General features: G+C 38.5%; 6 protein-coding genes across 9 annotated transcripts in view; 5 read left to right on the forward strand and 1 right to left on the reverse strand.

The window, feature by feature from the left end:
- Window positions 1-449: 449 nt before the first annotated feature.
- On the forward strand, window positions 450-6,890 carry alpi.1 (alkaline phosphatase, intestinal, tandem duplicate 1). 2 transcript variants are annotated; one of them, XM_066709233.1, is made up of 11 exons: window positions 450-577; window positions 1,760-1,876; window positions 2,435-2,550; window positions 2,722-2,896; window positions 3,427-3,599; window positions 3,966-4,100; window positions 4,672-4,747; window positions 5,067-5,201; window positions 5,377-5,568; window positions 5,727-5,843; window positions 6,057-6,890. In XM_066709233.1, exons 1-11 carry the CDS (start codon window positions 502-504, stop codon window positions 6,317-6,319), a joined length of 1,575 nt encoding a protein of 524 aa, XP_066565330.1. In that variant the 5' UTR covers window positions 450-501; the 3' UTR covers window positions 6,320-6,890. The 2 variants fall into 2 exon arrangements, with proteins under 2 accessions (XP_066565330.1, XP_066565329.1); XM_066709232.1 differs by having other exon boundaries at window positions 456-577; window positions 1,757-1,876.
- Window positions 6,891-8,361: 1,471 nt separating this feature from the next.
- Window positions 8,362-15,717, forward strand: LOC136753268 (intestinal-type alkaline phosphatase). Its single transcript, XM_066709234.1, has 11 exons — window positions 8,362-8,491; window positions 8,949-9,065; window positions 10,091-10,206; window positions 10,837-11,011; window positions 11,106-11,278; window positions 11,616-11,741; window positions 12,396-12,465; window positions 13,244-13,378; window positions 13,844-14,035; window positions 14,331-14,447; window positions 15,188-15,717. Exons 1-11 carry the CDS (start codon window positions 8,413-8,415, stop codon window positions 15,469-15,471), a joined length of 1,584 nt encoding a protein of 527 aa, XP_066565331.1. The 5' UTR covers window positions 8,362-8,412; the 3' UTR covers window positions 15,472-15,717.
- Window positions 15,718-19,436: 3,719 nt separating this feature from the next.
- Window positions 19,437-31,959, forward strand: ppp1r2 (protein phosphatase 1, regulatory (inhibitor) subunit 2). Its single transcript, XM_066709235.1, has 6 exons — window positions 19,437-19,738; window positions 25,954-26,061; window positions 26,481-26,564; window positions 28,124-28,224; window positions 29,649-29,819; window positions 30,146-31,959. Exons 1-6 carry the CDS (start codon window positions 19,605-19,607, stop codon window positions 30,163-30,165), a joined length of 618 nt encoding a protein of 205 aa, XP_066565332.1. The 5' UTR covers window positions 19,437-19,604; the 3' UTR covers window positions 30,166-31,959.
- Window positions 31,960-34,269: 2,310 nt separating this feature from the next.
- Window positions 34,270-94,535, forward strand: LOC136753270 (arf-GAP with coiled-coil, ANK repeat and PH domain-containing protein 2). 2 transcript variants are annotated; one of them, XM_066709236.1, is made up of 23 exons: window positions 34,270-34,640; window positions 55,600-55,657; window positions 57,227-57,346; window positions 57,749-57,802; window positions 59,781-59,839; window positions 60,406-60,589; window positions 65,804-65,848; window positions 66,150-66,245; window positions 68,998-69,072; window positions 76,161-76,273; window positions 80,286-80,337; window positions 80,580-80,680; window positions 81,121-81,226; window positions 81,386-81,594; window positions 81,723-81,792; window positions 82,052-82,146; window positions 82,990-83,183; window positions 84,316-84,429; window positions 84,647-84,855; window positions 84,969-85,078; window positions 85,695-85,805; window positions 87,740-87,801; window positions 91,929-94,535. In XM_066709236.1, exons 1-23 carry the CDS (start codon window positions 34,588-34,590, stop codon window positions 92,030-92,032), a joined length of 2,394 nt encoding a protein of 797 aa, XP_066565333.1. In that variant the 5' UTR covers window positions 34,270-34,587; the 3' UTR covers window positions 92,033-94,535. The 2 variants fall into 2 exon arrangements, with proteins under 2 accessions (XP_066565333.1, XP_066565334.1); XM_066709237.1 differs by lacking the exon at window positions 34,270-34,640 and adding an exon at window positions 52,743-52,765.
- Window positions 94,536-103,219: 8,684 nt separating this feature from the next.
- Window positions 103,220-144,179, reverse strand: part of psmd1 (proteasome 26S subunit, non-ATPase 1) — a 50,182-nt gene continuing 9,222 nt past the window's right edge. The window contains exons 17-25 of the mRNA XM_066709240.1: window positions 119,190-119,304; window positions 115,419-115,535; window positions 112,190-112,292; window positions 109,824-109,993; window positions 108,749-108,841; window positions 108,406-108,492; window positions 106,709-106,903; window positions 104,800-104,960; window positions 103,220-103,409 (exon numbers count right to left, since the gene is read on the reverse strand). Coding sequence (XP_066565337.1) covers window positions 104,814-104,960; window positions 106,709-106,903; window positions 108,406-108,492; window positions 108,749-108,841; window positions 109,824-109,993; window positions 112,190-112,292; window positions 115,419-115,535; window positions 119,190-119,304 — 1,027 coding nt within the window. The 3' untranslated portion in view covers window positions 103,220-103,409; window positions 104,800-104,813. The remainder of the gene's footprint in view (window positions 103,410-104,799; window positions 104,961-106,708; window positions 106,904-108,405; window positions 108,493-108,748; window positions 108,842-109,823; window positions 109,994-112,189; window positions 112,293-115,418; window positions 115,536-119,189; window positions 119,305-144,179) is intronic.
- htr2b (5-hydroxytryptamine (serotonin) receptor 2B, G protein-coupled) lies at window positions 126,732-140,578 on the forward strand. Of its 2 annotated transcripts, none has more exons than XM_066709238.1 (5): window positions 126,732-127,555; window positions 129,490-130,291; window positions 135,786-135,986; window positions 138,760-139,646; window positions 140,095-140,578. In XM_066709238.1, exons 2-5 carry the CDS (start codon window positions 129,883-129,885, stop codon window positions 140,122-140,124), a joined length of 1,527 nt encoding a protein of 508 aa, XP_066565335.1. In that variant the 5' UTR covers window positions 126,732-127,555; window positions 129,490-129,882; the 3' UTR covers window positions 140,125-140,578. The 2 variants fall into 2 exon arrangements, with proteins under 2 accessions (XP_066565335.1, XP_066565336.1); XM_066709239.1 differs by lacking the exon at window positions 126,732-127,555 and adding an exon at window positions 127,598-127,836.

The following is a 144,179-nucleotide window of genomic DNA, read 5'->3' on the forward strand; positions in this document are numbered from 1 at the left end:
AATAATCTTAACTCATTGGCAGTGAACCTGACATCTAGTTCATTCCTGAATCCTAACCAGTTCTTGATCATGAATTTGTGTGCCTTGTCATACAAGCCACTAGTTACGATGACCCTGAAGTCCAAAACGCAGCAAGAAAATAAAAATATGAAATCACTAAGATGATCACGAAAAGTCCAGTTTGAAATGTTTTGACCATGCTCAGGACTGTAACACTGAAATGGAAACACGACCAAACAAAAACTAAATAAGGAAACTGCTGCCGTATTTTATTTTTGTATATATATACAGAAGGGGCAGCGGGGGGAGCTCCAAAGAAATGATCTTTGTTTTGAAGAGGTGTTTCAGACTGGGCTCTTCTCCTCTGTGATGCCAGCTTCCCCTTTCCTCAGTGACCTATGAATGCTGCCAAGAGATCTCCAGCAGCCCGCCCTGGCTTTAAAAGGCCAGTGCTGCTACTCTGTGCACTTTTTGGGTTGGTGCTCTTGGAGGTCCCACACAATGGAGCAAAGCTGGACTCTGAGACTGATTTCAACTCTTCTCCTGTTCATCCCTCACTCCATAGGTGTGCCTTCAGGTGAGAGAATATTTATTATTATTCATAGTAAAAGTAGTATTAGTAGTAGTACTATTATGAACTTATTGTATGTATTTGTTCCTCCACTTATCAATACATTTCAAATGTACTCAGATTTTTATGTTGAGTAGTTCAAGTAATCTAAGCCACTGGTTGAGCCACCTTTTTATTGCTTATAATCAATTGTTGACTGTTTTATTGTATGAAGATTTTGATTAATGTATTATGTGTTGGAAAAAAAAAAAGTTCAAGGTTTGCAAGACCTTTTTGTAATGCTCAAGACTCATTGTTCTTGTTTTTAGAACATAAGTCCATAAGAACAAGTACAGTCAGAGCAAGACATTCTGCTCTTCTTGTGAAATAGTCGTAAATAAATGCCAGAATCCGACCCAAGCGTTTCTTCAAGGATCCCAGTTAATCTGTTTTAACCACATGGCTAGGGCAGTTTTTTACAGGATATCCATTGCTCTGTGTAATCTGAAGTAGCTAATTATTTTAGTCCGAAATGTTTTTGCTCATGCTAACAGTGTGCTTTTCATTAAAAAAAGAAAAGAAAGCAGAATGTGGACTTCCAAGAAATAAAATCATCAAATTGAAACAGTATTGTGGAAAAGGGGTTGGAGTATTTAGTGTTCCTGTATATGATTTTATTTCAATTTTACTCTTTGTTACTTAAGCTTATTGAACACTGGATGTTGTTCATCACTATAATTTTTTTAACTCTCTTTTCTTTTGTTCGTTCCTTGCTTTCGCAATCTATTTAATCCACCTTTCATTTGTTTAATGAATGTATGTTGTCTAAACAACGTTAAAAGTAAAACAAAATATATTTTTTAAACTTTATATATATATATGTGTGTATATATGTGTATATATATTAACTGTAATACACCCATAAGAGAAGAGTTCTGAAACCCAGTGCTTGGATTCATGCTAGATCCCTGCCCCATCCAACTTTATTTAGTCAAACTCACTTAATACCAAACAAATAAGATGGACAAATGTTTCCCTCTCGTTGTAACCTTCCTTATGTTCATATGCTCCTATGTAATTAAAAATTAATTTAGTTGGAATGAAACCCAAAAGAGACAGGAGTTCACCAGCAGCAGTGTAGAAGTCCCCCACATTAGTCAGGGAACAAGAGAATGACAACCCCTCTCCATTTCCTCCTCTGAATAGCAGAGCAGGAGCAGGACCCTGCCTACTGGAACGCCCAGGCCAGGATGTCTCTTCAGGCTGCGCTAAAGCTGCAACCTCGGCACCATCGCGCCAAGAACCTCGTGCTCTTCCTGGGAGATGGTAAGAGCACACAGCCCACACCTAAGGAATCCGTACAATTCCAGTGTTCAAAAGCAGGGTTGGTTTGCTTACTTTTTGGCAGCACCACACATGCTGCACAGCGTTTCCTTTTTCTCTTTCCCCTTTCAGCCGTTACAGATGTAAGTTAAACAAACACCTGGTAGAGAAACAACACATTTTCCAAGAAGTAAGACCTACAGACACTGAATGGGCCCTGCAGGCCACCAGAATAGCCTTGAACAAAGAAAAGTGTCTGTAGTTTGCTTGTGTTGTCTTCTTGTAAGATAACTTCTTTATGAAACATCAAGATCTGCCTTGTTTTCACCTATTGAAGTATTGTTTCACTTTATCTTGACAATGCATTCAACCACTGTGTACAGGCCTGCTGGTATCACCAGAGAGAATCACAGGCCTGATGAGTCCTTCAATCCAGCACTCCCCTCCTACAGTTTGTGTAGATTACATTCTTATGCTATAGATTGATTTGTTGTAGATGTTTCTCTGTTTTGTTTCATTTTATCGGTCACCCTTACATCTGCACTGCTTTGGCTTTCACAGGAATGGGAGTGAGCACGGTGACAGCCACGCGCATCCTGAGGGGCCAGATGGAGGGGAACCCTGGTGAGGAGACAGTGTTGGCCATGGACACCTTCCCACACCTTGCCCTTTCCAAGGTCAGCTCATACAGAGCCACGAAGGATGCTTTTATTTACTACCAGGACATATAGTCAGAATAGTCAGTACAGAGGTCGTTACGGAGATGTAACCCTTCTGTGAAATCAGTAGTGTCTGAACCTCCTGCATCAAGAGACCTGGTCACTCTCTCACTTTCTCACTCTCTCCAGACATACAGTGTGGATAAGCAGGTGGCGGACAGCGCGAGCACGGGCACGGCCTACCACTGCGGTGTGAAGGCCAATTCCAAGACAGTGGGCCTGAGTGCCTCCGCGGTGGCCTCCCAGTGCAACAGCACCACAGGGAACGAGGTGTTCTCTGTGCTGCACCGCGCCAAGGCACAGGGTAGGGCATGTAACCTCCTCACTGCACGCTCCAGCCATCTCACCATCGCCAAACAGCCACCCAGCCACCCAGCAGCTTATTTTGTTGATTAATCTTTTCTTTGTCAAGCAGTCAGGCTTCTGAGGAACTTGCTTTGCTCTGTTGACAAGATGATGGAGACCCATGCTTTGGATGTGGATCAATTTTTTTAGTTATATCTTTTTATATCATCTTAAGGCTGTTAACACATGAATGATATGAATGTTTTTTGTTTTTTTATGATTATTTCCTTATTTTCTATCCAAGCTCTGGTTAGGCTGACAGTTTCCATATGGATGTGATGCATTTTCATGAATGCTGTGATAAGCTGAGGTTATAAACTGTTTCTGAAAATAAGCCTTCATTGTGCAAGAGCTTCAGTTTTGCTGATCACAGTACAGCCCCTGCATGCCACAGGACCTCTCAGCATTTCTTCCTATCAAGGAGGCCTGATAAGAGAGCAACGGCTGTGTGTGTGGGAGTCCTCAGTTGTTTTTCTCTTCGTGTTTCAGGGAAGTCAGTGGGCATTGTGACCACCACCCGGGTCCAGCACGCCTCCCCTGCAGCCTCCTATGCCCACTGTGTGAGCCGCAGCTGGTACAGCGATGCAGACCTACCCCCCAGCGCTAGAAGAGAGGGATGCAAAGACATTGCCACACAGCTCATTTACAACACAGACATTAATGTAAGACCTCTTAATGGCAGACAGAGACAGAGAAGGCACTACGGAAAAGTTCATCCATGAGCTTTGAGAAATTCACAAAGATATAATTTGAAATTGCCTTGTTAAGTTAAACTGATTTAGAAATCTGCTCCTAATTCGAAATTCATTATGGAGAAAAACAACAATCAGTAACACACCTTCAATTTGTTATATTAATTTAATCTGAATAACTGTCTTCTTTGTAATGTGTACTTTACTATTCCCATATTGGATTGCATTTTCTAATTAGTACAGCATTCAGTATGCATTCTATCTCCATTTCCTCTCTGAATCTGATGACGGGCAGCTGGTTGCCAAGACACACAGCCTGTTGTTAATGCCCTGCAGGTCATCCTAGGTGGGGGGCGCATGTACATGACTCCGAAGGGGACACCCGACCCAGAATACCCCACATCAACTTCCCGCCGCGGCCAGCGCAAGGACAGACAGAACCTCATTAAGCTGTGGCTGGAGGCCCGAGAGGTAATCGCCCTCCATGCTGCATGTAAAAAGTCCAAATTTCACTTAAATAACAAATTAAATGTAGGTGAAAGAAAGCATGGGTTAGGGTAAGTGATCACTGAGCGCCAGAGTTAAGAAGCTATATCAGTTGCAATGGTGCCACTTAGAACTCCATTATGGAAATTCTTGGAATGACCTTTGCCTCTACAGAGTAGCCTACACACACAATATGCTGCTGCAAAGCTTGATAACGTCAGAAAACAAGCATTGCACCAAATTGCATGTAGACTCTACAATGCCTGCAGGAAAACAGCAGGGTTAGGAGGTTCAGAAAGAGATAAGGGAACACTGGAAATACATTACAAAACCCGTTTACTGATGTAATCATTTTGTTAGTTATTTTGATCAGGCAATAGTAACCTTCCAATAACTTATATGAAAACAGAATGAAAGAAGTCAGGAGTATGTTCCACCTTTTTAATGTAGTTGGAAACACTTTTTCCTATACCAGCATGGACATATTTTAAATTACTGAAAATGTCTATAGTCTTATGTTGTTTTGTTTTTGTATTTTGTGTTGGTTTTATTTCAGTCCAAGAATGCAAAATATGTATGGCATAAAGAACAGTTTGATGCTGTGGATGTTGAGTCAACCAACTATCTTATGGGTAAAATACTTTTTTCACTATAGAAATAAAGAAAGAAAGAAACATTTTAATACCACCCGAATTTAACAAAGAACATACACTATGAAGATAATTTGTAAAATGAGATTAATATAGACAGTAAGAAATTACTTCATTACCTAATTATTATTTAAAACTAATTATTTCTGTAAAGCCTGTTATTCATGGAAGTGGAAAAAGAAAGAACTAACAAACTAACAATTCTCACTTGATAACATGCTGTTCCCTGTAAATATTTTATCTGTTGAGCTCCTTAAACACAATGCACAAGCAGCTTAAACCACAAGCATTTTGATTGCAGGTCTCTTTGAGGCCAAGGATATGAGGTATGAGCTGGATCGCAACACCACTCGAGATCCCTCCATCGTGGAGATGACTGAGAAGGCCATTCAGATCCTCAGCAAGAACCCCAAAGGATTTTTCCTCTTTGTGGAAGATAAGTGATTGTGATGGGTTTTTGTTTTTGGTGTCGAACAAGCCGCCAGTGCAGATGCAATACAAGTGTCTTCAATTTCACATTTCTGTTTAGCACCCAGATGCATGTCAATCCTCAACAGATAACACATCTGTCAGAGTGTCTTATCGGTTTCTATGATATTGCGCTAATTTAAGGGGGAGAATTGACCATGGGCACCATGACGGTGTTGCTAAACTAGCACTGACAGAGGCGGTGATGTTTGACCGGGCAATCCAGCGCGCCTCCGAACTGACCAGCGACTCCGACACTCTGACTGTGGTCACCGCTGACCACTCCCATGTCTTCACCTTGGGAGGAAATACCCCACGAGGGAACCCAATCTTTGGTACAGTTTCTTTCAACAACAAAACAACCACGTTTGCATTCCACTGTGAATACTGCAAGTTGATTGCTAAGACTTAAACAGTCACTTAATGATTTGTGTATCTTTTGCTTATAGCCTTGGAAATATGAAGTAACCTGACTGTTCTGGAATTTCCTCAGGTCTCGCCCCAAAGATTGCTGATGACGACATGCCATATACCAGTATCCTGTACGCGAATGGACCTGGATATCTGCTCCAGAATGGAACGAGAGCAAATATTACATTTGTTGATTACAGTAAGTTTTAACCCAGGTGCATACCATCTACAGTTCTGCTAATAATGCTAACCACATCTGTACAGTGACAGAAGATTTACAAATAGCAAGCATGGACAGGGGACAAATAATGTGTATGTGTCCTTCTCCTGCATGTCTATGTGTGACATTCTGTTCATCATCTGCCTTCATCTCACGACACTGCCTTTCCTTTTCCTCCGCCTGTGTCCTCAGTGGACGACGAGTATATGCAGCAGGCTGCCGTGCCCTTGAACACAGAGACTCATGGTGGGGAAGATGTGGCTATCTACGCCAGAGGCCCCATGGCCCATCTGTTCCATGGTGTGAAGGAGCAGAATTACATAGCCCACGTCTTGGCCTACGCAGCCTGTCTGGAGCCCTACACAGACTGCCCTCCAGAGGCCGGCGCAGCCCCTCACTGTCACGCCAGCGTCTTCCTCATGCTGCCCACTCTGCTGCTGGCTCTCAGGACATGAGGCTTCTCTTTCTTTGTAGGATCCTCTTCTTTCACCATTGTCCTTCAGCAGAAATCAGGGCAAGCATCCTGTGAGATAGCTGAAGATGTCTTCTTCCTCAGGAAATCTACTGATATATTATAATATAAATATATTTTAATGTGTCTTATAACTGAAGTGTGAAATTATATTTGAACTTTACTGATTTTCTGATGAATACTGTTACCTATGAAAGAGGTTCAAGCCCTTCTCTGTGCTGAGAGCCTGCACTGACTCCTCCACAAGGATTCCAGCTCTTATTATCAGGGATATGTCATTACTTTCTGAAACTGTTCTATTTCTCAGTGTCCGTTATCTCAGTCTGAAATCTGATGAAAGATGTATTTTGCTGAACAGTTTAAAATAGACAAGTTTTGAAATACAGCCCACTTCCTAATTAAACATGTTGGATAGCTGCTTTTGAATCTAATATGTGGACGTTTAAGATTTTTTACAGATTTCTTACTTTATTTAAATCAATTTCCCAGAGCATACAGTTCTGGGTGTTTTTGGTATTTAAGGTTTTATATATATATATATATATATATATATATATATATATATATATATATATATATATATATATATATATATATATATATATATATATTTCTCTCATATCAAATGCTCAGTGTTTCACATAGAAATACTCCGAAAAGAAAAAGAAATATACACTTGCTCTTTAGTGCATAACAAACACTTTGTACACTGTAGGAATATGAAAACATTTCCTATTACACGTGGGCCACTTCCTTTTTACAGTAAATGTTGTTGTTGGTTTTATATCACATTAAGCATGTTTAACTATGTTCTATATTTTTAAATTCTGCAATACAGTAATTACCCTTATATTATATCTCTTCTGAAAGACTGGTGTGGGATTTAATATTTTTTTGCATTTAATTCAAGACACCTTTAATATATAATTAACAACGCCACTCATTTAACTCCACTGATAATAGAAGTGCATTGTTTTATTGTAATTATTTTCACATGGACTCACTCAGGGCATTTCTCATGATGGATTTTATAGGCTTATTTGTTTTTTGTTTTATTTACCCATTCCTTAAAATGATACTGTGATTTATCTGCAGTTTTAATGTATTCAGAGAATAAAACCCTATTCCAAGGGAACTGCTTGTTACTGAAACTTGAATCCTGTCTGACTTTGTGAAGGGAAATATCAGCGATATGCTTATGTGTAGAAACTAGACATCTATAAATCAAGCTTAGGATAAAAGACAACATGTGAACCTGTTAAACCAATCCTTCTTGAATGCAAACTAAACAAATAATTCTTATCAATAAGCTCAGCTATATGATGTATTTTATTAAAATATTCCTGGCTATAGCTACTGATATATGAAACTGTTATACAAGCATATTCTCAGATGATCGATTGTGGCTTTCTCCCAAGTTTGAATCACAGCAGTAAAACAATTTGATATAAAGTGTGATTTTAGCTTTTCGGGGAATGATTGTTGTAGTGTGGCTGAAGAAGAATTAGATAGAGCAAAGAAATCATATATATTACTTATTGAAATGATTCATGGTCCTGCGCTCATAAGACACAGCAGTGCTATTTGAACATAACATGATTTCTAGAGAGAATCTCCTGTTACCTGACCTGACTTCAACTGAAGTGTTATAAGAGCGTCTGAAGGAAATTATGGCTGGGCAGGAAACCTTGTGTTAACTTACTACATATATTTAAGTGCTGTCAAAACATGGTATTTTTTAAGGAACTTTTGTTTCCCCATTAAGTTTTTAGGTATAGAAACATATCAAAGACTTGTCTGTTTTACAGTATAGCAAGTAAAGTTAATAAAAGCTGCTCGAGAATTCCCGACAGCCATAGAGTTAATCAGGAGCTTATCCCACATTTACAGTTTGCACTTATGCATTTGTGATCTATAAAGGTGGAGTCCTCAAGCTTAGTAATAAACCAAGTAATCAAGTAACCCAACACAAAATAAACCTTTGCCCTTTGTTCTGGTACAAAGCCATAAAAAATTAATTAAAACGGAGGACCCGAGCTCTTACTCCAGTGAGATCTCCTGTGTTGTACACACACCATGGCTGTCCTGCATCCCTGGCTGATTAGTGGGTTACTGATTTGTTTCATTATCAAGTTGTCCTGCTCAATAATCCCTGGTAAGTGTGATATGATTTTTAATGTATTATTATTATTATTATTATTATTATTATTATTATTATTATTATTATTATTACTGTAAGTCATGGTAGTAGTAGCATTAGAGTATGTTTAAAATAAAATAAAATAAAATAATGAAAAATAATTCATAATGACCTCATGTTGTATTGCTTACTTACTTTACTCATCCTCTTCCCTCCAAGAGGAGCATAAGGTCGAAACAAGAAACTTCCATGCTTTTCTGTCTTTGGCCTTCTTGTATTATTGCAGCTACAAATAATTTGTCAGCAGAGTTAATTACATGAACACTTGAACAATGGTGTCATTGCACGCATAGACAATTCTTTTACTCCTGGATGAAAGGATTCAGGATGAAAGCTGTTTTTGGAAGTGGTCTCTTGTGTAGAAATTTCTTGGTAAGTGCCCCTCTTTCTTCTGTCCTGCGTGATTCTACAGAGGAGGAGGAAGACCCGAACTTTTGGATCGTGAAAGCAAAGGAGTCTCTGAAGGAAGCTCTGGAGCTGCAGCCCAATGTGCACCGTGCCAAGAATATCATCCTCTTCTTGGGCGATGGTGAGTAAGAGTTGGAATCAGGAGCTCAGGAGGCTGGGATACTGGAAGCAACTCTACAAGTCAGTTCCACACAGCCTAGTTTACCTAGCTACCAGAAAGGCTTGCATCTGTAAATAATGCACTTTGTTTACTGAATAAAGTTAATACAGCAACAATAACCAGAATTAATAACCACTACCAGATTAGAGAACATTCAGTCTGTTTGATGCTTATATATGGGCTCAAAGTAACAAATTCAAAATAAAAAATATTGTAAATGATTTTGAGATCAAAAATAAAACAATTGAAAGCAAAATGTATAGAATTGTAAACAAAAATAATTATATCAAAAGCACACAAAACACCTGAAAGCAAATAATGTTAAAGCGAACGCACTGGGTTGCTGCCATTCTATACATTTTGCTTTTGATTGTTTTATTTTTAATCTCAACATCATTTCTTTCTGAACTTAATTTTTCTCTTCTACAATATTTTTTATTTTGAATTTGTTACTTATGATGCTAATTTGAGCGCATACTTATCAGTCTGTCATCACCAACAGAAAACTCAGATAATGGTTCCTAAGTGAAAGGATTGCTTATGGAAGTTGTAAATGGAGTTCAGATAATGAACTGCTCACAAGAACTATCCCTACTTGTTGGATAGATGATCACTGATCACAGCCTTTTTGGGTAGGCTTTTCTTTACAGCCTTATATTGCAGAATGCAATATCTACCCAGAACTTTTACCTTGTTATTTAAAGAAAGTAAGAACTGAAAAATGTCACATGATGCAGGTTAATAACACTAGTATGTACATGAATTGGTCTTCAATAAAGCAATGTTTGGTACTGGTGATGGGGAACACTTTGCGCATCATGGGTAGTTGAACTTCATGGTTCATGACAACAAAAGATCTTTTGAGTGCCATGAATGTTTAAAGCTGCAAATGATTAAACAACCTTATGCTGATTGAGTGATTGTTGTGACTCTTTCAAAGGCTTTACAGTAATGTACAGTCCAGCGTGTGTTTGGTTTGTGTCCAGGAATGGGTGTTTCCACGGTGACAGCAGCCCGGATCCTAAAAGGACAGGAGAAGGGAAGGACAGGCGAGGAGAGCGTCTTGAACACGGACACCTTCCCTTACTTGGCTCTGTCCAAGGTCAGAGCATAGCCCTGCTGTCACAGCACTGATCCGCACCACGTACAGTATGCTTCCTTCTGCAAATGATGTTCTGTCTAAACTCCATTCTTACACTAAACCTTAACCTTAAAATAGGCTTATATTTTAAATCAAATACTCTGCAAAGATTATGATGTGGACTCTGACAATAACACGTATCTTTTTTTCCCAGCTTCTTTATATCTAAGGACTGTATCTAAAAATAAAACTTTACAGAGTGAAGTGTTGATCTTTGATGAGACACAGCATCAGTTATGGTCCTAGAGTACGCCCCTGTTTGCTGGCTTGGCTTTCATTTCAGTCTTGCTCCTCTTTGGTTGATTTCAGCTCCTACAAATGTCAGTGTTTTCGAGTAACTTACAACATTTGACGCGGTAACTTTATAGGCAAGTTCAATAGAAAATATGTAGAAATATTCATCTATAAAAAAAAAGAAATGTCTTCTGAATTCAGCTGGAATAAATGCTGGCAGACACCTCAGCACGAGGCTGGAAATTTGACCTCATGCAGACACTTCTGTAGACACGTATTTATTTTTCTCCCTGCTGTCAATGTTTTTATATCTGAGGGTGAAGTGTACAGATGTGTCTGTGTTTCTCTCCACGGCAGACTTACAATGTAGACCGCCAGATGCCTGACAGCGCCGGCACAGGCACTGCCTACTTGTGTGGCGTCAAGGCCAATTATGGCACCATCGGCCTGAGTGCGGCAGCCAGGCGCTACCAGTGCAACACCACTGCCGGCAATGAGGTCACCTCCATCCTCCACCGGGCCAAGCAAGTCGGTATGGACATAGCTTTAGTGAAGGAGATCGTACCTCCTCTCTGCAGTGTTTCTCTTGCGCATGGTGTTACTTGATGGTGTGGGCTGTGTTTCAGGTAAATCAGTGGGCATCGTGACCACAACCCGGGTCCAGCATGCCTCTCCAGCTGCTACCTACGCCCATACCGCCAGCAGAGATTGGTACAGTGACGTTAACCTGCCCAGTGACGCAAAGGCCCAAGGCTGTCAGGACATCGCCCTCCAGCTCATCAGCAACACAGACATTGATGTAAGCTGAGAACACAGCTCAGTGAAATGTGTAACGCAGTAAAATCAAACACATAGGCCCCTCTACTGTTTTCATAAAGCAACTTTCCTGTGCACGTGGCGAAACACAGCCTGAGTTATTAAGGGACCATGAACACTACTGGCAACAGGCCCAGTATCAGGACTGTATGGACCATTCTTGGACTACTGTGTCTCTGTACTGATGCCACTTGTTTGCAAATAATGATTACCATTGTCATTGGGAGAAAGCTACATAAAATAAATCATGGAAAATGAGGTGTTCCTCAGAATGTTTGGGGATGTGGGTATAAAAACACTTTTTTTGTTTCCTGTGGCAGGTTATTCTGGGAGGAGGAAGGCAATACATGATGCCCAACACAACCCGTGATCCTGAGTACCAAACCAGATATGGAAACAGACAGGATGGGAGAAACCTCATTGACGAGTGGCTGAAAAAGAGGAAGGTATTCCCTTTCAGGCCTTGGCAGACAGAGACAGTCCTCAGAGGCAGCTGATTCTCTGGCAGCCTAACTAACGCAAGGTTGACCAGGCTTTTTTAGTTTTAATTCAATTAATCAACAGGTACCTCCACAAATCAGAATGACTTGTGATAAGTGCTGTCTGTCGCTGCACTAGGAGCATTCAAAGACACTAGCCTAGAAGTCTGTGCAAACCCACTCAGAAATGAACAACACCTTCAAATCATACAAATCACTTCCCTCCCAGGTCTACTAGTGGGATCTAATTATTATGCAATATAGTCCTTATTGAACAGTGATGGTAATAACTTGACTGGAATATTGAGTTCTCCCTTCCCTTTGCTCAATTTGATTTGAGTAGATGAAGACCAATAATCATATAGCCTAACAAGAATGCACTACTGCACATTTTATGGAAAGAATGACTGAAATAACAACAAAATAGCATAACATAACTGATTGTCATCTACATCCTCATCTCAGCATCATTCTTTTCACAATTTGCACACTATGAAAACATTTGCTTCTAGCACATTTGACATTTCTGCATTGTGCCATCTTACATTGAAAGCAATTGCAATTGTACGTGGGCTGATATTGCATTTGATTTTGTTTTTGTCTCTTCCGCCATTGCTTCAGAATGCACATTATGTCTGGAACAAAGATCAACTTGATAAAGTGAACGTGAAGAAGGCAGACTACCTAATGGGTAAGTACATCGGCTGCATACATGTACCTGCTATATTGTTGATCTGCGAAGCAATACATATGATATTGATTTCCTATTTTATTATTATTATTTAATATTTTGTGTTTTTTTTACTATACTTTTTTTTTCTGAAATTTGGCATTTCTGATAATTATGCATCACAAGCAAGAATGTTACAGCTTTCACTATACCTGGTGTGACCTGCTTCTGAGAGCAGTGCTCATGCTTTTGTACTCTTGAATCTGCGAGGTGCAATTCCACTACTCCCCAGCAGAGGTCAATATTGCCACACTGTCCTTTCATCCAGCCTTTTCACAATACACTGTATGCACTTTACTTTGCCCTGTTGTTTGTTTCCATTTCTATTATAGCTGTGAATACAAAAGCAGAGGAACAGAGAGTTCATGGCACTGTTATTCTAAAAGCGCTCAAATGCATCAAACCTTCAAGAAAAACAAGTTCACACAGGTTACACAGCAGTATCAAATATCAAACATTAAACTACAGGAAAACGGTATTTAATTATCCTAACAGTGGCCAGAGTTGGAGAGGAAATTGGAGGTTATTTTTTTCAGTTGGTGTGATTTGATAGGTTTAAAAAATAAAACTAAAGTCATTTTAAGAGATTGTTCTCCACAAGTCCACAGAAACAACTTGCATTTGGTGTAGTTCATAGCTATTCTATTTCACTTCATTCACAATAGTGAAATGATTGTAGTAGGTTGTAGTCAGTGTCAATGTCTTGGTGTGTTTGATGTTGTCTTTTTCTGCTTATAAGGTCTCTTTGAGCCACAAGACACCAGGTACGAGCTGGACCGTAATCCCAAGACTGACCCCTCCCTCACTGAGATGACAGAAAAGGCCATCAAAATTCTCAGCAAGAACCCCAAAGGATTTTTCCTCTTTGTGGAAGATAAGTTAACACTGGTATTTAAGCGATGCAGACTAGAGGCCACAGCATCACAGAGAGTAAAACATGAAGTAGAAAGCAACACAGATAAAATAATATGTATATTGTGTATTTAATTTGCAAGGAGTGCTGCTTTTCTCTCACTCTCTTTATGAGTAGTTATTCTGGCTTCCGAAATACCCTTTTTTGTCTTGGAGATTATATTCGGTGATCTGTTGGGGCCTGACAGCAAATGTCAGCTTATGTTCACTGAAAAGAGCCCTTGTTCAAAAAACCACCTGGCACCATAATGAAGTGAATATCATCAATATCAGTTTTAGAAAAGCTACATAAAACAAAAGATCTAATTTCTTGCCTCAGAACCATTTCTCACTGCATTTTGGCTGTAGTAACGGACTGGGCACTGTATCTTCTAAACAGCTGATTCTGACAGTAGATTTATATATTTCTGTGACTTTTGAAATTCAAGGGGGAGAATTGACCATGGACACCATGCCAATAAGGCCAAGTATGCCCTGACTGAAACACTGGAATTCGACAAGGCGATTGAGAGGACAGGGGAGCTGACCAGTACGCTGGACACTCTGACAGTGGCCACTGCTGACCACTCTCACGTCTTCACTCTGGGAGGGAAGGCGCATCGGGGAGACTCTGTCTTTGGTACCCAGAATAATCCGCCTGACCTGTTTTCCACTAAATGTTGCAGACAAGGGCTACTGTTAACCTTGGAGTGCTCCCTCTGGTGGTTACAAAGTAGTATACAGAAGGGGTATACAGGTTATATGAGCTATACAGGTTTTGTAGCAAGGTGACTGAAGACATATGACCCTCACTAAACATGTTGTTGTTGGCCTACAGTGTACTTATCAGCTAATATAAAAGCTTGACCATGACTACTATCTCATCCCGAATACCCTGCTTGCTGATTGCATTTGTTATTCTGTATTTCAAACAGAACTTTCACCTGAAATTGCTGATGACAAGAAACGTTTCACAACCATCTTATACGGAAATGGACCAGGTTTTATACTTCAAAATGGAACCCGTCCTGCTCCCAACGCCAGTGTTATATGTAAGAACTTAGTATATTATTTGAATACTTTGGGTTTAAGTAATTATACTTTTAAATTAAGCACAAAAATATGATTTATATTCAGATTAACTATTGATCTAATTTAATTCCACTTAGAATCAAACACTTTTTTGAACTGTTCTTTCAGGTGCTCAGGGCTAAGTCATTTAGTAGTAATTAAAGCACTAGAAAACTTGGTTTCCATTAGCGATTGTAATGTTGTTGCATGTGGGGCTATTCTTAATATATCTACTTTTAATATATCCACATGCATTTGAATGTTTAAATAATCCTGTCCTAACAGCAACTACAACTAACTGTGCATGTCCATTTATGTGTACTACATACTACATTGCTGTACATGGTTTATTAAAATAAAAAAACAGGATGTACTACATTGCAACAATTTTCTAATTTCTGCTGTAGTACATCCTGTTTTTATAGGTGTATTACAGCACCACCTTGTGGCAATTATTACTTTTTACATTTGATCTTCTATGGCACTTCTGCACGGACACATAATTTGCATTGCACCATTAAGAAATGATGACGTGATTTCCTAGTTCGTCCTTTTTAAACAATGACCTTGTTTGCCTGATTAAGAAGATAAAGGAGATTATGAAACAAAGGCAACTCCTGCACACATCTGGTTCTCGGCAGCACATTGATCCCAGAACGTCATTAGCAACCCACTGAATCAGAATCAACATTTGTCTTTCTTTCTTTCCTTCTCTGTTCAGCTACTAAAGAGTACATGCAGCAGTCTGCTGTGTTGCTCGATTCGGAGACTCATGGCTCAGAAGATGTGGCCATTTTTGCCAAGGGCCCGATGGCCCACCTGTTCCACGGAGTGCAGGAGCAAAGTTACATCCCTCACGTCATGGCCTATGCTGCTTGCATCGAGCCCTACACTGACTGTATCCTGGATGCTCCAGACTGGGCCAGCGCTCCTCAGGCCAGCCCCCTGACTCTCACCCTTGCCCTGGGTATCCTTCCCATGGTGTCTGCCCTCTTCACTGCCTGAAACAAGACATGCTACTCCCTGTAGGTTTCCCAAGTTTGTGCTGTGTTATTATTGCATTAAGGAAACAGTAATATCTGCCATTTATATCCTGTAATATTGAAAAGAAAGATGCTTAAAGATAAATATTTGTTCCCAAAACGTATATATATATATATTTAAATTACTCTTATAAACATACCACCTTAAAACTGAAATATGAACAATAATCTTTTGTTTTTCCCCAATAAAAACTGTATATTATTGTGACTGCTTAATTGAAGTTGATGTTATAAATATATACAGACTAAAGGATAAACCAATATAAAGTGTCTCAGTAAGGTGTTGGGGCACCACGAGCCACCAGAACAGCTTCAATGCTCTTGGCACAGATTCTACGAGTCTCTGGACTCTACTGGAGGCATGAACACCATTCTTCCAAAAGATATTCCCTCATTTGGGGTTTTGATGATGGTGGTGCAAAGCGCTGTCTAACACGTCGGTCCAAAATAGCCATAGCCTGTGATTCACATCATTTTCATACTCATCAAACCATTCAGTGAGCCCTCGTGCCCTGTGGATGGGGTGTCATTGTCATCCTGGAAGAGACTGCTCCCATCAGGATAGAAATGTTCCACCATAGGATAAAGGTGATCACTCAGAGTAACTTTGTAATGATTTGCAGTGACCCTTCCCTCTAAAGGGACAAGTGGATCCAAACCATGCCAGGAAAATGTCCCCCACAGCATAACAGAGCTGCCAGGCCGCCACAACCGTACTATAATAACCCTCTCTGTGTAGTTGTCGACGTACTGTTCTTGCTGACAGAGTCTGATTATGTCCTGCACTGACATTCTCAGTCACCTGGGAAAGAGTTGCTCTTCTGTTTGTCCTTACATATCGCAGTAATGCACGAGCACCATGGTCACCGAATGTGCGCTTTCGACCACATTTTCCAACCCTATTTAGTGATGTCTTTCCCATAGATCTAAATGCAGATGTAACCTTAGTCACTGTTCCTATTGAAACACTAGGCAGTTGAGCGTCTTTGTGACTGAAGCTCCTGCCATTCGTGCCCCAATAATGACCCCTCTTTCAAAGTCACTTAGATCCTTTCCTCTTTTATTATTATTGTTATTTTTATTTCTTGGCAGATTCCCTATCCAGGGCAACTTACAACATAAGTGCAATACAAAGTGCAAGAATACAATTAAGTACAAGGCATGAAACATTACAAATTCTCTTGCCATCTTGATCCAAAATTGAGGTCAGCTGGGCCTGCTCAGCATTTATATACATGCCACAGAGCATGACAGGATGTTAATTGCTAAATTGTATCATGCAGTACACCTGTTTGGAGGCTTCTGCATTCGTAATGTTCTTCGACTCATTTATTCAGGTTTTTCTTTTAATTTGTCACCTGTCTGTATGTGTGTTATGCTGGGATTTGTGGCTGTATCCGATAGGGTTATGGCTGTAGTAATACTGGGTTAACTTAACAGGTTAAGTTACAGATGTTGGCGTTGTCTAGGGTAGGTGTGTGAGGCACACTAGCCCCTACCACCTGCCCACCTGCCCACCCATTTATAAACACAACAGTGAGGAATTGGAGCTTGTCCTGATATGCAGATCTGTGTCATTGTGATATTATTTATTTATTTCATTATTTCTCTCACAGGTTTTTCCACAAAAAAAACATGACACACGAAATTAGAAAATGTAACCATTACACAATTTTATTGTTACAAAATGAGCCCTTTTTTCCCCTTTGCCATAGCAACATTGCCATAGCAACTACACCTTTGAAATGATGTACAGGGAAACAAACCAAGACCGAGAAACAGTTAGATCTCTCTTCTCCCACACCATAGACACTGCAGAGGCCCAAAAAACAAAACAGTGTTACACAAGTACATTATAATTTTTTAAAGGAAAAAACTAAATGTAATGAATACATCTTTCCCTGATACTGACAATATTCTACTGACTGAATTTATGAAACGAAATAATCTTCTAGGTTGCTTTATTTTAAAGGTAATATGGAAAAAAAAAAAGCTAAAAGGTGCACCTTCAGTCAGTCGAGAGAGTTGTTTTCACACTCACTGACAGAGACTGACATTCATTGTGACATGCTGTCCTTGGTAAGTTCAATATTTTAGATTTGTCCTGACCCACTCTGCCTAATACATATTAGATTTTCATTTCCAAGATGCCTCCTCCATAATCCCTTAGATTGAATTGGTGTCTAGCAATTACTGTCTGGCTTACACAGGGCTCTCTTCTATTAGCACACAGACAAGGAGATTGAATTCTCATTTCCTTTACATATTCAGTCACCTCCCACAGAACTGCTCCCCTCATAGCACTATGCCTGTCCCCGCACTTCAGAAAACAGAGTCACATCCACACATCCCTGTCCTGGTACACAATTCATTATTTTAAAAAGCAAATCACGATTTCTCAAATGTGCACTCAGTGTGAGATAACTTAATCTTTTGGAAAACACCCTAAGAATATTAATTCTTGTTTTGTTCAAGTTTAACATTTACATTGTGTGTATTTATATACTGTTCTCCTGGTAATTATGAGAATACGCCATAGTTTCAGTTCTTGAATGCCCGGTTTTACACATCTTTGTACAACAGTCATATATCAGCAGCTTATAAACCATACACATAGCTCTGCATGCATGCATGCTTCAGACGGGATGACCTCAATTAGACTGAGATGCATGTTTTTGTCATCTTAAAAGGTCAGGAACTCCAGAACATTTTTGAACTAATACAAAATTATTGTACAGATTCCTTACTGAATTACTTATTACTTATTATTACTTACTTATATATATATAAAATGTGTTTTATGGTCATGGTCTTTGTCTGGAGTTCTGAAAAAAATGTAGTGCCTGGGGATAAAGTAAAGAGGTTATTGGAGGGTTAATGATACTATAGTACTCAGGTTGTGTCTTCTTTATAGTGATCGCCAGCCATTGTCAAATCTAATAACATTGTCACAGTGCTTTGCCTTGGGCATTGCTGTCTACCCTAATTGTGACTTTTTGAAATCCAAAAAGTATAACAGATCACAAGGAATTATATCATATCTTTAAGTTTCAACTTAGTGTTCTCACTATTTTACTTTAATAATTAGAGCTGAATTGCACTGATACATGGAAAAGTGTGATAACCTTAAACCTCAAATCTGATTTCAGATTACAGATAAAATAAAATAAATAAATAAAATAATAATATTATTATTATTATTATTATTAATAATAATAATAATACATTAGGATTACATTTCAGTTCAGGTAACGGGTTAGGGTTAGATTCCCTGTTAAATTTAGAGACTATAGTATTGGGGCTGCGTTTTTACAGATTGGGATTTTTAACTTAGACATGTATAATGGTTTCAGATTGGGTGTAGCTTCAAGTCTTGCAGTTGATCAGAGAAGGGTTTGGGCAAAATTGCTTATTGTTGTGAGTCAGACTTATTTTGGGGGTAGCTATCATATAGATAACAGGTGCCACTTTCCTAGAATTAAAGAAAACTCCAGAACCCAGTCCAATGCTAAAAGTCCATGTTGTGAAGGAAATACTGAAGAACAAAGTACCATAAGTGTGTTGTTCTTTCAATCCTCAAATGACTACTCCCAATTAGATAAGACAGATGTAGTTAAGCCGTCTGGGTGTCTCGGCGATATTTGTGTGTAGTTGAAATAAAACAACATCTACATGTGAAATGAAAATTGGTGACGGTCTTGTAAATTCATACCAGTTGAGCACATCTCCCTCAGAGATTTCACACGCAAAAAAGTTCATGTTTTCCCCAGCTGCCCCACCACACCACGTGGAGCAGCTGTGCCACACCCAAGATGTCTGCCGGGGCCGGCCAGGCGCGGCGCGGTGCTGTTGGCATGGCAACGGTGACTCAACTCTCGCGATGGCGCACGAAGGGGCGGTTCCTGCCGGCGAGAGAGCGGCGAGTCGGGATGTCAGTGCTGTGTGCGGTGCGTGAGTGAGGCGAGCGCAGACGGGAAGGGTAGTTTCTGTCACTACTCGGGAATTGTGAAAGTGGTTTCATCTGGACAGCCCAGGACGAGATCAGGCCCGGCCGAGATCGAGAGCCAGAGATCGGCACAGCGCTAAGCGAGCGGAATGGCAGCTCCCCGGCCCATTAAAGGCATTTTGAAGAACAAAACCAGCGGGGCCAGCGTCAGGACAGGCCCAGAAGTGCCGGCGCTTGAGAGCCCTGAGACAGCGACTCCCGCAGCCCTCGACGATGACCAGCAGTGAGTACAGCCCTGGTCTGTGGCGAACAAACCGAAATGACAAGCTGCGTACCTAGTATGGTGTTAGTTGTGTTTGTACGGCGCTGCGGAGTGTGACAACATGGTCAGCCCGCCCTGTACAAAATACATGCATAAAATAAACTTTTGTATATGTAAAGGAGAGGCTGTGAGTCTTAAACCGGTATCCCGGGTAAGAGAGATACTGATGGGTTGATCACAAGGTAAGACAGACGAGAGGGAAGAAGTAAACGGCCGTGCACTGACAGACACAAATGTCAGCGTTAACTACAGCATACAACTCATTTCCCGGCAGTAGTGGTGCAGCACTAACTAAGAGTTATGATTTGACCACTGCTAAACCTTTAACAGTCATTCGGTATTACTAGGGTATTATTCAGATTGAAATGTATCATTAGCTATACATAACATTGTCACGGTTCAAATAGTAGTTTATATAAATATTTTAAATGACGCTTTCATGCATTTAAATTACATTATTTATTTTCGGGCAGTGCCTCCCTGCGTTAAAGGCATCTTGATTGGAGCAACTGAAGAGTTAAAGTACAAACTTTGAGATTCACGCAAGGCAAAGAAAACATGTACATGTTGATATAACACACTTAGCTGAAATACTGTCACTATTAGTTTATGATCACTGGTTCCTAGTATTATAATGCACGGAAAAATTAGGAAAAAACAAGGGGCAGTAGAGACTTCACGACTGCCATCCTCTAAACGTGTGAAAGTGTAGTAATGCCAGTGAATATATGGGTTTTCAGACCGCCTGTGTGCTTCTCTAGCGATTGCTGAAGTTCAACACAAACATGCACGCCATGCCTTCTAGTGCTGATAGTGTCTACACTCTGCAGCAGTATTTAAAAAATGAATGTGCTTCCTGCTGTTTTTGTTGGTGGCAGCTGGATTTACGATCTGCCTCGAAGTGCTGTCGGTAAAACGTTAACAAGGTCCTGCTCAGTGCTCTTCCCAAGGACATTGCTGTCGGAATACATTTGCCCCGTTTATTTTTGACAAACCTAACCACCACCTACCTAGTCTTGAGGATATTGCCGGGAGGGCAGAGTGCCAAATCTATTGGTAATGGACTCCATTCATAATGGGGTCTAGTTATCCAAGAGCTTTTGAGGTTGGTTTTTTTAGGGCCAACCAGAACAACACCTGAGGAGCATAGATTGAGTTTTCCACACATGCAGGGGCAATTGTTGCAGCTTAATTTTGTTCTTTGCCAGCATTCTAGTCTTTATTCCATTTTAAGCGCTTGCATTCTTAAGTGATCTTATCATTTTCAGTAAGTTATTATTATGATTGTTTCTTATCTGAAGCCTTTTTCCAGGGCAACTTACAGTTTTTACAATACATCACATTTTTGCATACAATTACCTATTTATACAGCCGTGTTTTTACGGGAGCAAACTAACAGCAGTGTCCCCAACCTGGGATTGACCCCACAACCCTTTGCTCAGGAGTCCAGAGCTTTAACTACTACTCCACACTGCTGCTTTATGTTTGTAACCTATAACTTATGTATTTCTAACCAATTTAAATATGGAGTCTACATTATGTTTGTTTATAGAAATGTTTTTGGAAATGCCTTATAACTGGCTCTGTGGAATTGTATCTAATAATGAATCAATCTTTTATGCAGCAAGCCAGATTGCTCCAAGGTTGATTAAAGACAAATTACTATAACCAATTGTAGAGATGGTCTGAACATCCCCCCTGGGATTGTGAAAATTAGAGTTAAGAACCGCATCCTGACCTTCACCTCCATTCCCTGCATTGAATACTGAATATACAGACTGTTAGATGACACTTCGTAAAAACTAGTATTTGAATCTAACCTTTGTACTTAGTCATAAGGATATTATTTTTTATTAAATCTAGAGGAATTAAATATGCAACACAGTCTATCACAACAGCAAAATTAGTTCTGTTTGTGCTGTGTGACGCAAATATATTGTATTTTGAAATGTGTTAATCTGACAGATGTGAAGGTGGAGTATTTGTTTGGGTTTATTTTAAAACTCCTGAATCACTCAGTTCTGACAACGGCTGTTTAAATGAGAAGTTTGGTTGTGCCAGATTCATTAAGTGACAAAATTAAATCGACGAGGCTGAATTATAACCTCGGATTAACGCAGATGAGTCATTACCATTTGAGAGTGAGTAGAGGGAGTAGTACTCCCATAAAGGTCAAGGATAAGACCAGTCAACAATATGAGCATGACCTTTTTTTACCTACCATTATTGAAATAGGACTAGCTAATAATGACCTGGTATCTACCCACCTGAGTCTTCAGACATTTGTGTCACCAACCTGCTAATAATATAAAACTGGTACCACCCTTCAAAATCAGCCTGATGAAAAAGTAAATCAATACTGCACCCCAAGTCCCAAGAGTCTACCTTGGGAACTTGGCTTCTTGGTTGGTATAAAAATAGACACTCTGAAATTGTTTTCCTGAGGGGAGCACAGTAACACCAAGCAGCAGATACTTGGGAATAGGGAGCTGTGTTAAACTTGAAGTAACTCAGCTCCTAATGTAGGCCATTTGGAGGAGAGCCGGAATATCAGTGCATTTCCTATATAACCTATAAAATGATACTGCATGTGGACTTTTCTTTGTTTATGTTCCTTTTGAAAAGCTTAACTTTTTTTTCCCTTTTAATTTTTTTTTCCATTTAGGAACAATAGTGCATGCAGTGACACATTTTGCTTTTCTTTCCTTCAAAGTTAGTTGATCGATCTACATTTTATCTAGTTCAGATTTCCCTATTAAAGACTTTTCCAATAATAGACATTCTATTAAAGGCTATATTCCACTGCACCATCCACATCGTCTGCCTTGACATACTGGATATAAGGCTGATGCTGGTTTCAGATAGTGGCTGCTGTAAATTTGAAAAAAGGCATTTTTCTTTCTCCCTCTCAATGTCTGCAACAAATAAAAACCTGTGCTACAATTTCCCCAGTCTCCCAGTCTAGATGTACCTTTCTTAGGGAGTTCAATTTACAACTGGCAAGGTTCTGGGACAGCTCTAATATTTCTTCCCTGAGTTACTGTCATCCTTTTCACTACTGGCTATTCCTTTCTCTTTTTATCATGCTGATGTGTAGCCATCTCTGAGAATCATGTGCTTTGTATTCAGGTGGCATCATTAGAGAACCCCCCCGCCTTCAGAGCTATGCAGCCTACCTCATCTAACAACCTGCTCCACTGTCCGTTCCAGAATGTGCCAGTTGTGAGTGACTCAATCCTTGTTAATGGTTTGAGAAAGGGGCTGTAGTTCATCTTGAAAATTAACCTTGTTTAGGATAGGCTTGTATTTATGGACATTGAAGTTATGGAATGGAGACTCTTATCCAAAAAACACAGAAAAATGTCAGGCATACATTAGCCTTAACCCATTAATAAAATGCATTAATAAATAATTATAGTCTGGGGAACACAATCCATCTTTTGCTTAGTGCATGTCTAAGCAAAATTATTTAGAAGTCATTCTTATTATTTATTTATTTTAAAATGGGTACATCCAGGCCTTTGTATTTTTACAGAGTGATTTAAGTAACTCTGAAAAACAATATTTGTAACCTGACCTTTTTTTGTGCTTTACTTTTTTTTGTTAAACTGATTTGATTCTGTGAGTTTGTTTAAGTTGCTTTATTGTATGGCATACAATAAGCTTGGAGCACGTGGTTCTCCTGTGTGCTTTGTGGTGATATCCTGACATATATGCGTCATATCCTGATATATATGCTTTATGTGCACCTGAACTTAAACAAGTTAAACAATCAGTGTTTCCTGCAATGGAAAACGCAGCAATTTCCCACGGAGGACCGTAATCCCTTTGCTTCTGGAAGCTCTCCATCTTACTTGCTAACTGTCTGTTAGTGTGATGTGCACAGCCTTCTCCGGAATGGGATTGGGAGATGGAAAAAGCCACGGTGAATTACATCGACTAGCGATATGAAAGCAAAATGAAAACGAAGGTCATTTCTTTCAAGGCAAGGAAGAGAATCACATGTTGGGTTACACTGAAACATGGTCTGGCCGCCTCTGTTCATGCACTTATTTCATTCGTAAGTGATCCTAAAGTCTGCTGGTTCCTTGTGTGAGCTTTTCATCATCCCCAATTCTAAAGCTCTCAGGAACTGTATTAATTATTCATTGATTAGAATTACTTTTAACTGTGGCGTACAGTACTTTGAAACCTAGTATCAAATCCATTGTACCAGCTGACTGGCCCATCTGAACGGAGAGCTGGTTGAGTGGTTTGCATCTAAACAGTTCTGTCAACTGTAGCCCAACCATCACTTTTTAAAACTATCATTATCCTTTTCATATATGTATATTTTAAAATCCTATAAATCCTTTCTTATGCTGTCATTTTTTGTATTGCTCCAGGATAAAGAGAGTATCAAATCTATTTGATTTACTTTGTCTTCGTTCGTTCCCAATAACGGCTTTGTTCTTTCTTTGTGACTTGGAATACATTCAGTTATGCTTGACATCTTTTAGATTTGAGCACACTGGGTGACAGTTTACTGGTGTGAATTAATGAGTTAGCTGGTCTAAGGCATTACCATTTTTTTCCATTTGAATACCACAGTTTCACCCTAAACTAGTAATAAGTGCATCGATATGTCTAGTAGTTGCAGTTTGCAGGTTGTTCTTCGGCCTTTCAAACATGACCATTTTATTTGTATTCTCTGCAGATACTTTTATAAGCTGTAACATAGCACTGTGAAATATATATTGCTTTATTTAATTTTATTTTTGTACTTTGTTCCCTGAATGTACCATTTTGTTAATGGTACTACTTCCCTAAAATAATAGTACGAGTCCAGTGTATGTGCTTCAGGTTAAACTATAGACATTGATTTTCCCATGGTGAGGTCTGTGAGAGCTCATTATTTTCAGTAGTATTAATTTAATCCGATCACTTAGCTGTGTACAGTATCCTGACTGATGACTCCTGACACATTGTTACTTCAGGCTGAAGACTCATTCAGATTTCTCCTGGGTCCTATAATTTAAGAAAAACGGTTTGTCACACAAAATGTCACGACTACATGTAAAGCTTCTTAATTTTAGTTTTCAGGTGCAGTAAGTATCGTTGCATTAATAAATCAATGTATATTTGATTGTGTTTTTGGCAGGTTACTAACAAAGTAATTTCAGTGTGCCATGTTAATACTACGATCCTTCTTGAAAGAAATCTTGTCTCACAGTTTTGATGTACAAGTCTGACAGTTGTAATGAAAACATATTCCTGGCTCATAGCTTATACATTTGTCTGTCATTGTTTTTTTTAAATGTGTTTTACTGTAGTCTCGGTAGGAAAAAGGAGTTAACCAGTTAATGGCAGTTAACCGAGACAGAATATAAAGGACTGGATGCAATAGTGGTCTTGATTCCTAAACTGGCACATTACCTGAGATATGTTGAAAGTACTGTATGTGAAGCTCCACTGGTTCTCACCTCACATTTTGGATGTGATCCGACTGCTTTGGCCATGGATTTTGCTGAGGTCAGGGGAGCAAAAGGGGTTGTGAGTGAGCCCTCTTTCTCCCTCTGTTCTTCCACAGTGAACAGGTCTTATGATTGGGATTGCAGGGGAGGCAGGTTCCCACCCACCAGTTGGATTTTTTATAGCATTGCCAGTGGGACAGGTCAACCGTATCTGTTAGTTGATTTCCCAAGAAAATGATCTCATTTGGGCATATGCATCAATCCTTATTTCAACTTTTTTCATCCCTTGCAACTTCCACTTCTTCAACATTTTTGCAGTAAGATATCTTAACATTTCTTATCGATGGGTGTCACCCAAAGCTGAGGAAGGCACACCCAGGAAGGGACAATGTCTGAAGTCTTGGAGCACTTTTTTTTTTTTTGTGTTTGTTTGTTTGACTATTTATTATCTCTATATAAAAGTTGAGGTAAATGCTGTTACACATGTTCAAACTGACAAGGAAAAAGAAAAACATTGGTTATTACATTTCATTAGTTAGACTGGAACACGAAGAAAGATCAACCGATTAGTAAACTAAAGTTTAAAGTAGAAAGGAATGTTTCTAATGTTTTTCACTGAATGTTCCCTTATTCTGATCACTGAGTCTTTATGGTAGAAATGTCTGTTTCTCCTTCCCGGGACAGGCCTTGATCATCATTCCTTTGTGATCCCTTTTCTTTCAGAAAGAAGTCACAAAAATGGGATGAAATGAACATCTTGGCTACCTACCACCCTGCAGATAAAGACTATGGATTAATAAAAATTGATGAGCCCAGTACGCCGTATAACAGGTAAGGAAAGACCAAAATGTTAACTGCCTGATGTCTCTGCTTTGTAGTTTAAAATATTCCAAATGAGCAGTTTTTTTAATCATCGGATACAAAGGGAGTCCTTTTTTTTCTGTAGTTTACCACAAGACATTTCCAGAGTAAAATTGTAAAGTATACCTGACATAGATGTCTTGACCCTGGCCAATAAATCAAGCAAAGACATTCCTAGAGTTGAGGAACTTTAATTATAAGTTCATTGAAGCATGCACAGAACAGTGGCAGATTGTAAAGCTTTTTTACTTTTTGGGGGGTAGAGAACTGTGTATCTCTTCAAATATATCAATATAGGAAACTGCTTTGTTACCTTGATGACACTGCAAGCTTGCCAGAAGACATCTGTGAATACTTTTTCACTGTGTTTCATTGCTTTGGGCTTCCAGAATGATCGGCGATGAGGATGACGAAGGATCTTTGAGTGATTCGGAATCTAACACAGCTCTCCCTGCAGATGCGCTGGCTATGAAGTAAGTGCTGTTTAACGAGAAGCCATGTTGTCCAGGACTGGTGTGAGGGCCAGTTTATATAAATTCTGGGTCCCCTGCAGCATACCTCTCGTGAGAGAAACCAGATGGTTCTTAATGCATATCCGAGTTACCACCAGAGCTTTCAATTAGGATTTGTTCTCCTTATTGAATCATTATTCATACATTTCTGAATACAACATCCATGCACTTGTGTACATGTACAACTCTGGGAAAAAAGTTAAGCGACCACTGCAAAATGATCAGTTTCTCTGGTTTTACTATTTATAGGTATGTGTTTGGGTAAAATGAACATTTAGTTTATTCTATAAACTACTGACAACATTTCTCCCAAATTCCAAATACAAATATGAATGGAATGGAATGGCTGCCATACATGTACAGATGCTGATTTAAGAACAAAAATTCAGTGGTCTCTTAATTTTTTACAGAGCTGTATATCCTTTTAATCAAATACGTAAGAAATACGTATATACTTATCCATTTTCAAACTTTTGAATCTGGTTAAGAGCCTCCTAATGCATTGGAGCACTGACGTTGATCTCAACCAGAAGTAGCATGTCTTCTAGAGTTCTTCTGTTTCTAAAATATAGTGTTCTTTAAGCTCAATGCTTCAGATGGGCAACAGCCTGCAAAAGGAGTGGATGTCTTTACCCTGCTCAGCCTATTAATACATACAGAGCTTTATAACTCATTTTTAATTGCTTATTTATGTCTTTATTGCTGCAAATAGAAGCTTCATTTCATGTGGAATTACAAGTTCAAGTTAAGTTCAGCAAGCCTTCATGCTACTGATAAACTGATAAACGTAGTAGTTTATGAAGAATTACTTCCTTGATGTAAAACAAATATAATTTGGAAAAGTAATTAAACAAAAACTAAGCACAATACAACAGGGCCACAGTTGAGTAGGCTCTGCAGTTAAAGTGAGACTTAAAAGTCGATGCATGCTGAAGTAGTAGCTGAGTGACTCCACTAGGTCTGTCACCTTCAGGCCTGAAACTCTATCTAAAGACAGTGGCTATTGTTGACTTCCAGGCAAGGCATGCTTTATTATTCCTTGCAGGAGCATTGAGAGCTGAAATAACAGCTGACTATATAGCATCTTAATGCATTTTCTTTTTATTTCACTGTCTGCCTTTTAAGGGGAAATAGTTTCCTTCAGGGCAGAGGGTAGTTGCTTTACAAGATTTTAAAACGTTCCAACCATTCCCATTGTCAGTCTCAGGAGGATGATGCATATGACCGTTAAAAAAACAAAAAGAAAAAGCACGGTACACTTCTGAATTCTCTCTTTCATGATATATAATGCTTTAGGAGTAACAGTATGATGTAGGAAGTGTTTGACTTTTTAAAATGCTCACAGTATATGTATGTATTCAATAAAGGTTTCTGTGGCATTAGTGGAGCATTATGTTGTACACGAAAGAGGAACTAAGAGGCCTGTTCAGAAATATCTGACCTGCTTTTATTTCTCCGCATGTTTTAATCTGTCTGTTCAGCCATTATGACCATAGCATCTGCTGTTGACTTTTTCTTAGGCTGGCCGAAGCAGAAGGAGCTGAACCCAAGATTTTCCACAGGGAGGAAGAAGAGAGCAGTGATGAAGAGGAGGAGGAGGAGTTGACTCCTGAAGAGCAAGGTGGGCAATCTAGTCTTTCGGTCTTTTATACCTTTCCACTTCACGGCTGCTTACTCTTACCTTAAAATGGTTTGTATGGACCTGTATTTGTTTTGTTTTTTTCTTATGGAATTTCACAGCTCAGTGGTCACAGCACTGAATTTTAGGAAATTGAATTTGCTCACACTTGACAGTAAAGCTACACTTGTCTGTTTCTGGTCGGTGGTGTAATAGTCAATTTTATTTTGTTCTATTTTCTATTTCTAAGCCATTGATCAATGTAATTTGAAATCTCTAGAAACTGCATATGTATAATGTGAAATGCATTCGTTAACTTAAAGCCACATTTGAGATCTCTTATAATGAGTTTGGTTTGCTCAAGTATCACACAGTGTTTTTTTTATACCATTCCAGTAACACACTATGGGTTAATTTTCCTCATTCATAAAGCAGGCCTTTTTTTCAATGAGATTTAGTTGTCAGTTTCCTTCTCATCTAAACTGTTTTACACACCCATTGGTACAAACATTGTTGCTTTGGTTAGTTTAAAGTAGCACTCTGAAACATTTTTTTGGAGACTTCCTTATTTTAATATTATTTATTTAGAAAAAAATGGGTATTAAAGTTTTTAATATGGTCCCTAGTTTTAATCGTAAACATTTTTGCCCTAGCTGAATTCATGTTTGCGATGGAGGGAGAGCATTGCAACTAGGATGTTAAACTCAGTTTTTAGTACCTTCTCAAAAATGGCCCGAACCTCATCTAATTTCAGTCTTACAATTATTATGATTAGCAGTATTATTGGTTAATTATACAATACATGTAAGTAAATAGTATAGAGCTATAGTCAATCATTTTAAAGCACTTCCAAGGCAATTTTTGTTGGTGTTTCTGGGAAAGCTTACCTAGTCATGCCTTTGCCTTCATTGTAATTTGGACATGGTATTATTCAGCTTCCACACACCATTTGAAAACTGTTTAAAACAATCTTTATCAGTATTTTACACTTGATATGAATGTAGTTAGACTGTTAAGGAAAATCTGTTGTTTCAGGAATTGGACTATACGTTAATTTAGCTGCAAAATGAAATTGAAGCCTGCAGTCTTCAGTGTTTTAAATGCCATTTCATTACACAAAGGCCTTTTAGGCAATGGAAGCCTAAGAATCAGTGAATTGATCCAACCAGTTCCATTAAATAAGTTTACTGAAACAATCTCGCAGCTTCAAACTGAGGAAACTTCTTTGTCTGATCAGAGGGGAAGTGGAGCTGGGAGGCACCAAACAGCACAACACTGAGTTTAGATTTTTTGGTGTGTTTTTTCCCCTCCTTTGCAACTACAATTTTGGGGAGAAATGTATACCTGTAAAGCACTGTATAGGCTGCAGTCTCAATCAGGATTCACACAATTTAAATTCCTACAAATGCTTTTGTTTTGTTTCTTAGAAAAAAAGAAGCAGTTTAAAATGATGAGGAAAATGCATTATAATGAAGGGTTGAATATTAAGCTTGCCAGACAGCTCATAGCCAGTGAGCTAGAGGAAGAAGAGGATGAAGACGAGGAGATGAAGGATGATACAGAGACGGAAGACATCAGTGTAGACCCCCCTGAAAATGGTAAGCGATGTGAAGGGCTGTTTGTGGGTGTTTGTCAGAGAAAGGGCATGTACACCGTCGTATTACACAGACCCTTCCTTCCGGTACTGTTTGTATAGATTTCTCAGGATTGTACAGGCAGCATCCACATGTATTTCAATATATCCACACATCCGAAGTGGAAGAGGACTATTTTGGTAGCTTCTTTCATTTGCCCTTTTGAAGACCCCTAGTAGGCCCAGTGAAAGCATGTGCAGCAGATAAAATGTACCAGATATTAATCAATAAATAAAAACGTGCATGTTTTCCTTCGCCGTGAAAGTAACACACCCTCCATTGCTTTCCAGCTGGTTCACAGGATTCCTAGAAGAGGAGAACAACGTGTCTGACTTCTCGAGTAAATCTTAAGACACCGGTAGTTGCTTCGGAGCTGCTCAAAGATGACACTGCTTCACGATCCCGCCATTCTCCGCACGTCTCTATTTATGAACACTGTAAACGAAGCATATCGACCAAAGGGTTGTTTCTTCAGTTGCCAAGATTATTGTTGTTGTCGTTATTCACTATTATTAATCGAACAAACTAGTGTTCTTGGAGAAAGGTCCCGGACCTCCTGTTGCTGTACGGTTGATTCTAATGCCTGTGGGCTCTGACTTACGGAAGACCACTTCATCTTCAGTACAGAATGGCATTTCGGTTTTCTGTTCTTTGGTGTGTGCCCCCCCCGCTGCTGCTTCCTCTCAGTTACACACTCAACAACCAGAAGCACAGTGTGTGGCTTTGGAAGAGAGGCATTGCTACGTTTTCCTCTCCTTTTTCTTTTTCAATGAGTCCTGTTGTAAGGAAATCAATGTTATTCAAACCCATTTTAATGTAAGCACATTGTATGGACTGACGTTGAAAGCTATAGCACTGATTTCCCGTTTTTTGTCTGCCTTTTAAAATAATACTAATTGAGCTTAAGATGGAATGTCAAAAAGCTACTACTGTACAGTGTTAGCAGAAGGGTTGATATGGGCCTCGAGTTTGTTTTAATGGCCCTGACGTACGTTTGCCTGATTGGTATTAAATGTAGGCAGCATAAGAGATTTACTCGCTTTAATCTTATGAACTACTGATAAGTGTGACTATCTTGTGGGGCATTGAAATTTCAACTTTTTTTTTTTTAAATGTGGTCTTTTTTTTTTTTTTTTATTGAGGATGTTTATTTTGGGGATATTTTTTTATTTTTGGCCTTGAGGCTGTTGTACTTTGGAAACCGTCAGTTACTCAGTTGTGCTGAGATGCGTTACTGCAGCTATTTTAAAAAACAACATGATCTTCTTGGGGGTGGGGGGGACCAGCATTATCTGAAAATGGAAAAATAATATATATTGAAATTGAACATATTTGGGAGTGAATCAATACCCATTAGTCTTAACAATACATATTGAATTACCTTTAATTTGTCATGACATCCTTACAATGAGTTGGGTAATTGAATGATATTAAGCAAGTTGTAATGTGACTACAATCATTTTTTCTTTTTTTTCTTTTAATACACATTATTTTATTTTTTTGTATGTGATTGCATGTATGAATTTGGCTGGTACATGTGTTTTTGTATTTAATTAAACATTTGTCTTGTATTCCATTTGCATATATTTGTATACTGAGGGCACATATGGGATTCAATCAAGCTATAGGAACAGGAAGATGGGAAACCAGTGTAGCTTTGCGTCTACGTTTTGGTCCCTACAGATTGAGGTATCTTACTTTTTTGCTGGCTGGATTCCTGACTGCAGACTTGTTTAGCTTGATTGCATCACGTATGATTGTATAATTTTCCTTGAAATGTACTGACTTGTGACAGTGAACGGATATCCTGTGGTTCATATTTTGTTGATCATGTGTGTTTTATTATTTTGTCATCTCTGTTGCAGCATGACATTTTATTCCAGAAAGGAAAATTGCCCATGTGTAAAGAATACTCCACCTCTTCAGTGTCCGGTTTTATTGTACTTTTTCCCCAAAAACGTTTGGGGAAACGTTTGCCTCTTAAAATGGGACTGTGCGTTTTATTTTATTTTATTTTGTAACTTCACAAATGGCATGTTCTTAAAAATTAAGGATATGTGTGTTTTTTTCTTGTCTCCATAAATAAATGAAGACATAATAATGATACCAGCCAAGATGCCTTTTCTTGTTCTGCCTTTTCACATTCTCTTTATATAAAGTACACAAAACTATGTAGTCGTTATTTAAATGTAAAGATCCATACATTCCCTATACCTAGTTCACTTTATAATCGGCATAGACATCCAAAATGTGACAAAGTATTTTAACCTATATTTACACATCTTTACTTCAGTGCTAAATATACTGGATTAAAAATATATATTTTTTCAACATGTATTACACTCTGTTCTCCACTAGGTGACAATCATGTCACATAGTTACTTGAAATGACACAGGACGGCGCAATATAATTACTACATGGTTTGCTAAGACCTGTACAGTATTATACTGAAACCTTTTGGCCATCCAGACATATTTAAGTAATTGCAGCTATACATGCTCTATGTCTTCAGTAACACAACTAAAATTGTATCCTGGTCTTGTTTTGTCCATATTTGTTGATTGTGACAGCATTTGATTCAATATATATATAGAACTGATTATCCAGTCAAGGAAGGATGGACATCAGCTCCTGTCTAAAAACAGTCCACATTCCTCAATGTCACAAAAACTATTTATTGGAGAAAAAGTAAACTCAGTCATCAGAACTCTAAGATATAAAATCATTGAGGAAACCTATTAAATAGATGTACAACAATGCAACATCAGCAATTCAACTTCACCAAGACACTTGACAAGATCAAGATTCGTAAATGATGTGTCAAGGAGACAACAACTTATGATTTGCCGATAATAATGTCGTATTTACAAAAACACCCGAAGACCTGCACCTTCAGGACCTGCAGAACTCTCAGATGCTAGGATGAAACTGAAGAGAAAAGTATCTGATCAATGCATACTACCAGTGCTCACTTATGACTGTGATGATACCGAAACTGCAGACAAAACCAAGGAGTATGGAAAGACACATGCTTGGAATAACAAGAAGAGATCAGAAATGTTCTAAGAACAAACCAAAATATGTGACATCATGGGAAGAGCGAAAATGTTAAAATGGCAATGGGCCGGACACATTGCAAGAAGAACAGATCAAAGATGGACAAAGGACTCTATTGATTGGCTACCAAGAGATAAATCAAATGAAAATAGAACACAACCACATAAAAGATGGAAAGATGAAATCATTCACTTTGCGGGTGTGACATGGAAAAGAGAAGCTGTAGATCAAAGCAAGTGGAAACATTTTGCTTAGATCTTCATCCAGGAATGGATAAATATAGGCTGATGGTGATGATATATACATATATATATTATTATTATTATACATACATACATACACACACACACACACACATATATATATATATATATATATATATATATATATATATATATATATATATATATATATCAGCATTGTCTTACTGTTTAAATCATTCCCAAGTGCACAATAACTTCAATTTCTTCATTTTTATCATCTAAACAAATACATATTTTGGCCATATAGCTAGACCCTATATGTCTTTCAGTAACTCGCTGACCTCTTCTTCAAAAGTGTGATTTCAGATTTCAAACCTTGAAACTGATTTGAAGATCATAATTCTACTTTCATGGAAAAAAATATTATTGTGATGAAATCATGAAGGAGTATTACAAAAAATGATATCACAACCAAAACTTCCAGTACACAATAAAATACCAAAGTGGCAATATAAGGGTAATAATTTTACCATATGGTTGGTAAGTTGTTTATTAATTGTATGGGATCACAAAAAGCTAGATAAGGCAGCAGTGTGTAGTAGTGTTTAGAGCTGTGGACTCTTAAGCTGAAGGTTGTGGGCTCAATCCCAGGTGGGGGACACTGCTGTTGTGCCCTTGAGCAAGACACTGTACCTGCATTGTTCCAGTTAAAAACCATGCTGTTTAAATGGGTCGCTCTGCATAAGGGCGTCTGCTAAGAAATATAATAATACATAAGCGTATGCCATATACACATTATATAACAAAACAATGGCAAATTAAAAGAAAACTAGTTCATAAAACTTATGTAACTCCCACCCCACAACATCATTGCCTTGCATTTGCGTCAATACAGCCAACATCCCTAATGGAGCATTGGCGTGCTGGCTGAATACAATGTTCGCGGTCGTGTCGCGCAGATGTCCGCAGTTCTGCGCCGGTCTGCGCTGCTCCTCCAATGGGATCGGCGGGATTATGCAGATCTGTGCAGACCTGCGGACATCTGCGCTACAGAAACGGGACCAATGCCTGCCCCCCCCCCCCCCACACAGGAAACTGGGAGAAGTCCGGCCTCTTGGTGGGAGACGACAGCGCTCTCGTTGGCTGCGGTTGTTGGCATTCAACCCGTGACAATGGATTGGGATCTGGGGAGCTGAGGGGCAGGCGATTCGTGTGTGGAGGCAACGCTAACCCGGACCCAGCGACATCTGCGCGTTTATCCCAATCGTTGCCATGCCTGGATTCAGTTTGCTTCGGATATTTGTTCTTTCGTGACCTTATGTGACGTTTGTGTACGTAGCCGCACACTTTATTGTCTTTAAGGGAGAGCGTTCATTCACTGAACAACAGAGAGATCACCTGCGAGGAGTTCAGCCCATCCAGGACACAAGAACCACCCGTTTCCTTCTCGTTTTTATTCATCTGAAATAGCATGAAGATGACTGTGGATTTCGAGGAATGTCTTAAAGACTCTCCCAGATTCAGGTAGGCCTTCGTCGGCGCTTCATTATCGTTTTCTTTTCATTGCAACCGGGTATGTAGCCTAGATTATTATAATATATATATATATATATATATATATATATATATACGTTTTATTGGGGGGGGGGGGGGGGTCTATTTTCACTTACTGCAAATGATAGTACAGTTAAAGTCTAAATACAGTTAATTTGCCAGCTGTATGGCATTGCAATATGAACACAACATGTGAATAATAATGTATGCTTTTCACCAGGCACTGGCTTCGTACACGATCGTGAGATTTGCTCCTGGTTGTGTAGTTTTTGATACATTATTTCCGTTTGTCTATTACTGGGCTGTATGCCCCCCTAGGTGTTACAAATTGTATCATATTTTTGATAGATTCATAGTTGAACTGATGAACAAATCGTACCATGGATCTAAAAACAATACGACACTCTGGATAGCCAAATGAATGCCACTGTATAGTTTTTGTTCACATTTCTTTAGCTATATGGCCTAATGACTGGTGCAGTTACAGTATGTGAAGCCTAAAGATGATCTTAAATTAGAAGTTTTCAAGTGTGCATTTCTTGGCCCAGCTATCCATATTACTGAGTAAATTTGAAACCAAAAACTGCTTCCTCCATGCTGTTGTTCACATTTCAGGATTCGGTCATCTCCACCCTGCTACCACCAGTTGTTGAAACCCAGTGTCTGCTGTGTTACTAGGTTTCCAAACTTAGCTATGGATTTTGCAATGTCTACTGCCTATGCATTATACTATCCAGCTTTTGAAATCTCAAATGTTTCATGTCCAGACTCCCAGGGTAATGATTCAAGGTTACCTGATCCAATGTTTGTTGTACAGAAGATGCTGCTTGGGAAAGAGATTGGGAGTATTTGAAACCTTTGGTTATGGAAAACTGCTGTCAACTATCTGTTAGTTTGGGTCAGGAGGTCACCAGGACTTTCAGTTTGTCCAAATTATTCCCAGAGTGAAGGAGGAACCTGCCAAAGGGATTTTAAGATCTGAAGTAGTGTTGGGCCAGTTTTCTTTCCGTTTTAGGTAAAAGTATTATTATATTGAACATTTTGTGGTATCTTTTAGGTTCTTGACAATAACTTGTGATTTTCGCTGAGGTTGGTTTTGAAGACTGGCAACATATCCCAGCTGCAGTAACCGACTCAATGGAAGTGTATGAATGAATAGCACTTTAACCACTGGTCTTGTTGATCTAAGATGTAAGCCAAGATGTTTCAGGCAGAATGGGCATCCTCACCAACTTTTTCTTGTGCAAGCCTAGTTAGCACAGATTATAGAGGTTATGCCATGAGCCACACAAACCAAATATATATTTTGTAGCTTTGTAGCCCATCTCAGACTCATTAAAGATGATCACTTTGGGCATATCAATATTATTTCCAGAATCAAGCACAAAGAAGTCACTTAAAGAAGAACCTACTGCTTCCTCTCTAAACCCCTGACTTAGGGGTGCTATAGAGTTTCACATGAAGCCAAAACCCTTTGTCTGCTCTCTAAATGATTTTCAGTGTTAAGTATTTGGTGGCATGGGTGAATAAACAGGCTAAGTGGTTGCATTCTATAAAAGGGCTTTTTGACCCAGGAGAATGTACCAAGTTTTTATGTAAATAAACATTAATTCTGAGGAAACCTTACTGCTTAAAAAAAAAAAACTTTTACAGAATTACCTGTGGAGAGCTGCAGTGAAATGTGTTTTTTCCTTTTTTTTGTTTTTTCCTGTGTTTCGTAGATTAGATTGGACCTATAGACTAGTCTCAAACTCCGGGGCTGTACTAGAAAATATCAGAAATAATTGAAGAGATTGAGAACAGTGTTAAAATGAATCCAAAAAAACAAATTTTAAAGTATTCAGTGTGTGCTTTGCAACTTTAACCAGAGTTACAGGAAGAGCTCTTTTCCCCAAATAAACAATCTCTGTTCTGACATACAGGGAGCCCCCCCTACGCAGAACAACATCCTTTGTAACAAAATCAAGACCAGATGTTAGAAAGTCGAGGACAGGAAAAATTGAAAGAAAGGATTCTGTTAACATGTCCTCAAGGAAACGTCCTTGAAGTAACTGAAAGTGTTCTGCTTGTGATGATCGCATGCTCAAATGAAAGTGAGGATGAGGAAACTATGGATGCCTCTCTCAGCTATTTTATTTAGGTTGCAACAGGACGTTTCATCTGGAAATGCATTTTGGGAGAAGTGAAATGAGAGTGCCTTTGCTTAGGGCTGGTTGTTTCTTTCTAGACAGCGTTGAGCCTGCAGAATTACAGAGGCTTTTGGATTTAATTTCTTTAAAATTTGCCAAATTATTTCCTTTCCTGGACATAAACAAATTTTTTTGTTGCCGCAGCAGTATTGTCTCCCAAGGGGTGGATTTGGCCCCCACAACTATATACCTTATTGTGGACTGTATGTCCTACAACATGGGTAGTTGGCTTTAGTCCTTGAGTCTTCTCATTTTGGTTCCAGTTGAGTTCTTAGTAACTTAATTGAATAAGACTTAATTGGTTAATATGTCCTTGGGTTATCACTGTACTAGCATCCCTGTATTATTCATATTGTTGATTGTGGTTAAAAAGAATGTCACTAGACTTCTTTTGGGCCATCCGCACAATGCATTTATTCTAATTATTAGTACAAAACAATTCATTACATTTTAAGTGCTACTTTTTTAACACCATGATTTAAATTAAATGTGAAGATAGACTTTCTGCCGCTATCCCTGTAGGTCGATCTTAGAAAAGCACTAAGCTTGACTTGAGAGGCTAGATTTATTCTCAATGGAGTTACATGACAGAAAGAAAAGAATTTGGTTTTTGATCCAAATTCTTCTTGTTTATCCACATAATTCTCCACAGCCGTCACAAAAAATAATTCCTTATGCTTCAGCAGTGTGTTTTACATTTGACCTTATTTAGACATAGAGGAATAAACAGAAAAATATGATGGCAAAATCAGACTTTAATGTCTGAGAACATGAACCTACATTAAATCTAATGTATATTATTTATCTTAATTTTTTGTTTGTTTTTAGCACCATCATTACCAAAAAGCTTTTTCTGATTTAGGGTTATCTAGAAGCAGCGAGAATGATGCATTACATTATATTCTTATGTTTGAACTATTCATATAGTTTAATAGGAAAACACAAAATGGAAAAATCCACTGAAAATGCACAGGTACTGTGGTACGTACTTTGTGTTGTTTCTGTAATGGAATTAATTCCGCCATCGATGTCAAGTAATTTTCCACTACAGAAAAAACATTTCTCAGTATTCAGATAAATACTCAAGAGCCATATTTGAAGTTTTTTTGTGTATACAAAGTCTTCTTAATTTTGGCATTTGTTCTCCTTATTTTCCTGGAAGCATTTGGGGGGGGGTATTTGCTTACCAAAAAAAAAAAAAAAAAAAGAAAAGAAGCTGTTAATTATAAAAACATATGTAACCACAAGCCTTGATGGAAATCTTTAAGTGGTATTCCTAAAACATTGTTTTTAAGATGAAATTGTGATATAAATTCTCAATAGCTGGGGGATACAAGAAACTAGCACACATTTACTGATGTATAGTATGTTTGTTTAACCCTATTCCTGTAGGCTGATTATTGAACTATAAAAGTGTTTTCACAATTATAATATGGAACTACCTCCCCATACTATTAATGCTATTTACACCATGAAAGTAATAAATGTTTCTGAAATATAGGCTACTCTTACAAGTACAGGGCTGTTTGTTTGACTGCAGATTGTCTTTACAAGCAAGTCTTTAAAGTAAATGAATACCCTTATGTTATTACAATGATTTTTGCTTCCAGCTGTGCTTGTCATTCTTGCTCCTAAAGACTGGTCTTGATATTTTCAAGAGAAGCTTTGATCTTTCAGAATGGCTCCAGTGATGCTGGAGAAATCACTCCTTCTGAGAGTGAGGGACAGACTGCACCAAGAAAAAGATGCTGAGTCAGCCAATTGATCCATCATGGAGTATATAACCTCCTTATTTCACCAGTGGGCATTAAGAGAGAGGTCCGCTAAGACTGCAGTCAAGAGCTTCTACACTCATAATTGGGGTCATAAACTACCAGCAATTTAAACCTTGTGCTTTAAATAGATCTGTAAAGATGCTGCCGTTTTGACGCAATAACTGCAGTGTAACCTTATAGACAGCAAACTAATGCATTGACATTTTAGAAATTTTGCCAGAATCAATCTTGACTCCTTGTTCACTTGCTGTTAAGTGAATTCAGAATCATCTCATTGTGTCATGTAGGAAGTCTGATCGTTAGGGTATCTGATTGCTGTCTTATAAAACTGGCTATTTGATAGATCTAATTTCCAAACTAGAAATTCATAATTTCATGGTTTGTTCCTTACGCCTGTGTGAGTTATAACTGCAAGTCAGCTTCTGTCAGATGCTAGGTTTCACCTCTGTTGTGCATCAGCCCCTCCTTCTGCACCTCACGCTTTTTTATTTTATTTGGCATCATTAGATTCCTCTGCAAATGTGAAGGATCATCTCGTGTCAGAATTATGAGAATTAGTATTCGGGTTCTTCATTAAACAATATCTGTTATAGGAGCTGAAGATACAGAAGATTATGTGGCCTGCTCCATCCATTCCTGCTTCTCCTTCAGTTTTAATGCTGTTTAATTTGGCAGAGCTGGGTGGAAAAAAAAAATCACTGGAACAGCTGAAAATAAGGATGCCCAACCAACATGGAATAACAGTGTTCTTGACATCTGTTTTCATTTGTGTATTAGACCCGTACATCCTGCCAGTTATTCCACATAAGATGGGGAAAAAAAGTCTGTAGGTTAGGCAGAGGCCTGTGTTTACTGAGATTGAAATGAAAGTGTCTGTGAAATGTTTTTTTTATTTTTTGTATTAATGTTTTGTAGGTTCTGGAATCATTCTTAGACACTATACAGAGCACTTACTAATGATTTGGTATGCTGGGAAGTGTTTATATTTTGTTTTGGCAACTGTTTGAAATGGACATTTGGAAAGTATTTTCAAAGTATGTTTATAAATTGGTCCTATAATAAAAATAGACTACAGTTCTTGTATTATGATCATTATCAAGAGTCCAGTGAAGACTTTTAAAATCAACACTTCCTTGAATCTGGTATGGACACTCCATTTAACCTGACCACCTCAAAACCATTGCAGAGCGCAAGACATGTGTCCTCTGACATGTTTTGTGATGTTGTGTTCCTGCAATATGATCCTAGAAGGGTGAATGCTGAGGTTTAGTCCTAACTGGAAAGACAGATGCCCAGTTGTTACTAGTAAAACTGACCTGGTTACAAAGCTTGCTGGTATCCAGGCAGACAAAGATCTTGCAGTTTGTCTTGCCAGTGCAGACTTGGTTGTGTGTGCTAGCCTCATATGGCCTGCATCTGAAGTAGGCCCACCAAGCTCCTCCTGTATTTGTACTGTAGTTTCTTAATGGAATTGAGACTGTTTTCAATTCTGACAGCTTGCCTTGTCTTTGCTAGTACTCACAGGAGACCTACATCTGAATTTGCTATTCCAATCTTTTTAATATATTTATATTTTTAATATCTTAAGCGGAATGAGAGGAATGCTGTCGTGATGAGTTTTGACAGGCCTTCTGGTGAAGACCTGAAAAAAAAAAAAAAAAAAAAGAAATCGAAGTGACACTTTCTATTTATAAACGGTTATAATGTGCAAATCTGTCTTTTTTTTATACTAAAACAACAGAAAAAGTAATCCAGTTTTATTACTCTGTATTTATTTTAATTTTGAGTTCAACCCTTTTTTGGCCCAAGGAGCTTAATGCAGAGTATTATTCATGTGATTGCGAGCTTGACTGTACCCGTTAAGTACCACAGCAGGTTGATTCTATCCCTTTTTTTGCACATCCTGTTCCATTTATAGTAAATTTGAAAATCTCCATCTGGGGTAAAAGAAGAGATTACATTTAACTGGAAGAGTGCATGCCTGTTTGCTTTTGTAGCTTCTGTACTGTGCTCCCTCAAGGTAAAATAATAAAACACATCCTCTTGGTGTCTACAATTGCAGTAGTTCTGCATATTGCAGTTCCAGAGAAAAGGTTTAGTCTTGGTCTGGGTGTTGAGTTTGCATACTGTAGACTTGTTGACATCTCTTCTGTAAAGCTGCTGTTTGGCTGGGCTTGGACTGAGACAGCAGTGCACTCTTGGACACCATCACTGGCCCTATCAACTTTGTAACCAGGCAATTTGAATGAAGTCTCTAGGCACTCCAAATATTGCTTCATGTGTGTTTTGCCACACAGTTTACATGCGCTGGTCAGAATTTACTGACTTGATGACTTAAGTATTTATTTCCCTGACAAAATATACTCTTGTGCATTCTTTGTTTCTGTTTTGCTTTTAGGCTGTATAATATTTATAGTTTAGATTTAGATAAGGTAATCGTGCATGGTACAGTTGTGGCTTTTTCAAATTTACCATTCAAAGAAGTGTGTGCAGCAGGAAACATGGTTAGCTTAGATTGGATAAGTATTGCGCCTGGGCAATTAACCCCTTACTGGAAAAAATATTATACATTCTGTATGAGCAGAGAGCGCTTTTTGGTATACCAAAACACGAATAATAATAATAAAAATAAACATAGCATACAGTGTAAATTGTTTTCTACACCTTTCAGATTGAGTCATGTTTTTCCTCTCTCCTCCTCCCCTTCCCTTCCCTAAGGTCTGTTCAATGTACTGTCCTTGGGATTTTGTTCAACCTTGATAGGTAATATCTGATAAAGAATGCCGGCAAATGGCAGTGCAGAACTGGTGGGAGATCTCTGGTGTGTACAGAATACCACAGTGTGTCGATCTGCCTGCTGTATCTTGCAGTGGGGAAGCAGCTGGTGTAAATTGACTGTCTCACATTACTGTCTTGATAAGTAAAGATCCAGCATAGAAATAAAGACATGAGAACACTGGAGCCACTGTGTATCCCTTGGAAACAACACTCATTACTAGCCTATTACACAGGTATTGTATAGTCACTGCCTTGTAGGTTTATATGCAATAAACAATACATTTTTTAACCAATGTCTATAGACAATCAAATTAGATTACTGCCAGATACAACACCTGGGTGTGCTTAAGCATTGGTAGATTAGGTACTAGATGAAATGTCTACTGTATAGACTACTATTCTTTGCAAAAAGGTTATAAACTAGAGTGAATTTAGCCATCATTTCAGGCATGTACAGGGGTTAATCTTAGAGTACACTATAATCAAATAGTTATCATACATGATAAGGATGCAAAAAAGTATCATGTTTGTTATGTATAATACCATCTGTGTCACAGCTCCTTGTGATATTTAACAGGAATAATCAGGGTTTTTAACTGTTTTAATTGCTAAATGTTTCTCTGGGGCATCAGGAGTATGGCAGAGTCTCGACTGCTTCTATATCATAGTGCCACCTGATGCTGATATTTGCATCTGTGTATGAATTTATCAAGCTTTGGAAAATCAAAGTACTGTTTGCTTGGCCTCAACAGAAATCGCCAAAGAGACCATTTGCCTTAATACCATTTGCCCCTTAGAGATAGGCAGCCATGATGAAGTGTGCAATGAGCAAGCTGATATCGGTCTATAGCTGCGTAAAACCTGTTTGGCAGCACAATGCTTCCTTTCATATGGGCCAAACCTTGGCCGACAGCCATGCTAAATCGGAGGAACACTGAAATGACAAGCACATTAAACCCTTTTGAAAACAACAAACTAAACAAAACTTCCCATAAGAATTGATCCAGCTGTGTTCAGTTGAAGCATGCAATACATATGGCCAGCTACGTACAGTTCATGGGCCTTTCTACTCTCTGAATTTGGTAGTTTTACACTTCCCACTTCACAAGTGTATTGTTTAATGAGGGCGGGTCTTACTGTACTGATATGACTCACTAGACCACACTGCTTGCTAAACACATACACACCCACCAGTGAGCTGTGTATGAAGGGCACTTTCTAATTATAGCCTGTGGTTGGGGTGGATCAGGATGTTCCTTGGAAGAACTATTCCATCTTCTGGCAAATTTGGATTTTCTTAACAGACCAGAGAACATCCCTCTGTGTTTGCCTGACCATTGTTCTCTGGACATTAGAGGGAAATTCAAATTAATCATTGCTCACAGACACCACGATATCGTAACTGTAATGCAGTTTAAAGGGTGCTATCTCCACAGTTTCTCAGTCCTGCTACTCAACACTGTATCAACGTGGCTGTCCTAATTATACCCTGCAGTGTAATGTTGCTGTTCATCCACACCCTGCTCTACTAAAGGGGGTGGAAATAAAACTCACTCTATGCCCCGGCAGGAAAGAAGACCGTTAACCCAGATGACATAATTTTTTACTTATATCCCATACTGCACTGTTCAGCTGGCTTCAAAAAAGGGTCCGAGGCCTTCCAAAACAGAAACACTTCCCGATAATTGTATTTATTACTGCAATACTTTATGGAAATTATAAAATGTCTTTGTCTTTGTCCCCCCCACACCCCACCACCATGAGCTATTGCATTGCAATGCACTGATACTTAGCAGTTGTTTTATTGTAAAAGGATGGCAGTTTTCCCCAGTAGCCCCTTGATTGTTATCCCTTGCATTGTTTGTGTGTGTGGTTTGACCTGTGATTTTAAAAGCCTGTGGTGTCAAGAAGTCTTAAAGTGGTACACACACCACATCTGACCATATTTGTAAGTAGACATTTTGGGAAAAGGATATGCCTCCAAGTGCCGTTTTAGTTTTGCATATATTCAAATCTGTATGCAAACCATGGATCATTTCATTTCTGACCCGCTTCTGCTTTTCACTGCTTGTAAAGGCTGTAAAAAAACAAGAATCAATTATAATGTCCTTGGAGATCAGGAGAACTCTTTCTATTTGGTGCTGTATTCAATCATGTATTTTTTGGTTGTATTACCTCATCAGGTCGATTTTAAATGCTTTCTAAATTGTGCTTAAAAGGTCAGTGTGAATTGTATTTTAGCTCACAAGTATATTGCATAAATTGAATTACTGAAATTGTGTACAAGATTTGAGAAATTGAAAAGTAATAAAAATAGGCCTAGCTATCGTTCCCCATCTTTTATATTTTACCTAAGCCTTTTTCATTTTGTGATTTCAGAACACCTTTTCAAAAATGCACTTGCATCCGTCCATCTGTGTAAGGATGAAATAATAGTAATCTTTTAACTGAGTATGATAACTAGTCCTTTCATATTCAAAGTGGTGGATCTTATATCTTCGGTTCAGACACAGGCTGAGATCTTGTGATGTGCTTGTTGTTGGTAAGCTCACAATGCTTGCCTTGTGTCCACGGCTGTAACATTTCTTTATCATAAGTGAGAGTGACCTTGTGATTTTCAAGCAAACTAGTCTATACACTGGTAGGTTGCAATATAAATCTTTCACTGAACTTATTACTCCATAGCAGGGATATGACATTGAAATGTAGTCAATTTGTCAATTTAGATGCTTTTTCTGAAAGCATACTAATGCATTTGCAAGATTTATAGTACCCGTCGTCTTCTCTTGTATTGGGAATGCTTACTAATAAGGTGTTTTTTTTCAACAATGTTCACAACAATCAGATTAATTACTGACCAAACTGAATCACTGTGTCCTGAGTTTCAGTAGTTTAAAGATTTGTTCTAGTCTCTCAAGTTACTGTATTTCATATTCAGTTCAAAATTAATTGTAGTGTTTACTATAAGCTAGTGAAGTGCATGCTCCTGGTCAGTGATTACATTATTAAAATCACTGAAGTAGGGGAAGTCACCCAATTAAACCCAGTGAAATCTATGTTTTCTTATAAATATGTGAATTTCTTCCCAATAAAGTTGGTATTAAATCAAAGATTAATCTCTCATCTAAACACTTAGATTTTGGCATAAATTGACTGACTAAATAAAATTTACTTATTTAATTGCAAAAATGTCTGCAGTGGGCTTATAAGGTACATCTGTACCCTTGAATCATCATCCTTGTATTTCAAATAGAAGAGCAAGTGGGCTTATATGGTACGTGGGCTTAATTGGTTCACTCCCCCTACTTGAAATTGAAATACTATAAATTGGTGAAACAGGTTGCTATCTTTAAGGAGCATATATTCAGCATATTGCTATGGTGTTGTAAAATTACTCTTAGGAAACGTGTATGGTATGCTGAAATTGTTTTTCATCTATAGAGGTTAGATCCTGGTGACTTGTTTTTTTGTAATCTTGATTTATTGCTATGCTCTTTGGGCAAAATTGGGTGCCGAAATGATTTCTATAGAAAAGACATCTGGCAGTGACTGTATGATGAGCTCCTTAGGAAAAGGAAAAAGCTAATTCACCATTGACTTCCTGCACTCTTGCAATAGATTTTGAAAGAAAGTGGGTTTGTGTAGATACTGTATTTTCCATTTAATGCTCATTCACTAGGCAATTTTCCCCATTTTGTATTTATGAGAGCAGTAGAAGAAAAGCCTGCAGATCTTGTTTGCCTACCCCTCAGGCCCAAAGCCATCGCCTTCTGTTAGTCATGCAAGTGGCAGCCAAATGCGTAGCTACTGTTCTGTGACAAGAGTGTTTTCTCTGAACGTCTATCTGAATATCTATCTGCATATCAACCAATGAGGGGTGGGGGGATGTATTACTGTGAGTCTTTTATCAGCACTACCTTTAAGACCTCAAACATGTTGTGAACAGCACTGCATTTGTGTTCTGTGGAAGCTGATGACTTGTGATTAGCTCTCCTTACACTGTGGTTTCGGCGATAAGAAGATATCATATATGCTGTTAATTTCCTTGACATTATTAATGTTATGAAGGGAAGTTTGATACTGATGTGCCAACAACACAGGATATCCATTATACATGAATTATCATTCTCCCAGCATGCTGTTGACCTAGGAAAGCAACAGCCTTTCACATTACAACCCCAGGAAGCTCTTGTCTTTGTATCTTAGGCCTGTAGTGTTTTTATTATCTATTGTAAGTCAATTTAATACGTCGTTAAATCAAGAAAAGGATAAATATGTGGAGCTGAATTCTTTGTTTTGCGTCAGTGCCTTTTAATTTGTTTTTAGCAGGGCAATTCCAGAAGTGTGGACCACTAATATGCTTTACATTTAGTGAGAGAGACTCGTTTTATGTTGTAATAAGCTACACTTTGTTTGGAACATATAGAGGTGATTTTTAAGTCACTGGCCCTGAGTTTATGATTGTGGAATGCGGATAACATTACACTTCCGCCAAGGACCTCTTTCATTACAGTTTGTTCTTCACCCAAAAACATTTTTAAATGTTCTTCAGTGATCCCTCCTTGAACCTGGGCTTTCATGTAGAGAATAAAAGCTGGTGTAAACAAGCTTAGATTTTGCTAATAAGCTAATTCTGAGGTGATAGATGAGTGTACAGTTCTGACATCGCTGCACCTTTGTAATTTTATTTGTTTTGTTTAGTTTTTTTTTAAAGGAGGACCTTTTGTTCACACATTTTGTCTTTTCGGATATCATTATCCATTACTAGCTGGAAAATGAGACCTTGACATGAAGTACATTTTAATAGCAGCTTCTCTATAATAAATTATATCGCTGTCCCCTTTCATTTGGCTCTGCAGTCTGTTTTTTGTTTTGTTTTGTGGAGACGGGAATGTCAGGGAATGGATTTATCCTGATCAGCAAGGGACGTTCTGGGAGATTTACACTATGATTCTGTAGAGCTGAGCTTTTTCTTTCCCTCACTTCTCACTGCCCACCCTTCAATTGTGAGCAGATGTTTCCTGCTTGGATATTGGCTTCTGCACACGCCCCACACACAGTTACAACTCTGCACAATCTGAAAAAGAAAGAAAGAATCTCAGCCTGTCATTCAATGCCTTTCGTAACCGTTATGAGGAAATCAACACTCAAACTTCAACCCATCGCAATGTTTAGTATTTGTATTCCTTTTATTCTGAGGCTTATCCACTAGGCAAGTTTTAATTACTTTTCCAGACACTGTTGGAAAAACTGCCTACATATTTTTTTTAATCTTTACGCTTCTTCAGTCACAGAATCTGATTCCAAGAAATAAGCAGTTTTAGGCTATTCTCCTGGATATCCACTAACCAGTGTCTATAAAAGTGGTTTGTTGGGCTTCAGAAGGTAACTTCGTACAGATTCTGTAATGTTTGTACTGGTTTTGGGTTGTTCTTCTGCAGGCATCCATTCTTTCATCATGTTAGATTGGTCCTGCTACTGTTATGAAGTTCCACCAAATGCAACACTTTTAGAAAATGTCTAATAAGATGGTGATAAGCAAAGGGGTTAAGTGAATCCTGTGGTTTTGCTGATGTTCCTCTGCACAAGTTGTTTGAAACATGCTTTAAAAATGTGGTTTTCATTATGGACTGTTTTAAACATTATCCCATAATGCCTATGAGAGGCCATGTCATGCTGTGTGATTACATGGTGCAATGCCTTTGAAGTCTAATGGCTTACTTATCTGATCAAGACTGTTCGCTCTTCATTTTTTCTGCGCCTGGCTTAATGTCATCTTACAGTGTATTTGTGTGTACATGATACAGGCGTCTATCTGTGAATGCTGTAGCAGTTTGAAAGGACCTAATCGTTCTTCAGAGTTATAGATTAATAGCACTCCTGAGATGTAGGCCTAACAAATCTATCATATGGAAGTGGAATCCTATTTATCGAGTGCCATGGAGTTAGATATGTAATTTTCACAGTTTTGTTTATTAAATGTCTTTCCAAAATATATAGGCCTAAGAGATATATTTATTTAAAATCTTTGCATTGTGCCTGTTAGTTTAGTCTAATTATTACTAATAGTAAAACAATCTTCCTTTTTTGTAACACTGGTCATTGTGTCATGTCTTATTTTAGCTACCTTCTGGTAATGAAGGTTACTGAAAAATCACATGGGTTATTGGATTGTGAGGAGGTTTCTGGAAGCAGAGGTCCTACTAATACCTCATGAACACAACCTTGTATCTCTAATGGTCTTACTCATTCCTCATGCTGTGACTTGGCTGCCAAAAAGGCTTGTTTCCCAACAGTGCAGCTTTGGCCCTGAATTGGGGAGTTATGAAAATGCTGATACAGAGAAAGAAAGGGAGGTTCCTGGCCAGTACAAACTAGGATGTTACCTCACTATCGACCTTGGAACGTGTCTAGCTGGGCTCTAAATAATGAGCTCAAAGGGGGAGGAGAGGGGGAGGGTTTTCTTACTGATTGGGCTTCCTTGGAATCAAGGAAGAGTGCTGTCCAGTGGCTCACAGAACTGCTGCAGTTTCAGATGGTGGTACTTCGAAGGTGGGATTGGCTTGTGAAGCTGCTCTAACATGTTTAAAGTACCATAAGATACTACTTTTGTCCCAGCAGGATTTAGTTTGGATACTTTCTTTCATTGCAGTAACAGTAACAGTAAAGAGATGCATTACTTGGATACTGCTTTTTATTGTGGCTCCCTATTAGCTTGGTTGGTTCCGTTTTTCTTCCATGCAGGCCTTAAATGTCACACTTGATTTAGGAAGTATTGTAATTAAGCAGTTTCCCTGGAAATCAGTGTCCTCTTATTTTAATAGCCTTCTCCTAATTTGCTGCTTACAAGGTGTTTGGCATTGGCTGTCCTGGCTGCCTTACAGGCTTGGCAGTGGAGGGACTTTTTTATTTTTTCCCCACCGTAATTTGAAATGATGTGGATTTCAGAACGTATGAATCAGCTTTTAGGATTATATTGAATTTCACTACATTTTGTGAATCTGCGATAAATACACAGCTGATGCTTATTAGCCAATAAGAAAACCTGTTCTGAGGTTCCATGCTTTTTCACTACATACACCTGCTGTGTTACCATCCACATATCTCTGGCAAGAGAGAGTAAGCAGTCTGGCAGCAGAGGGATGTCGTAAGGTGAAAACCTGTGTTCTGTACTGAGGCAGGGGAGACCAGCTTCTTATAGCTGGCAGGACTCTGAATGACCCCTTTATGCTGTGAAGTGTTCAATGCTTCTGAAAGACAAGGAGACTCCCCCTAGCCGTCACCCGTAGAGCTGGGTGGAGTAGTTGGAGATCCCAGGGAGACTTGTGCCCAGCTTTATCTACGCAGACACACATGGTTCTGACAACAGTGTATCGTGCCAGATCCAAAAGGCTTTGACAGTGAGGATTAGCTCTGCAGCCGGTAAACCGCAGCACCTACGCTGTTCACTGTATACCTTAAGCCCCCTGAAGATAACCCCGCTGGCTGGCTGTGCTGCTGCAAGGTGGGTGCACAATGCCATCACAACATCACCCCCCAGGGCACTGCTGTTCACTGCCTGCCACCTTTCGTACATGGTTATTGGAATGTTCACATCATTTACTATTTGATTTAATATTTTCCCCCATATCTGTGTACAATACAGCTGAGAACCTGGACATTTCCAATGACTTTATTGGAGGTGGGTGTTTAAAAATAAATACATATATAAATATTTTGGATTTTCTGTTTTTATTTATACGTTTATAGTTGTAACTCTATATTTTCCTAATTGATGTAGTATTTCCAACTGGCAATGTTTTATTTTTCCTTTTAATCAAATCATTTTTTTAAATTGTATTTTTAATTAAACACTAGCTGAAAGGAAAATCACAACACGTGGGTTAGAAACCCAGTGTAGTATGTTTGTTGTTGTCCCCAGCACCCTGCAGTCAAACTGTACTCTTCACACATAAAAACACTGTAATAGGTTTAGTGCTGTTAATGAGGTTATTAGACAAAATGAAAATAAGATTATTCTGCTTTCTGCCCCCTCTTTCAAAATATTGTAATCCTCCTTTTGTTTCCTTTGTCTCACGGGACCTCTTTCACTTTCATAAGCTTCGTCCACCCCTCACAGCAGTGGCTTTGAATGTCTCCTATTAATGCTTGTGAGATACTGCAATGTTATTTTCGGTCTGTTTTTCTTAGTCTGTGTTTCAGAAGAACAGCGGGCACTCAAACATATATATTTGCAGATTGGTTAATTGGAACTGAGGGGTTCAATTCTGAGTTAGATGTAAAGTATGTGTTCATGTGTATGTTTGTGCAGGTACTGCTAATAGGGGTTCAGGTCTTCATGTTGTACAGAGTTTGGTATCTGGTGAGGCATGATGTCGGATGTATAAAAATAAAATTATGAATGAAAGCTGTTGTTCAGCACAGCAGATCTACACTTTCTGCTCACCTGTCCAGCAGATTGTTTTCATCTCACCTCTAGTAACTTCTTGTTTGGAAGATTTGACAGTTGGAGTGACATCCAGTTCAAATAAACCCATCCCCTTTCCATTAAACGCCTGGATCCATGTGTGTGTTTGAAAAATCTCTGCAAATTTAGTTTGACTATGGACTGAATTGATGTGAAGCCAACCTGATATAGCTCTTGAAGGCTTGTAGGTAAGTTTACGGATTCTAAAAATAGTTTGCTTTTATATTACCTTCAGCTGAGAATTCGGCTCACAGGTTCTAGTGCCATACCTGTAAGCTATGATATGTTTAAGGTTTCTGACAGCAGTTGACGCCCAGTGCAAAAATACAGCAATTATTTCATCCTGTAATATTCTGCAAGGAAATGTTGATTGTTATAAGGAAGTAATTATTCCATAGGAAACCTATCTATTCCTCATCATTACCCACATCCATTGTGCGGCTTTGGATTCTGAAATGGTATTTAAATATGACATACTTAAACGTCTTCAAAGCAAGATCTGTGTCTTGTAAAAATAATGAGCCACTTTTCACTCTACTCCAGCAAAACACAAAACTTGCAAATTTATTTTTTTTATGATTGTTCGTCGGCTCCTCCAAGTTTGTTTTTTGTATAAGTGTGAAATAAAAAGAAAGATAGTGTTTTGTTTCTGTTTTGGTGGTTGTTTCTTTTCATTAAATATAAACCTTCTTGCAGGCTTGCCCTTTATCCAGTGATTTACCATATTTCTAGGATTCTTAAAAACAAATCCAACTTCCTGTAGCACTTTAAAACTCATAGTAAAACAGGGCTGGCTGGCCTCTGTTTGTAAACAGGAAGGTCAGAGCAGTCTATGTCACAGTAATGAGAAGCACTGGGGTCCACAGGCTCTCCTGTTGCAATAATGAAAGCCCATGAGTCATTTTGACAAAGACACTGCACTTTTGTGGATTTGTTTTGTGGGCTCCAGATGTTCATACCGACCGAGGCAGAGCAGCTTTCAGTGACAGCTGGAGGGAGAGCAGGGCCCCAGACACGTAGCATTGTGATCCACATCATCTTATTACGCAACCGAGAAGCATGCAAAACTAGATCTACAGATTAAATGGTATCTTTATTTCATTCCTCCATGAAAGCAATGCTACTGTTTTTGTTAAAGCAACAGCTGTGCTATAGGGAAGGTTAAGCTCCAGAGTCTTCAGTTTTGTCATGGTCACCTATTCCCACAGTCATTACAGCATTTAACTCCCCTCAGGGCTTGTAGTCTCATTTTGAATGGGTTGGGGGGTAACATTAAATACTAAATAATGCAATGTCGTCATTTGTGTTTAATCAGATTTGCATATTCAGACAACTCAGAGTAAATAAAGGTAAGGTGAAGGTAGAAGCGTACTGTTTATAGTTTGTATGGATTATTCTGTAAAACTGTAAATATCAAATTAAGCCATAAATTTATATAATTTAAAATGTTTACAGTTATCACCAGTTTCTATTAATTCTTCAGTTTCAGCAGACTAAATATTTAGACTGCAAGTAATGTGTATCCATCCCTTAGTGGATGAGTACCATCACAAGGATTTATTTCTAAGCCTTAAATTACAATCTTGTACGAAGTATAGTACTATATAAGTAGTATGGTTTCCCTTCCACAGAAAGTATAATGCTAATGTTGAATCTGTGTTCAAAGGATATTATTGTCGATAAGGGCCCATGAGATTATTACAGTTCTACTTAAGCTGGCTATGGAACACTTTCACACGTCCATTTCCTTCACGGCCCTTCCTACAGGAAGAGCCACCCACTACAGTGATACCTCACTTCACCCCAAGGCAGCAGGTGATCCCATCTTCCCAAGTGCACTACTTCTGTATATATATTTTTTTAACCACTCCATCAGCTGTGAAACCGATCACATGGGGGCTGCCCTTTTGTCTGTTGATTATTGCTCTAAGGCAATATGTGACTCTGAAAGGTGAAAGGATCTTGGTGAAGCTTGTAGCACCAGAATAACATAAGTTTATGCAACCCATGTGAAGTCTTTATCTGCTTTTGAGGCTGCTGTTTTTTTTTGCAGCTGTTTTCTCCAGCGACCACTGCCAGCTTTGTAACCGTGAAATTCTAGGTTTTTAAGCCTTCCCAGAAAATGTATTTACACACAGCTCATCAAAGCATGTACTTCCTTTCAAGCCTTTCTTTATCAAGCTTGTGTATGGGGAGTGTCCTTGGAGTAGTGGCATCTCTTCTCTTTTGTTCAGGAAATTGGAGCACTTCGAAGGAAAGTCTGCTGCTCTACAGTGTTGGTAGGTACTGCTGTACAAATAGTGGTTTGGTTATTTGAATTGGCTAAAAAACTGATTGAGTAAAGAGTTTATGCATCGATTTGTGTATTAGTCAGTAGGGGTATTCTAGTGACAGAAAAAAGTGAATGTTACTACTTTAAAGAGGCTTTGGTGATTTGATTAGGAACAACAACAAAAAACTCTAAACAGTATGGTCAAGAATTCCTCTCCTCCCTTGTCAGCCCTGGCAGGCTCTTCCCAGAGAGTGCTGATCAATCAGTGGAAACTCATGCAGCTTTTCAAGTGGTTTGACCATTAATTGGTGGCAAACTAAGCTACCCTGCACATCTTCAATTAGGGAATGAATGTGTCATGCAGCTGTAGTCTGGCTGCTGTATTACTCTACTGTGTGGACACTCTTTTGGAGCTGAAACACACAGGGTTTTTTGTGGGTTTGCTGACAAATGGAAATGGGGCTCATTGGACCATTACACAGTGAACTGATATGGAATCCCAATTTTTCAGATCTCTCTTGACACAGAGACACCTGTATTGGGAATGAAACGAAGGGAAATTAAACCCTTCCACATTCAGCCACAGTCTGTACTATCATACTGGCGATCCAAAGGTCAGTACCTTACTCTCTCTTCACATGAACACACTGGAATTACTCTCCCTCAACATGTCATCGTGTGCATATTTGAAAAGCCTACAGTGTTTTTTAATGTATTATTCTGAAAAATATAATATATTGTAAAGTAAACAAAATACATGTAAATGTCGAACATAAGATTAAACAAAAAGGTATAATCCTATTTTTTTTTGTTTATTTGCATGCCAAGAAGGGTATTAAGCGGTACAGTTCAGTAAGTTCAAACCAGCATCAAAAACGATGGAGGATAATTTTCTAATCCCCTGTTGTCTGAAATCAGTTCAGTCTCATTGCCAGTGCTCGGTTGTAATTAAAATTAAAATTATATAAATATTAATACCATATACTTGTAGTGTCCTTTAAATTGCTCAGGTAGGAAAGGCAGAGGGAGACCTTTAAATTTAGAGGAGACAATCCAAGGAGAGAAGCTATGCTAAAAGTGCCATGCCATCAAGGGAAAAGTGTTAGTGCTAAATTGTCGCAGAAGTAGGCCCAGGCAACCTTATGGCCCTTTTGCATATTACAGATTGCAGAGTGGACTGTGTAACTTATGTCATCCTGAATTACTCTCTTGGGTGCTGCAGGGAATTCTGGGAAACTGGATTTCTATGATTGCAACAGCCTGTGAGAACAAAAATAAATACCTTGGCTTAAACCTATTAGATCACTGCTCTGCATCTGCTTGATTTCATGAGGGCACGTATCCTCCACCAACATCATCTAGCTCTTCTTGGAATGAGTAATAAAACTGAGCCTTGCTTTTGCAGGAGAAATAAATATATTGGAAAATGTATCATGTCTGACGGCTCAGAGGCTTTATCTGATGCCCTGTTGATTAAAGTAGTAATGAGTAATGGTCCAAAACACATCTGAGCTAGCACAGCTACACTACCTGAACTATAATGTACTAATACAGATGCCATGAAATGCACTTTTTTTTTTTTTTTTACAGAATGTAGATTTATTTTAGGCATTTCATAGATGTTGATAGGTGATTGTATTTAGTTTAATTGATCAGAGGTCAGTTTAAGCCTCCTTTTACAAGCCTTATGAACCTCTCATTTTTTCCATAGGAGAGAGCAATTAAGTTTTATAATCTATTATCAAACATGAGATGTGCTGATACCCTCTTTCTGTGTGACACATAGGTCACTGGTGATATGTAGAGCACACTAAGCTGTTAATTGGAAATGAAGCTTAAGTGGAAAATTTCAGAACAAAATCTGTTCTTGCATCCGTGGCTGGGAGGACGTGGGTATGCTTAACCTTTTTCCTGTAGCAGTTTTTTTTAATTTCCAAATCTGAAGCAAAACAAATGCCTTGTGTGGAGCTGTGTCATTGAACCATGCAACCAAAGACAATTTAAATATTGTCATCACACTCGCAGTTTGGTATAAATAGTCTTTTTCATGCACTGTAGGCTAAGTTTATTTGCAGTGATTAATTTGAGACCCATCCCATTCTTCATTTATGTAAGCTTTTCCCCCCTTGTCCATATGCTTGCAAGTGCCTCTTTCAGATATGTACTTCACATTGAATTTCATTCTCTTTAGTGAAGTTGAATTTGTGCATTTTGCTGTTACCAATGATTAACTGTGCTTTGCTGTTTTTGATTCTCCTTCACTGCTTTGGCCTTTTATGGGAGGAGTGGATATCATATATCATTCATCTAATAAATAGCTTGCTGCTTGCTTTCATTTACCATGCATCATATTAAGCAATCTTGTTGTCTGAGTGGCCTCTGTTAATAAGAGATGTACTGGGGCATGCTCCCCCAACCACAACCCAGTGATGATGTAATTCCAGCACTATGCGTTCTCTGTAGATTCTCTGTGTGATCTAGAATGTTGGTTGTGTTTACTAGTCTAGCATGATGTTGCATGGAACAATGGACAAGCTTTGTATAAGGTACCTTAATGAAAGCTGCCCAAATATAGGCCTGTGACATTTTCTTCTCTGTTTGGCAGCTTGACCTTTGTGTGCTCTTTTTCTTCCACCTGATCTTTTTTCCTGGGATGCTTGTTGCAGTCCACATTGTGTTCCTCAATGTGCAGCAAAGACCCAGTTGCAAAGAGGCAGAATGGAAACGGCATTTGTAATTTGAAGAAGCAACAGTTCAAAGATCCAGTCACATTCTCTTTTAATATAAATAAATGCAAGAAGTGAGACTAATGAACTGGATAAAGCTTCTGTCTACTATGGACAAATATGGTGGGGTTCAGCACAGTTCATTCACATTGTATGTGATCAGAGATGCGTGTAGCAGCTTAGGGAACACTAGCCCAGGTCCAAGCTGTGTTGGAAGTCTCCAGGCTTCACCTGGATGCCACACAGAATACCAAAACAATAGCCTTGGTGCCCGCAGAGCTTAAGAGAGAAGGTCAGATGGTTAATTTGCCTGTCAGCTGATCTCTACTGCACAGGTGTGCACTGGAACCAAATTGAGAAGATTTAACTGTCCTTGTGGTTTATTAGCGTCTGTATATTTCCTGGTAGGTAGCACACAAACAAATGGAATGAACCTTAACTTTAGAGAGTACTGTGATCTGGTTTCTTGCAAAATGGGTTTATGAAACTTCAAAAATGACCTTGTTTCTTCTTTCTGTGTCATCAAACACGGCACCAAAACTGTTTTCTTACTGAAATTGTTACTAAACCGTCCTGATTTTCTGCACATCAGTTCTTTCATTTCCTTACTGGTCATCCTTGAGGAGGGAAGAGGATGGGGAGGAGTTTGAGAAAACAAATGTCTGTGTACTAGCAAAAATGCTGTCTGTCTTGTCCTTCATTTGTTTTTGTTTTTTTCACAGGGCAGCGATAGAAGAGGTAGAAGGAGATGTGTGTGAACTGGAGTCCAAGCTGGATAAGGTGAGTCCCCCTGGAAAGAAAACTTGGAGCATTAGACACTAAAATGCACAAGACACATTTCATCAGTCTGAACAGGAACCCTTCAGGATTTAACTCTGTACATTGGTGCTAGGGTTTGAAACTATCATTGCCTGATTAAGTCAGTTTAACATTATTTCCATCTGTGTTACACCTTTCATAGTCTCTTTGAGTATACCCACATGTACACAGATGCACTGGTCTACACGTGACTTCATGGCCTTTGCAATCAGATACTATCACTTCCCTTTTAATGTGTAAGGAGTATATTCCAAGACTTTCAGGATGCAATGTAGCTGTTGGGGTGCCAGTCAATACTGATGCATGGATATTAAAAAATAAAAAAATGCTGTAAAATGTAAAACTATTAACCTCTTTAATGAACCAGGGTTTCCCGCAGCTATATTCAGTCCAGCAGGCTTGTCTGGCCAAAAATCAGTGCCGTTTGGCCAAACAAATGCGTGAACAGCAAAACAAAAAACTATTGAAATTCAAGGACTCATGATATGTCCACCAATCTTGTTTGCTACAGCTCCTCCACCCCCTCCCTTTAACAATCCGCTAGCACCCCATGCCCCCCCCATCCCCCGGTCTACAATTATTCAGCACTCACTCCCTGGTCAGGTGCCACACCACACGGTACAATGTTTTCATTCACTGCATGAGTTAATACCTACCACGAACAGAGCAAATAGTCAAATGGTAATCTGTGTACTGGCATAGCATTCTTCAATTACTGCTTTTATTAAGTACTTCTAAATATTTATTTTCCCAGGGACACACCTTTTCATTTCTGAGTAGATGTATTGAAACGAGCAGCTGCACTATATTGTACTGTTGCTTCACTGAAGGTTGAAATGCCTTGCAGGCTTCCCTTACTTTATTAAATTGTATTAACTATAGGATAATTTTATAATCAAACTATAATTACTTTAGGATATGATTATTAGTGTGTAAATGTTTATATTCAGGTGCTTGAAAGATATATGGTACGAAAAATACACAAACAAAAGAAGGCAGTCCTCAAACAGGCCTTATAATTATCCCCCATAATCCATTGTTGTGCATGCAGCAGTTCTACATCAATTACTCAATGCTGTGCACACACTTCCTCTTAACACACAAGTTCCCTTTCTTCTATATATAAGATTTGGAGAGTCAGGCTTTTGTCCCATTTTATCTTGCATATTTCACTTCCTGGCCTCCTTTACCTCAGATGCAGTAAACCTATTTCACACTGCTTTAAATTGATTTAAAGTGAACCAGAAAGTGCTCCTGTCACAGGCTGCATAATAATGTGGTTCATACGGAAAGGGTCTTTAGATGGTCTGAGCAGTGGTGAAATCTGAAGAGACCAAAGTAAGCTGCTTATACTTGGGCGTGAAAGACACTTAAAGTCCCCCCATGCTTAAGTTACGTCAGTAGACTCAGTAGACCCCCCTTTACTTCCTGTCATGTTGATAAATGTTATAGGACATTTATTGTTCATTTAAAATTAGCTTTTTACTTTTTATCCACTCTTGAATGTTTTGTTTTGTATTATTTTGGAAGCTGGTGAAGCTGTGCATTGGAATGATAGATGCTGGAAAAGTGTACAACACTGCCAACAAGCATTTTGTCAATGGGATCCGAGAACTAGCCCAGCAGTCTACCAAAGATGAGGTCGTTGAGGTAAGCAGGTGGGCGGGAAAACAAGGGCAAGCACAATAAGTTGGACATCTCCTTTTTCACGTACATGCAGTGGTTTTATTAATATCTAAAGCTATTCAACACCAGTTGACCATCATTATTATATTATGTTGTTCTGTCCTATGGGTTAAATTGACATTGATCTATGTTCCATTGGTACTCAAAGCAGAAAAAGCCATATTGATATCAACTGTTTGACAGAATGCGGTTCCAGGCTTTATCATATTAAACAAATCCTCATTCAATCAATAGTGAGTACATGCAAAAGCAGTTTGGAGATACTGTTGAGGATGTTTCTTGGTAACCAAATGAATATAACTGAATTTGATTTTGCCGGTAACCATGCTTTTATTATCTGACAAAATTTACTTCATTTCTACACAGTCCAGCCTGACGAAATTTGCTGAAAGCCTGCAGGAGATGATCAATTATCATACGGTAAGTTCGTGTGGTACTCCTAGGCCAAACGGAGCTCATCTCATGGGCCTTTATAACTGCACAGTATTTCTGTTCTGAGTTCAGCATTGATTTTGAATGTATGTAGACTGCAGAGAAGGGGAAGTAGAACGACCGATTTGAACATGTCTCGTTCTCGCTCGTTGCTGGGTCTGTGTTCTTAAAGCCGTGAGGTTCCTGGAAGGTAGCAGCTGATTGACAGTTGTGGTAGTGATGTCCTGGGCTGATTTCTGTGTACTTGGCTTGCTTTCTGTCAGATCCCAACACACGCCAGAGAATAAATCCTCTTACTAGAAATGCCATCAGTAGGCTCGTCATCATTAAGCTGATCTTGACTTGTTAGATGAGAAGCTGAGGGAAGCCATCTTTCACCAGATACACTAGGCCCTGTGAATCAGTCCAGAAAGGGCAACAAAAATGTTATCACACATACAAAAATAAACCAGGATTTAAATTAGTTTAATTATTGTGAGGGATTAGAGCGAATACTCGAGCATTCGACTATTTGTTAATGATGGCAACTATGGACATATATATATATATATATATATATATATATATATATATATATATATATATATATATATATATTAAAACCTGTACTGTTAATGGTCTCTCTATGTAGTGGTAATGTAGATTGACTGGAAGGTGGGATTTGTTCAAATGGACCTTGGCTAATGTTTGGCTTAACATAATTGATTTAACATAGACTGGTCTATATGTTGAGTGTGGTTTGAAAACGTGGGGAAAAGTAAATCACTTAGTTATGTGGATGTTTAAATTAGCTAGGTAGTTGAAAACATTTTGTATTTCGCTGTTATGACCGGAAAACCTGTTATGCCACAAGTACACTAATGTTAAGACATTTGTATCGCAGCTCATATTGCTAAACTATTAGGCTATTGAATGAAAATTAAATTCATAATTGAAAAAAGATTGAACAAAATCATTTTGGTCAGTCAGGTTGCTGCTATAATTTGCAAAATGTTCAGTTCTTATGCACATGTCATCTCTGCTGTAATTTTCCGGAGACGCTCATATAGTATAAGCAAGCTACTTAAATAATAAATCGCAACCTTTACAGTTAATTTGCAATTTTAATTAACAATATAACAAAATATAACACACGAGAGACTCACATGAGATGCACGAGTTGACAGGTATGCTTATGTTATGCCATTTCCATACGTGTCCTAATAGGAAGTTATTTTTTTCCATACTAATGTTTATTATTCTTTAACCAAGTTTGTTGTTGTGTTTGATCGATGTATTTGTATTGTGATGTGCATGACAAATACTAGTCATTGTTCCTTACATTCTAGGAACAGTTTTTGTTTTCGTTTTTTCGGGGTATTTTTGCATCATCAATCAAACGTGTTGAATGAAATCCTGGCATCAGTTGTCCTGTTGTAGACCAATAACGAATACATTGAATCTGTAAAATGAATTCCATTTCTTCCATCTTTTTTACTTATTTGTTTTTGCACTGATTCATATGCTTTGAATGACAAGTTTCCTCAAGGCCTGGATGCATAATGCTGATAAAAGGCCTGATTAAAAATCTTGCTAATTAAACTCCCTAACTTACTAGAACATGTGGTTTGGGATTAATTGTACATACAGCAGTTGAGAAGTTTCGCTATTTAAAGCTGTTCTGAAGTTGGGGAAGTAGAAAATAGAGATAGTGACTCACTGTTAACCACTTACATTGAATGTGGTTCCATCATGAGTCGTGCTAAAAGCCTTCATTGATTTTAGTGAGCACATGGTCTTTAGTCACAGGATACAATGCTGTGCTTTTAAGAGCAGATGGGTCTGTCTTCAGGCCTGGCTTCTTCTTTTTTTAATTAGGCTGGTTAAAGCTGAGTATTTGGAAATTATTAAATCTTCCACACTGAACCCAAGATCCCATCCTTTAGATCACACTGTTCCACTGTTTTCTAACTGTTTTGTTTTTCAGATCTTATTTGACCAAGCCCAAAGGTCTATTAAGTCACAGCTTCTAACTTTCGTCAAAGAGTAAGTTTATGTAAAGAAAGCTCTTTTAAACTTTGTTCTTAATAATTTTATTGATGTGTATATTTTTGTTTTGTGGTAAAATATATATTTTTTATGGCCAAACATTAAACATGGGCATAACAATAGTGATGAGTCTAGACCCATTTCATGATACTCCCACACAAATGCTAAAAACAACTCTTCGTATACTGGTGCAAAATGTAAGTGTGATTTTTTAAAAAGGCGTCTTAAACACCCCTGAATGAATCCATGCCCTACTGTATTAACACTGCCCACGACACTTTTTGCATAACTAAAATAAAAAACAATGATAAAGCAGACTTTATTGAAAAGCTACAATAAACTTAAAGTGGATCCATTACAGCTTCCCAACACTATTATAAGTTGTTTATTTTTTTGCACCTTTTCTGATAAATATTGCCTGTCACATAATGAAAAGGTATAATCACACTCAAAAAAGACAATAATTAGTAATCATAACTGATTCATATGTGTAATTGCGATATATTACCAAATGACATGACTATGGCCGGATGCCTCATCTTCACCTCTGTGCTGTTTCACAGAGACCTCCGTAAATTCAAAGATGCCAAGAAACAGTTTGACAAAGTGAGTGAAGAGAAGGAGGCGGCGCTGGTCAAGAACGCCCAGGCTGCACGCAACAAACAGCATGAAGTGGAGGAGGCTACCAACATCCTCACCGCAACCCGAAAGTGCTTCAGACACATTGCTCTCGACTATGTACTACAGGTGAGCCACAGTGTCTGCGCAGCTGTACTGCAGCAGGGATAGAGAACGTCTTCCCCATGAAAACCAAACCAAATCTGTCAGTTTCATTGGGAATATTTTCTTCTGAAAGCTGACCCTAATGTCTGTTTAAGTCTTTGAAAATTCTCTTTTTCTGGGCTCTGGTGCAAGTTTGCTTTAACTACAAACTCCTGTTATACTGTGGGCTTAATTGTCCTCAGACAAAATAGTGAATTTTGTCTGTGTTCTGGTCTTGTCTGTGTAATATCTGTGTTTGCCTTTAACAAGTAACGTATTTAGTTTGACACAGCATGCATTGACACTCGTTCACTGAACCCTTGCCATGGAGTAATGATACACAGCTGCACAAATGCCTGCTCATCTCAGCTCAAACAAAAGTCAGTTCTGGTAGTTTCATAAATCCAATTAGGTTTTTTTTTTTTTTAAAACCTCTTGTCATATCTTTTGACCTGGTTAAACATGTCTTGTTTCCTTATTTGCAAATTAGTGTATTTTCTTTGGGGGGGAGAGAGGGAATTGAAACATTGTTCTCTGGGAGGCAGTTTTTTAAAAGGGTAACCCCTACTATAAGAGGTTATTCATAAACCAGAGATACTTATATAATAAAACAAAACCGTAGGCATGTATTATGAGTAACCTTTTGTTATTCTCCTTTGGGTATTGATTCTATGTCTAAAAGCCTGTCTTTGTAGGTTTTATGGAATTACAATAAAAAGACAGGGGTGATTGAGAGAGTCAGGTTTGACAAGGACACAGTTTTTGTATCACTGCTAACTCAGCTGACCTTTGAGAGAGGCAGAAGGCATTAGTTTAATGGGAAATGGCTTTGTCTACTCTTCCAGTATCCCATATTAACCTTTGACTCCATTTTACAGAAAGTAATATTGGTGGATGCAATAGAAATAAATGAGAAATATTATTTTCACTCATTAAAGCTGTGAACGGCAGCAGTCATTTAAAAAATAAACAAAACTAAATAATCATACACATTTTTCAGCTTTTGTATTATGTTTTTTTTTCTCTGTGAGATATAACTAATTACCCTTTTGTAAGTACAATTAAAATTAATTGTTGCTGACAGGACATAATTTGTGTGAAGTGGAAGTATTAGTGATATAGGCCTAAACTGCTTTGTCATTGTATGCATCACATCCAGCTACCAGGATTTACCCTCATTTTATGTATTTAATTTGAGAGAGAGAGAGAACCTAAAGTAGAGTAATTGATTAGTTAACACAAATTAGGTAAAATGTTACTTAAGACATCAGTGGTGAACAATTAGTTTAATGTATATATCATTAATTTAATCAGTGTTTAAATGGAGGCAATGGAACGTTTTATTTTTATTTATTTATTTTCCTCCTCAGTTCCTGAATGATGCATTAATACATTATCACTCTGATTCAGAAAGGCAATACATAGTTTAGTTGCTTCTTAAGTAACAAATCACAAGCCCATTTGTGTCTAGCACCATTTAATTGAATCTTTCCAATGCTCTAGCCTCATTACACCGCCGGCTCTTAACTTCATGACTAATTATCTGCATTAAAATCCTGTGAGAATATGGAGAGCTATTTGTAGAGTAGAGCACTCTCATAGCCAACCCCGTGCCATGTCAGTTGTCATTTCAAATGCATTTTGGGGGAGAGGCTTCAAATACTAGCTTGGGTATGTTTTGGGAATAATCCAAACTAATACAATTTGAATTTTGAAAACTGGCAGAATTAATCAAATGAAATATAGCACCAGGACAGAGAAGTTATTTTGTTTTAATGGTGTTATAGATTGCAGTTAAGGAAGGTGAGAGCACATATAACAACAAATACCCATTTTATAAAGAAATATTTCCCCAAAATATTAAAAGTCATGCATGACATTTTGATAGGCACAGGGGGAATTCAACAACAGTGTCTCTGTGGTGATAGTCTGGCTTGGGGAATGACAGTGTCTGTCACTAGCTAGCCATTAGTGGGATGGGCAGAGCTGAGTCAGTAGTGCCATTTGCTCATTAGCCTTGCTATATCGGATGCTGAATCACAATATGAAATTAAGTGATATTCCTCTCAGGTCTGAGAAAGCATGTGGATTTCCTAGCACCTGGTAGGGGTGGTGAATGGCTCTAAACTGCAGTTACCCTGCTAAAAATATTTGTGGATCCATAATTAATTGTGTGTGTACTTTTATTAATGCATACACTTTATTAAAACTGATCCATACTGTAGTGTTTCTGAATGAATCCACAGAGTAGAAGGTGACCCTCTGGCCTGCTCTCTGCTTTCCCAGTAGAGAGGATATCTTGCATCGTGTTGAGGGCTGGGGAGGAATGTGCTTGTGACCTTCCCCACAGGTGGGATAGGATTTCACACATGCTGGTTGTTTTATGGGCTGTCAGTACTTGGATCCGTTTATTTATTACTATAGGATATCACGCACGCAAACATGCATTTCCACAAGGACAAGGACAAGATGATAAATCCTGTTCTTTCCTAGCCATTGTTTTATGTATCTAAAGAAAATATACACAATATTACACACAGTGGTATCACAAGGATAGGTATACATTGCAGAGATTCTATCAGAATAGAAGATTTGCTTATAAAATCAGGTTTATGGAAATGGAAAGTAAACAAAAATGTGGTCTGAACTCTTGTTTTTGTAACCTACTTACATATTCTCCTTTGGTATATGATGTTTGTACTCCTCCACCTTTGGGATGAACAATATAAATGCAAAATGTTGTATTTATTTATTTTTCTTCTGTGTTCTGGAACCTATGACAAGAAGGGATTGTGCACTGTTGATAAGTAAAGAACGTTAAGCTAGATGGAGAAGAATATTTTTTTTCCCTTCGATCATAGCAGACAGTGGGCAAGGACATCTATACACGCATGACCTGGCTGGCTGTCAGTGACTGTGTATGAGGCATAGGGAAAGCTGATAAGTACAGTAGGTATCCAGGCTGAAGACATGCACTGCTGTTGGTTATTTCCACTGCAGTCTTGAATACATTACTGTATGTGTGTGCTGCGGTTCTTTATCCTACTTATCTCGGTCACAGCTGTTGAAAATGAAGAATTTGTTATTTTCGCCATCTAGAGGTGGCAAAGAGTATGGCTGAAGTTGCTGTTCTGTGGTCTGAGCATGCTTGTGAATTCAGAAATTGCTTATTTATATTGTATTAACTGATAATAGGACAAATATATTAAAACAAAAAACAATGCTTTTTCTTTTTCTGTCATGATATTAAATTTTGTATTTTTAGTTGTTTAAAAATGTTTTAAGGTAAAATATATATATTTTTATATTTACAATTTTAAAGTAGCTCACTTTAACCAGAAGTCATAAAAATGAAGGAATATGAAAAGTTGTTCTCATTTTGACCATTTGGCTACTAATATCTCCTAGTTCCTTTCTCACTTACACTACATATGACATTCATATCATTTTTTTGTAGTTTGTGCTCAGTGTTCCAGCAAGCATTCTGAAAAAAAAAAAAATTGATCGTATTTAATGAGTAGAAAACCGAAAAGTTGCATGTGACCGGGGTGCACTGGAGTGAATTAAAATTCTTCACCCACTGCCTGCTAGTGTTGTCACGATACCAGAATTTTGAGTTTAATACCGGGTTTAGTATCACAATACTCGATACCGAAACGATACCACAACAAAGTAAATACACCTATTAGCCAAAGTCATAGAATAACCACTGGGCTTTATTTTTCAAACACTGAACAATATACTGACAAATGGGTAGAAAACACAAAATAAATAACTACAACACTGAATTAAATAACAGAATATGATAGTTCTCTCACAACGTAATTTTTTACAGAACAGCAGCATGATTTTTTCAAGGAATTACAGATTATAATAATTGAATTTGAAATGCACCCTTTAACATGTTTGCATATGAGAGAAATGTTTTGAGCGAGACAAAAAAAAAAAAAGATTCCAATTCCAGGAATTCCACACTGAAGCATTACTGAAAACTGTCACTCCCTAACCCAATCCAAATGACATTTAATAAATACTTTTTAGTGGACAGATTATTTAGTTTTAGTTTAATTTTGTTGGGGTAAACGAAGACCTAATTTCAGAAGCTCAGCCTTTTTTTGTTTGTGTGTTTGGTTAGTTTTTGTTTTGCTTTGCAGTTTGTGCAAGTGCTGAATTACAAACCGCCCCTATGAAGGAATCAGTCTATCTTTCCCTCTTTTCTACCAGTATGTTTATTGCTATTTCTGGAAAAGCTTATTCTGTAGAGCTGTCTTTCAAGTAAATGAATTGTAACCAATACATGTTTATTTTGTCTATATTGTTTACAGTAATCATATATATATATATATATATATATATATATATATATATATATATATATATATATATATATACAGATAGGCACGGTTATTATATTAGTTGTACTTTGTTCTGCGGGTGTGTTTATTGCTATGTAGGTCTGAAAAAAAAAAAAGCTTATTCTAGTGATACATCTTTCTAGTAATATTATTGTCATCAATATTTTGTGTGTGTTTTTTTGCAGTGATTATTTAAATACATATAAGGAAAGTTATTATATTTTAATCTACACTTATGATTGTAGAAATGTAATACACTAAATGTCTGCAATACTACAAAACGTGCCTGAAAAAAATCACACTTGATTGAGGGGAAATGTACTTGACTGACTCGATTCTCTCAAACATGATGACGTGAGATACATTTGAAAGAACTACCGAACCTAACAAATATTCTTGTATCAAACTGTCTTTTGTATCGAATTTTCACTATACCGTTCAACAACACTACTGCTCACAACAAGTCAGTGTGTTGCTTTGCAGTAGTCTGGTTTAAGTGTTTTCCTGCTGACAGGCCCTCTCTGACTCAGCTGATTATATTTTTCTGCAGAATATGGAGTAAAGTTGAATATCCTAATAAATTCAGATATGGACCTCATCTTGAATTGTAACGAAAAACAGAACAAACATCATAAAGGTGAAGAAAAATATTAGCTGTCAAAAGAAAGTGATTAAATAGACTTCCATTAGGAATTGTATTTTTTGCTGTAATTGTAATATCATTTGTGAAATATGTATATTTTCTGACAACTGTAAGTCACCCTGGGAAAGGGCAACTCTTAATAAATTAACCCTACTGGAAGGTTCCCACTGAGAAAATAACTTTTTGCATTGCTTTCCCTAGATTAATGTCCTGCAATCCAAGAGAAGATCGGAAATCCTCAGATCGGTGAGATTTTTATTTTATTATTATTTTTTTAATTCCAAACCTTAATACAAGGAATGTCTCCAAAACTAAAAGAAAACAGAACTGAATATAAGAGGACAAATGCAACAACAACTGGTGCAAAAGAGTACTTTTGGGCTGAAGACAAATTTGACTTCTAGTGTGAAGTTTTGATAGTGACCTGTGTTGATCTCTGAGATTACCGAGTTGCATTCAAAGCAGCAGGTGTGTTGTATAGATCTTTCCTATTGGTTATAAAATTGTAGCTAATCCTTTTTTCTTTTTGTCTTTTTGAATCTTGCAGATGCTATCATTCATGTACGCACACCTGACCTTCTTCCATCAAGGCTATGACCTGTTCAGTGAGCTGCAGCCACTAATGAAACAGCTGGGGGGACAGGTGAGCTATGGGACCTGGGGCTTAGTTAAGGGTTTTGTGTCATATAAGAAGATTCTTGCATAGAAACAGGGCACACACAGGGCTGTGATGCCGTGCAGCTTTTTCGTATTCTAAAGTGGATACAAAGTCAGCTATCTACAATACAATAAGCTCAGTTACTTATCTCATCTTTTTATACGCATTTATTCAAAGCAAATGAAAAAACAATGAACCTTCCACTCCCACTCTGCATTCTTACATTATTTCTTATTATGGAAAAACACACTGAACCAAAAGGATCTTTCCATCTGTCCACAATTAGCAGATGGCTGAAGACATTTATGGCCCTAGGAATTAATGTTGTGCGTGTAGTTGGTTAACAAAATAACAAAAAGCCTTTGTGTGATAATGCTGATTTTTATTTGGTATTTTGTAAATATGGTGTCATGTTATGAAACTGGAATAGTGATGTCATAAGTCTGTATTATTACTTCATGTAGTTTTCCTGTGGGCTTTGTTTTGTTCAGCTTTTCCCTGAGAACCCATTTTAGTCCCCTAAAATTTAATTTAATTTCAGTGCACTGAAGCAGGTTACACTGTTCTTATTATATCCCATTTCACTCATTACTAGTCTCCCTCCATCATGCCATCTGTTTAACCAACAAGTTAACCAACAAGTCTAAAATTAAGGGGTTTTAGGCATTTACTCTGCTTTACTTATTTGATTAGATGAAAGTGGATTTCTTGCCGGGCAATTTTCAGTAAACCCTGGATAACTATTTCAGTAAAGCCTTGAGGCAAGCAGTGAGATAATTATCGTATGTGAGAGACTGTTTAAATATAGTGGCAATCTGACCAGTTGTTTCACCAGATCCAGATTTTTTATTTATTTATTTATTTTTCTTGGTAATAATACGTTACCCAGTGTCTGTGCTGGTTTGCTTTTCCTTGTTTAGTGTAAGCATGTGCTCGTGCTGTTTTTGTCTCAAGATAGAAAAAGGAAGTCTTCTGCGTCAGGCAGAAGTGTGTTTTCATAGGAAGCAGAGACTGGAAGGGAATTCCGATTCTGGGATTTTCATGAAGTCAGTGACGGTTCATGCTGAGAGCATGACAGTTGGTAAAAAGCAGCTGACTGGAAAGGATGCAGGACGGACTCTGATATTTAATATTCAGTTAATGGCACCTTGAGGGACGAAAATACTGCACAATGAGGTTGAAGAAACTTCAGAGCTTGTGTCGGGAAGTGTGGAAAAGCTGCCAGCAGGTTCGCACTTCTTTTGTCTCACCTTGGAGTTAGAGATCTAGGAAGGGGGAATTAAAATGCTTGGGTAGCTCTAAACTTCCAAGTAAACAGTAGTTGAGACTATTATCATTTTTTATTACGCAGTCGCTAGCTACATATTTGTATAGATGGTAAACAAATCTATATTTGAGCTTATCTAACTTTGTTTTTAAAATAGACTGAAATGAATGAGGATCACTTTTGACCCATTACAGTGTTAGGAACATCATAATGCAGGAAGTATGTAAGATTATATGTAAGATAAGTTCAAATTTCCTATAGAAAAAAGGACAAATGTACTTGGGAATATACATTGTTTTTTGCCTAAAAGTGAGGCTGAAATCTTTGTATAGTTACGTCATCCTGTTGAAGAGAATGAAAATACATGGTTGATAAAAAGAGTAGGGTTTGTGTTTTGCCATGAGAGGAAAAATTACAAAAAATATGACATTGTAAACATAAATTGATTTGATTCAAAATAAAAGGAAAGAGGTTTAATGTGTTTTAGTTTATAGTTGTAACCATTCCTGAAATAAAATCTGTGTTACAACTCCCACAATTGCTTTCTGTTGGAGAACTTTGTTTCACTTTTGAAATTTAAATGGTAAGCCCCTCTTCAGGGGAAATCCAGCAGAGCTTTATTTTTGTGGTTAATCCACAGCAGGTGACTCCTTTTTTCTCAAAACTGGAAACTTTGTTGGAGATGAATTCCAGGTGCTTAAGATACATACAGAAAAATTATGTGCCACTGGGCAGAACCGGGTAAACATTTCCTACACATGATGGTATCACAAACCTGGCAGGCTTTCAGTTTTCTGAGCTGGAATCCAATTATATTTTTTCTAAATATTTATTCTAATTTGACCTGAGTGAGGCTGAAAATACATAAAAAGCCTTCATGTTTTCATTTTCTGTGTGTTTGAGTGTATGTAGATGATTTCATATAAAAAGAAGTGAAAAATGCAAAACATTGGAATGAATTGATATATTGGCTGTACAGGCTTTTCTGGTGTCAAATGACCCATGTATCATCATTGCATTAAGTATAGTATAGGTGAGTTTAAAGTTTTAGGTTGACCTTTAAAAATCACACGTGTCCAGACTGGGCTATGCATCAAAATTTTATATGAGTTAAAAAACCATTGCGGTCTGTTTTTGTTTAAAACAAATCACAAAATATAGTGACAGACAAAGCTACCAGAAACCAAATGAGTGCCATAAGGAAGATGCTTGTTGTTGTTGTTATTCATATCTGTATTATTTATATATAAATGTGTGACATACGTATGTGAATGTGTATACACACACACAAAATATATATATATATATATATATATATATATATATATATATATATATATATATATATAAGTGCTTGTATGATGTCTATCTGTCTAGCTCTTTACCTGTCAACTGCTTTTAGTGTTTTCTTCAGTTCTGCTGACTCTATGTAGATGGATGTATAAAAAGGTGGCTGTTGTTTTCTTGCAGCTGGACCAACTGGTGATCGATGCTGCTAAGGAGAAGCGGGACATGGAGCAGAAACACTCCACCATCCAACAGAAGGTAAGTGCTTTTCATATCTGCCCATTTCACACCTCAATATATGGAACTGTGATTTGTGCATGTTCACAGCCTTGACCTGAGACAATGGTTAGATTGTGCAAGGAGGGGCATCCTTAATATGTACCCAATAGGCTAAGAATCCAGCAGTGTGTTCTCCATTTCCCTTGTCACTGAGGCTTTGTTCGGCTTAATTTAGTCATCTAGTCACATGTAAAATATACCTTAATGACTCAAGAACTACTGCTAGACGAATTTCATGCACTCAGCCATGTGATTTGGCACATAGTCAGCAGTGGTGTGATTGTTCGCATATTGTAGTGGAACAGCTCTCCAATGGTAACATTTCTTTAAGTGAGTTTTACCGGATGTCTGTCAAAACAGCAAAGCTTCTCATCAGGGTTCGGTGCGGTCCCGTGGGTGTCGGATAAAAGTGCCCTGGAGTACAAAGCGAAAGTATTAAGTTGCCCACTTCTCTTTTAAACTCTTCATGGCAATCTGCGCATTTCCTTTCCTTGCCTATACACACGCGCAGCTTCTCGCTCTCTATCCTTCAGAGCATCTTTTATTGGGATTCAGAACCAAAAAGGATTCATCCTGATGCAATACACGGGTCACTGTGCATTGTGCCTTGAGCATAAAAGAACAAGGGTTTATTATCATTTGAAATAGTCATATTTGTAGAGCAGGGTTGCCTTCAATATATTTATAGATGTGGATCAACCTGTGTGTAAAATGCAGATTCATAACGTGTTTATTCATTTCTGTTATATTCTAAATGTAGTATAAAAACTTGTATATACATATATACACTCACCTAAAGGATTATTAGGAACACCTGTTCAATTTCTCATTAATGCAATTATCTAACCAACCAATCACATGGCAGTTGCTTCAATGCATTTAGGGGTGTGGTCCTGGTCAAGACAATCTCCTGAACTCCAAACTGAATGTCTGAATGGGAAAGAAAGGTGATTTAAGCAATTTTGAGCATGGCGTGGTTGTTGGTGCCAGACGGGCCGGTCTGAGTTTTTCACAATCTGCTCAGTTACTGGGATTTTCACGCACAACCATTTCTAGGGTTTACAAAGAATGGTGTGAAAAGGGAAAAACATCCAGTATGCGGCAGTCCTGTGGGCGAAAATGCCTTGTTGATGCTAGAGGTCAGAGGAGAATGGGCCGACTGATTCAAGCTGATAGAAGAGCAACTTTGACTGAAATAACCACTCGTTACAACCGAGGTATGCAGCAAAGCATTTGTGAAGCCACAACACGTACAACCTTGAGGCAGATGGGCTACAACAGCAGAAGAGCCCACCGGGTACCACTCATCTCCACTACAAATAGGAAAAAGAGGCTACAATTTGCACAAGCTCACCAAAATTGGACAGTTGAAGACTGGAAAAATGTTGCCTGGTCTGATGAGTCTCGATTTCTGTTCAGACATTCAGATGGTAGAGTCAGAATTCGGTGTAAACAGAATGAGAACATGGATCCATCATGCCTTGTTACCACTGTGCAGGCTGGTGGTGGTGGTGTAATGGTGTGGGGGATGTTTTCTTGGCACACTTTAGGCCCCTTAGTGCCAATTGGCCATCGTTTAAATGCCACGGCCTACCTGAGCATTGTTTCTGACCATGTCCATCCCTTTATGACCACCATGTACCCATCCTCTGATGGCTACTTCCAGCAGGATAATGCACCATGTCACAAAGGTGGAATCATTTCAAATTGGTTTCTTGAACATGACAATGAGTTCACTGTATTAAACTGGCCCCCACAGTCACCAGATCTCAACCCAATAGAGCATCTTTGGGATGTGGTGGAACGGGAGCTTCGTGCCCTGGATGTGCATCCCACAAATCTCCATCAACTGCAAGATGCTATCCTATCAATATGGGCCAACATTTCTAAAGAATGCTTTCAGCACCTTGTTGAATCAATGCCACGTAGAATGAAGGCAGTTCTGAAGGTGAAAGGGGGTCAAACACAGTATTAGTATGGTGTTCCTAATAATCCTTTAGGTGAGTGTAGTATATAGATGAGTTTCACAAATGGGAGGAAGTTTTTAGAACTTCTACTATAGAATTGTGAAGCTTTTAAATATGCTAATATAAGGCATTAGCTGTCAGTTAGTTAAGGACAGTAGAAGTGGGAGCATCAGTGTTGTCTTTGCACAGCTCTCTCATGTAATATATGTACTGCTTATGTATTTTTAGCACTTTTATGATTTTACTGGAACTTCTCCTATGCCTATCTTAGCACATACCAGGGACAGAAATTAATTGTTTAACTGTTAATTGTAATTGTTATCTAATTTGTACTAAGAAGCATATTTTGTACAAATTGTATTGACTGCCCTTTGGAATGTTTTCAGAATGCTTCCTGTGAAAACTGTAAGGTGCCCTGGATAAGGGTGTCTGCTAAGAAATAAATATTAACAATCAGTAAGCCTCTGTATAAGCAGCATCAGAATAATGAACATGTTGTCATCTTATCCATTGTCAAGTCAGTCATATGATCTCAGAGAGTGATATACAGTAGGCTCTTAGTCATTGTCATGTATTATTAATGTGCGAGGGGCAGTATGAGGAAGGCTTGCTTACAGGACAGGTGAGATCCATTACCACCCTGCTCCAGTGTTGCTTTTCAGCCAGGACTGGGTCAGATGTCCTCTGGTTCTGACCCCTGGGGAAATGGGAACACCCACAAAAAGAGGTGCATGTCTGTAATGTATTGTTCAATTAATTAATGTCGCTAGATACGAGTGAGAACTAGTTTCTGTATGAATAATTAAAAATGTATATATAAAATGGGTTTCACAGAAGCACTTTTGGCAAGCCTCTTATTGCAGGCTTTTAGAAGGGGTGAAAGTAAGGCTATGTGTTTCTACCACTCGTCTGTAAACGTGAGCAGAGAGAGGCCAGGGCTGATGTTCACAGTGCAGTACTCCCTTAAGCTCCAGTAATGTCTGTACTAACATCTCCTTGCCCTTGAGTGCTCATGTTCAGGGCTCCGTCTGTCTGCCTGACCCTCCCCTCTCTGTGCAGGATGCTATTTTTATGCAGTCTTTCTCTCTCTCTCTCTCTCTCTCTCTCTCGCACTCTCTGCCCTGGTATCTGCAATTTATATTCTGATCTTTCTCCTCTCCTTGCTACTCTCAGGCTGCTCTGCAGGTAAGCTTTTTGATCTCTTATTATTGTCTTTTGTTTAATAAGGCAAGGTGAAATGTCAACGATAGGTTCTGTGAATGTTTAGACTTTCCAGCTATCCATTCTCGGTTTTCTGGGTATATTGTAGATTTAGTACATTTTAAATGAAAATGTATACTTTTGGTGTTAAGACCAAAAAATAAGGATATCTTATCTTTATTGGCATTGTTATTTTAGTGATCTTGTTTAAATTTACAATATTTTAACAGTTGTGGAGAATGAGATTTTAAGCTTTAGTCTGATTTTATTATATATGTTATGCTATGTAAAATGGTGAAGGGTTTGGACGAGTAGGCAAGAATTGTCAACACAATTGAACTTGTCTAAACATGTTCTCTCCTAAATCACAGAACTGAGTAATGCTAGGTTAATGCATATTGTATGAACCTTTCCATTCATTTTCATATTATCAATCACTGGATTAACATTCTGTGTGAATCAAAATCGTTTCTCAGCATTTTTTTTTTTTTGCTATTGTTTTAAAAACACTAACAAAAACAAAGCAACCTTTTGTCCACAACATGTATAATTCCTATTATAGCTTGACATCTATAGGAATCCTACCACAACAAGAGCTCAGCCTGATCCTTTAAAATGGATGCATGTAAAAGTGTTTAAACGGCACATTGCAGTATAAATCTTTAATGCTACACTGCTGAAGCCTTCCATTCCATGAAGCACTGCGTTATTCTAACCTGCACTATTGAGTACAACTTGAGCTTCCCAGTATTGACTGAATGTCTGCTCGGAGCCGGAGAGTAGGGCTGCTCATTACACACAGCGCTGACCTTCGCGCTGCTCCGTTTAAAGCAAGGAGCAGTGCAGGGAGAGGAGGAGCTACATTCAAGCAGCATTTGCCCCCGGCAGTGCTACAGTAACATGGCCTTGTCAGGGAAGCCCTGTGACACACCGCGACTAGCAGCGGTCAGAGCTCGTCTATAGACATGCAGCCAGCTTGTGTACAGACTATACACTGGGAGAGGATCTAAGGAGCTTTGCCTTGCGGCTGTAGCTGAGATGCCCTGAACAGAAGAGACCTATTAGGCTAGCACTCTTAATTTGTTTATTCAGTTTGCTGCTTAAATTGGAATAACCTAACCCACATAAAAAAAAGAAAGAAAAAAAAGAGGACGACGACAGCATGAAAATCTTCAGCAGGTTTCATTATGTGTGGTACCTGGTAAGTGTTTGCCCTGAAGAGGAGGTGATGACATGTGTGTTGAAGCAAAACTGGAAGTGCACTCTGTAGAGTATTAGAGCTGAGGGCCATGTGTGTGTGAGTGTGTGCATTTATGGAGTAGATTCACCTAACGTTTACTCTTGGTCAGTTATACGTGGGTGTTCCCATCAGTGGTACGTTTTTTTTTTTTCTTTTTTCTCCCAGTAAGCCTCGGCCAAACAAGTTTTCCTTGTTCTAATATAAACTTTTAGGTGACAGAGTCTGAGTCAGTTCCAGATGTCCGGTGCTTTTGTGCTTGGAGCTCAACAGCTGTAGGTAGCTTTTTATGTATCTTAACTTTTACTTTGTATTATTGTTTTTATATCCCCTTATCTTTAATTATGAAAAGTTTGATTTTCAGATTGGCAATAGCTTTTATACGTGTAAACAGAAAATTATTGGTGGACATACATCATTTGTCTTTGAAGTTTGACATTTCATATTCATTTTGAAGCATTTTGTGATTTGTTGCAAACATCTGTTATATTTAGAATATATAGAATTATATTGTCACTTTGAATACCACATTGACAAAACTGTAGTAGCCAAGCAGGAAGGATGTTGTGACTGTCTGAGTTCAAAGATTATCTAGAAAAGAATTTGGAAGAATGTGAATAACACCACTATATAAGACTTATCTTAAGACTTAAGACTTAATAAGCTACACTAAGTGTAAGATTGCAACCGTTCCTCAAAATGAATATGAAAATCAGCTCCTTTACTTAAGTAAAATTAAAAACACAAAACAGGCCTGGAATTTGTGAGAGTAATGGTTTGTTCTAACCCAGTGGTTCCCACTTGCATTTTTTTCTTGGCTAGGAGTGCATAGATGTATTTAAATGCAGTGTTGGCTATACAGTCAATGTTGTGGTGGTCCGTGATACTTTAATACCACAAATAGCCTGTCCGCAGTGTGAAGTTGCTTGGGACCCGCTGTTGTTACCCACAATGCGTTTCGCCTCTCGTGGGTATGCCAGTCATGCTTAACCTGCAGGTCCAGACCTGTCTATCTTATTTGTACACTTTCAGCCGCCAAAATAAACCGTTCCCACAAACTGGTTCAGCATGGAAGATAATACGGCCAGTATATTAACACTACTAGACACAAATGTGCTTAAAACGCAAGAGAAACAAGCAATCTGGGACCCTTATTCAAAGAGAGAATAGGACACAGTAACGTGCTTGGTAAGAGTCTGTATTGTTCAGAAACGCTTATGGCACTGTAAGGAGCAGTTATTAAAGGCTTTCAGTGATCGAATCTTATCCTGGTAAAATGCATCTGAGCACATTCCCCAGTTAAATCCTCATGCTGGTATTATTGTGCAGGCAGGGCTGTTTTTCTTATAATTCCTCCTCCCACTCATTTGATTTTTAATCCTACCAACAAAGTGGCAGGACCCAGAATCTGCTTCAAAAACAGGGAGAAGGACAAAGCAATAGAGCTAACAAACTTTGTTGTACTATTTGGGGGTATCTAGAATATTTTAATAATAGAACAAATATTCTAAATTTGTTATTGACATTTTAATTATACAAAGAAACCCCACCGTTCACTTGCACATTTTACTGAAGTAATCCTGAGGTTTTTCAGTAACCAAAGAGACATTCCCCATTTGGGTTATGTTTATTACTTATTTATGTAATATTTAGTGTACATTCTGTGAAGGCAAAGCACTTCCTAAAGAAAGCCCGCTGCAGCCTAATACTGGTGAGGGGTCTCAAATAGAAGCTTCCAGAGGAGGTAACCGTACTCTACTTCCTGTGTGTAGGAAGCTGAAACTCTCTCCTTTCTCACTTCACTGTGAAGACGCACCGAGGTACTTGGACAGGATTGTGGTGAGAGAGCTAGTGGGAGGAAATAATTTGTTTGAGGCAGTCATGGAACTTGAATGCTAGAAAACGTTGGGTTACAGAACTACAGCAATAGAGATACAAAGACATGCCCATGAAATTAGCATTTCCCCTTGGAGTGAAATCTGTGGTTTCATGTGTCATTAGAAGTGTGTTACCAAAGCATTGTCCGTTGCACACAGTGGATCCCATGACAGTATTATATTACTGTGCTAGTTCCAGTATAGTTCAGGTTCACATTAAAAGGAGTAGTCATTGACAAAGTAAACACACTTAGTCCCCAAGTGGATTGCATTAAACTTAACAGTGGGCAAAGATGATGAATGAAGGGAAATGGACAATTGACATCACACACTCCTGTTTAGCTGATCCTGGCACTGCACTCCTAGTCCTCCCTGTATACAAACCTACAGGGACTGAAAGGAGATGTTTGAAGTAGTTAAAATAACCTGAATAAAAATGGTCAGCGGCTTTTGTTTTCTTAATTTGATTTCCAAGCATTATATGCGTGTTCTGTAAAGTCACCCAAAGGATAACTTCTCTGGCCGTGTCATTGTTCCTTGCCGATGTTAACATCAGTGTTTCTTGTACTTCTGCTGTCTGTGATGTCCTCCAAAGTGTGGCAAACAAGGGGGTTGACTTTAAAACAACACTCACTCGATAAATCATGGCCATCCTTGAGGGTATCAGGATAGGTTCACATTGTAGTGGAAGAAATCTTGCAGATCAGGTCTTGTGTGTGCAATCACCTGTGCTCATGTGCTTTGCTGAACTCATGTGGTCTCACTGCAGCACCTTTCCTCTCTCAGGACTTCTCGAATGACGACACCAAACTGGAGTACAATGTGGATGCAGACAATGGAATTGCCATGGAGGGGTATCTCTTCAAAAGGGCAAGCAACGCCTTCAAAACATGGAACCGGTAGGTGTTTCTGGACACGAAGCCCTTTACTGAGATACATCCACAGCGTATGTGGGCTTGAGTGGGGGAGAGGGCTGAGGATGGAAGTTTTACCTCTCGGCCCAGGGGAACGTGTCCTGGCAGATCAGTTGACGTATAGGAAATGTTTGCTGACAGTGGAGAAGCGTCAGATTTCACCTGGCTGCGTTTTGCTCTTCTTTTTTTTGTCAAAAATTGTCAATTGTCAAAGAAATACTGGAACAAAATTCGTTTCTGTTGGGGTAAATCTTGCAAGAGTTCTGGTCCATGGGACATGATCACATTGTGAGCACATGACTTTGTGTTTTTTTTTTTTTTTATTTATTATTGAATTCTGTTTTCCCAAGATTGAGATCATACAAGCCCACTGCAAAAAGACAACCTCATGATCACAACTGCTTTGTCAGTTTACATGGCAGCTTTAATTGCAAAGTGAGCTGCTTTGCACATGCTGTAATTTCACCGAACTGGCATTTGTAGAATAATCATCAAGTCTCAATGTGCTTAAGTAAGAAGACACCAGGGAATTCCATTCTAGCATGACAATTGAACAGGTTTGGGACTTGAGACAGATGTAGCAACAGAAGCTGAATCTGAAGCTATGAAACTGGAGATGAGCATTATAGAAATAACTCCCAAAACGCTTTTTATTTTCTTCCCTCCATTAGAGCTACAGAGCTCTAATGTATACCTTGACATCATTTGACATTGAAATCATTTTGACTTCCATGGAAAAAAGGCAACATACAATCTAAATGTTTAATTGCTCCATGTCTAGATACAAGTGCCATTTATTTTTGTTAAGCACATTTATTTATTTTTTACTTAACACATCTGTGTTTTTGTCTTTGCTTCCACTTCATATCATCATTGCATTGTATTCACTCTTCATTTTCCTCTCCTGATTTTTATTTATCTATTTATTTTCTATGTTTCTTTGTTTTAAACTTCCCCAATGTTTTGGTCATCTCCTGCCATTTTGTCACATGACAGGAAAAAGCCATCCCATCAAAGGTACTTGCAAAAAAAATGCTTGTTTTGAGCCCAGTCCCTAACCCTCCCTGTTTTGTGACTGCTGCCTGCCTAGGTTTAGGTTACCTGTGTATGTGTATCTGGTTACTAGTCCAGGATTCACTGTCCTGGTGACAAACAAAACAAAGCGGACATGGAAATTGCAATGAGGATGAAACCTAGGATGTCTACAAGTTATCTAACACCACAGGCTCCAAGGGGCCTGAATTCATAGCTGTTGTATTTGTCCTATACAAGCTTCTAACCACCAATATGTTTTAATGTGAGGCATGCTATTCACCATACTTCAATGTGAGGAGGATAACTGCAATATTAAAATTACATGGCTGTTTCTCATCTACTCTTTTCTGCAGCTGCACAATAATCAATACGTTTTAACATCTATTGCTGTTGATTGCCTTACGATGTTATTCTGCTCATTTCTCACTCACTTATCACAGTAGTAGATGTTCTGTGTTGCTGTTGAAAACAGTGACTGATTTCTCAGTATTTTGGCGCGGTTTTTTGCATGACTATATGTGTTTTGTAATTGCATTTATTATTATTATTATTAAAAAAAAAAAAAAATGTCCAATACACTCTTGAACTGCGGGAAGCTTATAGATTTGATTTGAACCCCTCTAGCACAAAGATAGGATGCAAAGCATGCAGAATCAATACAGTATTGGAAAAAAGTATTTGATCCCCTGCTGATTTTGTACGTTTGCCCACTGACAAAGTAATGTTCAGTCTATAATTTTAATGGTAGGTGTATTTTAACAGTGAGAGACAGAATAACCACAAACAAATCAAGAAAAACGCATTTCAAAAAAGTTATACATTGATTTGCATGTTAATGAGGGAAAAAAGTATTTGACCGCTTCGACTTAGTACTTGGTTGCAAAACCCTTGCTGGCAATCACAGAGGTCAGACGTTTCTTGTAGTTGGCCACCAGGTTTGCACACATTTCAGGAGGGATTTTGTCCCACTCCTCTTTGCAGATCCTCTCCAAGTCATTAAGGTTTCGAGGCTGACGTTTGGCAACTCGAACCTTCAGCTCCCTCCACAGATTTTCTATGGGATTAAGGTCTGGAGACTGGCTAGGCCACTCCAGGATCTTAATGTGCTTCTTCTTGAGCCACTCCTTTGTTACCTTGGCTGTGTGTTTTGGGTCATTGTCATGCTGGAATACCCATCCACGACCCATTTTCAATGCCCTGGCTGAGGGAAGGAGGATCTCACCCAAGATTTGACGGTACATGGCCACGTCCATCGTCCCTTTGATGCGGTGCAGTTGTCCTGTCCCCTTAGTAGAAAAACACCCCCAAAGCATAATGTTTCCACCTCCATGTTTGATGGTGGGGATGGTGTTCTTGGGGTCATAGGCAGCATTCCTCCTCCTCCAAACAAGGCGAGTTGAGTTGATGCCAAAGAGCTCGATTTTGGTCTGATCTGACCACAACACTTTCACCCAGTTCTCCTCTGAATCATTCAGATGTTCATTGGCAAACTTCAGACGGGCCTGTACATGTGCTTTCTTGAGCAGGGGGACCTTGCGGGCGCTGCAGGATTTCAGTCCTTCACGGCATAGTGTGTTACCAATTGTTTTCTTGGTGACTATGGTCCCAGCTGCCTTGAGATAATTAACAAGATCCTCCCGTGTAGTTCTGGGCTGATTCCTCACCGTTCTCATGATCATTGAAACTCCATGAGGTGAGATCTTGCATGGAGCCCCAGACAGAGGGAGACTGACAGTTATTTTGTGTTTCTTCCATTTGCGAATAATCGCACCAACTGTTGTCACCTTCTCACCAAGCTGCTTGGCGATGGTCTTGTAGCCCATTCCAGCCTTGTGTAGGTCTACAATCTTGTCCCTGACATCCTTGGACAGCTCTTTGGTCTTGGCCATGGTGGAGAGTTTGGAATCTGATTGATTGATTGCTTCTGTGGACAGGTGTCTTTTATACATGTAACGAGCTGAGATTAGGAGCAATCCCTTTAAGAGACTGCCCCTAATCTCAGCTCGTTACCTGTATAAAAGACACCTGGGAGCCAGAAATCTTGCTGATTGATAGGGGATCAAATACTTATTTCCCTCATTAACATGCAAATCAATGTATAACTTTTTTGAAATGCGTTTTTCTGGATTTTTTTGTTGTTATTCTGTCTCTCACTGTTAAAATACACCTCCCATTAAAATTATAGACTGATCATTTCTTTGTCAGTGGGCAAACGTACAAAATCAGCAGGGGATCAAATACTTTTTTCCCTCACTGTATATGTAATCTTGATGATGATGATAGTTGAATACAACAAGATATGCTAATGGCCCCAGTGGTTGTGCTTGGATGCCTGAGCATTTGATTTATCCATATTATACATCTTTTATACATTATTTATTACAAAGAAAAAACAAACCCTGAATTACTTTCATCACAATGTCCCAACACCCTACACAAAAAAAGAAATTGCTTTAATTTCAAACCTTCAGTAAAATATCATCTCAGTATTTGTGCAAGAGTTAGGGGGCCAGATTTATTCAAAACATGGAACAATTCATCCATCCGAAATGTCATACCTAGTGCTTGATTGGTTTCTAATGTGAAGTATAATATCAATAGTAGGGATGGGCAATTGAAGTGTTTTCACTATTCAAATAATATTCTCACCATCGCATGCATGTGCACTCAGTGCCTTTTGTTTATGTTGTTGTCCAGAAAACTAATATTACCGTATTACATGTATTTACTGGTAATTGGCGGTTTACCAATATAGTTAAAATGTTTGCTTCTTCATGCATTTTAATATTTAACTGAGACAAAGGCTTTTCATTTTTAAAATACATATACTTTTTTATCTCGCAGAATTCGACTACTCTCAGTATTCGAATACTAACGTACCTTTGAATATTCGAATACTTGTGCCCATCCATAATTGATTAGTGGATATAAAATCTTAAGCATTATTTATTCAACTTTCCAGGCGCTGGTTCTCCATTCAAAACAATCAGCTAGTTTACCAGAAGAAATTTAAGGTAAGGTCACTATTTATGTATATTCTTTCTGTACAAAATGTCAAATCCTCATTTAATGGATTTTGGTTTAGTCTGCCAGCTAAAACATTCCCATTTCTTTGTAATAAGCTCTATTGAATTCTCCTGATGAATGCATTGTCAAATATAGAAAAGGGTAAGCTTAAAAGAATTGCATTCATGAGCACAGCCCTTGGTTGTGTGAGCGTTGCTGACCCCAGCCTCTCCCTGCCCGCCCTCCCCAGGATAACCCCACAGTGGTGGTGGAGGATCTGAGGCTCTGCACGGTGAAGCACTGCGAGGACATTGAGCGCCGCTTCTGCTTCGAGGTGGTCTCCCCCACCAAGTGAGTACTGTCACACAACTTGCTCTGACTGCAGAACCCAACGTTGGGCCACCACACGGCTGTGAAGAGCAAAGTGGATTTCTTTAAGATCTCCCATTGTGATTATTGTTTTCCAATCACCAGCAGGCTGCCAACATCTATATCTATATGCTATATCGACAAATAAGAGAGCAGCTGCGATTCAGGATTGAGGAGCCAAACCTGAAACTCATCATGACATGCTAGCCTTAGGCAGCCTTCACTGGGAAGGGGTCAAGATTAGAACTCAGTGATTTTAAACAACATTATTACATTTATATCTGAGACTGGAAATGGTTGAGTTTTCGCTTTCATTAAATATTCAGTAATTCAGTTGAATGCTATTGCCAATAATGCTGAATCTATAGGAACAGAAGCCTAAAGTAAGGTGAAGCAGGCTGATGGGGTTGTTTTTCTCCCAGGAGCTGCATGATGCAGGCAGACTCTGAGAAGCTGAGGCAGGCCTGGATCAAAGCTGTCCAGAACAGCATTGCCACTGCTTTCCGGGAGAAAGGAGAAGACTCTGAGGTGAGGTGCCTTAAAACTGCTGTTAAAATACATTTTTTTCTTCTTTACATTAATTACCTCTTTTAGCAAGATCCACTGAATGTAAGAGTTCTGGATCTTTTGGATCTATAAAATGTTAAGCCACATGTCTTGCGCTCCTGACACTCGTGTGGTTTTCAGAAGCTGGACCGGAAGTCTTCGACATCGACGGGCAGTCTAGACTCGGGCAGCGAGCCGAAGGAGAAGTCTCTGAAGGGGGAGAGTGCTCTGCAGCGGGTGCAGTCCATCCCGGGCAATGCCAGCTGCTGTGACTGCGGGCTAGCAGACCCCCGCTGGGCCAGCATCAACCTGGGCATTACGCTGTGCATCGAGTGCTCCGGCATACACAGGTAGCAGGCAGGCCCTCTGCTCTGTGAACCAGTTACTGCTCAACTATTTCAGCTGGATTCATCCTTATCAAAGAAAGTGGTTTCTTTTGAAAGCTGAAACCGCTGTTTTTTTCTTGTGTTCCTTCTAGGAGTCTAGGTGTTCACTTTTCCAAAGTCCGGTCTCTTACGCTGGATACTTGGGAGCCTGAACTACTCAAGGTGAGTACTGACAAGCATGAGTGTCAAATGCAAGTCTTAATTAAGGCGACAGACAGCATTACTCAGAGAAATAGACAGAGAGTGCAGTCATGATAGATGGAGTCCCTGACAGAAGTGTCATTGGGCATTCTATGTGATGGAGGTTTTCAGTTTACAGAAAGAATTAATCAAAACTTAAAGCATAAACATAATTTAGTATTACTGTATTAGGTGCCATAATGTGTATATAATATTAGCTTTGTTTTATTGTTGTTAACAGCTGATGTGTGAGCTGGGGAATGGAGTCATAAATCAAATATATGAAGCTCGGAGGGAGGAGCTGGGAGCTAAAAAGCCACAGGCCGGAGATCCAAGGTACAGCACCCTTAGATACGGGGGCTAGAGGGCTGTCTGTGTTTATGGTATCCCACCACACTCGATACAGGTCCACTCCAACACATTTTGTCTTCTGAATAGAGTTAGTTTTCTTAGAGTTTATTAAAGATTATTTTATTCATATATATATATTTTTTTAGCACATTCTATATGTTCCCGTTTGGTTTCTAGTAAAGCCTTTAGTTTGGAGATGCAACGATTGTATTTAACCTCTCCATTCACTAAAGTATTGATAGAACAGCATCACTTTATATTGCTGCTATTGTCTGTGATTAAGAGATTTTGCGAATTGGAGGATTAACGAGTCATATTATAATTGGAATTAATTCGTTATTGGCGATTTTTGGCAGATTTGTGAATTTGATGGATTAACAAGTGGAGTATAACAGGAGTGGAAAGAGGCCCGTTCCTAACTTTCAGGATAACTTGACAGAAGTCTGGCCTTTTCCATTCCTCAAAGCAAGCGTAACATTATTATGCAGAGATCCCCAATGTCATTGGTGCTGTGGACTGCAGTTAGATCCCATCAAGGCACCCTCAGGACCAAATGAGGCAGATTTTGTGAACAGGAAATCTTTTCACAGCATTACTGTACAGGTGTTTATGACGTTATCACTTAAATTTAAGATGAGCTACAATTCAGCAACTCTTGCAAATAATATATAATTGTAATGACAATTATACAATGCCAGTGCTAGATAGTAGTATAATACTGTACATCATCCATGACTTGACCTCAGTTATTCCCATATGATCTGTGAATCCACCTGCCTCATTTCACTTTGTACTTTGATTCCAACTGGCCTTTAAATTTGGTTTTAGGCATGAGATTGAGGCCTACATCAGAGCCAAGTACGTCGACAAGAAGTTTGTGCGAAAGGCCACTGCAGCAGAGCAGAGGTCAAAGGTTATAGCCTTGAGCAAGCAGGAGAAACGTCTAAGCGGCAGTTCGGAGCACCTCCCACCCCGGCCGCCCCCTCCCACGCCTAAGCAACGCCCCCCCTCTAGCATTTCAGGTGAGACCAAAGTCCTCAGTAACTCTGCTATATTCCCCTCCACAGGCCAAGTACCAGTTGACGGCAGACCGTAGGAGATACTTGATGAGTCAATTGAACCTTATATACACTCAATTGCTAAAGTAAAGAAACTGAAAGGGAGAAATATGTGGCAGATATTTGGGGGGGTCGGCATAAACAACAACCAAACCAGCAAGCCTGCCTAGGTGAGAAGCCATGATTGGTCACAGGCTCGTACCACAGACACCTTTTCGGGCAAGGAAAGCCTTCTCTAGTTTTTAGACTAACACCCTGGCTTTTATCCTGTCCTCTTTTCTCTCTGATACAATCCCTCCCTCCTTCCTTCCTTCCCTTCCTCCCTCTCTCTGGCCTGCTTCTTGCTTCTTAACTAACCCCCACGCCCCCAGCAGCTGCAGCCGTCAGTGAGGAGGCCCGTCGGGAGTCTCTCTTCTGTCCTGACGAGCTAGACTCCCTCTTCTCCTACTTTGACACCTCTTCCAAGCTGCGTAGTAGTAAGTACAGCTCTTGCGGAACATTCTCAATCTGTGCGCTCCCTCCCTTCCTCCCTCCCTCCCACACCTTTAAGTCCATCTGTGCTCTCGTCTTTTCATTGTCTTGGTGTTAGCTTTTCATACATATATTTTTTTACTTTTTCTTGTGTATATCAAATGCTTGTGGAAGTAGTCTTTCAGAAGACTGTTAAACAGTTATTGGAATCAAACATTTTCACCGTGTGTTATTTTTGGTGTTATCTGCTGAACTCCCTTTTGGTGTTTTTTTTTTTTTTGGGGCACATCAGATGATTCATGTTTCTGTCACTGTCAAGCATTTTCTTCCCTTGGTACCTTTGCAGTGACATCTGGACGTTTTGCAGTCTCCCTTCTCACCGTGCTATGCTTGTGTCCCAGTTTTGTTCACTAGAAGGCTGCATTTTCCCATTGAACACCCTGTGTACTGTTGCGAGATTGCTGAGAGTTTACTGCTGGGAGGGACGGCAGCGGTGGGAGAGAAATGTGACTGCCCAGCCGTGCTTGGCTGTGTTGGAGACATGTGGGGGCGACCATCAGTTGTAAGATTGGTGGAGCTGTTGGGAAATGATTGATTAAGGAACCTCCTCTGTTCTGTCTTGCAGTAAAGAGTGCTGACAGCGGGATCCAGAACAGTGCTGATGGGAGCCGGGAAATGCTGGCCTCTACACCCTCCACAAACAGCCTGAGTGAAGGCGGTGAGGAGGGAAATAATCAAAGTAAGCAGTCGTTGCCTTAAGGTTGAGGGGTATTTGAGGTGTTTTGCACATGGGTTTATGACCACAGATGCCAAGCAATGTAATTACCACTTATTTTCAGTACATTGTACAAAACAGTGGAACAAACATTGAGCACAGAGCTGGCCTTAGCACCTCCATTGGCAGATCCAGGGAAAAATTACACAAGTTCCAATGTATTTCTGTGTGTGTCATTCAGAAGCTCCCGAGACTCCTGTTCCCTTGGCTGCAATGAACTCATCAGTGTTCCTGGAGCCCAGGGAGTACTCCCCCGGCCTGCAGCTGTACTGGGCCTCCTCCGCCTGCAGTCTGCCTGATATGGCAGAGGCCCTGGCCCATGGGGCTGAAGTCAACTGGGTCAACTGTGAGGACAACAACAGGACTCCCCTCATACAGGCTGTGCAGGGGGTGCGTTACGTTACGGTCAAACTCTGGGCCTCCAGGGCCTTCCAGCTTATAGTCAGTTCCTTGATTATTTTTTCATGTGGTAAATCGCTCACACGCCTGCTGGCCTGTTTCAGGGCTCTCTGGTGACCTGCGAGTTTCTGCTCCAGAACGGTGCCAACGTCAATCACCAAGATGTCCGGGGCAGAGGCCCTCTGCATCACGCCACCATCCTGGGGCACACTGGGTAATTCTGTTCATTCTTGTATTTCTAGAGATAAGGGCAAGGTTAAACCTTCTTTTGGGAAGCCCTAAGATTCGCTTAATAACCGAGTTGAATATGGCCATTTTTGCACTTTGTGAAAAAAGGCAAACTAGCACATCGTATCAGCTCCTTCACTGACCTTTTATTGTCTACAGGACTAAAGGTGGAGCTTCAGGGACTCCTTTCCTCATCTTTGTTTGGCAGGAAGACTTTGAAGCCAAAAAGGAAGATGATTCTAAAATAAGCAGTGATTTATTTCTTCAGATAAAGTTTATAAGTACTGTTGTTCCCCTTCATTAATTATGTAATCCAAAATGGTATTGTGAAGAATGTCAAACAGAGGACCAGTGGGTTTGCCTGCTGTGATTTATCCTCGTCCGATAATCATTTGTCGAATGATTAAATACCTTCCCCAAGCTGTTGCTTTGCCCTGCTGGAGGGATATAAACATTTGGTGTTAATATTAGGCAGTACAAGATTAATTAAATCGCATTAAACTTCCTTGTTTTGAGTCAGTATCCAGTAAAAATATGACTCAACAGGGTGAAACAAATGTAATTTCTGACTCTGTTTCAATCTTTGTTTTTTCTTGTAACAGGCAAGTGTGTTTATTCCTGAAAAGAGGGGCCAGTCAGAATGCTGTGGACAATGACAATAACAGCCCCCTAACGATAGCTGTAGATGCTGCCAATGCTGATATAGTGACATTGTAAGTACATGTTTGGTCGTTGAATTATCCTTGACAATGGCTATCACTGTGTGTTGAGTGTATGTAACACTAGAACCACCGAGATTTCAGACTACATACAACTGCAAAATGTGCGGCTCCTTCATAAAACAGCTGTGTGATGAAAATGAAAAACAAGGAGTTGGATAAAACTTAATATTTTTAAATATGAACATCATACATTACATTTTCAGGGCAGAAACACTGCATTTACATTGAAAATGTCATTGTTTTTTTTGTTTTGTTTTTTTAAACAAGCGTATATACATAAATGTGAAAAACTAATAATAAAATAAACTTTACGCAATAAACTGTGTAAACCGGTGTAGAAATCGGTATGCACATATCTTGGCAGACTTACACAATTATAAATCATGAAACTAAAATAGAATATATAATGTGAAAGTGCTTTGAAATGGCTGTCTGTCTATTACAGCTGTGTACATCAATAACTAAGAGTGAGGTACATCTTTCTCAGTCCTGTATAGATACTGAATTGTAGTGCCAATAGCAGTCTAATAAATGTTAACTCTAGCCAGACAGTCACCAGACATACACCTAATACAAAATAATTTGCAAACATGATCAAACAGGTGACTGATCAAGGCATTGATCCAGAGACCTGGGTTTGTAACATGATCAAGATTGAATTTCAAAGGCAAGTTCCTGAGCTGATCAGAGGACAGGCAGATGAGACCTATATTACCTGAGATTCTTGAACTGTGTATATTATCTGCTAATAAAATAAATAATGATAATAGTATATGAATATTTGATGTGTAGAAAATCATGTTTCAGCACTCAACAATTCTAATTCTTTTACAATGACTTACAGAGCCCAGATTGTCTGCTTTATTGTATTCAATATAGCCTACGGGTCCGACAGATGAAGACAAAAGTATTTATAACTTTATAATTTTGATCAGTTTAAAGCTGAAACACTGTATAGGTATTGAATTCAAATATTTAGTAACATATAAGAACTGATATGCAGGAGAAATTCTCATTCGCAGAGATATCTACATTTGAATTACAGGGGGAAGAAAATGACACTGTTTCTGACTAGTATTAATGCGTAGAACTTGAAAGATTTCATTTTACATTTAGTGATACAGGCTTTATAAATGGGGACTGACTGGTATAAATAACACTTTACATGATTTTAGCATATTCACATCCAGTCGAAATCTATGTAAGTTACTATTGTGTCTCTCTTGATGTGGAAAATAAATACTAGTGAACAGCAGATGTCACTGTTATATCGGGTTATATTAAATTAACATTTCTGATGCGCTCCTCTGGTAGGGAGAATCTGTAAGTATAGGATATATGTACCTTCTTTTACTGCATAAGGAATAACAATATATGTGTGTGTGTATTGTAACTATTTTCAATGTAACTCTAAAACAATATTCCCCAGAGTAAGAGAGCCATATGTTGACTAGATCTATGGTGGTCCTTTATTGTGATGTTATTGTAGGAAATGGAGACCTCTGGTAGTTGAAGTCACAGCTTAGACATAGCCTACCCCCTTTTAACAGATTGCTTAGTGAAACTTTCAAGCATATTGTGGCTTATTAGATTCATGTCTTTACCACTTCCCTTTATCACTGTCCACTGTGGGAGAGGGAGAAATCTATTGTTATACCCCCACCAGGTCATGACAGTGATATTTGAAATATAATTGTTAATATCAGACACTTCATTTTTATTAATCTATAGAATTCAAGGGCAAGGCAGACTTTCAGATTGCTCTATGTAAATCCAGAGAATTTTAGCTGTGAACATGCCTGTACTGCAGAAAGTAGGAGACTGAGGGGCTTCCAGCCTTGCTGGTGCCATGGCCACCAGACCGCATCAAACCTCAGGGCCGCTCTCGACAGATCATAATCCGCTCCCTTCCTCTCCCCTGACAGATTGCGTCTGGCCAAGATGAACGATGAGATGAGAGAAGCCGAGGGGCCCTACGGACAGACAGGTCAATATTCCAACAACAGTCATACCGAGATGCAGTATAGGAAGTGCATACAGGAGTTTATCTGCTTGCAGCTGGAAGAGTCTTAACAATAGTGTGTAAGAATCAATTACCTAGTTAAAGCCTAAAGCATAGATTACTAATGTGATATATCTGCAATAGCCTCTTTTTTTTTAAATAAGATGTCTGCCACGCTGTATATGAAGTTGTACCTTGTATACAGTATGTGACACATTGTTGAAGCCATATATTACTACCAGACAGCTGTGAGTAGTGGATGGCAGTAATTATGATGAACTCTAAATCCAACTGCTACAACTGCTGCACTGGCCCTGAATTCTGGCAATCAGAAGCCCAGATATTTTAGTCTATATGCACACACACAGTATTATGCTTTTGTATGGTTCCATACTTGCATATTATTTGTATAGTTTAGTTTGCCAGAAAACGTTAAAGCATTTACATTTTTTGTTGCTGATGTTTTTTTAATTAAGTTTCTTTTTTAAGAAAAAAATAAGATTTAAAACTAATGGAAGTGGAAAAATATATTTTAAAACCCATCTGTATATTTTATGCACAAATGGAACCATTTGAACATAATGCAGATTATGTATGTGTGTATATATGTATACTGCATAAAAAAAAAAGGATTAATATCCTTATGTCTTTTATAGTGCAATCAGCAGACTAGTGTAGACGAAAAGGCTTTGATACAGTATTGTAAATCACTGTACTGTCTAAACACACTTTGCACAAGGGTGGGTGCTACAAAAATATTTAAATAATTTTAATCTTCCAGTTGCATTCTTATTCTTCTGTATACTTAAACATTTTTTTTTAATGATCTTAACTGTTTTGTGTAAGTCTGCCTGGCAGTGCTCATAGACTGAGTGCCTCTTTCTTTTGTTCCCATTTGGTTTGGCCTGTTAAACTTTCTCTGAGCTCTAAGTTTGAGATAATCACTGACCTTGCTTACCAATATTAAATCCTAAAACACACTGAGTGTTTGTGTGGAGTCTAGCCAGGAGAGAAATGCTTCAGCAGCTTATTTCAGTAAAGTGCTGGAAGAGACATTAAAATATTAGTCACATGTATAGTAGTGCACTTTTTTTTTGTATGTGTTTAATACATTTTGTGTACCAGCTTTGAAAGGCCGGTCTTTAAGGTCTAAATGACAAACTATGAAAAAAAGCTGCTATGCCACACTAACAAGAGATGAAAAGACAAATGAAGTCTTGAAGACATTTGAAAAAATGTTTTTTTAAACTCCCCTTTGAATGGCCAGTTAAGTGATGAGAGTTAGGAGGTTGTTTCAGTGGGTCTGTAGAGGTTTAGGACAAGCAACCAAATGTGAAAAGGTAGGTGTGACGCTGTATATTCAGTAAGCAAATCGCTAGGGTGAACAATCCAGATAGCCATTGCAGGGCAGATCTTAGAGAATTGACACCAAAGTCCTCCAGCACTCGGAGTGAGATCAGAATGGTTGCATCCACGCTGCACGTTCTTGTGTAATATAGAGTGTCTTAAAAGGTATAGCACAAGCAGAAATGTAGTATTACCTTGTGGTATGCACCTCACATTTTGTCTACAAAGTAATGTATAGGTACATGCTAGTGTTTATTTATGTATTTATGTATTTATTTATAACTAAACCTACTCACTTAAAAAATGAATATGGTATATTGTGATGCTTTCTTGACGCATCATCGATGAGATAACGAATGAAGTCCTTGGTGTACAAACAATGTACCGTTCCTCTTCATTTGTAGAGCACCCCCTTCCCTTGCAGTTTAGAATGAAGTGTAGCTCTTCAGAGCAGGGACTGAAAGTGCAGAATGCCCAGTCACTCGAAGTGCTGATACGAGTTATGACGAATGGTGGATAGCACAGGCATTTAAAGTACATTTCCCAGAATTATGAGATTACAGTTTAAACTAATAGCTGGCACACTGGAATGTCCAGTGAGAAAAGTACATAAACGCTGTACTGTCTTTGGGGTTGCCTCAGTTCAGTATGATGGTATTTTGAGTTGTGACCGTTTGTTTGTACAAGCCTGTGACTATGTGAATTGAGCAAGTTTTCTCAACAGTTAGGCATAATGATAACTACTTGCACTTGGAACGTTAACAAGGTAGTGGAAAAGGGAGGCTGAACTTGCCCTGGTCACTGTATGGATATTTTGCATTCCTCTTAATGACAATTATTCTGTCCAGGTCCTGGAGAATGGTATCTGTATGCAGCTGAGGTCTATCACGCAATCATCAAAGACAAATTGTGATGACAGAATATAGATAATTTCTCTGCTGTTCTCAGATATGAAATGCACCAGGGCGTAGCAAACATGGGTGGTGTTTTTCAGGGGGAGAGTGAGTGACAAGGGCAGGTTGGTGTCTCTGCAAAGGGTATTGCACTTTTGGTCTTAACAAGGGGTGTGTTACTAGGGCAAGATGGCATCAGTTTCAGGTCATGCTAGTGAGTCATTACCTCATGGCCAGCAATGTTCTGTTCTGTTGAGTGGTCCTGATAACATGGTGGTTTTGTTTTTATGTAACTGTGATGTCTTATTTTAATGTACTAATTATTAATTTATAAATTTTAAAGTTGTATGTTTGTTTTCCATAAACTACAGAATTTTAAGAATCCCTTGTGATCTGATATAGAAATTGGTACTAGATACATGTTCACACTGGCAGCAATTCTGGAATTGTTTTTGTAGAAATACCGATTTACTCATCTGAAAAGTGGAAATTCCAAGGATTGTGAAAGCCCATATAATATTGACGTTATAAACAGAGACTGCAAGCAGAAGCTGAGGCTCAAAGACACTTGCAAGAAGTAGTTTGAACATAATGGCTGTGACTTTTGATTCTCCAAGTTTCAGTACCCTTACCAAATCAATGTTTTCTGTAAAATGTGAATGAAATACATACAAATTAGGGGGAAACCAGCAGCCAGAAAAAATAAATGTCAATAAAGACAGAAGAGCACCCTTCTGTGCAGTTCAGATTAGGTTGCGGTGCTTTCTGTGACACATTTTTACGTTTGTATTTTTTTTTCCTCATTTACTGTCCTTTACACCATGTTTTCTGATCCGTTCCTCTGATCTCTGAAGTTTGTGCCTTTTCTGTTCTCTGGTTTCTTTGGGATTCTGAGGCCAATGCAACTGAACTGTATTTTTGTATATAAATCCTGCACTTTAAATACAACATGGTTGTTAACAAATATTGGACTTCTGTATCTTTTATTTTATCTTGTGTATATTCTCTCCACATTGTGCATTATTTAGAAAGGAGGGCAGTAATTGCATTGTAAGATTTTCATTAACCAGATGCATTCAAAATTCAGCACCTGGAGATTAAATGATTCACATTATAAGCATTTTCTGAATAGTCACACACACAAAGGTTGTGCTTTCCAAAGTGAATTTCCTTCAGTGAGTGTTTTATGGTATGAAATTGTTGCATTGGTTCATAAGCATAGCCACTACAACACTGGATAGGCTAATATCCAATCAACAGAATTCACATGTCCTGTTAAAGTCCTGTTATGATTTAAGATACAGGCATATCAATATAATAAATACAGATGCATTACTAGGTAGCATAGCTTTTAAAAATAATTAAAATTAAATCCCCACCTTTATTAGTTCAACGGTTCCTAGCAATATTGTGGCAGGAGTTGCACTGTGCCATCTGGGGCTTGCTCCTAACCTCTGCTTCCTCCTACTCTTCCTCATCTAAACCTTTACTTTCTGAATCTGCTTAACTCTGCTTTTCTTTGTTGAGCTGCTCTTGGTGCTTCACAGGTATGGATGATTTTACTCCTATAGTACTTAAATCTCAAATTACATGTATGTGAATGTGTATGTTTAAACTTGTGGCTTTAGTGTTCTGTATTTGGAAATTACATGTTAGGTTTCTTGTTTTACCCGGACAACACGCACACACAAAACCAAAAGAAGTAAAGATGGCAGCGGTCAAAAGCAAACTGGTTACCAGCAATCACAATCACTTGTAATAATCTCTGTACCTGTAAAGAGTTACAATACACACATGCATGTGATAAGTGTGTTATGTGTATATTATCAATTTTGTTTTTATTCATGGATGTATTCATCTTGTCATTGACAGGTGATGAAACCTACCAAGACATTTTCCGAGATTTTTCTCAAATGGCATCCAATGATCCTGACAAGCTCAACCGGTTCCAGCAGTATGACTCCCAGAGGCTGTGAGAGCAGGGTGTGGGAGTGCCTGTCACTGTGCCAGGTGGCTGGGAATATACCCTGCAAGCAAAGGGCAAGGTCCAGCATGCAGCGAGTAATGTTGTGACCTGTACCTATATAGGTCTTACAGTAGAGCCTGTGCAAAGATCCTCTATCTAAACAAGATAATCAACTCTCCCTTTTTTACATCTTCAAAGCGTGATGCATTCTGGGATAGCAAGGAGTTCCGGAACTAACAATGTACAGTTTCGGCTAAGACTGAAATCCCCTAGGATCTTTGGCCTGTGAGTTTACAGCTTAGAATAAACAATTCTGAGACTGTAGAATTATTCACCAGTACCTCAGTTTATTGCTATTTATAAATGTTAATAATTCATTGAGGATTATGGACTTATTTTGTAATGTCCACTACATTCAAATCAGTGCTATTTTTTTTAATCCCAATAATCAAAATGAATTTGGTCAAATATATCTAGGCACGTATACACTGGGGGGATTGAAAGGGGTGACGACCCCTGCCCTATTGCCCTTACACACGGAAAGTGCCCTGCTGCAGTGCCTCCCCGGCCGACCATTCCCCCAGTCGACTGGTCACCAGCTGTGCCCCGTTTTTGGAGTGTTGTCCCTGCCCTCCAGAAACTGTGCACGTGCCTGGATCTATACAAAACTGACCATATATGACCAGCTTTATTTATGCATCACCTAGAAAGTATATTTGCTAGCAATATTATCTCAATATCCAAAATAAGTTAGTTTTTGTTATGCAATGGTGTAGAAGTAAAATTATTTTATAAATATTTCAAGTCACTGTATATAAATACATGTAGTTGTGCATGTATACGATCAAGTTGTGTATCATCTTTTTATAGCATGTTAATGAGTTTTCCACAGGCCTTTTCCAGATTCTAAAACAAAGGGTACTAATAACATAACAGAATTCAGAGGCAACACCCCCTGGCCCAAGAGTCCAGTGACAACGACAACGAACATTTTGTGTAAATTGATTGAGTGGCGGGCAAAGGCAGTGAGTGAGTATTACAGATCAGTCACTTCAGCGGGAAACACTTCTGATATTAAAATACATTCCAAAGGGCTTAAATCCTTATTAGTAAAAGCATTTTTAATAGTACCGAGCCCTGGTGTACTTGAAAAATATGTTCCCTGTAAACAAAACCAAAAAGAATAAGACTAAGATGTCTGGGTCTGTGCAGAGTTACCTTATCTGAGAATGCAGACATCCCAAAAGCTGATGATTTCCTGTAATGTTAATATTTATATACACCAACACACCTGGGGTTTGTCATAATCTTGCGGTTTAACATATACTGAAGTAAGCAAAGTACATTGTTTACTTAGCTTTACATGTGACAAAACAGAAAAATTGGAAGACATACGATTTTGAGTTTCAGTTGTTTTCTTTCTTTGTTTTTTTAATTTTTGAGAATATAAATCTTTTTATGCTTTGTAAATGGTTTGTTAAAAAAAAAAAAAAAAAAAAATTACCAAGGTATTTGATGTTACTGTTGAGATGTACAATTTATTATCATCCATGTATATTCAGTGCAAGGTCTAGGTGATTAAATAGCCCATGTGCTTCGTACTGCTGTGGGCCAACAACACTTCGCTGTATCCCTTCGAAGCACCCATTTATATAACATTGGGGGCATCTTTGTATGATGTGTACATACTAGCAAATCAGGTATGCAGAGCTACCTTCTTCAGTGAAGGAAGAGCTCTTTATAGGTGTACCAGTTAGTGTACAGCAGAGCATCATTCTAATGTTCATGTTATTATTCTGACATTTTGTTTGAGGGAACTAGGGGGGGAAACTAAAATGACCGTTTCTACTGCCTCGTAATTATCCAGTATTGCAGTATTTGTTATGTAGGTGGAGAGCTGGAGACTGCTCACTCCAAACGAGTGTGAAAGCATACAAATGAATGTTTTTAAAGACATGTTGTGAGACAAGCAATGGAAGGAAACTGGTTTATACCTTTTGTGGTGCTTTACATAATGTAGCCCCAGGATTTATATAGTTAAACTGAGAAATTCAGATTAAATCCTGCAGGTGAACCGCTATGGCGTAGGCAGGCTTTGAGAGTTAAGTAGTACAAAGACAATTATCAAACTGTTGCTTCTAAGTGGGCCAGATCCTACAGTATCAGATCAGTTCAACATCTACTTGGGCAGTGTAGTGTGGATGACATATATCTGCTAATGGTTGTGCAAGGAGTAATAGGGCTTTTTCAGTTAAAAGCCCAATATTTGAATGGCCATTTTACAAACATATTTATAATTCAAATATAATGAATGCAGAATTCATTTTTTTATAGGTGTTATAGGATAATAGATGCAGACTTCCAAATGTATGTGTGGAAAATGGCAGTGTCTTTCCCCACGCAGCTGTGGGATGTAAATCCTGTAAATACTGTACATAATTAGGAATATACACCTAAGAAAACAATGATCAATAAAGTGGTACTGGAGTCAATAAAACCATCTTTCAAAGTCATGGGTGTGAGATTTTTTTTTTTTTTCTTCCAAGTTCTTCAGCCACATGTAGTATAATAGTGATGCCATTAATACTGACCTGTACGTATTTGAAACCAAAGACCAGATTGCGGGATGCTGCTAGACAAAACTCACAAGTGACCCCTGGTGGCAGTTGGTACACATGCAGGACTGTTGCTGTGCCTGTGCTCTGCCTCACGAATCTCTACTGAATAAGGGAGAGAACAGACATGTTGACATCTCTGTAGGCTTGTTGGGTTGATGTTGCTGTGCTAAACATTATGTATGCATGACCCGTGAGTCACTGAAACTGGTCTGTTTCATACACTGTACAAGTAAGGTATACAAGTATTGAATCACTCTGTAGTCTGAACATCTGCCCTTAAAACATGGTTGTTTAAAAAGAGAAGAGCATGAGTAACGTTAAGCACATTTTGTGTCGGCCGTACATTGTAAATTAGCTGGAAAGCAAAGCAATTCTGGCAGTTACACAATCATGGGATTCGGTTTCAAAGGAATATGTCAAGGTAACTGTTTTTGCTCAAAATGAAGACGTTACTTGCATTACTACAAAACAGCAAAGCAATGGTACTGTTTGTTTGACACAGTTTTGTTCTAAATTCAGCTTTAAGAAACCAACCAAAACACGCCACCATCTCCAGACAAACCACCCAATCTATATGCTGTTATCATTGTGGCAATACCTTTGAAAAAAACACCAGGCTGGTAAAACCTCCCATCTTTTTTCCTTGATTCTTATAAGACCAATATTCACAGTTATATGCCTTATACTCTACTCTGGTGTTGGGATGTAGAATTATGGTTCCACTGGGGGAGAGACCTTTTGTTTTGGTTATTTCTTTAAGAGAACAATTGTCTAAAATCACACTGGCAAGCAGTACAGCTGAAGCCAAGGAGCAGCCAGTGCATGATGTGGCAGAGCGGCAGGCTGGCCTGCGAGATGGGCGGCTGTGGTGTAAAGGGCTGGAGTGGAAGTCTGTGGTCAGCACCCTGCCGAGAGGCAAAGAGCCACCATTGCAAAAGCGTTCCTGTCCATAAAAGATGTGTGCAAAATGCCAGAAATTGGCCAAGGCTCATTAATACCATTGTCAAGCACAATGTTCAAGGGGTGTATGTGTGTTTTTGCACACGTGTTTGAAAGAGAGAGAGAATGCGCACAAGCCTGTTCATAGCCTGAACCCTTGCTGTAGATACAGACTGATAATTATTGATGCAGCGGCAGGTTACACCCTGCCTGAACCCTAGGGCAGATATTAATGGCAGTGAAGACCCAGAGCAAAATGCATTTCAGCTAGCATGTGGGAGAGATTTGTGAATCACAAGGAAATAGAAAGTAACCCTGTGTATGATGCAGACCATATAAGAAAGTGTAAAACAATCATCACATGGCATGTCTTCTGAGAATGGCTGTAAAATGTATTCTGGAAAGGAGGCATCGGGCACTTTGAAGGAGTATAGATTGATGGCAATATTAATCCCTGGTGCATAGCCTCCTCACTTCGATTAGCAGCCAGTGTGAGGTGTTTCCAGAGACATACTGTGTGGTAAATGAGGCATTGAGGACACATGGCTGGCCACCAGCTGCTCTGTACAGAGACCTCCTCCAGGAACGGCTGGAAGGAAAAGACTGGATTGCCTGAGAGCGTGCCTCGCATGCAGGTGTGTGAGAGGACAATGTGAAATTGTGTACAGCAGGCCTGTGTCACAGTTGTGGAACTGGCAATACTGAAAACATGGGAAACCTCTGAGAAAGAGTGATGCACTGTACTGCAGGTGGAGTGTTCAGTACAGAGGGGGAGAGGAAGCCTTGCAATGAATAGATATGTATGCATGTATTGTTGAGATGAATATATTATGATCAAATACAGACTGAAAAGTAAGGAGAGAGTTAGGACAAACTGTGGATTTGGCCCTAGTTAAAGGGCTACCCAACTCTTCCATAATTTTACATTTCACGTGTTTTCTAAAGGCTGCACCACTTTCCCCACTTGGATCACTTCTCCCCATTACCTACATCCCTGCACAACCCCTCATACACTACTGTCCGTCAGTAGATCTCTAGAGGTTGAGTTTGGGCCAATGAAAAGCCATTTAAGACATTTACAGGGCAGACACAATGCTTCGCACAGGTTTATGTTTCTTTCCAGCAGAGACTCCATTACGCCCTCGAGGGAAGTTATGTGGTAAACACAGCTTCACCTCCCGCACATTCCGCAATGCTATAGGAATTATACACCTTCAACATGGGCCAAAATCCACATTCTTCCATACGGTGCCTCGTGCCCAAAAACATTATTTCAACAATCCACCCCTCCTCAGTCCAACCAGCTGCCTACTAAACCCTTACTAGCAGTCCTTAATGCCCTATAAGACTAAGTCAAACAAACAGTGGCCCTGGCCCTCAACCCCCACCCTCCGCCTGCCTCCTGCTGTGCATGACTTTCAGAGAAGAGCCTCTCACACCAATAATTATTTCACTATTCCGCAGTTGCTCTGTTATTTAACATAACAGGGAGACCGCCATTTACCGGCAGTGCTTTCACCAGGCATTACTCATGATAGACTGTATGCTGCTCTAGCTTTCTGCACCAGACTGTGACTATACGGGAGAAAACGTGCTTGGAATTTAGTCCTTCTCCCTGGCTGACAGACAGAGAAGAGACATTTTCCTGGTTCTCAGTCTGCTTCAATAGCTCTCTTGGGTCACTGTAGCATGACTTTTTTCTGGCTCAAACACCACTGCCTCCACTAAGCCAACCTTCTAATGCTTTATGATCATTACTCCTTGCACCCCTTGCCCATATATCTGGAACATCATATATATCAGATTTGTTTCGCCACTACACATACACAACAATATTTCCTGCCCTTGATTCTTTTTTTTTTTTTTTTTATCCTCTCCCATTATCATCCCAGTTCAAACACAGCTGGGCTGAATTCTCCAGGAAAGGACTGGCCTGTATAATGACATCATACACAGGCCTCAATCACTGAATCACAATTGCATCTGGGCTGGCGCCGCACAAGGGAGCGGCAGAGGTCAGCAGACATCACAAACTCACACAAGAAATATTAGGCTGTGTTTCTTCCTGCAACTTCTACCCCGACTGTCCATTTCACTCTTGGCGGCAGCAGTGCTACTGCCTGAACGACCCCACTGCTCGCACACCCACGAGTCGTTGCTGGTTATTTGAGGGGCACAATGAAGGCAAAGGTTGTCACTGCACCAACTGTCAGTATGTCTGTATGAACAGCTATCTCCTTTGGTGTATCTAGCATCCGTGAAGATGGGACAGAGAGCCATTTCTGGTTACTACAGTTCAGGTACAAGTACATTGGTACACTGAATGTTCAGAAACACCTCGCCTGTCTTTCCAGTGTACAGATAACGGGAAGGGACACACTTCTGTAAGGTATAATACAGGGAAGACAGTAGATGTGTTCTACATCACAGAGCAGCAGACCAAACTAAACACCATTAATTAAAAGACTTTCCCCTTCAGAATATGGATTTTACACACCTGACATTCTAATTGCTCCCACAGCGTTTCATTAAACTACATTAGCAACCTTTCAGTCTGTTCTCTAGAATTAGAGGATTATTACAATAACAGCCACCAGTAATAATTTTACTACCATTACTATCATGTGTCCATTTCTTGAATCTCCGTGATGGGTTTAGGTGGATTTGCTTTTTTATCACTTCCTATCTTATTCCCCATATTTACTATTGTAGCAACAATTGTTTGAATAAAACATCTCCTAAAGGCTAAATGTTGGAAACAGCAGAACCATGCAGAACTTCCAAAACAGCAAAACCTTTTTATTTTCTTTCCTGCCAGAAAAATGCCAGGCAGAAACCCCAAAACAAAGAGAATAACAAAAATAAAAACATACCACACATTTATTCCCTCAGCTTCACTCTCCCGACTCATAGACTCCTGTCCCAGGCACAAACATTCCTAAGAGAAAGCAACCACAACATACATCAGCATTGCGTCATGGTTCTTGTACCACTTATGCAGTGACGCAAGGAGAGAGGAATCTGGTTTTATGGATGACAACATAAAAACACAAGTCGTCAGAGTTGTATGCTCTAAGAGATTTCGGTCACTGATAATAAAGCGCATTTTTTTCATTATTAAAAATGACAAGCAGCTATTTCTCACATTTAGCAAGTTCAGGGAAATCGGTACCTTATTAAATTGATCGTTGGTAAAAACACAATAACCAATCCATTTGACAACAATATTAGATTAAGATTATTTTCCAGTGACTTCAAAAGACTTCCTGAAATTACATAGGAAGATGTCTACCATTACTTTGTTGAGACGGAGTGCTGCTACACCTGTGAAGTAGTAAAAGTTTACAGAAGCTTAGATGCATATAATAAACTAATTGTTGTCACAAGTCATTTACTGATATTATCTTCCATGCTATAAAACTATAAATCACCACACATGTAATGTATATTTCCAACCATACAATTGGAATACCTATAACTTATCAGCTATAATTTCAAACCTGGTCTAATATTTATTGTTTAATAAAGTTAAATTTTAAGAAAGTATAATAAAGTATACCTAAAACATACCTGTGATGAAGTGCAAGCTACATATTCTTGAATCATGCTTCCCCTTTAACTGTGGCAATCCACGATTCTCCTAATGAGACATTATATGGCATTACCATGCCTTTTTCAATGGTATTGCAGTTATAATTGGCACAGGTCAATCCCAGAGAACATTGTTAGAAAGGGTAGGCTATGGGAAAGGTAAAGCCTTTGCTTAGGAAATAAAATTGCCCTTCGGCCCCAGGGCTTCAAAATCGTACTGTTTTTCACTTTTGAACACCTAATCCTTAATACTTGTCAATGTTAGTTTCTGTACAGTTGTGATAATGCTCCGATTGCTTTGATATGTGCTTGTTCTCCAAGTACATTCTTTATTAAACATAAAAATAAAATAAAAACTGACCTTATTTTGACCAATATTTTGAACAGATTAGCACAATGTTACATTATATGACACACTTTCAAAGTAAAAATTTAAATCTGGCTTTGAGTCTCTCCCTGCCAGAACATTTTGATCCCTTTGTATTCAACATGATTGCAAAGACACAACATGTTTTACACGACGTACCAGCCATCATAACCATATCAGTCAGTCAGAAAGGAAAACTGAACATAAGTAAATACGTAATGGGTGACTTGAATTAGGAATAAAAGAAAATGTAAGTAACAGTATTAGCCATCAGTAGTAAATATAAGTTATTAGCAGCAATATAATGGTGCAATAAATTACATTTCCATCTCTCAAAAAGGGCATATGTACTCTATCAGTTGGATTTTCACATGTACATTAATATTGCAGTGATTAGTAATGGGTGAACAGAGACTGGGGGTGATCTGTATTGGTGTGAGAGGGGAATGGGTTAAGAAAGTGAGAGATGCAAAGGCCTGGCCTGTGAGGAGCTACAAAATCCCTATTTAAGGCTTTCGCTTAAACTGGGCTTGACTGATTGTTCCTGCTGACTGGTGGGTTTGGGGATTAATAAGATTAACAGATGCACAGTGCAAACAAGAGCTGTCCCTTATCATGAACTTCAGCCCTAAACCTACAAAAAGTTAATTTGTGTACAGGTTCTCTCTCCCTCGCTACTTTTTCTGCTGGACATGGCTGATTGATCCAAACGATTGAGAAATCTGATCAATTTAGAGAATCATCTCATTTCCAAATGTCAATATAAGAAAAAATACTTGTCCACTTCACTTTTATATTTGTGCCTATTTGCTTAAGCTAAGGTTGACCTAATGGTTTTCTGATGACCCGGCTTTTGCCTTGAATCTCTAGGTTTTGTATTGCTTGGCTTGTGTTGAAATGTGCAGCTTTTTTACCTTGTTTTTGGCTTAGATGCTGCTCTACGTGCAGCTTGATTGCAGGAGTGACTGGTGATAACTCAGGGAACGGGTTGAACTTACAGCCTTTCCAATCTTTTTGTGGGATGCCCTTGGAATCCTGTAGGTCCCTGGAACCACTGTCTGAAGCAAAGAAACATGATAAGAAAAATACATTACAACACAAAACACTGCAGATGAACTAAAGATGATTGTACTCTGGACAATGAGATTATGTTGCCTGGTGTTATTTTTGGTCCCTACCCTGCTGGAGGGGAAAGAGGACATTTTGAACTCCACGAACAACCTTGATCATTAACACACATTGACTCACATTGTTTGGCTGCGTTTGATGTGCCAGTTATAGGACACAGCTGATTAAAGCAATTTCCTTACTCTTAATTAGCAAGAAAAAAAATACTAAAAAACACTGGAGCACTAAATATTTTAATTAGAAAAACAGGTTGAAAGGTGCTGAATATAATTAAAAAGGTGCCATATGATATCCCCATTTTATTGTCCCTGATGTATTTTAGGGGTGGATGGGGAGGGGAGGGAGTCTTTTACCCATATCATATCAAAGCATGGTTAAGAATGCTTCTGATTTGTTAACCAAACCTTCTCAATGTAAGCTCTAACATCTATAAAGCTTTAACTTCATGTAACAAACAGTATCGTAACAATTGCATAAATACATACATACATACACACACACACACACACAATTAAAAATGGATAGATAGATTACAAATCCCATCATCCCAGAGGTTAAATTCAGGAAGATATGCATTTGAAAACACTTTATTCATTTGTTTCATTTTAAACATTCAGGACACACTTGGTATACTTGACCCCTTTTTCAATGTCTTTGCTCAGTGATGCAATTAGGATTCCTTGATTTGCACTCCACAACTGAGCTTGGATATAAAACAAAATACAATGGTAAACTAGGGGATTTAATTGGTAGCATAAAGACAAATACTAATGTTCTTGGATAGAGAAACCATTCACATCATATAGTACACACAAGGTCCAGCTGTGTGTTTATTCCATACAAAAGGCGGCTCTACACACCCTCAGTCCCTAAATCACGAGATAATTCATACTGAAACAAGTAGGCTGCTGCAGACATTTCCAGTGATGAACCCACAGTAGACTTCAAATATGTTATCGATGACAACAGAGAGGGCTGCTCTGCAAGCATCATTAGAGCAGTTTAAAAACTGAGGAAACCAAAAGGATATTAATATGAAGTTATGGACTATGAGCCCTCAGACAGGTTTTTAGTGCAAACTATTTTTCTTTTTTAATTAACAACTTGTTTGCTGAGAGCAGAGGAATAAACCAAATATCATGTGTACAGTGAAATTTTAGACGTGTTTCTTCATTTCCCAGGCATACTGCTTGTACTAGTCTTTCAAATAAAAATTCCACTGTTGCCTCGCTCCTATTACTAAAAACAATACTGGCAGGCTTTAAAGAGACTGCTTATCCACTTTTGCATTACACTTGAATAGAAGGATAAAGGTGGTCAATTTTCCAGTAGTCATGTAGACTTTTCGATAAAACCTTGTAACCAGTCTTACTGCTTAATTCCTGGGCAAACAGTTTTAAACTGACTACTTTTTTCAGATGGCATGACATATGAAGGAAATAAAAGAAATACATTTTCAATCATTTTTTAGTTCATAGGTTAAAACTCTTCAACGATTCCAAGAATGGCTGTTCTTTTCAATGTCTCTTTCACTGGACCAGCATCCTGAACGCATGCTACAAGTCATTACCCATTTACTGACCAGTGACTGAGACCATGTATCATATTAGAATTAGCTCATATTATTACATTGAAATCTTTAAGACAGTTGTTACATAATTAGGGTGAAAGCTGCAATAGTGTTATGTCTTGAAAATACAAAGACATTTATGAAAGCTTAGTGCAATGCCTTTATTTTTATTCCAAACAGGGTATTTGTCAAGTATTATTTCCTGAACAAGTCTACTGATTGGCAGATGAGATCTTATCCCACATAAACATTTTTGTTTTTAATCACAAAACTACTACTAATAATTAAAATAAAAGGAATTTAAATGCACAAGGCACATGTTAAAGTCCTAGGAACAGGAGCACCAAACCACCACACTGCATCTCAATTCGGTGCTGCAGCTCACAAAACCTACTAATCACCTGGAGTTACAGAGTACGAGTCTGGTCATTCTGGGAGCTTTTAGTCCAGGGGTGCAAATCTGTGGAACTAAGCTGATGGTAGCCTGAAGAAATGTTACAGGACACAGAAGCTATCGGGCTGTCATGGGAAATGATTTTGCACAAAGTCACGTGTGTATGACTTATTACAGTCTGTAGATACAGCTGTGATAAAACACAGAAGCCATTTATTTTCTTGAAGGATTAGCAGTATAAAGTAGAACATTATGATTAATAGGAGTTAACAGAGTAAATCTATAGTATACCATTATTGCATTAAGAGCCTAAAGCAGAAGAGGAAAACTAAACAAAGAGCTGCTGCAGTCATTCATAAAAATGACCCAGCAAGCACTAAGTATTAATTATTGCTGTACTGGCCATTACATTTATTTTCAAATGTTTTCACGTGTAAGAAAATTAAATAATTTAAAACTTAAATCTGCACCTGAAAACTCCCTCCATAAAAAAATGTATTAAAATTAATATATTTTACTCACATTTCAGAATACAAAAATGACAGTAGAAGTAAAATAAAGTGAAAAAAAATACCACAAATCCTTAGATCTCCAATAATCTTTGTTTTTTTAATTGTGTTTAATTGAGAAAATGATAACATTGAACAATAAAGTGTAAAACATTCCCTGTACAGTGATGCTGGGGAAGGACAGTGTAAAAGAGCTGAGTGCTGGAATTGCATGCTGTGTATCTCTGGTGTCTTCTGCAGTGCTCTGTAGCAGAAGATGACTGTCTGTGACCTGCAGGGGGAGAGAGAAAAGTGTTTTTAGCTTTACAAACTTTATTATATTTTAATTACCAAATTATTCTAGATAAAAAAAGTATGATGGAATCCTTGTTAAAACCTGTGTACAGTGAGAATATTACTACAGTATTATCCTGGCAGTAATAAAAAGTCCTCTGTAAAACTTGTGTAAAAGTCTGCTGTGTGTTTACATACAGTGCTCCTCCTTTTGTTATTTATGACAAATTTACATTTACAAAACAACACTGGAGCCCCAAGGTCCTGACGAAATTTCTAAACACCTTTCCCCTTAAGCAGCACTGTCTAACGAATTTCAAAACTCCCCCTGACGCGATTTATTAAGCACTTAAACCTTTGAAGTCAGGGGCGAGAGGCAGACAGACGAGATCCAAGAAAAACACACAAAACACTATGACAATTTGAAATCTAAAACTTGGAAGCGTCATCGGAACTCTCTCTCCTCCGTCATGAATAATCAAATCGGTAATTGAGCATTTCTAATTTTCAGCTGGAAACCTGAAATAAACAATCTTTTCATGGCAAAATGTTTAGAAGCAGCTGCATTGTTTATAATCCACAACCATTAATCTCGGGTGCGGCGAGAGCCAGGGGATTCTACTATTAAGACCTTAATTTCCAGATCTATGTATCTCAATACCATCTACGGGCAAAATGAGATAATATAGACAAAGCAGTGATTGACTTATAGGCACATATCAGCCAGAAGAAATAAGACGACATCCTCCGAAATTCAATTTAAATGCTGTTTCTCATAAAATGTTTAATGGAATTGTACTGTGTTTCTTGGCAGCCTGATAATAACTTTTATAAGCTCTAGCTAACCATGAAAACAAATGGTTATCATTAGAAAATCAAGCCTCAAGATTATTTAAACAGGGAAAGTGCTTGTGGTGTAGTATGCTAGAAAGTGGAGCCAAAGTGGAGGCTGCAGCTTTAGAGCTGGATGTATTAAAAAGCAGTGTAATGTGTGGATTTAAGGGGGCTCATTTATTACAGTACTAATGGAAAAAAATGTGTTGAGCTGTCATTTTTGCAAAAATTATTATTATTAAATCCAGGATTATACGTCTTTTAGTCATGCATCAAATATAACATTTAAACATCAGACAGTAAAATGGTCTTTTTAGGTTCCATTTTGTTTCTTGAGTAATGAAAACCAGCAGCTTGAGTGACTCCATACCGCAGGCGGAATAGTTTGAAGTTTACTGTAAAAGGTAGATCTTAAAAAATGTCACACATCTGCCATGTTTTAGCATTGTAAACCACAGCGGTCACTAGTACGAGGTGGTTTGCTCAGCTCCATGGAAGTGTGCAGAGAACATGAAGGTTTTAGAGTAGTCCATCAGCAGCCTGGAGAGGTGTACCTGAGGGGCCGCTTTCACTCATCGATGTACTCAAAGGGCTCTGGGGCCTCGGGCTCTTGCTCCTCCTCCTCGATCTTGGGGCCATGGGCAGCGACTGGCTCCACCAGCTCCTCCTCCTCCTCACTGGTGTCCTTCATGATGATGATCCCGCCGATGTGCAGCTAGCAGGGGCAGAGGAAGCACACACACCAGAGGTTAGCAACACAAAGTCTGGAGGCTCAAATGCCTGCCTGGTACATTTTATTTAAAGCCATACCAACAACTTTTTTTTTTTATATATATGTATGTATGTATACAATATCAGTAAGTCTCCTTTGACGGCATCTACCCAGGTTTTCCCCAACACAAATAAGCCTCCTCCCCCTCCCAGACACCTCTACAACAACACAAGTTCCCCAACTCCAGTCAAGCACACACAACCGCCACACCGCCCATTGTTCAGAATTCACTTTGTCTCACCTTTAGTAACAAAGAAAAACATGCTTGCAAAAGCTGCTCAAAGATTCACTACAGCAAAGAAACGTAAACTCTTCTTCTGGTTATCGCAGCTTAATCTGCCAAAGTGAAATCGACTGTATTGCCGACAAAGGAATCCTAAGCAGTTTAAGCAGGTGACATGAAAAAGGGAACTGGGATCTCTTTGCAGCATTTGCAGGACACCAGCATCCAGAGGAAGGCATTTCACTCCTCACTGCTGTTGGAGTTGATTCTACAATTAATTCAATGCACATCTAATTTGAAGCCTTTATAATTTCTCACAGTGTCTCGAACCATTTTGTTCCCCGACTCCCTGGAAACTATTTTTGTTCTTGTACAGTTATTAAGCCTTCAAAACAAAACTCTTGCCAGTTTGATATATAATCAAATTGTCTAACATTTACCTTTTAAATGACAGCAGACATTATATTATATAACATAATTACTTAGGGTCTATATAAGTCACAATTTAACTATCAAAACCTTTTTCTCCCCTCTGGAAAGGGGTTTAAAATGCAAATACATTTAAAAATGCCAAATAATGCATTTGAAATATGAACCCACAACCACACCTCCTAAAGGCAGGTGACAAAATCAAATCCCAGACATGAAGTCTCAAATTCGGGCACAGGAACAGCTGCAATTTATGCCTAAGAGAAACATTAGTAGAGGGGTCCTGACCCTCAATTCCCTGCCAAGAGTAAAGAATTCAGATCTCATTATCGTAATTAGCAATGAGATTCTTTCCTCTCCATCCCTTGATACAATTAATTTTTTTTTTTTTTTTATCATTTACCATCCCAGTTACACCCAGATAATTTCATAGGGAATACGGTGAATGAACCTTTGCTAACTTTTAATTCAGTCAGTTATTTCACAAATTTAAAATGGTCATGTTTTTTTCTTAACAGATACCAGCCAACAGAGAGAGGTAAACTATCAAGTGGGATCAAGAGTAAAATGAAGTGGTTTGGGAGGAGACGGCCAAGAGATACAATATAGAAACTAAAAACAAACTAAACAAAACAATAACAGCACCGAGCAACTATGTATTTTAGGAAAGAGCAGACTGCCTATGAATACATTTTGTTAACTACAGTCCCAAGATAAAGTAGTGGCGAAGTGTGCAAAACTCAAATTGCACAGAATATAAAATGGACTATTCCCATGTCGGTGATTACCGTATAAACATCCTACCGTCACCGCAATCACTGAAGTTTACAGACAATTCCAAACACTGCACAACATCTACAAATGATGACATTTGAAGAATACTAATTGAATAAAGCATAATACCCATCAATCAATGTAACTGCTGCTACGTTGCACATATTTAACCCATCTGCTCACAGGTGTGCAACCTGATGTTTCTGTACAATGGCAAATTATCTTGGGAGAGCAGTGCAGGGTCCCTGATGCTGTCTGAACATACCGGTTTGAAGGGCTGGTAGCGGCAGGTCTCGGGCATGTTGAGCACTTTGAGCTGCGCGGGCATGACACGGGCAGGGTTCTCCAGAAGCTGGAAGTTGGGCTCTGGCTCCTTCTTCTTTTCCTTCTCCTTGTCTTTTTCCTTCTCTTTCTCCTTCTCCTCATCTTTCTTCTCTTTCTCCTTTTCTACTTCGGTATCCTGCAATCCCACCACATTGAGGATTAAAATATCAGTGACCTTTATTAGGGGGTTTAACATAATTCTTACATTCCACTGTTCTACAGCCTAGTAGTAATATTAGGTAATGAAACAATACAATATACATATATAAGCAGGGATTTTATGTTTTCCTTCATTTAACACGCCATGTGAGAAAAACACTGAACTGACTGTTTTTTTTTGTTTTTTTTCACAGGATCAGAGAGAGGAGGATATTAAAATTATAATGTGGCAGTTAGATTACCTTAGTGGCAAAGGTCAAAGCAGTTGTCAAATTTCACAAGACATTTAAATAGTTTTGGAAAATAATGTGAACTGTTTAAATGTCAGAGATGTTAAAAGTATAAGAGTTAAACATAAAAATAAAATTAAAACTATAGACAAATATACATGTCGGAGTCTACAACTGAAGCCTACCTTTTGGTTACCATATTAAAATATTCAGTCTGTAAAACTTTTTTTTTTTTTTTACAATTGAAAACACACATTTGGGAAGGTGAGCTTTCAATGCTTTATGCTTACCGCGGTAAAAAAGGGTCATACTGAAGAAAGAATTTGATCTAAAAATAAGAATCTCGGACAATCTCGGATAAACGAGGACAAGGTTAAAGACGGCCGGGCTCACTGCATGTTTTCATTAGGAGCTTATGCATTAGAGACATATGGTTTAGCTTCTGCGGCCTGATCAAAGGTAAGAGTAGTAAACTAGTCTTTGGGGTTTGTTTGTCTTTCCACATATGTTGGTATGCCAAACAGCATCACAGTGTGGGAAGGGAGAAGAGGGTGTCAGGCACCGGGTTGCAGGAGTGCAATGTGGAGTGTGCCGTGTCAGAGACGGGGAACATAATGGGGTTTCAGAGATCTTCTGCACAGCCTACGAGAGATCCCAGGCCTGGAGAGGGACAGCAGCTCTCGGTGATGAAAGCCCCATTGAGAACAGCAGGGCCTCTGTTGGATGCACTTGGTTAAAATTGCATTGTTTGACTCATTATGATAGGGAATATGACCATTAGTTTCCAATAAGAGTAGATTTTCATAATTTAGAAAAAAGTTAAATTAAATGCTTAGTAACTCAAAATGTTTAGAGGCCGTGTAAGCAGCAATATTGTATTTTTAATCTGAATGTTATATCACAAAGCATGAGAGAAAGACCGAAGGACAAAACGAAGCTCTTGATTGTGTCACGTATTATGCAGTGTAAGGGCTGAGTGTTTGAAGTCACGGATGAATTAGCTACATCAGAGGAGGACTTCAAACTGCCAGAACTCAGCCGCCACAAATGTGGGGCGCTGCTCCAAAACGCAGCAGATGAACGCATGAGAGTCATGAACACATGCACATACTAACACACGCATGGTAGCATTTACCATAACAGACCAGCATTGTGTTAAAGGTGTCCTTCACACAACTTGGGGGTGGAAACAAAACAATTGTGTTGAACTGCCAAATTTGGAAATGGTGAGAGGTCACTCCTGACTCACCACATCCATCTTCTCCTCCTCTTTCTCCTTCTTCTCCTTCTCCTTCTTCTTCGCCTTGGCTGTGATGGAGAGTACAGCAGTGGAGACCTAGCAGAGAACGACAGGGTTGAAAGACGAGTGGCTCCAGAGCTCTGCTCACTCCTCTCTGGTATCCCCAGTACAGGGAGAACCAGCCAGGTAGGGGAACCATGCAAAAACCACACCTTTCAGAACCGTGTCTGGTTTAAAATAGGTGTCAGAACATAAAGGGAGTATCCGCAGCTTTTTTTTTTTTTTTTTTTTTTATAAAAAGGTTACAGCTAAAATGTGTGTCCCAATCCGGTAAACTTTCAATCCTTCTCACCTTCTCCTTCTCCTTCTCCTTTGGCACTTCCAGAGCAGGTGGATAAGCAAAAGTAGATGGCTTGCAGTTGGACCTGTACTGCACTTTGGGCATCTATGAGGTTGGGTGAAAGAGAGAGAAAAAAATACTTATACTTCTAGGTGCACTAGAATACAACTCTATATTCATAAAGCCCTGGCTGAAACCTCTGGCATGATCCAGAGTTTGTGCTTTGTAGACTCTTTTGAAGCTCTGCACAGCACTACCTTAGTTGCTATATAAAATAAATAATGAATACAATTGCCAAACTTCAAGCTTTATATTAGCAGACACAGCATATCAGTAATAGCACCAATAAAGAGTCCATGATTTTGCTGCTAAAAGAATGGAATTGTTTCCTCTCTCAGTACTGTACAATATTTGGGTCTGCATGGAGCTTGTAAAACAGTTAAGGAACATGTCATTTCAGAGACCATCTGGAGTAAATGATCTGGCACAAAGAGGAGGTACTATCTTGCCTAATAGAACACAATATTTGGGCATCACCTACTGGAAGGAAGCTTAGATTAATCTTTTAACTAGTTCCAGCACTGAAATGGATGGAATGCCAGTCACAGTATGGTATGGCTCTGCAATGGATATAACCAGGACAAAAAAAAAAAAAAAAATGAACCTTTTGTGAAAATCGAAGAGCCACTTTCCTTTCTATTTTGCCCTAATTTACCCTCCATCATAAAGGACAGTAATAATTCACTGAAAACATCAAATGCCTTTGAAGACATTTTTATATGTTTATTTATTGTTGCGCAAGCAATTCCCTCACAATGTCACCTTTCAGCAGGAGAAAACCTAATTGTTGCCTATCAAAGCATATAAACAAGATTACACAAATTATTATAGCATTTTATCACACTGATGGTAGCAGGCATTTGAAAACATTAAAACACATAAATGTAGATAAAACATTTTTAGAAAATCTTATAGAGATGTACTATTTTTTCCTAATGAAATATATTTATACATTCCTAGGTCAACACCAGCCAGGAAGTCCTAGGACATCCTAGGAGTTTCACTGTCTGGGCAATTCCATCGCTACCTTCAGGTCCTTATTGAGGCCGATGATGGCCGTGGGTGTGAAGGCCAGAGACAGGAAGTGTGAGAGTGGGAACCAGAACCAGAACTGGGTGAAGACCAGGATGCCCACCACAGAGGGCATGTGAGTGTGGCCTGTCCGGGACTGTAGGGAGATTGTCACATTGCGCCCACCTGCAAGGGGAAAAACTCTTGAGTTCTCAGGATCGAAAAGAAGGGGTGACACTCCAGGGTGGTGCTGGGAATATTAACATTTCACTTGCTAATCCCCCCTCCAGTTGACCACAAGCACTCAAAAAAGGTGCGATTCAGCAGCTAACCAAAGCTTACATTCTAGCAAATATCTTTCCCACTCCTTTAAATCCAAATGAGCATTCCAGTTTCATTACTTAACTGAATTATTATAATCTAAATGAATGGTGTGACAGAGTCTTTACCCATTGAGGATTTAAAGTTACCCATAAAAGCTTGCAGTGCTGTGGAGAGCCCAGGCATAGGAGTAGCAGTGATCCAGCTAAATGTATTGTTCATTCGGGTTCAAACAAATTTCCTTTCCTGTGCAGATTCTAGACCAGCTTTTTAATTTTATTTTATTGAGAGTCAAGAGTGAAGGTTAAAAAGAAGAACTAAATTAACTGTAGTGCATCCTCCTCAGATCAGGGAGGGAAGAGGTGTGGGACAGCTGGTAGGATAGATAGGGGTGGGTGAGGAGCCAGGAAAGGGAAAAGGCCATTGACCTGAGGAAGATTAGACTGAGCAAAGCCAGTCATCAATTCCAGAAAATTAAATCATTTTTATTTTTCTAGTGCCTTGATTATTAGGCCCAGAAAACGAAAGTCATGTTTTTTTGCGCTTATTGTTCAAAGCCACTTGAAGATAGATTAAGATAATTCAAGCATGATTCACTTTTTGACCTTGCAGATAAATCATTTTCATATAAAATTCCTTGTAAATACTTTGGCTATAATCTAGTTTCAACAGAAATTGGGCAGATGACTAATCTGCCATTTGATCCCTTAGTTTATGCTGCAGAGATAATTTCCACTTGCCCTGAAAAGCTAAACTGACAGTCTCTAGTACTATTCTGCAGTGATACATTCATTTTCCAATGCAAATGTCAGAACAAAATGCAACAGAAAAGTTTATTGTATGATTTCACAACCTGCACAAAGGATTATAAACCTAATCAGTGGCTCTAGAAATGAATCAGCATTTTTTTTTTTTACATTTAATTCTGAATAAGCTATTGTATCCCTTTTAGAATGCCTGGTTTTCAGATCTTTAAATACATAATTGTAGCACATTTATTTACCCAAGTCCATACATTCCTATTATTTTAAAAAGCAAATACGTTTTTGGACTTCTAATTTAAATGTAAGTAATATGAATGGCAACAGAAGATAAAACTATCCACAAGCAGCTGGTCACAGACCTGGGTGCTATGAAGTAACCATGTAAGGTTCTCATTGCGTGCACAACGCCCACTCGTTTTCAGTCAGGTTTCTGGAGATATGAAGACCTCAGTTTTTGTGCTCATGCTTAAAAGCTTGTTTTGATAAGAAAATGACATAGGCTACTACCAAGTCAATATCTTATTTTAACATCTCATCTTGCTTCTCAAATGGCCTAGAAATGTAGGTCTGAGAAAATAACTGAATCTCTGCTTGCACACAAGGTATGTGTTTTGCTCGTTATCATTGCATTGATCAGCAGAAGGTAGCGACATACAGAACACCTTTAGAGCCACTGTACTGTTTCTTAAAACATTCTAGTGCTTAACAGGTATTCTGGTTATTGTACTTCCCCAAAATAAGTAGAACTAAATTCCCCATCCTCCACCTCAGATTTTGGTACTGAGGGGGACCATGTGACTTTATTCCTGAATTGATAAGATTTACTGCATGTGTCAGTATCATAACAATGAGGTTGTGTGTGCCTGTGCATACTTATGTGCAGGTATGTGCTCTGTGTATACACATCTGTGCTTATGCCAGCCCCAGTGTGTGTGTGAGTTAAGGTGTGATTATATGGCCCTCCCCAAAACAGCTCTCACTTAAGACCTCACACAAACACACAGGGCCCAGTCTGCCTCCACAAGAACAAATACCTCATGACTTTCCTCAACCGAAGAACACAGCGGGCACGTAAACTACTTGGAAAGCTCAGTATCCCTGCATGTGATGTCCTAACACTATGTGCCCAGTAGAGTTCATTGAGTCATAAGACCTTTAAGCAATTCTAAAGCCATGTCAAACATGCTACCCAAGCAATGCAATTGTGGTGAGCAGATAACTGGTATCTGTAGCAAGTACTGATGACACACACAGATATGCATTTTAATTTACAAAACTGAAAGCTAAAAATGCTTACCAGCATCCAAGATACCCTGTGCCAGGATTGCCCCAAATTTGGCCATGACGTCATCATGCTTGTCATTGATGACCTTGGCGTAGAGTTGTCTGAACTGGTTTACCTGCAGGAAGAGGGGATGGAGAGTGAGCGTCAAGTGATGCCTATGGGTTCAGCTGGAACTGTTCAGCTAGGGCCAGATAGAAAACATGTAGATTGCAGGGCGTTCAACTGGGCCTTTCATCTAAAAATCAGTAACTTTCAGTAGTATTTTCATTTTGACTATGGTTGTCAATTCACTCAGTATTGTAGAAATTATATTGTAGATAGTAATACTATATTATCTACAGTATAGTAGATAGGACACTTAATTGATAATCACTTCAATTCAACCCTCCCCCCACCCCCCAACAAAGAAAAGGAAGAAGGTCATGTTTTCCTTTCCTATGCATTTATACCCACTCAAAGGCAATCAAATAAATATTCACCCATTCAAAACCAGTGCTCTAAATAAACAAGTATTGGCAGTTGGGGTCCCCAACCTTTTTTTTTTTTTATTATTATTATTAAGAGAGCTACTCTGTGTAAGGGTGGGAGTGCTGACAGTACTTTTGTCCTCGGTCTGGGGTGGGGTGGGGTGCGCTATTTTGCCTGTATTTTCAAAATCGTTCGTCAAGCCCCTCAGGGATGTCCCACGATAGACTGGTAGCTCGTGATCGACCTGTTGGAGACCACTGCACTGTCTTCATATCTGTTACCACACCTACGCTACACAGGGTTCGTCAACTTGATTGTTTCATTAAAATACTTTATTAAAAGACTTCTTTACACATTAGTACAAATAAGTACAAATAAGTAATTAATTGGAAAAACTTAAGTGCACTTAAAGGCTCCACTTAGATGCTGTGTTTAGTGGTTCCACCACAACTATTTGTACGTTGTCCTGAACCCATTCTGTTGGCAGTGCTAATTAATGTCACAATTGGTAAGTGAATCTGGTTAGTTTCACTATCTTGGACTTTAAGTACCTTTAGGTAATTTAGAACTCATACTTTGCATCCTTATTTCAAGCCTTCTTCGGAAAAGTTCAAAACTTGGGAGGATTCCAAAACACTCATGCCAATACGGTCTTCAGATTCTATTGCAAAGGCTATTACGGAGAAGAATTTCACACAGGAGATTTACATTTTGAAGGACCTCAGTAGTGTATGATATTTATATTTTTATGTTTTAAGGATGAGAATCAGCACCTCCAAGTCTGTGGCCACGTTCTCTCTTGGAAAAGAGTGGATTGCTCACTCCAGGTTAGAGGGGAGCAGCTGCCCTTAGTGGAGGAGTTTAAGTACCTCTGGGTTTTGTTCACAAGTGATGGAAGGGGGAGCGTGAGATTGATAGGCGGATCAATGCAGCGTCTGCTGTATTGTAGGCGCTGTATCGGTCCGTAGTGGTGAAGCAGGAGCAGAGTCCTCGGACAAGGAATGCGGTTTACACGTCAATCTACCTCTCCATCCTTACCTATGGTCATGTACATTGGGTATTGACCGAAAGGACAAGATCGCGGGTACAAGCGGCAGAAATTAGGTTTCTCCGCAGGGTTGCTGGACTCACCCTTTGGGATAGGGTGAGGAGCTCAGTAATCCGGGAGAGCCTCAGAGTAGAATCGCTACTTCTCCGTATCGAGAAGAGCCAGTTGAGGTGGTTTGTGCATCTGTTAAAGATGCCCCCCGGGAGGCTGCCCGTTTAGCTTTACCGGGCACGCCCCACTGGGCAAAGACCCTGAGGCCGACCCAGGGCACGCTGGAGGGATTATATCTACCGGCTGGCCTGGGAACGCCTGGGAATCCCACAGGAGGAGCTGAAATCTGGCGCTGGGGAAAGGGAGGTCTGGTCTGCCCTGCTTAGTATGCTGCCACTGCGACCCTCACTAGGACAAGCGGTGTAGAAATTGGATGGATGGATGGATGGATGGATGGATGGATGGTTTTAAGGGCTCTAGAGGAATGAAGCTTTAAGTATCAACTTCAACATTTGAATTTTGAGAAGTGAAGTGGTGAGAGATCACCTTGAACTGCCCTGCACCTCCACGGACCCAGAAGGAGGAAAATTACAGGAAGAACACCTGACCCACTGTTCCCAGTGTGATTGGCTCCCCCTCTTGATAAAACAGGAAGCATCAGGCAGGAGGAGAGCCTGGGAGTTTGTGTAAGTAGGTAGGCTCAACAAGAAGCAAGGTTTTTTTTTTTTTAATGTATGTATTTATTTATTTGTAGTTTTGTATGTCTGTGTGGTTTCCACTGTACGGAACAAACCCAAAAAGCTGTCTTTGACATCCGGTAGAAACAAATAGTACACTCTCATATTGAAGCAGGGGAGCATAGCCATCTTTGATCTGTGGCTAACAGCAGCAGTTCATTTGAGATGAACCAGTCCCTTGGGTCTTTACTAAAGATACACAGATTATTTGTAGTATGTGGTGTAGTTAAAATCTACACACAAATGCGTAGTTGTAGCATATGTACTTTACAATTATAAGGTTGATATTCAAGAGCTGGTATTCATTTTTGGCTGCAGAGCAAGATCTGCCCCTCATTTATATGAAAGCATGTCAAAAGATTTAAAGATGAACAAGTTATTTAAATCTGAGAAGAGAAAAGTGAAGACTGCTGAATTACTTACATCTTACCTTTCATGTCATGTAATGTAATTGAAGAGAGAACCAAAAATCACGAGTACATCACAACTAATACATACAATCAATAACATTGATCATTTAAAACTGTTTTACAATCATTGACTTCCAACCATTGTGCTAAGCTAATGAAATGAAACATTCAAATTTCTTCAAACTGGGCACACAGAATTAAAAAAAGGTTTCCATTAATTTGTATGACTCTGGGTGAGTAAGACATCTGGCTAAAATGCCAAAATACAGAAGTATCCCTTTTATGTTACCAGATGGGTTAAATAAATATAAAACTGAACTGATAACTGAGTTTATAAATGTAAAACAAACCGAACTTTCAAAAATTGCACACCCCTAATTAGCACCACCAAATCAGTGGGCTACTTGTGCACGTGGAGTTTGTGTTCTTGATTTATCCATTATTTAATCAAAACAGTTTAGCACCTTTCAAACTGAAGATTAACACAAACAGCTTTGTGTTTTGAAGACAATGTTAAAACACACACATATTGCACCTTGGTCCTCCGACTATAATAAGAACATATCCCACGGGCGGCAGACACTCACCTTGGGGCAGGTGACCTCAGTCTGCTGGATCATGATCAGGGCAGAGGAGATGAGAGCTCCTTGACGAACATAGTTGACAGGGTCGTTGGTCATAGGCTCAAGGAGATTAATTGCTTCCTGAAAAGAGCCAACAAAACAAATTAAGAGGAGTTACTCCATAACTAGCAGCTATATTGCAGTTCTTTATTTTGCCAAAATGTCACATGCCTGTCAATCTATTCATAGACCTTTTCATTTGTTTCTCTCTTCTGTAGGGTAGATGTGTGAGAACACCAAATAATACAGAGCTTATCAAAGTCAAATTTGATGTCACACAGCTATGTGTATACAAGTTTCGTTATTCAAGCTCCTGATAATTTCTTCAACAATTTTGTGCTCAGTGAATTGAAACCAAGGTACAGAAGAAATCTGCTTTGGTTTAAATCTGAAAACAAAAACAAAAACAAAACATCTCCTTGGCAACCACACAAGTTTAACATTCTTCACAGTTCACATGCAACCATGCTAAAAAAAACAGCATAGCCAAAGGAGATTACTACGCAGTATTTGTCATATTACATTCAACCCATCCACTATTATGAGAATTTGGGCCATATGTATAGCTTATTAAATATAATTTCTTAGAATGTGTAACTAATATCTCCATTTACTAGAAGGAACACAATTTGTCAACAAAAAACAACAACAGCAACAGCACTGATTCCTGGAACAATTTATATCAGATATTGAAGTGATAGCATTATATCTTAGATATTATCATATCTCTTATATTTCACTTGATCCAGAGCGATCAATTGTTAGAATACATCACAATATTTTTACATAGAATTAACTATTTTTGTTTTTTAACTAGAGCACTGTAGGTACAGTACCTTGCTCAAGGGTACAGCAGCACTGTTCCCTACCTGGGATTGAAACCATGATCGAACTCCACACAGCTGTATTATGCATGACTCAGGTGGTAACTGTATGGGTAACATACAACTTTCTTGTTGGATTGCTTCTGTCGGGTGGCCTTTATTTTATTTTTTTGTCTGCTTTTGGAAAATTATTTGCCTGGATATTGCTGGCCAGCGCTATTATGTGGGCATTACATGTGAAATGTACTGAATTTGGCAGTATCTTCTAATATAATTTTTAGTAAAGAGGTATTTCGACAGTCCTTGTAGAACCAGCTAAATGTACAAAACATGCTAATAATTTGCATCTGTAGACTTGTCAGTAACTACAAATACACAGTAAATTTTGGGTAGATATTCCCTTCACAGTTGAATAAACCCTGTAGAAATTACTTTTATGCTGGGGAGGAAAATGTATTAAATAAACTGAAAAGGTGCACATAAATGTTCCACACACCAGTTCCAATAAAGAAAAGGAAACGTTTAAACCTGATTAATGAGGTTTCCACCTCTCTCTCTAAAATGTAAAGCTCGATTCACATGCATAACAAAAGCCAGCCTTGTTACATTACTAGATAGATTACATTTAATTTGTGCAGGGAAAAAATATAGGCTAAGTATTAATCTCGGTAAAGGTTCTCTCTGAATTTCCAAAACTCTTAGTATAGCAGCAGGTGCAACTGAATGCTAGACACCAACGTCTACACACAAAAACCTGTGTGATACAGTGTGAGATATCAAGAACGGCAAAAGGATTTCTAGCACCCTTCTCGGTGAAGAGAAGAGGTATCCCAGAACACACGAGAGACCCAACATAAACAAACACACTGAACATTCTCCTTCCCGAGGGTGAACTGAAAGCACATCAAAGGTCAAAACCCTTCTTGCGTTTCCTCCAATATAAACGGAGAACAAGCAGATTTTACTGTACAGCAGTGGATATGCTAATAACATGTAATTGAAACCAGCAGAGCAGTGCTGAAGAGGAATGGCCCAACACTGAAAGCAAACTTCAAAACTGCAGGGAAAATAAACAAGACAGCAGAGGCTCTTGGCAGTCCCCTCCTCAATGCCATGCCTAGAAAACAGGCCTTGCAATCAACTGGAGTGCAAATATGAACATAGAATAGTTAAGATAATAGCAGAAGGAAAGGCACAAGTTATAGACCAGATGTAAATAAGCCACAACAACAGTATATATTAAATAAAAGAACAAAATCAGACAACATCATGTACTAAAAATGATAACTCTGAAATTCCTGAAGTAGATTAACCTTGCACACACATACCATTCCAGCATTCATCTCATCTGCCTTGAAAACAACAGCTGGTGGAGCTGAATTATTGGTCATATGATGTGTGTGAATAAACCTTCCTATGTAGATTATACTGGAAAGCAGCAAGGGCACACAAAAAAAAATCCATGGGTAAAAAATTACAGCTTTGGCACTTATTAACACTGCTACACACATTTTGTAATGTGACCCATGAACTTGCCTGAAAATCTGAAAATGATCAGATTGGTTAATACAGTGATCAGACCTGGCAAAAGCAGCTTCCTCTCAGCGTTACCAAGAGCTCATTTCACTCCGTCTGTGAAGTCCTCATCCCACAGTCCTGAGGTATGCAACTCAACACCACTACCATAAGTTTGATCTAACAAACTGTGATGGTGGCTCTCCAAAAAGGCATCCATATAATTTAAACATGGCTAATCCCTAACCATCAACCTCTCAAAACATTAAAACGATTGAGATGGCAGTGACAGGCCTGTGCCATCCCTACAGACACTGGCAAAGATGTTGAAGCAACACATCTTGACATTTTCTTCAGTGATTGCCAGATGTGAGGAGGATTTACGCATTTGAGCAATTTCCAGATCCTCGTCCATGCTTTAAGAAATAATCTCTGCTGAACTGATGCATCAGAATCTGCACTTCAGTAAAAGCACAATCTTATCCTGTTCTTCTGGTCAAATAAATGCTACGTCACAGACCTGAACATCTCGAGGTTAGCACTCAAATTCACGTAAACATGAGTTGCCAGCAAAGGTCAAATTCGTTATCTGCCGCAGAGAGTAAGGTACTAAAATTGATTGGTTTTAAAATGTCTGGCCCTTAAGCACCTACAGCTTTAAGGACATGACATAGCTTGTGATCTACCATTCACATGCTTAGAAATAAGCTTAATCTGTCATGGCAACTTCCCCATGGCGGAGAAGAACAGTCAATCTTCTCCATCAGCTTCACCCTGGCAGCTATAAAGAAACAGCTGGCAAATTCTCATTCAATCTTACGAGTGCAGCTGGAGAGCAAAAATGCCCGAGCCAGACCCAGATGTCTAGTGCTTCTTGGAAGGACACTTGTTTCTATCTCCAAGGGCTGGTACAATGGCATTGATCCAGGACTGGGGGATTGGAAGCTTGTGTAAAGTAAAATAATCCTTCTTCATTGTCTTCCTCCCTCCTTCTTTGCAAAGGGGTGTTATCGCAGTCCCATGGATGAAAATGTAGAGCCGAGACACCTTATCCTGAGAAAAACTAAATTCTTTGGATCTCGAAGAGAAGTTACACAGTTGCATTGTGATGTAGGCAGTCTTCCAAAGGCAGTGATTTCTGGTTTTCATTCCAACACCAAGAGACTCCCTTAGGAAATCCTTCATTTTTTCACTGTTAATGGTCTCAGTAGTAACTGTACTGTAAAATATTATAATTTAAACTGCATTCAATGCCTGCATCCTCAGTCTAAGCTGTAAATAGGATTTTTACAGAACACTTGACTTTATAAAAATCTGCAAGCAGGGAGTCTATTTTTTTTTTTTATAACATAGTGAAGAGAAAGTGATTCAAGGAGATACTGCAGAAAGCACTCACCTTGTTTCCTGTTCCAGCACAGCAGATGCCCAGTGCCATGGCAGCCCCGCAGCGCACATGGGGGTTGTAGCTCTCAGACAGGAGGGAGACCACGCTGGGGCACTGCTCTGGAGTCCTGCACACAGACACAGAGCACAGATCACTCCCAGGCACAGCTACTTACAGTACAACAAAACAGTCACATCATGGTCTATAGCAATTTATAGCAACTGAGCTCAAAATACAAGCAGGCAATACTCCCCATACAGACCAATTGAGGGCACTGATGTCCAAGGGATATTGTCAATGTGTGACCTGACAAAACCTTGTATAAAACAGTCAAATCGCTATTTTAAAATACCAGCTTGAGCCACAATTCTATACAAAACCTCAAATAAACATCATGGAAATGGCTATATACTTAAGAGGTCTCAACACTACTTAAAAAATAAAATATAAAAACTTAAGCAAAACAAACAAAAACAAAAAACAGTGCTGCCTATGAAGCAGTTCTGAGGTTTGCTGCAACTCAACACCACTACAATAAGTGTGATTGAGTGCTATGTTTAACAAAATCAATCAAACTGATGGTGGCTCTCAAAGAAGGTATCCATATAATTTAAAAAAAAATTGACAGTGAATGTCAGTGAAGAATTAAAGGGATTGTTACTCATGGACACTGCATGAAGGAGTTTCATGATGAATTGTTTTATTATCATTCTACAAATCCACAGTCTAAAAGCAAACCTTCATGCATTTAAAAGCTGAATAGGTCTAGTTCTGTCACAACCAACTCCATCAGGCCCTCTGCTGAGGTATAAAACCTCAACCATGTGGAGAATGCACAAATCAAAACAATTAGCCTTTGCTGCAAAACCACTGGTCTGAAGCAGTTTCCACACAGTGAGGTTAGAAAGGTAAATGGTGAGGTGATTATTTTAAAACACCGTGCCAGGGTTCAAGTCTTAGGGGGGCACCAAAAAGGTGTCCAGGAGGGGGGGGTGGATTGCGGACTGTGATTTGTCCATAGTGTAAGGGGGGGGGGGGTTAACGGTGTTTCGTCCATGCACAGTACCCGGAGCCGGAGCGGAGCTGAACAGTTTTTGTTAGCTGGCAGTGCTGGAGCCGGAGTCCAATGGCGGCGAGCTTTACACCACTCTAGCCGATGCTTGGCATTGTGCATAGTGATCTTAGGATTGTGAGGCTGCTCGGCCATGGAAACCCACTTCATGACACTTCCGCCAGACAGTTCTTGCTTGACATTGCTTCCAGAGGCAGTTTGGCCAAAGGAGGTGATAACTTATGCATTCAATTGTTTTTGTATTTGCAATTAATTTATACAATTTGCAGATTATATATTTCACTTTGACATTATGGACATTTTTGGTGTTGATCAGTGGCAAAAACTCCTGATTAAATCCATTCTGATTTCATGTTGTAACACAATGAAATGTGGAAAAGTCCAAGGTGGGTGAATACTTTTGAGAGCCACTGTATACAACTGTCAGCAATGGCTGAAATAGCCAAATCCACTAATTAGAAGGGGTGTCCACATACTGTTGGCCTTGTAGTGTAAAAAGTCCACAAAAATACTGGCCAGCTGGCAACCCTATTTGCCACAGACATCTTTACAATTTTCTACATTTTCATGTTTGAAAGGTTAAACAAATGTTTGTTATTAATATTTTGGTTTTGTTAAACAGTTATTTTCATAAAATAAGTAAAAAAGGAAATGTTATAAATAATGATTGCTTTCTTGTGGCTCCGGAGTTGGAGCTGGTTAAAAGCAGCCGGAGCTGGAGCTGCAGTGTGGAGCTGCAGTGTGGAGCTGCAGTGTGGAGCTGCACTGCAGCTGCACTGGAGCTGGAGCTGGGGCTGCTGGAGCTGGCCTGGAGCTGGAGCTGGAGCTGAACCTCTGGAGCCGGAGCCAGCAAACCCGGAGCACTGCCAACCCTACTACAGGCAGTTAGTACCAATTTATTTGCCTCTATGAGTAAAAGGAGATGTGAACAGACTTGTATACTTGACACACAGTGTAAATGTATACATACGCACACAAACACTTATATATTAGGTTGTGTGTGTGTGTATGTATATTTATACAGTGTCAAGTGTATAAGGTTGTTACATGTCCTGTAAATATATAAACTTAAACAAACACTAACTAAGAAGTGAGTGGGACACCGACAGACTTATGAAAATGTCGAGGAGCACAGATTTAGGAACATTATTTAAATAACTAAGACATTCATCTTACATCTTACATCTTACTCAGGATGCTCAGTACATTCAACAGCCGATACAAAGGCAAACATATGTGACACAAGCAATGGTTAATTTTGTGTGCGAAGGGGGGTGGGGGGGGAACGATGGATATTGTCAATATATAACTTAAGACGGGAATTAAGTTACACACTCCAACACCATACTTACTAATTATTTAGAAGCCATTATGGAGACAGAATTAGAAAATAGTGTGTTTATGTCATCTAGGATAAGAATGGTTCAAAAGATTAACTTTAAGAATGACTGTAAACAGACCTTTGTTTTTTGGTAATTTATAAGCATAGATTATCTATGTTATTATCTGTTTTTAAATAAATACAGCAGGAAGAAAGCAAGTGATGAATGAAGTTGTTAGATTTACACAAAAATCCATGTTTGTACCAAGAGGAAGGGTTGAAAAATAAGGAAGATAAAGACTTGTAACTGACACTACTGCAAGATTGTAGCCACAAAATTATGATTACAAGACTGCTTTTGAAATTGTACACATCTGCTATGAACTGTTAACATTGTTATAATGCATCTAATTGTTTGAGCAGATTCAAAATTCAGTCTAAATTTGATTAAAAAAGTTTAACCATTTTATTAATCTAAATATTTAAATTTCCTTTGTTCATGATTCAATGACTGTACTGTATGTTATAATTATACAATGGATACCGAAAGAAGATGGAAAATAAAATAAGCTAGTGGCAATGCCAGGTGCACAGCATGACGAGTTCTAACTCACAGCACGGCATGTCAAGACATGGAGGAGGAATCTAGAAAACTCACGGACTCCAGCGTCCAAAGAACCGTATACCGTTGCACACACCAAACCATCCGAAGCTATATGATCAGCTGAAATGCAATTTTAGGAGCAGGTACTAAATCATGAAAGTGTTACAGAATATGGTTCTCCTGACTAGAAATGAGAGAACACCTGCCACAATACAATAAGTAAATAAGCTGCTATCCTTATGGATTGCAAATGCAGCCGCCAGACTTTCTTTCACATCACATTTTCCTGGCTTCCATTGACCAGATCTTTCTAAAATAAGGCTCCTCAGTTATCCACTCCCAATATTTCGAAATACAGCTCAGATAGCTTTTCCAAGCCATCCATGGTGCTGTGTCAGGGATGCTGCCATCAAGAACTCAACCATTTACAGTAGGTCATTATTAGACCTTGCCCGTTTCCGGTAGGTCTGACACCGTCGACCAAAATCAATTGTCAGTCTGGAAGTTTATTTTTTGCAATGTGCTTTTTAATTTTGTTTTTTAATGAAACAGATATTGGCTTTCAGAAAACTACCAGTCTACCAAATTACCAAAACCTTGTCTCAATTGACAGCCTCCTGCCTCCTCTCTTGCCAAATCAAGAGCAAGGATCCTACATTTTCTGTTACCGGATATCTGGTTTCCAGGGACAAGAGTTGCCCGTCTGTACAGGAAAACATTAAAAGGAAATGAAGATGGAACATGAAAGGGGATGAATGGCAAGCTGAGACGCAGGAAATCACAATGATGGCTTGAAAAACCAAACATTGCTCATTCAATCAGAAAGTGGAAAATAAATAGGTTTAATTCCAGCTAACAAATTTCTGCTAACTGCTAGATAATATTACATTTATTAATTTCCTTTAATAAAGGCACAGCTGTATTCTAAACAAATATTGCATTACACAGCTTCTTAAGCACACAGCTGTATGGAACGCATGACACTTAATATTTTGCAAAGTGATTGCTTTGGAACGGCAACTTAAAAGTTTACAATCTTGTCCGTATGGGAACAATGCAAAAACACAAAATAAGTAAGTTTCTTATGCTCTTGACCGAATTCTTGGACTAGTTAAAAAGTAAGACTAGTCTTACAATTCAAATTTAAAAACAAATTGTTACAAAATACAATAATTGTTTTTGGCTATTATGAAACGAAGAATCCATGAAAAATGTAAATTAAAGATACAACCTATTAAGGAGCATGAAAATCATAAGCCACCTTCATCATACAAGTACGACCGGTTACGCGTTTCATTCATGGTAACTCATTGAAACAAATAATGTGATATTTGGGATTAATCTATAAAGAACATAACTCATACAAAATGTTGTCCAGTTGGAGCTTGTCAGCAAGACTGATAATTTGTTCTTTTGAAATAACCTAGAAGTGCCTGGTTCTACAGAAGCTTAAAGATTCTTAAATCTGATCACATTTAGGGGGAAAGAAAAGGACATGCAAAAGCAGGTAACGTTTCACCAGTCTGCTAAGCAACCACATTCATTTTTGGTGTCAGTAAGACTTTAAACCTATAATTCTGTTTTATGAAAATTAAAAGAAATCCAAACGTGTTATTAACTTTTGGCATTATATTTAGTACTAAGGTTCAATATTTTAATATGTTGAACAAAACCAGCAGTTGAATCATATTTTAATTATACAAGTGTGACAGGATAAACGGCAGCCTGTATGCAACTTTAATCCCATCTGAAAACATTTAACCCTCATGCTGGAAGGCAAATGGGATTTTCTAAAAAGAGCTGCCTGATGGCTTTGCTGAAAAATACACTACCAGGATTCTTTTAATAGGAAATGTATAGTAGGGTGCTCTTTACCAAGTAGAAACGATCCTCAAATAGCAGGCATTTTAAAGGAAACTGAGAAAGACCACAGATGTAGCAATGCAGGTCATGTAACATTAATTCATGCTGAAGGATCTACTGTTCTAATAATTTATATGCAAGCTTGGGAAGCACGTTTGATACTCGGTCTTTAGTATGATCAAATCACAGCATGGGTAGTTTATCGGGTAATTTTACACAACTGCCTATGGTCAGAATGTATTAATTCATTGCGCTAAATAGTCACGTACGCATAGTTGCGTAAACTCAAAGTTTTGACTGGCATATTTAATCACGGCGGTTTAATCACAGCCACATTCTGATCTTCACAGTGTTGAAGACAACCTAAAATAGTTTAAATCGCCAATATAGTAGAGAATGTTCTGGCAAAATAAACCTAAGCCTCTGAGAGTCGTTGTATCCCTCCCTTTTATCTGAATACTTAAAAATGAAGAATAATCTCCCTCCAACACTGCACTGGACACCAGCTACTTAGGCTTAATTTTTCATCCAAGCAGGCTTCCCAGGATTTAATTTGGTCACAAAGAGCAATCAAAGGCAGATCTGGATCACTTTTCAATATCTGTGTCAGGATTTTAAGTGCTTTTCTGGTACTTGAGTGACAGCTACAATCCTACACTCTGATGGAAGCTACATTTAGAAATACAAAATAAAAAATAAAAAAAGCTTATGAGCTCTGATACGTTTCTATTTACTAAGTTGTCGTGACAGTGGTCGAAGACAATAAAGTAGCAATTGTTAAGGATAGGATCTTGAACCATATGATCAAACTAGATTTTTTAAGAGACTTCAAAGCTTTAAAATACTGTCTATCCAAACAAGGTCACATAGCAAGTGAAATCCACATCAACAAAAAAAACACACACAAGTCAGGATAAAGGATTGTGAAGCGTGAAAAAGAAAAACCTACTAACATCTGTAAACACTTGAAACTCTACTCACAATTAAGACTAGTGAAAGAGTCTTCCAAATCTCAATTGCTGGCTAAAGATTTGCATTTTGTTAAATACAATAATGCTTTATATGCTGAAAATATATATTTTTCTGTACATCCGTTTCCTTTTTTAACTGGATTTATATATGTACATTAAATTTTAAGACTAAATCAGGCTCCTGCTAGTCTACATATAAACAATACTCCAACATGGGCAGCAGTGGAGGTAAAACAGTGCTTTTGTCATACGCTGTCTGTCTAAACATTAACAGGCCAAGGCAGTAACACACAGAGCAACCCAGTTACCTCAGGAGTAAAGGATGTGCTCTATTGAAAATGGAACACTGTTTCTAAAAAGTTCAACTGCTATTGCTAAATAATTCTATTTTAACTATATAAAGTATATAAAATATTAAAATATTGATATAGAAAAAGGGAAAAAAAACATCTCAAAATCTGTTATAATTTTATAGTCGACCAGTGTTGTTCGAGTTCATTAAAAGGTGGAAAAATGTGGAAAAAGACAAAACCAGAATATTGGCTAATACCAGATAGGTTATAAGGACCCAGCCAGCACATTTCACTTAATAATGTGTACAGAAGGAAGACATACACATGTCATTTTGCACTTTCTGAGTGGGGTGAAGCATAGGATGTTTTCTTAAGGCAGAGTCAAATAAAAGTCGTTACGAGGCTCATTAGGAGCCTGGGAATCCTGTTATGAATCTGTTGCAAGGGTTTTGCACTTCAAAAAGAAGGACACAGGGCAGAGCTGTCGAACGCTGGGTCACTGGAACCATTCCCTGCCAGAGGCAGACACGGGAACATGCAGCTCATATCTTCCTTGCACACAAAGTCCTTGTAATCTGTCTTATTATTTCAAATGAACTACCCACACATCATGTTAAGACAACAGGACTGGTTGCTTCTTCTACAAGTAGAAACAGCAATCTGCACACTAGATTATCTCATTAGTTCTTCCGTATTTTTACAGGATTCTACATAATTCCACTGTTCAGAGCCTTCACATGCAATCAAATGACTAAAACTTTTAAGGGACCCTAGCTGAGTCAAAGACAGATCTCATCCTCTGGCTCTGTCAGTTAGTTGATTATTGTATAAACAGATGCAACCAAAACACCTTATGTAATGCCAGGGATGCTGATAAATATTAATAACATAATCCACTATCCTAACTCGTCCTTATTCATCTGACAGCAAGGAGTGAAGGGAGGAAATGCACTTCACCTTTAGTGATGTTGCTGCAGAAAGAAAAGCAGAATTAAAAAGTAGGTGTCTGCGTTTGCAAAGAAAGTAACTGAGACAGCACCTCTACAGGGATCATCACTGATGAAATACCAGTACAGGACTTTTACTTCTCAGGAAATACTACAGGATAAGAAGCTGCAACCAAAGGCCAATGAACTGAACTGGTGAGCTTGACAGGCTTCTGTACAGTATTTAAATCAAATCAATCCCAAGGAAATGCCACGTGAAGAAAGAACGAGTCAAGTGCAGGACACAGAATTCTTCACATGATCACCGCCTCACCTTCAAATTGGGAAGGAAGGAAATAAACCATGCAGCTGGATAAATTAGTTGGACAACTATTAAATCCATGGGTGTTAATATGCCGCTTATAATAATAATAATAATAATAATAATAATAATAAACAACACTTTCAAACACCAGGACTGTAGGTCACACAGTAGGGTGAGGTGGTGTTCAGAGTTGCTGTGTTTGCAGTCTCTGGGGATGGAGTTAATTTTTGCAAGACAACTTGGATTTTGCTATCAAAAGGACAACCACATCCTGAACAAACAGGAAGGAAGTTTGTTCCGCAGGAAGTAAGGGGTGATCTCCCATTAACAGCCATAGTATGGAATTTGATACATCTGCAGAGAAATCTGTGTAAACCACAAACTTACATATAAAGACTCCTTGTTTGCAGTGGTCTTATTTAATCACCTCTGAAGACATGAATTATACAACAGCACATTAATAACTGTTCTCTGAGCTCCATTCACTCAAAGAAACCAAAATTGCCTCAAAATTGATAAAGCTTCTTTGGTGGAAATTCGTGTTGTTTTGACTCCAATCTCCAATAGAAGACTTATTGCTCAGCAATAAGTTACTGGGAGGCTAGCGCTCACCCCAGTGCCCAGCCTCACTGGTCCTATGAGAGGATTGAGCAGAGCAACAAGTATAAACAGCAGGTCTGCTGTGCTAAAGGAAATTACCTCCCAGAACCAATGGCACGCATCCAGCTCAAAGACATTCATCTGTTTTCATCTGAGTCAAAGGCAAGCTGCAGAATGTGAGGCAGGGAGAGAGAAGCATGAGTGAACCAGAGAGAGAGCAAGGGAATGAGGGGAGGAGGGGGAGTAGAGTGAGCGAGCGAGCGAGCGAGCAAGACCGGATCACAAATTCACTGCTGCAAGTTTTAAACCGGAGACCGTAATAGCTGCTACAAAGCTAAACATGGGATCATTCAAATAAGCCTGGACAAAGGAGATCCTTAATAATGGAACATACAGAATGGAGGTAACTTTTTGAATTAACAATTGAAGTAATAATGAAATATATATATATATATATATATATATATATTCTTATAAAGAAAAAAAGATTCAACAATAAACAAACATTTCTGTTGTTGGATGGAGAAAGAAACTGGAAGAGCTTATTTTGAAAAAGAAAATAAAGCTTCTTGAGCCGTCAGAAGCGGCAGTGATATGTTGTCTGAGGAAATTCTCCTGTACAGCATTTCAAAGGAACGATCATGAAATATAGATGGACTTAATGCACTGATGTTTTAGGTAAAGGTAAGGAATCATCTTTAACCACAGAAAGCACCCATTCTTCCTAGTGATTTTAAAAGGAGGTTTAAGAACCTTTTACACATAAACATAAAAAAATGGTCAAGTTATTCCTAACTCTACAAATTAAAACTTAGTTTAAGCTAAAGTAAAAAACAGCTTATCTACATTTTGTTCTGGGAAAATAGCGAGAAATTAGGATCTCTGGATAAGTGATCATTAAGTACCAATATTACACCACAATCTATAAACGCCATATTAAAAAGAAATGGGCAGGAGTAGAAATTATTTCCACATAATTTATCCATGTTAACTGTTACAAATGTGCTGAAATCCCATGTGATTATTTTGGGAGTGGCATTACATAGTTTCTGTTTCTGATTTAAACAAAATGTATATACTCCCTAAAAACAGAACAATGAGATTTAATGACATACCTCAGTATGCTAGTTCTCAGTGACGTTTCTTGTATTCAGGGTTAAAAGTCAGGAACTTGTAATCTTTGTAAACAAATACTTTATCAGGACAGGCAATTCAAAATGTAAAAATCTGGGAGTACAGTTGAATGAATCTGACATTGCTCTGGTATCTCAGAGAGCAAACTGTAAAATATTAACAAACATTCTGAATTAAGAATTTAACCAGTAGACTACTATCTGAAGGAGATCAAATTAGTTCTCAGCTCTGAAAGACTTCATATAAACAGAATAGTCAGTCAATGGACGATACTGTAAGGACATCATTTTCTACCTTTTCCTGCTAAAAGTTACAAAATCCAAGAAAAACAAGGAAAACACAGGTATCGTCAGATAAACTACTATCTTTTCTTATATGAAACGAGCAAAGAATGTGATTTGAATAAGGAAGAAAAAGAGGGACTGTTTACAGATGGAATAATTAAGGAAAATAAAGATCATAGTTTAATTTAAAACACTGAATTTCATTGCCACAAAAAAAAAATGAACTACTACTTGAAAAATCTATAATTCTGAAACAAATGGATTATAGAAATTTCTTAAAGAGGAAATGTAGTTAAGTGTTAATGGATAAAACTAAGTATCACCTTCTATAGACCAAAAAATAAGAAATATGAAATAAATACAATTGCGTGGTGAAGAGAAGAAAAAAAAAAAAACTTTCAGGTGACGGACTATACACAAAACAAATGCATAAAAGGCATCAGGACAATGAGGCTGATAACCAGTGCTAATTTGAATACTGTAAGTAAAACTGTAGGTGTTATACCTTAAAACACCATATGGCTGTCAATGTAATGAGCTTAAATTATTAGAATAGCCCAAAGTATAATTTGTTATTTTGCGATAAGTAGATCTGCTTACTTACAAAGTTAGTAAATTAATGAAACGCTGTTCCCATAACAGAAAGTAATATTAAGCCTTCTAAACTAATATTAAGTAATCAAACCTGTCTAGGTCAAAAACTAAAATTAAGAAAGTCCAAATTTGATTAGGTATTTCACACCAGCCTAAGTAAATGAAAAACTTCAGCAAATACAGATAAAGTTTATAACACAATGAAGAGCAGACATTAGGAAACCATTTTCGTCATTTACATCTTTCAGAATGTATCAGTTTTATTAAAATGCTGACTCATGGTGACTCCATGGTAATTGTTGTATTTCTGTAATTTTTCATTTAGGAAGATAGCCTGAGGACATTTCCCAGAAGCTGCTCAGTACACCCTAGCACTTGGAATTAAAGATCATGATTTCAAGATGACCTTACGCAGCCCATAACAAAAGTGGCTGTGGCGTTTTTAATATTTACTTTTAAAAATAATCCCTAAATGAGAGGAGTGTTCCTTTTTTTTTTTTCTTTTTACTGTGGAAATATAGTACAGTGATGGATTACCATTAGGCAAGCGTACCGATTAAGAAACAAACAAAAAAAAAAAAACACAGAAACGGACGAAAAGAGAGCCTTTTCTCAATACTCCCCATCCTGTTCCTTTTCTATGCGATATAACATGGGCTCCTTGTAGCTGGATTTGTGGAACCCTGCATTCTCCAGCAGTCCGTGGGACCCTGTGACCATGCTGGCCAAGCCCCAGGATACTGCCAAACCAGCCAAGACCAGGAACCACACACGCCACACAGACATGTCTGAGCAAGGCTGGATCACTCCTCTTTTGGACAGGCAGACACACGACCCACAAGTGCAGACTCTCAATGTCTCGGGGCCAGATAACATCTCCGCATCCTTCCACAGCTCGATGGTGCAGGGCACCAGCCAATGGTGGGGGGATGGGTTGCGCTGGGCATCACTGTTGATCATTATGGTCATTATTCCCACCATCGGGGGCAACATTCTGGTCATCCTGGCTGTGTCCCTGGAGAGGAAGCTGCAGAATGCCACCAACTACTTTCTAATGTCTCTGGCGGTGGCAGATCTGCTGGTGGGGCTCTTTGTCATGCCCATCGCCCTGGTCACCGTGCTCTTCAGTAAGTAAGCTATGTATACAAGGTAGCCACCTCCTGCACCCCTGCACATTCCCAATGTCAGTAATATTTCCTTCCCTGACGACCCAACCAAACATCTATGCTGGGCTTCCCTTTAATCAAATCTTATCTTACTGGAATGCAAGGTCATAGCATAGCTGCAGATCTAAACAGAACTACAAGCCCAATAAACCCTGCCCAATAACAATGTCTACACAATCAGAGATGTCCTATCAAACCATGATGCTCTCATTACTCTAAACAAACACAAATAACAAAAATGTACACTAGCACCAACATTAACTAATAATAGCCAGAACTCAGGTACCATGTTTGTCATTTTCTTAAAGCTCTTCTACATGGAAAGGGATTGGGAACTTGGCTCCACAAAGAGAAACAGTAGAAAACATGATGCAAGGCAGTCAGAGGGAGTCTTCACAGACTGAAAATAGTTTTTGCGAGATATATAAAAAAGGAAAAGGAATTTGATAAAAGTCAGCTAAAATATTCTACCTAAGTGAAGTGGGCAATGCAAATAGAAAAACAAAGAGAGGGTGTCCTCTACAAATAAACAAATTACATAATTTCCATACAGCAGCAGCAACAGGGAATGCAGCAGCAGAGCACAGACACATCCCCTACTTGACATTTTAATTAAATGTTTAATTTCCTGCGCACTGTTCCAATAACATTCACCAATGTAAATGACATCAACTTTTCCCCAACTTGCTTACTGAACAGAAGTATTTTTAACCACAACTTTCTTGATTTGTTTATGGTAATTTTCCCCCCTTTTAAGCATCTTAGATTTTTTTCTTTAATCTATTAAAAAGGGGCATATGGAAAGCTGCTCAAGCAGCCGAGAACCACACCATAGTGAAATACCTTTATTACACATTCTGCTTTCTGACCACCTTCCCATGGTCCAGGCCCTTTTCATTACTCTTCATTAGTCAGAATACTATAATTTTCCAGAAGAGGTATCGGGGAAAAAAAAACAAAAAACATTGACTATACCTAGTTCAATCACTATGAGATTAGATCTGATGATAATCTGAATTATTTTTTATATAAAACAGAAACCATATGTTTTTAAAAATATACAGTACCCCTCAGATCTTAAAAGTTAGTTCGATAAAAGGGAAAATACATTTTCTTCCACAGATCAGACAAGGAAAACAGTGTTACACACATATGGCCTTATGCGGTCAGAAGCCCATTTCATCATCTTAAAATTCTTATTCCAATGCAGTCACATAATCATATAAAACATTAAACACGATAAATTGTGTCAGCAAATCTTATTTTTTTTTAAGCAGGTTTGTTGCAATTCCATGGACTGAAGGCCTAGTTTCCACAGTTACAAAAAAAAAAAAAAATTCATTCTGAAAGGATAAATAATTCCTGAGAAATTCTCAAAGGAAACATAATTCCCAGTCTTGATTCTCAGAAACTGAGGAATCCCTCAAGAACATATTACTATTCCAGAGTCTCATAAGTTATGGTAACAAAAGCTGAATTAAAGCTTCTAGGAGTGGGAAAAACAGAATACCTAACATGAAACCGTTAACATTTCACACATGGGGGGAATAACTTGCTTGTTTATTTTAAGGATAATATTAGATCAGTCATCACATCCTATTAAGTGCCATTTCTAAATTATTTTCATACTTTAAAAATACTTTACTAATTTTACTGAGCCATCAAAATAATTTGCCGTGTACAGACTGGTTTAAACAGCTTCTGGCGTTTATATGCATTCCTCAAATACAGGTTAATTTATTCAAAGGATTAATATTGTACAATTTCTGGACAAAACATATTAAAAACAGCAGTGTCACAAATAGCTACAAGTTACAAGAAGTTTCATGTCATACATAATGTGGGGCCTCTCCTTACTATATACTTTTAATCTTTTCTCGTTTACACTTTCTTTTCCTGGGAGAATGTTATGTAAATCCCCATGTACATATTTACTTAAAGTAAGCCATGCAGCATGCAGGCTGGATACCGAATAAGACCTTTTCTACGTTGCAACGTCTGTGAAGAGTGATTTCAGGGTAGATGTTCTTTTGTCACCAACTATAGACACGAAACACTGTTACCATATTGATCGATTCTGAATAAACTTGAACATATGCAAAGCAGATGGCTTAAATCTGGAGAAAAATATTAATAATAATAAATTATTATTATTATAATAAAGATGATTTTAGGGTCCTGTGTGTATATCTGGCAAAGATAGAGCTATACCACTTAAAAAGTGTCAGCAACACCCAAATGACAAATCCTTGAAAGTAAACTGTGGAACCAGGTTACCTAAATGATCACATGCCACTACATTTATCCAAAGAACAGCGAGACATTCAGGTCTGTAAATATTTCACTGCTGGCTGCATGTGGCAGCAACCTGGCCATCTGGGTTTTATGTTGTTGTTGTTTTTTGGCTTTCACAAGTATATTAAAAAGACTTTTGAAAGCAGTCTCTCAAAATACTGCTGCCAAACTAAACTGTCATCATAGCCAACAGCTCCTCAGTTCTTCGGCTACTTTGGGATGAGAGAATACCCTCGCTGTTATAATTATGTGAACACACTGTACTAAAAAAGGGGTTATGCTCTTAGAGGTATCGTCAGTCATCCGAACTATATCCCAGCAAGTGATTTTTTTGCTCTAAGTTTTCTAGATCACCATGTACTCTCAAGACCAGTGTGTGCAGGTGAATGTCACAGATGGAATCATTTCAGAAAGAAATGTAAGAAATTAATTTAAGTATCAGCCATTTTAAGGTTAAATTAATATAGGTTTTATGCATTTGGTCAATAGTGACCAATTTAGTCAATAATTATATGAACAAATTTTAAAGAATTAAAGTAGGTAGACTGTTGAAGCAGAAAAGTATTCAGAATGTTTTAAAGACTTGGTTTTGAAATTTAGATTTTTTTTTTATATATATATATATATATATATATATAATGAAGTTAACAAAACATAAACCAACGAAGGACTGCTGCTGTCCGTAAAGAAACTTCTTAAGCAAAGCTGTTTTTATCTATATTAAAAAATATACTTATAAATGTAATTGTGTCATTAGTAGAAATCTTTACCTCAAGCCACAGCAGGATAATTTACCTTGATCACCACGCAGCTTACAGTACATTAACAATGTCTAGTTGTTGATTTCCAATTATCGTAGACATAGAGCAATGGGATTTTATGGTTCAATATTGACATTTATTAGTAGGTAATCCAGACTAACACACTGTGTAATGAGTAAACATCTAGTGGCCACTCTTATTAAAACTGCAAAGGATTATCAGTTAGCAACACTGCATTTTAAACTGACTATCGTATATAGCCTACACAGAGAGGTTAAGCTATTGTATACAAAAATATACATATTTGGACCATACCTCACATTACACATGCTGCTGTATCAAAGTACACAAAGGAAAAATATCACTCAGTCTCTGCCAAATAAAACATTGGAGCCTAAACACAGATCTATGCACTGCAAGTTTCTCCAATACTCTTTCTCTATTAAAATAATGTCACAAAAGCTTACCAATGTCCCAAAAAGGTCTGTACAGTTTGTTAAATGTTTTTGCACACTTTAAAAATATTAAAAATCAGGGGATACATATGTTAGTTGACACAGAAAGAGCACCACAGAGTATTTATATCCTAGCCTTATAAAGCCAGCTATATGTCACCAGATTGAGAGATGAGAGAAATGGCCAGCACAGGTCACTGCAGATGCAGTGTGTTCAACACTGCCAATATAGCTTAGGAGCCAAGGCAGGCCTGTCCTTCATCAGCCTTCGATTAAAATGCAATCACATTTAATTTAGAAAATCACTTACGCCCCCATTGGGGGAATGAAAGGTGTTTTAGTTGGGTTTGGTTCCCTAGAAAACAAAAGCTTGCCATTTATTCAATGTTACATTAGCCTACTTCTCAGGTAATAACTCCCGTGGATTTGAATATCAGTGCCCATATGGAAACAATTTCCATAGAAGAAAAAACTGCCAATAACCCTGCCTCGCCAAGCTAAGGCTAATCATAACAAGTTAACAATAGCTGATTAGCTTATGTGTTTAGTCCTAAGACAAATTTGTATTTTTCCACATCAACTTTATTTTTAATAATTTTTAAGACCCACAATTATTGTACTAGTGTATTTTAATCTTGTGCTCTTCTCAGAAGGCATGTATTGTTGCTCTGTTTGGGATTGGGATGCTTCCTGAAATGTATAAAACAGGCTACTGTACTGTAGAGAACTTCTGAAGTATTGGGAAGAAATCAGCCTTAATTGCCATGTGAAATTGAGCTAATTATTCTGAATTTGTTTTGTAAACAGCAGATTTAAATTATAAGTTTTTTCCCAAAAACCTTTTTAGCCTGCAATTAATATATTATTATTAATACAAAACTAAATTCACATTTATTTATAGAACTTTACTTCATGGCTCTTGCAGTGTAAACTTTACATTTTAAAAAATAATCTAAAATATGAAAATAAACATTTAAGGCTTTTTAGATTTCCAACTGACTACTTTATCCTTTTCCCCAAATGTTTGATCCTACAATTTTCCATCTCAATTACCCCCTTCTGGGACCCTAAATAAACCAAACTCTCAATAAACACGGTTAGCCCCTAGAAATCAGGTTTACCATCTACTGAGCTTTCAGCTCCTTAAAAAGTAATAACATAGGCCAATTTCCAGTAAATTAATTATTTGCACACAAGACTTCTAAAATAAACAGTATCTTAACAATGCAGCCGTCTTAAGCCCTTGGTATTGAAGTTAATCTGTTTCTGCTCACATAGCTGCTATTCACAATAACACTCCACAGCTTTTGAAACCAAGAATCTAAAGAACACAGGTAAAAAACTATATTTTCATTTTGTTTAGCTTTTAGTCAAAGTTTATGGTTGCCTCCTGCTTTCCCCACAAATAAAATGAACTTTTCAACATTATTAAAATATATATATAAAAGTTTGTGAGACATAAGCATATATCAAATTAAGGGCATTTTTATAGATAGAGATTTTTTCTCTCTCGTGTAAACCATTAGTGAACAAGTTAGTGGTAATGCTGATACAGAAATATTTTAGGTCTTTAAGTAATTCCTTCCAATAAATAAAAACTGCTTTTCAGTCATACAGATTGTTTGAGGTTAAAGCCCAGACCACATAAATAAGGAGTCCTGTTATATTTTAAGTGTTGGCCTATTAATAATAAAATGCAAATCGATGTATACAAAAATCCAACATTTAACATTGGAACATTATAATCCTTTAACAAGCAATTCACTGAGCCAAAAAGACATACATTTACTAAGTTCCAGCGTTGTTACGTTTATTCTTCCTTACTCGGCCTTAGTGAATTGTGAACATTTGGAGAGCAAGGCCTTTTTGTAATTCACCAGCCGAAGAGTGAACCACATGTAAATTGGCCCGGGTGTAGTAACTTGCCTCTTAAATCTCTTTCAGATTCGGAGTGGCCCTTGCCCATGTTCCTCTGCCCAATCTGGATATTCCTGGACGTGCTTTTCTCCACCGCTTCCATAATGCACCTCTGTGCGATTTCTCTGGATCGCTACATCGCCATCAAGAAACCCATCCAGCACAGCCAGTTCAAATCCAGAGCCAAAGCCTTGGGCAAAATAGTTGTGGTGTGGCTTATATCCATCGGTAAGCAGAATCACATACTGAACGCCCACTTTATTCACGTCAAACAAGTCATTCAACAATACAGAAATATACTCTGGGCCAAATCATTCTATAAGGATAATGTCCAAGCCATGTATAAAAGATAATTTTGAAAATTAATTCTTGTATGGATTTTTCTAGACAAGGTCATCTCCACTCATAAAAGGTCAGTAGAGCAGCTTTTGAAATTGACATTTGCCTGAATGGAAAGCAGCATGAAGTTCCTAGTAGTGCTGTAACCATGTCTTGTGTAAAAATAGAATATTTGCATAATGAACATCAAAATAAAGACAGTAGACAAAGCAGAAAGTCCAAATAGCCATACAGTATCAAACCAGTCACACCATACTTATTCTAAACAATTATACTTGGCAGTCAACTTCATGAGCACACTTTTGAACACTTCACAGGGGCACAAGACTTTGTATTATATATGATGATGAAGATTATTACAGTGGTATATATGTTACCATTATTAATGTCTTGGTCTTTGTAGAAGATAATGACAGTCCTACTGTTAAATTACTATGCAATTAATAGACATTGGATGATAATCAGGCAAATGGGTATACTGTGGAAAGTGTACAAATATCACATTAGCTGGATCATGTATGAAATCCTAGCTGAAACTACTTGGGTCTATTTTAAATAAACATCACAAAATAGCATTTAAAAGAAGAGCCGTTTATGCTTTTACAATGCAACTGCATTTTTGTAGCACTTATAAGGTTCCAAATGTTGTATACTAGGGAAGAAAAAAAAAATACCCAACAGCTATATTTTCTTTTCAGTTAAATTGCACTTCAGGAACACTGATGTAGCTGTGAGAAAAGCTTTTAACAGGATGAATGACCCAGCTGAGGAAAGAGCTCTATAATAGTGTTTACAACCAGGCATGCAGTAGTGCTCTATGTAAGGAGCACTGTTTATCAAGAGTACAGAGTGCTGTCTGCTGAAGAGTAGAGTGGGATGATTGCCGAGAGGACAGGTTTACAACCAGTTAACATGAAGAGTCAAAGGGATCCCATTTGTCCCCAAGTTCCTGATAGGGATGTACTCTAAAAGCAAGGTCTGCAGACAGTCAGTGTGCAGAACTCAGAAGGAAATCCACTGAAACATACAATGGCCTCCAGTAAATGCAGTGATTTTATTGAAGGCTTGGGCTCCTTAAGCTTTCAACAACAACAAAAAAGGTAACCTGTAAAAAGTAAAGCAGCCTCATTTCAACCCCTGTAGTTAGAGATTGACATCCTTGTGGAACCACACAACACAATGTTTAAGACACTAAATATTGGGCAGGAACAAATAAGACTATATATTTTCAATGTTTATCTTGGCCAACAATTAATTGGATGAAAATGAGGATAATGAGCTAAAGTAACAGTTAATAGATGCATATAATGGGAAGTCTGTTAGGAGGACATGTCCCAGCTTCAAGCAACCTCTACCTTCCAAATAAAGGAGCCAAACCAAACTCCAGGAAACACAGACAGACCTGCCAAACTGAATATCAGGTTGTCAAAATCCATCTGAAAATGCTAGTCAAGAGTTATGGTAAATAATACAAACGTCATGGTATTGCCGTTACGGATTTCATAAAGCAACGAATGTACAAACTTTACAGCTCATAGTGAGAAATGACCAAAACAAATTAATAATAATAACAATTGTTAAGGTTAATAGCAGGAACACAACAGTGGCAGAAGCAGATGACCTTGCACAGTGTTCAGCACAATTGCAATCATGCAGCTGGCAAAATCGGAATTGCCTGATTAATATTGGTAAAGCTCAAAATATATAAACTTGAGCGGACAAGTCATTTACGGTGCTGACTTGCCAGTTTAAAATTAAAAAAAAATATATATATATATATTTTAATGCATCTTACCACCTACACTGCACCTTGCTAGATGTGCAGCTTCACTCTAATCTATATATAATTTTCTACAGCACAGTGGGGTGAGGAATGCATTCAACAATTACCAGTTATTTCTTGGTTGTCCAGTGTATGTAAACATGTTTAGCATATACTATATACCGTTTTTTTCTATTCAATTGTACTCCTGCTCAGATTTACCCCAGAACTTTTGCTATGTAAGTGCATTTAATTGGCTGTTCAAATTGACCAAATTAGCTTTTATGGAAATTAAATAATAGACTATAGACTTTGGTACAGGGGCAGCTGACAAGTTGTCCTGACCTTGGTTTTAGAGGACAGCAAGCGAGATTTCAGCACTCTCTCAGCAAAGGGCATTGTATTCCAGCATGTGTCAGCCTACGACGACCCCCTGTATTTCATGTCTAACGTGCATTTAACTAAGTGGAAACCCACAAGACTATGCAGCAATTAGTTCCTGGACAGGCCCATTACAAAGTCATGCTAGTAGGAGACTTGAATAGTTCAAAACCATGAATTGCACTAAAATAGTCTCAAGAATGAAAAGTCATTTTACTTTTTGCATCTGAAGTTGTTAGTTAGTTTATGAGTAACATCCTTGATAACATTTATAACAAAAATCATTTTTGCCCAAATCCATGTCTATTTTCCATACATTTTACAAAAACATACTATTAAACAGAAGCATCTGGGAAAATAAGATTTCTTGCCCAGATGTTTGTATATAGTTAACGGATCTTATAATGTCATTGTTTTCATACCACAGTAATATGCTAAACAAACCATTCCTTTATATACCTTTTTGGCAAACTAGCCAGAAGGCTCATAACATTCTAATGTACTGTGATTTTCTTCTAGGTATTGCTGTACCAATTCCAATCAAAGGCCTTACAGATCACAACAATACTTTCAATAACAACACTTGTCTGCTGAAGACAGACAGTTTCCGGGAGTTCATCCTCTTTGGCTCCTTGGCAGCTTTCTTTGTTCCGCTAACCATCATGATGGTCATCTATCTGATGACCATTCATGTTCTGCGGAAGAAAGCCTACCTGCTCAGGTTCAAGGCATCTCAGCGCTTTTCCAGGTCCACAGTATCTACCGTCTACCAAAGGGAGCTCCCAGAAACCTCTTCACCAGAAAAGGTAGCCATGCTTGATGGATCAAAGAAAGACAAGATCCCGACCAACCTAAGTCCTATCACTGGGGAGGACTTCCCCATAAGGAGAATGTCTGCTATGGGCAAGAAGTCAATGCAGAACATTAGTAATGAACAGCGGGCATCTAAGGTCCTGGGCATTGTCTTCTTCCTCTTTGTGGTCATGTGGTGCCCCTTCTTCATCACCAACGTCACATCTGTGCTCTGTGAAAGGTGCAGTGATATTGCAGGCAAGCTGATGGAGATCTTTGTCTGGGTTGGGTACATCTCCTCTGGCATAAATCCTCTGGTCTACACGCTCTTCAACAAAACTTTCCGGGAGGCTTTCAGCCGTTATATCACTTGCAACTATGGCGGGACCAGGCCCCCCAGGGTGCATCGCAAGTCCTTGAGCAGGATCTCCTTTCGCTCGTCCATGACTGAGAACTCAAAGTTTTTTATGAAGCATGGAATGAGGAACGGGATCAGTCCAGTGACATACCAGAGCCCACTGCGAATCCGAACTACACCTATGCAATCCTCTGCCACTGTGCTGTTGGACACGTTGCTCCTTACCGAAAACGAAGGCGGCAAACAAGAGGAGCAGGTCAGCTATGTGTAGCTCAAGACTTATGGAGCTTATGGCACATAAGCAGAGTAGTAATTCAGTAAAAAGGCCTTGAATGTGCCAGCATGTCAGTGTGTTGTATAAACGACCCACGTAAAACTTGGAGGATTATCATTTATCGATATTCTCTGGATGAGTGACACTGAAGCAAAGTTAGGTGGAACGCTAACATAATGGCAAGTCTAAAGTATTTCTGTAGATATAAAGCAGATATATTCTGAGAACAGCCTTAAGAAAATTCCACCACTAATCTATAAAGACAAAAGTACCATTTAGCAGCATTGAGTGAACATGTGATGAGTAAATCGAAACTTCAAGGAATAAATTACTGTAGAAATTCCATAGGATTTTTCGGCTTCTCTTGAAAACTAAGCAAGACTAAAAACCTTTTCAATATAAACACTTATCTGTCTTGATTCATTTTCAGATATCATCGCCAGATAGACCCAGGTTTTAGGCTAATCATCCAAAAGAACCCTGGACTGGAATACAGGACATACAATCACAGGAGCCCAGGACACTGATGCTGCCATCATATAGATAATCTTCTATAAAACACAGACAAACAGGGAAAAAAAAAAAAGAAAAAAAAGAAAGAAAAAAACTATGCTCCCTTAAGGACAACTTTTCTAAATAGCGGAATACTATGGATGGTAGCTGCGAGCAAAACGTTTTTTCTTGCTTATCACTCATGCTTTCTACATACGGTTTAAAAACATGATCAAATGGAGCCATTTCCTATTTACATTCAGTTTTGAACTATTGTGATTGTTTTCTTATCCAATTCCAGCTAAAACAAAGACAACAACAATAAAAGTCTGCAAAATGGCAGTTTGGTGAATTTATAAATATATACTCTATGTAGATAACGATTCCAAATTCCACATAAAGCTGTGCTTCTTTAAATACTGTGTGAGAGTATTTGTTGATTTATTTTACAATGATATGTTCTGATGTTCATTCTGTTCTCGTACACAATACAAACTGACAACATTATAAATTAAAACAGCCTCGAGTGGTTCAGTCGGTAAAAGAGCAGACCGAGCCCAATTAATCCAGTTCATGTTCAATCCAGACAGGCGCACAATTAGCTCAACACTGCACTGGTTGGGGTGGGTAAATTGGCAGGGTTTCTCTTGGTTTATGACTGACCATCTCTTGCTGGGTTCCTGGGTGCCTGCAAGCTTGCAGTATTGATGGGGGCGGGGGGCTGTGAAGCTTGCATGGTGAAGAGATTGACGGCTCAAGGGTCGCTAGGCTTGGAGGAGCCTGGTCACACTCCCTCAACTATCCTAGTGACGAGCCAAGATGCTTTTTTTAACAAAATGAACAGCTAAAGTATAAAAACATCCTAATAACTCAAAGTTAATATAGAACTAAAACTTTTCAAATTTGAATCTATGGAGATATACGTGTTATTTTATTATTTTAGGAGGGCAATTACAGCTTATCCCACCATTATATAAGCATAAAACATCCTCTGCCATTTGCCATCCTAAAAGGCTGTCTCTAATCAGGGTAGTTAATTTTTAATTTAAATGTTGTAAGCAACAGATTAATTCATGTAAGAAACAGTATAAATATTGTAAGGATTTCTCAAATCACCCTAAATTTGCATCAACCAGCATGACGCCTGGAGGCCGTCATGGTTCGGGGACCACAGTGTGAGGAGGAAAGATCTATATACAGTATCAGAAGATGTTTATACCTCATTAACCTTCCATCATACTTTTACTGTGTGTCTGGAATATGACAGGGAACAGCTCCAATGTACGACAAAACACCTACCTAACCTACAAGCATATAACCTTATGCACATAATAGTCCACTGGGGCCTCCAGTCCTTATAAACACTAGAAGACACCATAACGAAATGGAGCCTAGCAATAATTGTTTGCGTGCGTATGTGTGTTTGCAGCATGCTTCAGATCAGGAACATGAATTGGCACACATCCAAACAGAACAATTTAATTTGGAACAGTTATAATAAACAGTGGTTCTATTAAACTGGATTCTATGCTTTTTCATAAATTTTAATTAGTTTAAAAGTTTTAATTAGAGCAAAATCTAAAACACATGTAGGATCAAACTAGTAAATGTGATGTACTGGCAGATTTGGGATTATTTATTTTAATCCAGACTTTGCAAGCTCAGGGGGGCTTTTTTTCCCCCCAAAGTGTAGTAGTAATGAAAAGTCAAAGAATTTGAAAAGGAGATCGATTATCACATCTAGTCTCACTATTATTACTTTGAATCTTCATTAAAGCTCCTGTGGGGCAAACTAACAGTGAAGGATGCAGACTTTGTCAGCACATCCAGATGTGAAACACAATACTGAACAGGATTTCCGATTCAATAACAGCCTTGACAAACAGTATAATCATTCAAAAGGTGCATGAATGTTGAAAGATAATGCTGAGTGTGCAGTAGTGTGTTCAGCTCCCGTCTCTTATTATTATTATTATTATTATGATAGATGTAATCTGCTCATTCTCCAGTCAATGAAAGGTTCATTATAACCAAGAGAAATACGTGCCATTGCGATATCTTATTAAGAATCTTAAGGGTTCATTCATCAAACCATATGTGGGTGACACCAGACCCATAAAAGCAGCAATAATTTCATCCCGTGTTGTCTTTTATTAGAGTATTTCTATATAAAATTCTAGTACTTTTAAAATGTGAATAATGTCTGCACAAAGTCATAGATAATTACCTCAAAAGAGCCAATCACAAACAAAAATCAATGAAGAAAACCTGGGTAATTTGTCAATGTCTATTACTCCCCAGGAACAGAATAAGGGCTACAAGGAGAGGGGACCAGTCAACCCATCTTATTAGGGGAGGGTGGGTTGGGGTTAAAGGGGTTATTGGGGGGTAGGGAGGGGTAAAGAAACGTATTTTCATTTATTTATTTACTTATTGATTTTTTTTTTACCAACTGTTAAAGTGATGTAATAAACAAAGATCTTTAACTCCATGCCCAAAATTTTCTATTTATTGCTTTATTGAAATCTGGTAGGCAAATTAAACCTGTCCAAAGGCCCCTAATGAGAAGGAATATCTAGTATCACTGTTAGGGTGAGGGGGAATGACAGAAGCTGTCCGCACTCCGCCCTTCAATTTTCTTCCCCTCCAGAAACAAACCCCACCTTGGCAGTTCTCACAAGCAGGGCTCGGATACCATATGTTAGTTGAGGGGGAGGTTTCTGAACTCTTGCAGTTCAGGAGGCTCTCTAAACACAGGCATGATTTAGAGCAGGTTTATCTCACAGTCCATTGATCATATGAATATCGCATAGCCTTTTTTGGGCTTAAAAAGTCCCCCAGTTCTTCCACTTGGCCCGGCACATTGTTTAATATTACTGTACTGCTGATGGGTACATGTACATAGAAAGATGAAGGATGGGCTTTTATAAACAGATAAAAGAGGAGTGCGTGACTCAGAGGTTAACCAGAAGCACAATGCATTTTGCTACTCCAACACTACTTTTTAGCACTTCCTTCAAGGCATGATAAGGGCTTGTAAGTGAATCCCATGTCTCCAGTTTAATCTGACTCCAGGATTACACACATGATAGGATTTATTTTCATGTGTGGTCTATTGCCACAAGACTAGCCTACAAAGTGCTCTTGATACAGTAAACTGTTACTGTGCAGCTGTTCTAAGTCTCCACCTCACCGTGATTAAATCTAAACAGTATATAAGAAATTTTATTATCCTTTTAGCGGCTCCTCAGTGCATTAAACCATCTTACTTCTATCCCATAATTTGTTTTAATCAATTACCCTGCACCATACTTGGAAAATGTTTAAATACACTATGTAAGGCAAGAAATAAAAGAAAAATGCTGCCGAGATCAAAAGTATGCAAATTTGTCCTGCATTTTTCACCCTGTATGGTTTCAACTAGTAAATGTAGTCACTCAAAGCTGGGATTAAACAGACAATTCTGTTTAGTCAATCACCATTGATAGACATAGTCAAATCGAGTCCCGTTTAAAAAGTGCTTCTTCTGAAGAGATAGGAGTTTTGGAAGAGTCATTAAGAATGAGATTGAGATTAAAAAGCTTATATTAACAGTCAGAATATGGTTCATGTTTTCTGTACTGTGGCTGTATACAAAATTATTATTCAGACTACCAGTGTTGTATAAGCTTCAAATAATGCAGTTAGTGGGTGTTTAAACAGTAGAAGAGTTTTCCAGTGATGGCCTTTGTTGTGATGCTCATGCACGATCTGTGCAGGTAACATTGGTTTGTTGATTATTAAAATTTCCTTCAAAATAAAAACTGTCAGTGGCATCTATTAACCTGCCCCATTTGATATCACCACTGTAAAAATATAATTACTTTATTAAAACAGTGCTGATTTTTTGGTTTCTACGTCAGTTAACCCAGAAACTATACAAATAATGAAAATCATATGAAAATACAGAGAATCTGTAGTCTTAAATGAGGAGTAAGTTTCCACGACTATTCAATTAAAACTAAGCTAATGGAGCTTGAAATT

This window comes from Amia ocellicauda, chromosome 7, assembly GCF_036373705.1.
Source record: "Amia ocellicauda isolate fAmiCal2 chromosome 7, fAmiCal2.hap1, whole genome shotgun sequence".
NCBI classification, from domain to species: domain Eukaryota; kingdom Metazoa; phylum Chordata; class Actinopteri; order Amiiformes; family Amiidae; genus Amia; species Amia ocellicauda.

Excerpts from the sequence above, each read along its gene's own strand:
- alpi.1 (XM_066709232.1), top strand. The coding sequence starts at position 502 with ATGGAGCAAAGCTGGACTCTGAGACTGATTTCAACTCTTCTCCTGTTC. Across the intron at positions 578-1,756 it reads CTCCATAGGTGTGCCTTCAG|CAGAGCAGGAGCAGGACCCT; the intron begins GTGAGAGAATAT and ends TCCTCTGAATAG. Across the intron at positions 2,897-3,426 it reads GCACCGCGCCAAGGCACAGG|GGAAGTCAGTGGGCATTGTG; the intron begins GTAGGGCATGTA and ends TTCGTGTTTCAG.
- LOC136753268 (XM_066709234.1), top strand. The coding sequence starts at position 8,413 with ATGGCTGTCCTGCATCCCTGGCTGATTAGTGGGTTACTGATTTGTTTC. Across the intron at positions 9,066-10,090 it reads CATCCTCTTCTTGGGCGATG|GAATGGGTGTTTCCACGGTG; the intron begins GTGAGTAAGAGT and ends GTTTGTGTCCAG. Across the intron at positions 11,012-11,105 it reads CCACCGGGCCAAGCAAGTCG|GTAAATCAGTGGGCATCGTG; the intron begins GTATGGACATAG and ends GCTGTGTTTCAG.
- ppp1r2 (XM_066709235.1), top strand. The coding sequence starts at position 19,605 with ATGGCAGCTCCCCGGCCCATTAAAGGCATTTTGAAGAACAAAACCAGC. Across the intron at positions 28,225-29,648 it reads GTTGACTCCTGAAGAGCAAG|AAAAAAAGAAGCAGTTTAAA; the intron begins GTGGGCAATCTA and ends TTTGTTTCTTAG. Across the intron at positions 29,820-30,145 it reads TGTAGACCCCCCTGAAAATG|CTGGTTCACAGGATTCCTAG; the intron begins GTAAGCGATGTG and ends ATTGCTTTCCAG.
- LOC136753270 (XM_066709236.1), top strand. The coding sequence starts at position 34,588 with ATGAAGATGACTGTGGATTTCGAGGAATGTCTTAAAGACTCTCCCAGA. Across the intron at positions 55,658-57,226 it reads TGGAGTCCAAGCTGGATAAG|CTGGTGAAGCTGTGCATTGG; the intron begins GTGAGTCCCCCT and ends TTATTTTGGAAG. Across the intron at positions 82,147-82,989 it reads CCACAGGCCGGAGATCCAAG|GCATGAGATTGAGGCCTACA; the intron begins GTACAGCACCCT and ends ATTTGGTTTTAG.
- htr2b (XM_066709238.1), top strand. The coding sequence starts at position 129,883 with ATGCTGGCCAAGCCCCAGGATACTGCCAAACCAGCCAAGACCAGGAAC. Across the intron at positions 130,292-135,785 it reads CCTGGTCACCGTGCTCTTCA|ATTCGGAGTGGCCCTTGCCC; the intron begins GTAAGTAAGCTA and ends AATCTCTTTCAG. Across the intron at positions 135,987-138,759 it reads GGTGTGGCTTATATCCATCG|GTATTGCTGTACCAATTCCA; the intron begins GTAAGCAGAATC and ends ATTTTCTTCTAG.